General features: G+C 39.1%; 1 protein-coding gene and 2 pseudogenes across 2 annotated transcripts; 1 reads left to right on the top strand and 2 right to left on the bottom strand.

Annotated features, from left to right (window-relative positions):
• The window catches only part of LOC150058728 (regulator of G protein signaling 20 pseudogene), a 467-nt pseudogene extending 444 nt beyond the window's left edge, over window positions 1-23 (bottom strand).
• A 16,368-nt stretch (window positions 24-16,391) lies between these two features.
• On the bottom strand, window positions 16,392-19,877 carry LOC150058727 (transcription initiation factor TFIID subunit 2 pseudogene; annotated as a pseudogene).
• Window positions 19,878-41,347: 21,470 nt separating this feature from the next.
• Atp6v1h (ATPase H+ transporting V1 subunit H) lies at window positions 41,348-142,289 on the top strand. Of its 2 annotated transcripts, XM_090338819.1 has the most exons (14): window positions 41,348-41,558; window positions 43,584-43,735; window positions 48,500-48,602; window positions 59,959-60,048; window positions 60,599-60,712; window positions 63,256-63,360; window positions 66,834-66,887; window positions 78,186-78,283; window positions 86,160-86,352; window positions 113,429-113,607; window positions 115,848-115,973; window positions 119,580-119,681; window positions 122,107-122,220; window positions 141,944-142,289. In XM_090338819.1, exons 2-14 carry the CDS (start codon window positions 43,623-43,625, stop codon window positions 142,002-142,004), a joined length of 1,452 nt encoding a protein of 483 aa, XP_090194945.1. In that variant the 5' UTR covers window positions 41,348-41,558; window positions 43,584-43,622; the 3' UTR covers window positions 142,005-142,289. The 2 variants fall into 2 exon arrangements, with proteins under 2 accessions (XP_090194945.1, XP_090194946.1); XM_090338820.1 differs by lacking the exon at window positions 66,834-66,887 and having other exon boundaries at window positions 41,350-41,558.
• Window positions 142,290-144,179: the final 1,890 nt, after the last annotated feature.

The following is a 144,179-nucleotide window of genomic DNA, read 5'->3' as shown; positions in this document are numbered from 1 at the left end:
TCCAGACACTTAAATGAGGCCATCTATTACTACTTTTTTTTAACGTTACTTTGGAGATGCAACAGAAGATCCGTGAAAGCCAAAGGAGACGCCTGTGGTTAGAATCTTCACCTTCTGACCCCTTTCTTCGCGATGGCTAGAACTCAAAATCTCAGGCTCTTGGTTAGCTTTTTCTGATTAATCTAGTGCTCTACCTTTTAAACCACACTGCCACATCTGTCTGTTTATTCCCCTTGGTTAATTGGAGATAAAGTGCCTCGGAAATGTGTCGGCCTCAGACGTCAATCTCATCCTTCCATGTAAACTAGGGTTCCAGGCATGAACCCCTGGCCTCTGGCCCCTAATTCCCTTTTTAAACTTAGTGCTACTCAGTGGACCCGCTACCACGTCTCCAGTGCTTAGAGGCTGCTTAGAAATGTAAAATAAAATCTCCGGCTTCATCCTAAGCCACTGCTTCTGATTCTGTATGCTAGCAACCACAGGGAATTTGTGTGCGCGTGGAATGTGGCATGCCCACTACAGAAGGTCTGTGGTTACATATGGCAGTTCCTGTCTCTCGATCCTTTCCACTAGAACTCTACCTGCCATTGGCAGTGTGGGGCTTGGCTACCGGCTCTCATTGGGATAGTTCAAAGGCGGTAGCTGTGTAACTAAAGGATCCCAGGCCTCTCTCTGGCTGGGCGGAGGAAGGGGCTAGCAGTGTGGCCGAGTGCGGTAGATCGGGCAGAGTAGTGGGGACACAGCTCAGTGTGGGGATACTGCTACAACCAAGCACATTTTAGATCCCTTTTGGAAATTCCTTCTGTCCATCTTTTTCTCAGGAACACATCCCTCCCCTCCCCCCCCCCCCATTTTCCACTTGCTGCTTATCAGTCCTAACTGATGAGAGTACTTTTTTCCCTTGGAGAGTACCAAAATAATTCTGGGTTCTAGCCTCACCACTAACTTGATGGATCCAAGTCATTGATAAAAATAGAGGAATGAAGGAGTACCCGGGTTCGATTCTTCGGTACCACATACATAGAAAAAAGCTGGAAGTGGTGCTGAGGCTCAAGTGGTAGAACTCTAGCCTAGAGAAAGTCCAAGGACAGTGCTCAGGCCCTGAGCTCAAGCCCAGGACTGGCAAAAAAATAAAAATTAAATGAATAAATAAAGGAATCAATTAAGAGGCTTTTTTTTTTGAAGGCCAAGTTCTTAGTTCTTGTCTTTGAGAAGCTTTCCGAGTTTCTTAGTGGACTAGCCTTTAGTGTAGTTACAACCAGAGCATAACTCGGCCAATCCAAACACCTCCCTCAAATAAAACAAAACAAACAAAACAATGTAATCTGTCTGTGAAAAACAAGGGCGATAGTTGCCAAGAAAAATGAAGAGGGAGGCTGAAAGCGGAGAATAAAAGCGAGGCGCGGGAGGGGCCCGGGGCTCACGCAGCTGGGCCCGGGTCCCGGGGGCGCGGCGGGCGCTCTCCAGGGTCCTGAAGGCAAGAGCGGCCGCGGGCGGCCTCCTGGGCCTGGCACGGTTCCCCAGCTCCTCAGTCACCAAGGCCCAGCCTGTTTTCTTAGGGCGGTGGAAATCTTGTGGGAAGAGACTGTCGGGAGGGAGAGAGGAAACCTAGCAACCCATTCTCATTCATGAGTCCTTTTCTTGGGAAGCCGCCGGGCGCGTTGGCAGATTTGTCTCTAGTTGGTTTGTATGCGCTAGGAAGAGTTGAGCTCGATTTGCATTTCTGAATTGAGTTCACACTACTTCGTTTCCCCTCGTTACGTCTTTCTGGAGAGTGGGGTCGTCCTTCTAGAATTTTCAATCCCTTGGTTCGAAAGGTCCCCTCACATGCACTGTCTGTAGAGGATGGAGCTGGCTGCTTGGGAAACTTCAGACAAAGTGCCAACAGCTCAGTGTCCGGGAGGGGGGTACCCAGCCTCTCCCTACAGAGAGGGCACAAGATGAGTCCCGCACACTGGGAAAATTCGAGCTGCATGCAGCATGCTGGAGCTGAATGTTCGCAAGCCCAACGTGGCGTGTCCCTACCCGGTACTGTGGGTCCAGTGCAGCTGTGTGCTCCTAGCTTCTGAGTCCTGGGGCCAAGTGGCCAGAGAGCCTTCTTCCAGCGGCCCTCGCCAACTGGGAGTGCAGGAATCTAGGCAGACGTAGGCATGACTCTTGTTGAGAGGGGATGGGCCAGGACCCTAGTGATCTAGACAGAGGCCTGACTTGCTCCCACACGAAAGCTTGCCTCAAGACGAACGCGCTGAAAACCGAGCGCCTGGCACACTTCTGTAAATGCATACACAATTTTGTGAAGCCCCAAAGGTCTGGAAAGGCCTTTTGTGGGCTCCCAAATTTGGAGTCTCCAGCTGGTGTTTTCAAAGGACTTTATGAGAACCTGTAACCTGATCCTTCTCTTTTCTCCCCTCGCCCCAGGCTTTCTTCCCCAAGTCACTTGCCGGCCCCTTTTCCTGGCATGCTTCATTACGCATTTTGCTTCGGTCCTGTGCTTCTAGACAGAGACTCTTGTGAAGGAAATGGTGAAAATATTCAGGCAGAATAAAAGTCCCCCCCCTCCCCAAGGAGCCAAGAAAAACAAAGCTGGAGCTCTTGCTCATCTGGTGACAGGGCCTTTCCTAGATAGATCTTCCTGCAGGATCTGGCTCTTCTTGCAACTCTGAAAGCCTGAGGAGGGGGAGGCAGCTCTGTGTCTTCTTTCATCACCCTGGGTGTGAGGCATGGCAGGTATTAGGTGCTGGACTCCACTGGCTTCCTTTGGCCCAAAGGGCAGTCACACTGTAAAATTCGACCTGGAAAAAGTTATCTAAGGAGAGACCTCCAGCTAGATGTCCCTTCCTGCACTGCAAAGAGCTCTCTGCCTTTTGTGCAGACAGGCTGAGGGTGTCAGTAACAGCCACAAAATGCAATTATCCTGGAATCGGGTTCCTGAAAGCTCCAGTCCCTAAGGATTCAGAAAACTTTGGGAACATTTTATTCTGATTGAACAGCCACTTCCCTAATTAACCATGTGGCTGTAGAGGAGTGCTCCAACTGCCTGGACACAGACTACAAAATTGATCCGTGCTCACCCAAATCAATATAAACAATGCCCTCTTGTCCAAGGCAAGGCAAATGTTTTTATTCACACCCCAAGTAGTACCATTTCACAAAGGAGAACCAAACTGCTCCTTTAGCAAAATGGAGGGAACACTATTCAAGTTGAAATTACAGAACAGAATTTTACAATTGGATTTAATTGTAAGAAAGGGCCTAATTCCCACCGGCTGTGAAAGGTGGCTGGCTCTACAGCAGGACTGAAGATCTCTACAACCCTATGTTCCCCCACCACCTCACCTGGCCCAGGCCTCTCTTCTGCCCACCCTTTCCATTCATTCCACCGACTTCCAGGCTGCCCTGGTCTTAAAGTTGTCTGAAACCTCCAAAAAAAAAATAAAGAGAAAAGAAAAGAAAGGGCCTACTTTCTCCTGAACTTTAATTTTGTTTTAATTACATTTTGCCCTGGTTTCGTCATATTAGATATTTTTTGTTTTCTGTTATTTGGGATAGCATCAAAATTATGCAGGCAAATCTCTGCCTGCCCTGACTATAAACAATACCAACTGGAAGAGATCAATGAATGAGTGAAACCCGATATGGCTGTTAGAGTTACAGATAATTATTGATTGGAGAACAAGAAATATTTAATAGTATGTTTCTTGTTGTTGTTATTTTGTGCTAGTACTAGAATTTGAAGTCAGGACTTTGAACTCTTGTTTGGCTTGTCTGCTCAAGGTTGGCACTCTACCATTTGAGCCATAGCTCCATTTCTGGTGTTTTGCCAGTAAATTAGCGCTAAGACTCTCACAGACTTTTCTGCTTGGTCTGGCTTAAGGTCACCATCCTCAGATCTCAGCCTTCTGAGTAGCTAGGGTTACAGGTGTGAGATACCAGTGCCCAGGTAATAATACATTTCTTTTAAGGTTCACTTAGAATCTCAATGTTCCTAGTGAAAGTACAACTGTTAAAAACAATTTCTATGCAGTGAATCATTAGTTTTATATATTCATGAATTGTTTTAAAAATATTTTTATTTTTTATTAAATGATTTATTTATTTATTTGTTTGTTTATTTATTTATTGCTAGTCCTGGGCTTGAGCTCAGGGCCTGAGGACTGTCCTTGGATTTTTCTCAAGGCTAGAGCTCTACCACTTGAGCCTGAGCACCACTTCTGGCTTTTTCTAAGCATGTGGTACCAAGGAATCGAACCCGGGTCTTCGTGCATGCTAGGCAAGCACTCTACCACTAGGCCAAACTCCAGGCCCTAAAGGATTTATTAACATTGATTTTTACATCATATTTCAAATGACGTGTTTAACAAACTAATATTCAAGAAGGGAGTGTCCATATATAATCACTGGCACTTATTTAATAATATTGTTATTTATTTGCTATCCTGGATATTGAATCCATGGATTCATGCATTCTTGATACATACACTCAGTTAGACCTCCTGCCTCTTTTAATAACTTAAAAATGTTTATTGTTACTATAAAGGTGGTGTACAGTGGGGTAACAGTTACATAAGTCTGGTAAAGAACACAGTTCTTTTAGGACAATGTCACCCTTCACGTTAATAACTTTTTTGGGGGTTACCAAAAAAAAAAACCCAAAAAACTCTGGGCTGGGTACTGTCCCTGAGCTCTTCAGTTCAAGGCTAGTGCTCTATGATGTTGCCACAGCACTACTTCCAGTTTCCTGGTAGTTAATTGGTAATAAGAATCTCACAAGCTGGCTTCGAACTATGATCCTCAGATCTCAGCCTCCTGAGTAGCTAGGATTACAGGTGTGAGCTGCTGGTGCCTGGTGTTAATAACTTTTGAAATGTGCTTCCACATAAACATTATGTAGAGAGGCATAGAAGTGTTGTGTAATGGAGACAATGATGAAGTGGAAGGAGAGGGGACAGTGAAGTGGGCCAGAAGTGAACTATTTAGGTGCTGTATTAGTCTAGGCAACATTGGGAGGCTCTGTCTTTGCTCTTTGTTCGTATAAAAATACCTACTTTCTCTATTTTAGTCAAAGCATAGCTTAACCAAGTAGGCCTAGGATAAGAGATAATGTTTTTTATCACCCAAAAGTGATCATATTTTTATCACCCAGAAGTGCATTGTCTCACCCAAAAGTTCCTGAATTGGAAATTTGGACTGCAATGTGGAAGGGAACCCTTGAGAATTGATTGGATTGGATCATGAAGGCCTTGGCTTCGTAGTAGAGTCACAGATTAATGGATGAACTAATTAATGGATGAATAGGTTCTCTCCCAACTGGCATTGTTTCCAGTGGGAGGCTCTGACTCACCATGCTATATTAGAGCATGGAGCTTTATGTGATGCTGAACTAGCATGAGGGCCAAGGCTGGAGCTTAATCTCAGGGCTATTGGCTTTCATTGAGCTTTCTTGCTCACAGCTAGTATTCTACTTAAGTCATGTATCTAGCCCAACTCTGTGCTGATTAATTGGAGATAGAGTCTCACAAACTTTCCTGCCCAGGCTGGCTTTGAACTTTGATCTTCTAGTCTAAGGCTCCTGATTCTAGGATTATAGATATGAACCACCCAATAAACCTCTTTTTATATAAATCACCTTGTACCAGATATTTTGTTTCAGAAACAAAATGAATAAAGATAATACCCCCAAAATATACTGGATTCCTCTCTTCTTTCTCAGAACTTCTACAGTCGTCATCATATTTGTAAACTATAACTTGATCAGTTTCATTCAGGTCCAACATATTGGAGTATCCTTGGCTAACTAGCTATGCCTGTAAGCTTTTCCTATCACAGTTATCACCCTGTGTTTTAAATTGACTCCCCCCCCCCACATATTTTAAACTTCATGGGTCTCAGGGCGTGACCTTATTTGGAAATTGAGCTATTGCTGATAAAATTAGTAACTTGAGGTCATGCTGGAATATGATGGCTCCACCCTAGTGAGTGGTGCTCTTCTGAAAAGGGGAAATGTTGACATGTCCTCACACATAGAGATAATGCCATGTAAACATGAAGGTGGAAATCAGGGTGGTGCATCTACAAGCCAAGGAATGCAGAAGATTGCTACCAGAAGCTCAGAAGACGCAAGAACAGATTCTCCCTCAGAAGGAATTTAGCCTCAAGATTGCAACATAGAAACCCTGCTTGAATTTCCACTCTGCTTGTCTTGTCCTGTAGATTTCAGAATCAAGACTGCAACACCAACTCTTATTTGAATTTCCAACTTGCTGGCGTGGCTACAGATTTCAGATTTGCTAGGCCCTTCAACTGAGTGAACCAATTCCTTAAAATACATAACACATACACACACACACACACACACACACACACACACACACACACACACACACACACGCGCGATCCTGTTATTTTACTTCTTTGGGGAAACTTGACTGACTGACATTTCTACTTCCCGTTTTCCCTCACAGTCTAAGTGCGATAGTGAAGCTAGTTACGTTTGAAATATAGGTCAAGTTACTGCAAGTGTGCATTTTCTTTTGGCTTTTCCATCTGATGATAAAACTGCAGGTTTAAGCTTAGCCCTCAAAGTACTACATGAATGGCTCCACCTGCCTCCACAATCTCTTTCAGAGATTTATGTTCACTTTGTGTGTGTGAGTGTGTGTGTGCACATATGTGTTGGTATTGGGGCTTGACAGGACCTGGGTTCTGTCCCTGAGCTCTTTTCACCCAAGGCTAGTGCTCCAACAATTGAGCCACAGGTCTGCTTCTGGCTTGTGTGTGGTTAATTGGAGAGAAGTGTCTCACTAACTTTCTTGCCTGGGCTAGCTTTGAACTGTGATCCACAGATCTCAGCCCCCAGAGCAGTTAGGAGCCCAGGTGGAAGCCACCAGTCCCTGACTTCAGTGTTCACTTTTCATCTGTGACTAGCAATTTCTCTTTTGTTCACTGCTGTCTTGATGTTACCTATAATCATGAATAGTCAACAGAATATTTAATAAATATTCAAACTGAAAGCAAACAAATATTATTCACCAAAAAGGAATTCTGACACATTTTGCAACAGGAAGGCCAGGAAAATATTGTGCTTTGTTCATCACAGCTTTATTCACCATAGTTAAGATATGGAACCAACCCAGATGCCCTTCAGTACGTGAATGGATCATGAAGATGTGGCATGTTTACACCAGGGAATTCTAGGCTGCCATCAGAAAGAATGATATCACCCCATTTGTAAGGAAATGGAAAGACTTGGAAAAAAATCACATTAAATGAAGTAAGCCAGACCCAAAGAAACATAGAGTCCATAGTTTCTCTCATTTGTAACAATTAGTATTTGTTTAGGATTTTTTTTTTTGCCAGTCCTGGGCTTGAGCTCAGGGCCTGAGCACTGTCCTTGGACTTTCTCAAGGCTAGAGCTCTACCACTTGAGCCTCAGCACCATTTCTGGCTTTTTTCTATGTATGTGGTGCCGAGGAATCAAACCTGGGTCTTCATGCATGCTAGGCAAGCACTCAACCACTAGGCCAAACTCCGGGCCTGTTTAGGATTTTTCTAACAGAGGATCACAATAGCTCAAAAGCTATGTACATATGTCCCTATAGGATGAGGCTGAGCAAAATGAATTCCAGATATAGAAACAAGAGGGTTATCCTTGTGATTGTTGTTCTTAATGTACTACCTGAAGCTATTTATTTATTTCCAATCCTGGGGCTTGAACTCAGGGCCTGGGCACTGTCCTTGGACACTTTTGCTCAAGGCTAGCACTCTGCCACTTGAGCCACAGTGCCACTTCTGGCTTTTTCTGTGTATGTGGTTCCAGGGTAATTGAACTGTGGTCTTCGAGCACGCTAGGCGAGCATTCTACCACTAGACCACACTCCCAACCAGATCTTTATTCTTTTTTTCCCTTAAGGTTTATCTCATGTTGTTACTGTATCTTTGGTACTTGATATATTGTATATATTTTTATTTGTGTATTTGAAAATGGGAAGGTAAGGGAAAGCAAGATGAGTGGGAGGGGTGGGGGAAAGAAAGAGGGAGAAACACATGGGAAGGAGTAACAATGTTCAAGAAGTAATGTACCCACTACCTGATGAATGCAACTGCAACTCCTCTGGACATTACTCCAAAAATAAAATGAAAGAAAGAAAAAAAAAGAATTTGTGAAATTAGAAAAAAAAAGAAAGAAAATATTGTGCTAAGTGAAAGAAATCAGAAACAAAAAAGGTAAATGTTGTGTGGTTCCTTTACATGAGGTCACCTAGAACAAGCAAATTCATTCAGGCAGAAAGAATAGGGGCCTGGAGTTTGGCCTAGTGGTAGGGTGCCTTCCTAGCATATACTGATTCCTTGCATGTTTGATTCCTTGGTACCACATACATAGAAAAAGCTGGAATTGGTGCTATGGCTCAAGTGGTAGAGCTCTAACCTTGAGAAAGCCCAGGGACAGTGCTCAGGCTGAGTTCAAAGCCAGGACTGGCAAGAAAAAAAAAAAAAAGAAAGTAGAATAGAGGTTTCCAGGAGAGAATGAGGTTATTGTTCTATAGACACAGAATTTCTGTTTTGAGAAAAGAAACATTTTCTATAAGTCCATAGATAATGGGAAGTTACAGAATTGATGCCACTGAATTACATACTTATAATGGCCAAAATGGTGAATAAATAATTTTATTACAGTAAACAAAAATCACCTCAAATCTTTATACAAAAGTAAAGTTAGTGGTAATTCCCCTGCCTAACATGAGCAGGATGGTGGGTTTCTCCGCAGCGCTCTAAAGTAACTGGCTGACTGACTAATGAACTCACTCTTCAAGTTCTTCATGAACTCCCAGTTCATCTAACAGGAAGGACAGCTGAGTTAAGCACTTCTGATTTCTGTCATTGAGTTTCCAATTTTCCCTTTACTTTCGCTCACTGTGATATAGGGGAGCAGAGCAAGAACAGTTGAAGCATACCTACCTACCTGCCTGTCAATCACAGTGTCAGGATAGCCTGAAATTTGTAGTAATTCAGTTTCCGCCTCCCAGATTAGGACTACAAGCATGAGCCACCCTTTCTGTCCTTAGTTATTCTTTCAACAGCATTTGTTGCATGTACCAGAGATACATGGAGATATTTTGGATTTAATGAGAGTGAGAAAGGAACTTGTGGTAAATCACAGTATAGGAAGAGTTTGTATAGACTGACTAGGACAAGCGAGTCATGTTAAGGATTTTAGGTTTATTAAGATAAATTTCAGGAAGCCAGGTGTGGATGGCTTACACCTATAATCCCAGCTACGTAGGAGTCTGAGATCCTCTCAGTTCAAAAATAGTGCAGGCAGAAAGTCCATGAGATTTCATTTCCAGTTGACCAGCAAAATGCTGGGCTGGATGCATTGCTCAAGTGGTTGAGTCCCAGCCATAAAATGCTGAGACTCCCAAGTTCCAGTGGGGGAAAGGGAAGTTACTGTAAGTTTTAAGTAAGAGAGGGATATGGTGTGTTCTGAGGGTTAAACCCTGGGCCTTGAATGAGGCAGGTGTACTACCACTTGAGTTGTCCCCCCAGCCAGCCATTTACAATATGTAAAATTATTTTATATATTGAAGTGAATTGGGGATAGGAACAAGGATATCGATAGTCCAAGAGGGACTTTGTACAGGTCCTGAGGAGATACGATGACACAAAGGAAATGGGAATAAAAAGATAATGAAATTGCTATAAGTTTTAGAGACAGAATTAATGACTTCAGGTCAGGCTCATAAAAAGGAGCTAGGAGTTTGGCCTAGTGATACAGTGCTTGCCTAGCATGCATGAAGCCCTGGGTTTGATTCCTCAGCACCAGATACACAGAAAAAAGCTGGAAGTGGAGCTGTGGCTCAAGTGGTAGAGTGCTAGCCTTGAGAAAGCCCAAGGACTGTGCCTAGGCCTTGGGTTCAAGACCCAGAACTGGCAAATAAAAGGGGTGGGTGGGTGGGGAATTAAAGTAATAGTTTTGCCTTAATTGTTGAATGGCTTGCTGGAATGGGGAAGACTGGGGTAGAGAAATGAGGAATCCACAGAAGGAATTTTTTTGAAATGCCTATGACTCATTGCAAGGGAGATGTCAAATAGACGGTTTTAAGAGAGACTTGAGTTCAGGTAGAGGTCTGGGTAGGAGTGTAAGAGCTGTAAATTTGGGACTAATTTGCATGAAGTGGTATTTCAAGCTGTTGGAATTAAGATATCTGAGGGAGTGAGAATAAGAGAGGATTGAAGAGAGGAGGAGAAGGAGAAAGAGAAGACTGACTCTTCTTACAGATTTTGAACCTATTTCCAGGTGGAAATGGGAACTATCAAGAAGACAACATAATCACGACTATATTTTAGAAAGATCTCTCTATGAAAGATCTCTCCATGAAAGGAGAAGACTGGAAAAGGGACCAGAGAGGTGGTTTGGAGACCTAATCAAGACTTAATTTAGAAAAGTGTTAGATGGAAATGAGATAAGTGAAAAGCCCGGGAGATCACTAAAACTAACTCATGTAGACAAAACATGGAAAGTGAGTTGAGGTATGAGATAAAGACAGAAGCAAGGTCCAGGATTCTGCATCAAGATTTCAATTTGAGGCTGGAATAACAGCATTTAGGAGGATATATAACAATCAGAAAAAGGAGTTTTGGTAAAGACAAATACTAGTTCGTTTTTTCTGTGAGAGCACTGGGGCTTGAACTCTCAGCCTCATGATTTTGCTAAGTCTTTCCACTTCTAGTGGGCACTTTACCACTTGAGCCACTTCCAATCTCATGCTTTATGCAGGTTAATTAGAGATAAGTGTCTCTAAGATTTGTCTGCTCAGGCTGGCTTTGAACTAAGATGGTCAGATTCAGCCTCCCAAGTAGCTAATATTGTAGATGTGCTCTAATGGCACCCAACAAATGCTAGTTTTGAAGAGTTTGACATGCAAACCTAGATGTTTAATAGACATAATATCCAAAGGATATTTATGTGTGGGTTGTAGAAGATAAAGCCGAGTAGACTCATCAACCCACATAGCTGTTCAAAGTCTTGGACACAGTTACAAATAGCTAGGGAAAATGAATAATTAGGATGTATTCCCAATATTTCAGAGTCAATAAAGGAAGAAGAGGTTGCAAATGAAGCTGAAGAGCATCAGAAGAAATAGAAGGAAGCTGGGTGCGGTGGCTCACGCCTCTAATCCTAGCTACGCAGGAGCCTGAGAACTGAGGATTTCAGTTCATAGCCAGACTGGGCACTAAAAAGTCTGTGAGACTCTTTTTTTTTTTTCCAATTAATCACCAGAAAACTGGAAGTGGTGCTGTGATTCCTGGGGTAGGGTGGTAGCTTTGAACTGAATAGCTCAGGGACGACACCCAGGCCCAGAGTTCAAGTCCCAAGACCGACAAAACAAAAAGAAGGAACAAAGAAGGAAGGCAAAACTAAAATCCATTATCTGACATTATCCAGATAATGTTCATATCATATGACATTCCATTCTGATATACTATTGCTGCTGCTTCTCCTCCTCCTCCTCCTCCTCCTCCTCCTCCTCCTCCTCCTCCTCCTCCTCCTCCTTCTTCTTCTTCCTGGCCATGATCAGAATTTGAACTCCGGGCCTCTAAAAATTCAAGCCATGGGTCTAGTTCAGCTTTTTGCTGATTGTTTTGAAGATTTTTTCTGCGTAGAATGGCTTCAAACTAAACAGAACTCTGTAAATAAAACTATATACATAAGCCGGGCGTGGCGGCTCTCACCTGCAATCCTAGCTACTAAGGAGGCCGAGATCTGAGGATCAAGATTCAAAGCCAGCAGAGGCACCCAAGGACCTGAGACGCTTATCTCCAATTAACCTCCAGAAAAAGGGAAGTGGGGCTTGGCTCAAGGATAGGGTGGTAGCCTTGGGCTGAAGAGCTCAGGGACAGCGCCCAAGCCCAGAGTTCAAGCCCCATGACCCCCCCCCAAAAAAAAACTATACACGCAAACTATTTTTAATAAAAAAAACCTTGCTATAGTTTGCATATGTTATTATTAAAGTGATTGGCATTTTTTTTTACCATGAACTATGAAGATTTTTAGACTGTTCTCATATACAGCCTCACTCAATCTTTCCTCACAGCTATCTAATGAGCAAATACAGACAAGTAAGATGAAACAATTTCTGTACTGCTGAAGAACAGGGACGGCCCCTAGCCTCTGCCTTCTGTCTGATGCTTCTTGATATCATATGTGAGAGATATCATTTCCGTGATGATTTCTTGCAGTACTGAGGATGGAATAGAATACCTGTTCAACATGACCCACATCCTCCAAGCCAACCCAATTCTGATTTTATGTCCTCATGCTAATGGCATTGGTCAATGAAAGTGCTATTGTTAATTCACATTCCTTCTATGGTTGTTTCCAGGTGTCATTAAGTGCACTTGACCACATCAAAATTCCAATTTTTTGTTCTAACACTCAGCAAATCATGACAATTCTATGACTTGCTGTGGGTCCAGCCTACACAGAAGATTGAACCTGGTTTACCTAAAACCAGGAAGAGTATTTTAGGTACCAGTAACATTCAAGATGGAAGACAGCTTAACATAAAGCATAAAGAGCGCACACCAGGTGAAGGCCTTAAGGTAAACTGAATCCTGGAGTCCAGAGGAGTGATATTCTGAAATGCAATATGAACTATGCAATTCCCAAGTTTTTATTTGATGATTTATTTATTTCACCAGAAAGCTTCTAATTTTAGTGTAGAAAGTTTTATCAAATGATTGACATTCACAGTCTAAAGTGACTATAAATCACACGTTCGTTTTTCACTTCATATGTCATTTCCCCCTAAGAAAATATCACGCCAGTCCATAAGTTTTCAGACTAATATTTCCACTTAAGAATTTTGACATATTGCTGTCAGTAATAACAAGAAATAAAAAGTCCTCAAATTAAGCCCTCTGAGATGGTTGAAGCAAAGAGAGGCAAGAGAAATGTGAAGCATGGAACTACTTCCATATAAATGAACATTTTCTCTCTCTCTCTCTCTCTCTTTTTTCCATCTGAGACCAGGACTCAAACTTGCTATCTGATAGTTTATGCATATTAGCAGGCACCCTCCTACCTGAGCCATGCTTCAAACTCCTAGATGATCATTCTCTGGGGTTGCATATATTTCACTTACAAGTTTTCAACACTGTTGTCATTTGAGTTTTGGCATTTTCCCTAGGCTGGGCTGCTCTCTCCAGGTGCAAGTGAAATGGAGAAGTTGAGCTTAGACAGCAGAGGAGAAGCCACTGGTGGAAGGTGGGAGTTAGATCAGGAGGTAGAAAACCTAGCTACCACCAGCTTCCTTTATGGTTTCCTTCTCTGTACAAGGAGTGGCTTGGGGCAGGCTTACTTTGAGGGGAAAGATTGTGGGGTAGCATGCTACTCATTCTCTGGTATACTGTCAGTCTCTGGTATACTGTCAGTCTCTTGGAACACCCTCCTCTTCTACCAACCCCAGAGCTTGGCTGTTATTGAAATCAGAGGCAGACCACAATTCCCAGAGCTAATCTGTCTCCCCAGGCATGCACTTAAGAACATTCCCACTGTGCCTTCCCCAGGTCTCCTAATCCAATTATGGAGGCCTCACACCCACCTCCTGCCTCCATGCCTACACAGCCCTACACAGCCCTCTACTGCTGTTGGGACATATTAATTTTTTAAAAAATTAATATATATTTGTGTACAAGGGGGAGGGATTTCTTTGTATTCCAATCAATCTACCTCCCACTCTCACGCCATGAGAGATCTTTGAAAAGGAAATTGATTGTGTTACTTCCTTGAACAAGTTGATGGATCCTTTTTTTTTTTTTTTTTTTGCAAGTCCTGGGCTTGAGCTCAGGGCCTGAGCACTGTCCTTGGACTTTCTCAAGCTAGAGTTCTACCACTTGAGTCTCAGTACCACTTCCAGCTTTTTTCTATGTATGTGGTACTGAGGAATCAAACCTAGGCAAACACTCAACCAGTAGGCCAAACTCGCAGCCCAAGATGGCTCCTTCTTTCTACAGGATGAATTTCAAATGAGTTCATAAGATGTAGAAGAGCTTTTAACTTTTTTGGCATGCACTATGGATTCACCTTTCTCTCCTTGTTCCTTCATATTCAAAGCTCCAGTTATGTTCATAAAATATCCTTGTTTATTCTTATTCCTGGGAGTTGGTACCAAGTCTTCCTCTGCCAGAGCACTTCCTTTGTTCAGTATACATGCTTCTCTTCTTTTTCTCTTTGACTCTCTTCTAAATCTGTCAAGCACAAGTAAAGGTGCCATTTCCTTTGAATCTTTGGATAGCTTTCCCAAGTTGGGTTAGCTGTCTGCTGGACTTTCTCTTGTCACAGCCTTTCTAGAGCCCTGTATTAGGATGATATGGATGTTAAGCTTTAAAAAGAATTTTTTTTTGCCAGTCCTGCCTGGGGCTTGCACTCAGGGCATGGGCACTATTCTTGAGCTTTCTCAAGGCTAGGACTTGAGCCACAGCACCACTTCTGGCTTTTTCTGTGTATGTGGTACTGAGGAATAGAACCCAGGACTTCATGCATGCTAGGCAAGCACTCTACCACTAGGCCACACTACCAGTCCCTGGACATTAAGCTCTGAGAGCATTAGACCCTTGATTCAGACTATGTCTCAAATATATAAGCAGAACCAGGACATTAGATATATTCAGGTAATATTTTTTGAAGGGGGCTACTAAATAAACTTCATGGGACTGAGTGAGTTGATGTTCACAGAATAATAACTGAGCCTGTTGTATGTATATGAAGGAAGTGTCAGGGGTCAAACCCAGAGCTCTGTACATGACAGGAACATTCTTTGCCCCTGTACTACACCTGCTGCGCATAGCCTATTTTTTTTTGTGGGTCCTGGGACTTGAACTCTGGGCCTGGGTGCTGTCCCTGAGCTCTTCAGCTCAAGGTGAATGCTTTACCGCTTAAACAACAACTCCACTTCTGGTTTTCTGGCAGTTATGAGTCTCATGGCCTTTCATATCAGGGCTGGCTTTGAATCACAACCCCCAGATCTCAGCCTCCTGAGTAGCTAGGATTACAGGAGTGAACCACCTGTGCCTGGCAAATGAATATATTTTTAAATGATCTGATCTGGAATTGATAATAATAACAGTAATTATTATTAATATAACATATTAAGTAATATGTAATATGTAATAGATAACTTAACAAAAATAGATAATAACTATAACAAAATGTAACAGATAATAACTCCAACAAAATCATTAGTTGTTGTTATTATTATTGTGCCACTCCTTGGGCTTGAACTCAGCACTTGAGTTTTTGTGCTCCACTGCTCTGGGCCATAGCTCCATTTTTAGCTTTTTGGTACTTAATTGTAGATAAGAGCCTCATGAATATTTCTGCCTAGGCTGGCTTTGAATGATGATCCTCAGATCTCTGCCTCCTGAGTAACTGGGATTATAGCTGTGAGCTACTAGCTACAGCTGGAGTTAATAATTTTTTTTTCTTAAAAATTATTTATCAAACAAGCTAAATACAATTAAATGTAGATTAAAAGTCCAATGTTATTGGATTCCTTTTTGAGAATCTATTTTTGGAACACAAATTTTGTCAACTTTTTTTTTAACTAAGGAAAATGATTAAAAATTGAAGAGATGTGAAAAACATTCTCAAACAATAAAGAACATGGTAACATGGTAGAAATAAAAATTAAAAATGCACAATACAAACTATAAAATCAAAACATTTCCTGTGTGTTTTTAAGATGCTTGAGACTAGTGTGAAGACCAAACTAGCTGCTTCAAGTTAACAAACAGCATATAATAAACTTACTTCGTACAGAATTTTAGAAAAGAATACCTGTTGGGTGTATAAACTATCACAGTAGGCAAACATATTTTACATGTGAACTACTCATTATATGGAGGTAAATACAAAACAGTAACAGAAGCATCTTGATTTGACAACAATTTCGGATATGGTTGTTTTGCTAGATTCCAATATCATAATGGTTGAACGTGTAATCAGAAAATAATCCCTTCAACTTTTTTTTGTTAAAAACTAACTTGTTCCAAAAACTTTGATAATTTAGGAAGAGGGAAATATAACATATTCTTTGTTCATAAATGATTCTAACCTATGGACAACACAAAAAATAGTGGAAGAGGAAGTATCCTATAGAAAGCCTCCTTTTTTTTTTTTTTTAGCAGTTCCACATAATGTGATACAATATTTCAATGGGAACAGTGGTTACACCACAGATCTGGCAGTTACTACTGTTTGAAGCACAAGTTTGTCCCATAATATCCATCAAAGACTTTCAAACCTAATTGACTTTGGCAGTACACATAGACAACATGATGTCAATGGGACTGCCAGTGAAAATGAGGGCTTTTTGTAAACGAAATTTGCTCTGTGTGTGGGTATGTCTTAAACAGAAAACAAGGGATAAAACAGTGTATCCAAAACCATAAGATGCAATTTTTCCTAAGCAGATCTCAATTGTATATATAAGTCAAGTGTCTAGAACTTCAATGGATTCTCAATTTCCCCCCTTTGTCATTTTTCACGACAAAGCTGCAGCATGTATCTTCTGAACACAGAGGGAAAGGGCTCTTTGTCCCTTTCCAAGTCTCAGAGAAAGAATGGGCATTTGGCATCAGCAGGGCTGGAGAAAGTGAGGGCTCCTTGTCCTTGTCTTTGCTCTCACTTTAAGTCTGGGTTTTGTGCTTGTGTTTATGCTTATGCTTGTGCTTCTTCTTCTTTTTCTTATGTTCATGGTGGTGATGGTGATGGTGGTCATTGTGTTTGGAGGATGCAGATTCCTTAGCAAACACTGAGAGAGGAGCGGCTACCGCAGAATGCATACTCATGGCTACCGCAGAATGCATACTCATCTCCAAAGAGGATTGTTCTTTACCTGATCCCTTACGAGCAAGTTCCATACTCCACTGAGGTTTTGTGGTGGATGTGATGTCACAGCCTGATGAATGCTGGGGCATTAAAGAAGATCGGGAACTAGCTGGTCGATACTTAGAAAGCCCTGGAGTTGATGGCCTCTCAAGCATGTTCAGATGATGGGAAATGAAGGCCTGGCTATCATGAACGGTATCCATATCAATCTCCTCCTCATCTTGAGAACTTGAAAATAGGTTCTGAAATCCAATTTGCTGTGCATGACTACTTGGATTACTTGTAACGTCTTGGTTGCCTGTCATGACCTCTGGAGTTATGGTAGGATTCAGCACAGCTTTTTTTTTCCTTTAGATTAAGAACCAAACCAAGCTCTGGCAAGGGTAAACAAGAAGGTCTACTGAGACCAAAAAGTGTGAAATATAAGTCGACAGCACCACACCGTAACCTCCAGTCATGTGAAGTACCAGAATTCATAAGTTTCCAAAGCTGATCTACCAGAGCTTCATTGCATAAAGGAGACTCCATGTTCTTCATAAATGGTGGGTTCTTAGTTACCATGTTTAGGATCTTATGCCTTACATAGGGTACGGGATCATTCTGAATCATATTGAGTAGCCACTGCAGTTCTTCATAACTCCTGTCCACTTTAGTATAGTCAACTACTGCTTCCAAAGCCGCTATCCTGATATCTACAAAATGGCCATATTCAGCATAAGATTTAAAAAGAGCTGGATCACTTGGCACATGTCCATTTTTCTGAAGCACTCTTATAGCTCTCAAGCAACTGACAGTAATGATATGTCTATAACTTGGAAGTAGTTTTTCCATATTCAAAAATCTGGTGATTTCCTCAAGAATTAGGCACACATCAGGATTTAAGTTATCCAAAGTTCTAACTTCATTATTCACACTGACTGCAGGTATAACAGAGTCGGCTAGAGCATCAATCATTTCTGCACGGCAATAGTTATCTGAAAACTTATTTTTTCTGTTGTCATTGTACTTGATTAGGTCTAAAATAAACGTTAACACTTCTTTAGGACAAAGATTATGCACATTTCTTAACAAAGCCATTGCAACTGGCATAGTCTTTTGTAGAAAATAACTTTGAAAGCTTATAAAGTTGTTTGTTTTTACAATGTTTGGACAAGTTTTACAACAAAACATCCTAGTAAAGAGTGATTTCATCGCTGGTGGTCCTTTCCATGTGCTCACCATTGAATTTACAATCTTTGCAAGACAGAAGCAAGCTGACGTTCTCACACGGTAGAAACACTGCTCTTGCTCTAAGATGTCAGTGAGAGCAAGGCGGGATGCGGGTGTAGGAAACTTCTCCAAGGTCAAGATGGGTTCCTGTTGCGTGACAACATCCCTTTCATAGCAGAGTTGAGACTGCCACATAAAATCCGATTGCTCAAACTCCACCTTCCTTAGTACTGACATATCTGGATCTATTCTTATCCATAGCAAAGGGGAATCTGCATCCATTGCAGAAAGATCCATGTCAACTTCTCCATTCATCAGTGGGATTTTTTTCTTTTTATTCCTTCGGCTTTTGGAATGGGAGGGAATATCATGTTTAAAGCTGTTCTCTTCAATTTGCAGTGTATGATTGAAAGATCCATCTAATTCCTGGACTGTCACTTTAAGTGGTCCCACATATTTCTGAGTTCCGGGGGATGTATAATCTTATTTTATTTCCAGTTCTAAGACATTTCATTTTCTATTAAATGCAAAACTTCCATAAAATTTTACTACTCCACTCTGGTCTACCCATTGCTTTATTAAGGGCTGGATGTCTTTGCCAGACACATTTGAAATGGATTTCAAAAATCCAGATGTGGAAACCAACATCTGACTCCACATATGTGACTGGAACTTCTGAGATGAAGCAATACTAGCCAGACTTAGAAGTTCATTGAAAACCTGCAGCATAAATTCCATATTGATCCTATTTTCAATCAATCTCATCACAAGATGAGCTTTACACTGAAACATTGTGTAGTATTCCCAGGAGAGAGTGTGCGGGTGCTTTATCGAAAAGTGCAAGTGGGATGCTGGATTATCCTTTTCTTTTCCTCCACCAAATATAGGATGTAGTAAAACTCCCCCAGTTTTCCGCTCATATGCCACTATTTTATCTAGTTCCTCCTTAATCCAATGGCGGTACTCATTAATACCAAAAGTTTTTTTCATCCAAAGTCCATAAATATAGCCTGAAATCCCTTTCAGCACCCACTCATCAGACTAAGACATCCTGGATACGAAACATCCAAAAAAATTGCTGGGCCAAAGACTGGGCTAAACACCTCCTAGTAAGAGGTGTCTCATCTATAGTCATGGCACTGTGTAATAGGTTTGTGCTAAAAATGCTCATAGAAGCACAGGCCGCCACTTCAACATAGGCTTCATCAATGAACACAGTCTTAAAACAGGAATATGGATAACGACACGTAAGAATTTCTTCGTAAAATTCAAAAACTTCATGAAGATAAGATGTTGTATGTTTAAGCAATAGAAGAAGTTGAGGTAAACAAAAATGAGTAACCTCGTGCATATATGGATCTACAAGTATTTCCAAAGGTCCAATGGCCAAGGAGATATTTGAGGCTGCTGTAGGAATGGTAAGCATATAATGGAAGGTCTTCTTCCTCATATCATGAGTGTATACTGTCTCCACCAGATCTCCATTGGACACAGCCACCATTGCAGCATCTACTGTAAATTCCAATTTCCATGTACACAATTCAGAGTATGAATCAACACATGGGAACCAAAATCTTGTGGAATTTTGATATCCACAAGAGAAGACATGAGCACCTCTTTCTGCCCTACTCCCGTCTATACTAGGTACTACAAAATGAAGACCTCCTTTCAGCTGATCCAAAGAAAAATTAATGTGTATCTTCAGGACCTTTAACTCATCTACGTGTTTCCACAGCTCTGATGGAACCTTAATGCAAAGTTCTCCATTTCCTGCATCAGGTCAACAGTAGTAACTGCAGCAGCCTAAGCTTTAGAAAAGTAATTGAGATTTGTAAATAAAAGCAGCCTCTAAATCATTGATCCTTACTCGGTATATTCTACACTGTTTAACTTGATTCTATTGCAACTGTAGGAAATATAGTCAGTTCCACAAATCCCTGAATTCTCTTACTCATTTATTCTTGAAATATCATTATCTGGGGCCAGCCAGGAGTTTGGCCTGGTGGTAGAGTGCTTGCCTAGCATGTACGAAGACCCAGGTTCGCTTCCTTCTTGGTACCAACATACATTGAAAAGCTGGAAGTGGTGCTGTGGCTCAAGTGGTAGAGCACTGGCCTTGAGGAAAGCCCAAGGACAGTGCCCAGGCCCGCAACAGATTTTCTCTGGAAGTTTATATTGCTGATGCAGACGACCTGATGGGTTAATTTATAGGGCCGTGGGCTCTCGAAGCCCGGGTCTCCCTTCTTCCTGTTCATGGTGGAAGGTTTTCAGTCCCTGGTCCCCACGGGGAGGTGGGGCACGGAGGGCCTCAGGCTCCCACCCTGCGGTGCGGTCCGGACTCAGAGCTACGCCCAGATCCGGCCCCGCAGCCTCAAACTCGCTCCAACAGTTCTCCTCTTCTCAGCCGCCTCCACCGAGATTCGGTTACGCTATTGGAGTTAATAATTTTTAAATCAGGGTAATAGAATTTTTTTGTGTGGGTCATGGGGCTTGAACTCTGGCCTAGGTGCTGTCTGTCCCTGAGCTCTTTAGCTCAAGGCTACTACCCTCCCCCTGGGCCTGGGTGTTGTCCCTGTGCTCTTCAGCTCAAGGCTATGGCCCTGCCATCGAGCTAAGCCCCACTTCCCGTTTTCTAGAGGTTAATTGGAAATAAGAGTCTCAGGTCCTTTGGTGCCTGGGCTGGCTTTGAACCTTGAGCCTCAGATCTCAGCCTCGGGAGTAGCTAGGATTATAAGCATGAGCCACCAGACCTCCCTCCCCACCACTAGGGTAATAGAATTTTATTCATCCTTTTTTTTTTCTTTGATTATGTATGTGCTTGACATTTCTTGTAATAAAAGGCTTTTTTCCCCCTTTTTCTTGTTTTTGTCTGCCTGTCTGCCTCCCTTCCCTTCCCTTCCCTTCTCCTTCCTTCCTTCCTTCCTTCCTTCCTTCCTTCCTTCCTTCCTTCCTTCCTTCATTCCTTCCTTCCTTCCTTCCTTCTTCTTTTAGAGACAAAGTCTTTCTATGTAGCCTATGCTGACTTGGACCTCACTGTGTAACACAGCTAGATTTGAACTTGTAATTTTCTTGCCTCAGCCTCCCAGGTAATAAGATTAGAGGAATGTGTCATCATTCCAGCATGTTATGACTTTATATGTCATCTATTCTTCAATTGCCATAGACTAGATATTGGGGTAAATGCTGCCATCATTGCATAGGCAAGTCTCATGGAAAGAGGCTTCTTTAAATGATGCTCAGAGAATGGCTGCAAAACTGACCCTCCATTTGTCTCCACAATCCCTGGACAGAACTTCCCATTTCAGGCTGGTGGCGTCAGAAAATCAACAAACAAGATGGCAAGAACAAGGGAAGACATTGTTCTGTCTAAAGTGGACAATTTGTGACAGGGCTTGGGAAGCCTGGGCTTTGTAGTTTTTCCAGTGGTTCCTAATAGACTGGGCTTTGTGCAACTTTGCTAGGCCATACAGGGCCCCATCTTTCCCTGCTTTTCTTCCTTTTCTGGCCTGGCTACTGCAACTTGTAAGCGGTCATTGAGTTCTTTGAGTAGCAAGTGATTGAATTGGGCTGCTTTGCTTGGCATATTAAAAGGGAAGTTTTTCTTGGGGAAGTTAGAGGTTGGCACTGTCTTGAAATCACACATTTTAGAGGGCAATACTAATTACTTTCTGGGCATATGTGACATTTGCCTGAAAGAAGATTTCAAATATCTAATTTGAAAAGATCCAGATATTATGCTACCACGGATGAAGTTTTTAGCCACACAGTGAGAATGAAGCAGAGAAATAATAATACATTTCTATTTACTAATCAATTGGTTAATCAGTGCTGGGTTCTGACCATGTGCCTACCTGTACCAAGCCCACTTGCCGATGGAAGTAACTAGTTAAGCAACTGTTGGAGAAAAAATGATGCAAAACTAAGCACACGGGGTCCGTGAGGGCTCCTAGGATGGCATCATAGGACCAATGGAAACTTTTAGGCTTTAAAAAGAAATTAATGGGCCAGGAGTGTGGCCTGTGGTAGAGTGCATGCCCAACATGCTCGAAGCTGTGGGCTCTATTCCTCAGTACCACATACACAGAAAAGTCTAGAAGTGGTGCTGTGGCTCAAGTGGTAGACCGCTAGCCCTGAGAATGCTCAAGGACAGTGCCCAGGCCCTGAGTTCAAGCCCTAGGACTGGCAAAAATTATTTTAAAAAAAAGAAGAAAAGAAATTAAAAACTTCATGCCAGAGGTTCACACCTATAATCCTAGCTACTAAGAGGCTAAGATCTAAGGATTGTGGCTTAAAGCCAGTCCGGGCAGGTCCATGAGACTCTTATCTCCAATAAGTACTCAAAAAAAGTTGAAAGTAGAGCTTGGGCTCAAGTGGTAGACTGGTACCTTTGAATAAAAGAAGCTCAAGTCCAGAGCTCAGGCCCTAAATTCAAGCCAAAAAACAAACCAAAATAAATACATAAATAAAATGAAATTAAGGTATTTGACTAAAAAATACCCCCAAACAACATTCCCTCAAAGAACAAATGAAACTCAAATAAAACAAGGATGGGTCCACTCTTTTTGTATTTATTGTACTTTTTTTTTCAATACTGAATATTGAAACCTAGGCTTATACATTTCTGGTAAGTTCTCTGTCACTGTGCTACATCTGAAGGCCTAGCAATCTAACCATTCGTTACCTCATTTGATTCTTTTTTCAAAAAGAATCAGGCCTGTAATCATAGGACCAATAGGAACCTTTAGGCTTTAAAAAGAAATTAGCTACTCTGGAGGCTGAGATCTGAGGGTCATGATTCAAAGCCAGACCAGACACTAAAGACTGTGAGACTCTTATCTCCAATTAACCATTTGAAAACAGGAAGTGGGGCTGTGGCTCAAGAGGTAGCCTTGAGCAGAGCCTGCTGAATAAGTGCAAGAACCTGGGTTCAAACCCCAGCACTGCGCAAAGCTATCCAACCAACCAGTCAGTTTATCATGGTGTCAATCTTTTAGTTGGTATAATGGCTCTTTTCAAGTAATTGAACTGAGCCTCAGGCTTCACTAGCTGCAAATCCTGTCTACACTCACTGCTTTTACTTCTCCCTTCCTTTCTTACTGCATTTGTTTATTTTATTACTTATTCAGTTATGTTGAAAGTTGGTAGTTGCTCTCGCCTAGCATTTTTTACTTAAGGCTGGAGCTCTACCACTGTTGCCACATCTCTACTTCCAGATTTTTTTTTTTCTGGTTAACCGGAGATAAGAGACTCACAGACTTTTCTGCCTGGACTGGCTTTGAATCACAGTCCTCAGATCTCAGCCTCCTAAATAGCTAGGGTTATAGGTATAAGCCACTAATACCCAACCTATTTCCCACTTTTAGAAAAGCACACATTTTACGAAAGAAGAGTCCACTGGCTCTTGACATGAGGGCATAAGGTAGAGAGTTGTGTGTCAAGGAGAAGTTGAGGTCTGAATTTTGACTTCAAGAGAAAGAATTTGAAAGTGAAGCTAGTCTTTACCCCTGTTCCCCTTCCACATTCTCTAAAATCCAAACCTTCATTTACTTTTTCTCCTTAATTCTATATATCTACTCAATGGATCATTTCTGATGGATGTTCCAAGCTAGTGGCAATTTGGCTTTTAGCCAAGGATGCACAAAAATTATATGTGGGGCTGGAAGTTGCAGTCGAGTAACAGAATGCCTAGCTGAACGAGCAAGTATGAGCCCTGATTTCAAACCCCATTACCAGGAGAAAGAATTGGTAAATATTTTGAAGTGCAGAGAGGACACAGGAATGCTGTGCCTTCTCTGTCATCCACAGAAAAAGCCAGCATCAGAGGCAGCCCTAATTTGCACAAGGATACAGTATGACTTCTGTGAAGGAATGGAAATAGCCCCAAACTCCAAGTGTCTCTTCTATTCAGATTTTAAGTGGCCCAGATATATTACTGGGAGCTCAGTCCTGTGGATTCAAGATGAAAATAACCAAAAATTCACAAATGGAACTAATATATTAACTGACTTGAATGTAACTAAATTTGAACTTTATTATTATGGTTATTCTTAAAGGTAGAAACCAGGTGAGAGAATGAGTTACTTAGGTATGCCTGAATAATTTGGAAAAAGAGCCAAAGATGAAGAGTGAGTGACAAGAGGAGACAAACTTTTTTTGTTCCTAATTTGGCACAAACGAATGGATCTGATGAAACCTGCTTTTCACTCCCTCATTTCAACCTGCCTTATTTCAAATGGTAAAGAACACATCTGAGACCATGACTGCTCTTCAAACCTTGATTCCCAAGGTTCAATAAATGATGGCCTATGTCTTCCTTCCATAAAGCTTCAGCTCTGAGAAAGGGAAAGCATGTGCACCTTAAAGGAGAAGTTGTTAAAATGGTCAGTTAGCAGCTACTTTAAAGAAAAGAAGAAAAGCAGAACACAGGAAATATTCCCATCCAGAATTTATTTGCTAACCCTGTGCTTACTTTCCACTTCTGCTAACTTGTTCTGCAACAGATGTGTCCACATCATTAAGTTCATGGGTGTTGCTTAAGGAAATAAAGTTCTCTCCTCAAACTGAAATATATTCTTCAGGACAAGTAAATTTCCAGGCGAATGATCTCAGATATATCTTGTAGAAGTAGAGAAATCCGATTTGCTAGAAAACTTAGAAATTTGACATGAGATTGATATCAAATGCTTTATTTTTTCAAGCATTATTTTATTCATTTTGTTAGGTTATGTTTTACTCAACTATTCTATAATTTCACACTATTTATATTTTTCTAAGGAGAAATACCCATACTGACAAAGTGGTTGGATACCAGCAATTCATACTGATTAACCTGGCGTGTATCAAGAGATCAGAAAAAACAAAACAAAACAAAACCAAAAACAAAACAAAACCTGGGCCATGGTGGCTCACGCCTCTAATCATAACTACACAGGTGGCTGAGATCTGAGGATCATAGTTCAAAGCCAGTCTGGACAGGAAAGTCTGAGACTCATTTCTAATTAACTATATAAAAAAAACCAGAAGTGGATCTTGGCTGAAGTAGTGGTAGAGTGGTAGACATGACTAAAAAGCTCAGGGACAGCACCCAAGCCCTAAATTCAAGCCCCAGCCCTGGTACATATTTGTGCACATACACACAAGAGCATGAAAAGTTCCATGAAAACTTCATAGGCCAAGTTTGGATGGATGGGTGAGAACCAGGAAAGAGGTGATGTTGATCATGATACATTATATTCATTAATTACTTTGTTAAAAGGTATTATTTTGGGGGCTGCAGCACAGCCTATTGGTAGAGTGCTTGCCTAGGGTGCATGAAACCTGGGTTCGATTCATTGATACCACATACACAGAAAAAAGTCAGAAGTGGTGCTGTGGCTCAAGTGGTAGAGTGCTAGCCTTGAGTAAGTCCAAGACAGTGTCCAGACTCTGAGTTCTAGCCCAGGACTCACTATTTGTAATATATATATATATATATGTATTTATATATATATATATTACATATATATGTATAATTTTTTAAAAAAGAAAGCACACACACACACACACAAATCTTTATTGGACATTATGTCTCCCAGGGAGTGGGAATCCATGCTTGTACTTGAGAGAAGACCCATCTTCATTCGCATGCTTGACCAAGTTGGATAGTCAGAAGTGAGGATACACAGGAAATATGTGTAGATTTATTTGAATGTCTGTTTATAAAGCTACGGGTAATAGAAAAGAAATTCCCAAGCTCAGTTAACCAAGTCAGGGCTCATTCCCCTGAGAAACACGATTGTTTTCAGATCCCTATAAACTGCTCCAGAGGTGCAATTGCTTGAAACACGTACAGGATAATGTTAAAGTTATCACAGCATACAGAATGGCCAAAGGTAGTTGGTTTTGGCTTGACACTTGCTGGGCCAGATTTGCTCTCTTAGGTTTTTGAAAAAAGAACACAGAAGTGGCGGGGAGTTTGGCCTAATGGTAGAATGCTTGCCTAGTATGCACAAAGCCCTGGGTTCGATTCCTCGGTACCACATGCATTGAGAAAAGCCGGAGATGGTGCTGAGGCTCAAGTCGTAGAGCTCTGGTCTTGAGAAAGCCCAAGGATAGTGCTCAGGCCCTGAGCTCAAGCCCAGGACTGGCAAAAAAAAAAAAAAAAAACCAAAAAAACCCAAAACAAAAAACCCCACAGAGATTCAGGGTAAGAGCCTTTTGTTGGGTGCTAGGATGTCTTCCATTATCTTCTGTTGACTTCTGGACCTAGGCTCTAAGCTGCCAGCCTCCTGCACGCTGGGTGATTCTGTGTATCTCCTAAACACTTGCACTTTGAGAAGGCAGTTACAAAAATGTGTTGAATGCAGGTAATATACTTTGATCAGATTTATTCCCTTCTGATCCTCTTTTTTTACATTATACCTTTAAAGGTCTATTTGTTTATATAGCTTTAATCTTCTGAATATTTATTTTTTGTATCTCAACTGTAAGTTTAAGATGATGATCAATGCTGTTGTATTATAAGATATATAAATAAATATCCTTTTTGTCTCAGTCTGGTAATTTACCTGTTTGCTTAACTATATATTTGCCTGGATTCCCCAGTTATTAAGTCAGTTTTCTCAGCTACAGAAGGGGAAAATTTTTCATGGTTTATATCATAATTAAATGTTCATTAATAAAATAATTACAAAAAGAAAAATGTGTTGAGATTCTTTACATTATTTTTAATTCATTCTCAGTTTTACTGTGCATAAATATCCTTCATTGGGTGTATCATTTGAAAATAAATTCTGATCTTTTTTTGCTAGTCCTGGGGCTAGAACTTTGGGCCTGAGCACTGTGTTTGAGTATTTTCAAGGCTAGCGCTCTACCACCTGAGCCACAGTACCACTTCCAGTTTTTTCTGTGCCTAGAATCAAACCCAAGGCTTTGTGCATAATAGGCAAGCACTCGAACACTAAGCCACACTCCTGACCCCTTAAATACTGAAAATTTTTTAGTGTTGAGAATTTAAAGTCATATGGGCAAAATAAATCCTCATAGAAAAACATACTTGGTTACTGAATTGATGTAAAATTGAATTACTTGCTTACATATTCTATAATTTGGCTTTTATTCTTGGATAGTTTAATATAGTTTGATTGTTACTATATAGTTCATACTATTATTTGGTCAACATTTTTTGTTTTATCTTTTTGAGATATACATATTCATAAATATATACCCATACTGTGGCGCTGATGGGGGGCAGGGGGTAAGGGAAAGAGAATGATGCAGGATGAACAATAACAAAATACATATGTCTGTGTGTGAATACAACATAAGGAAACATCCTGAAAGTTGTTGAACAATAGGGTGGGGGTGAGAAGAGGAAGTTAATGTGACTACACTATAAAATACACATGTGTAAAATGCCATAGTGAAACACCTTTTTACAATTAACATACACTGAAAAATGGGGGGAAAAATGACTGGACTGTAAAACAGGCTCTTTTGGGAGGGGTGAGTGTCAGCAGAGGTGAGAAGGTGAGGAGAGCCAACAGAGAGGGAGAATAAAGGCAATTATGGTTGAAGTACTTTATAAGCACTTATTACATTAATTTCTGGAGCAAAAAAAAGTGACTCTGTTCATGGGTTCTTACTTTTTTTTTTTTTTGGTTGGTCATGGTGCTTGAACTCTGGATCTGCAAACTGTCCCTGAGCTCTTCAGCTCAAGGTTACTGCTCTACCACTTGAGCCACAATGCCCCTTCCAGTTTTCTGGTGGTTAATTGAAGATAAGAGACTCATGGACTTCATTGCCTGGGGGGCTTTGAATTGTGATCCGCAGATCTCAGCCTCCTGAGTAGCTAGGATTACAGGAGTGAGCCATCAGCACTCAGCTATGAACTCTTTCATTTATCACAGTTTTGATAATTAAAATATAGTGTTTGTATGTAGTATACACACATATATTACACACATATTATACACATCTATGTGTATATATTGCACACATATAATATATAATATGCACGTGCATATCTTATATGCATATGTACATGTGTTTCTACATATATTATAAGGCTTTATATTTATGTATTTATATTATTTCTATGTTAAAAAATAATATATCTCTATATGTATACATATTATATGCATATATTTATTGTATAGAAATATATTCACATATTTATACAAAATATATTTATAACATTTAGATATATTAATGTTGTATAATTAATATAAGATTTGTTGTATATACATATATTTACATATTCACAAATAAATATATACATATATGTGTGTCCTATCTGTCCATTCAGAATCCTATCCAGAAAATAATTACCTATGCTCATCTTTTTTTTTCTAGGACTTTCATGTTTAAAGTAACTTTTTCAAATTGTGATGTCATCTTGTAATGCCATTGAGCTTTTCCACTAACTGTGTATCTAAAAACTACCAGCTTCTGGCTCAAAGGTCAACTTTTAGCTTTTACTTTTAAACTAACCACTAAATCAATGATCAATTTAAACGGATCAATCAGCATCAGCTGATATGTTAAGTGCTTCATTACTTTATGGGACTGTATGAATCAGATATACAGCAAAAATCTTGAAGGAGATAAATACTTTGTATTTAGCTGAATCATTATTCAACTTTACTTTGTTCATTTAAAAATCAATATTTGGGGCCAAGAGTTTGCCCTAGTGGTAGAGTGTTCAACTAGCATGTGCAAAGGGCTGGGTTTGATTCCTAAGTACCCCATACACAGAAAAAACCAGAAGTGGTGCTGTGGCTCAAGTGGTAAAGCTGTAGCCTTGAGAAAGACCAAGGGCAGTGCTCAGGCCCTGAGTTCAAGCCCCTGGGCTGGCCAAAAAATATTTTTTAATAAAAAAAATCAATTTTCTAGCCAGGAGCTGATAGATCATGCTTGTAATTTGGAGGCTGAGATCTGAGAATGGTGTTTTGAAGCCAATCGAGACAGAAAGGTCTGAGAAACTGCATTATGAGCTGAGTAGCAAAAAAGCCAGACTTGAGGCAACTGTTAGAGCATCACCTGTGAGCACAAAAAACAGAGCAAGAGGTGAAGGCCTTGAATACGAGCCCCAGTACTGGCAAAAAACAAACATATTTTGTATTTCGTATTTTCTAGTTAAAAATAACAATTGGGTACATTTGCTAGGTACAGTGTGATTTTTAAAAAAAAATAGTTAAAGGAGGGGGTGGGGAGAGGGAAATGGGAACAAAAATGTAAGAAGGGGTATCAATGTGTGAGAAGTAATGCACATACCATCTGCCGAATGTAACTATAACCCCTCTACATATTACCTTGATAACAAAAAATAAAATGAAACAAAAATAGTTAAAAAATGTTTAAGTAGTTAGACAGAAGTGGTACAATTCCATCTGGGTGCTGGTGGTCTACTGGGAATGGGTTCTATGGACTAGCAACTAAATAACTAAAGAACATTTTATACTTTTCCCAAGGTTTTCGTTATGGTACACACACAAATTGGCTTCCTAAATTGACTCATGGGGAGCCAAAGGTCCCAAATGCAAAATCTATGGAGTCGCCCTATCTGTGTCTAGTTGGGAATACCCTAAAAGGTGCCAGTGAACTATATGTGCTGACTATGACAACCAAAACCACTACAAGATGTCCAAAATGAAACTGTTCCTAAATAGGCTGTGAACCTCTCCACAGTTACCTAATTACAATGGATTTCTATCTGAGGACTTCAGAAAGATAAGAAGCAACTTCATTCTGCTCAAAGAACTCACTGTTTTATAAATGGACATAAAAGAGAATGGCTTTGTCTTCTGAATACATTCATCTTAAGGTATTGGATACCACAAGGGCAGTCACTGCTTGCCAAGAATGTTTTCCCTTCTCACCTCTCCTTCCATCAAGCACTGCTCTGCTGTATTCATAGTTGTCCTTTGAAATTTATTTTTCTCATCTCTCTTGGTAAAAATCTTACCACAAGAAGTGCATCATCAGTTGCTCTGGCAGAGAACAGTGCTCACGATTATATCATAAGCCAAGTGTCGGTGGCTCATATCTGCAATCCTAGCTACACAAGTGTCTGAGATCTGAGGATTGTGGTTCAAAGCAATGAGACTTCAATTTCCTAATCCCCCCAGAAAAGGTAAAGGGAGAGAGGGGGGAGGGGAAGGCAGGCTGAAAGCAGAACTGTGACTCAAGTGGTAGGGCAGCTAGCTTTGAGCACAAAAGTTCAGGGACAGTGCCTAGGCACCGAGTTCAAGCCCCAGCACTGCCTACCCCTTAAAAATATTAAACTTAGAAGGGCACTGATGTTGGAATGAGATGAAAAATAAATTTATAGAAATAGATCTCTTGTCTAGGTTTTGATCACACCTTTTTCTGAGAAAGAATGTTTACATACATGTAGACATACCTGGATCTTTACAAGTCTGAGTTCTTAGTTGGGGAGGGCTGCACTCACTAATGACTTGTGCACACTTGTTACCTTGGGGGACTGCTAGTCCAGGGTGCACCTCCCACTTCAACTCCTTGCCCCTGAAAGAAAGCCAAAACCCTGAGGCTGTAAAAAAAAATCTGATGGAACAAGACAGGAATGTGAGGGTGTGTATGTCTGTGCACGTGTATGAGGAGGTATTAATTTATTTGACAGTCAATGCTGGAGTATTTTTGTGAGAATGTATAAAGAAAGATGTGCTGTGTGCAGGTGGCTCATGCCTGTAATCCTAGCTACTCAGTAGGCTGACCTATGAGGATCAAGGTTCAAAGCCAGCCCAGGCAAGAAAGTCTATGAGACTCTCATCTCCAGAAAACTGGAAGTAGCACTGTAGCTCAAAGTGGTAGAGTACTAGTCTTGAGCAAAAGAGCTCAGGGACAGCACCCAGGCCCCAAGTTCAAGTCCCATGACTGAACAAATGAAGGAAGGAAGGAAGGATGGAAGGAAGGAAGGAAGGAAGGAAGGAAGGAAGAAAGATACATTTAGAAGGCTGCATGTAAGTCCTGGAATAGTCTACTTTCTAAGTCACTTTCAGAAGATATTAAATCAGCACTGAAATCAGTCAGAAAGTCTAGGTTCACATCTCCACTTAGGGGACCTCACATAATGTGACCAAGAATATTTCCAAAGCTTGGTTTCTCACCTTAAAACAGATCTGACAACATAGATACCATTGACTTAATGAAGTTGACTAAGGTTCCAAATGAAGTGAACAGCCAGAAGAACAACAATAACCATAAAAATATAGTGTGCCTGTAATAACAGTTTGGTCTGTCTTTGGATTTTTTTTCTAAACTTCCTATTTTGTAATACCTATAGTCAGGCACTCTACTTCTTGACTCAGCTCCATTTTGCAATCATTATAAATCCACAGGGAGTTGCAAAAAAATCAGTAGCATGGCCCCATGATTCTTCAACCAACTTCCCTCAGCAAAAACTGCACAACTACACTCAAATTAAAATCAGACTTTCGCAGGGTGGAGGTGGCTCATGTCTGTAATCCTCACCAGTCTGGAGGCTGAGTTCTAAGGATCTCAGTTTGAAGCCAACCTGGGCAAGAAAGTTCATGAGATGCTTACCACTAATTAAGTACCAAAAAAAGCAGGAAGTAGAGCTGTGGTTCAAATGCTAGAGCACTATTCTTAAGCAAAAAAGCTCAGGAACAATACCCAGGCCCTGAGCTCAAGCCTCAGGACCAACACACACACACACACACACACACACACACACACACACACACACACACCCCAAAACAAAAACGAATGAACACCCAGGACATTGAAATAGGTGCAACTTACAGAGCTTATTCAGATTTCACAAGTACTACATGTGCTGTGTATGTGTGTGTGGCATGCACATATTTGTGCATCCTACACTATAATCAAAATACGGAGATCTACATCACATGAGGCTCCTGCTAATGTACTCCCCTTGGTAGCTTTGTCCACCACCTTCTTTTCGTCACTAATCTTTGGCAACGAATAGCTGTTCTCTGTGTCTATCAATTTATTTCAAGAATAGTATAGATAAAGAATTATGGTGATCTTTTGAGACTAGCTTTTTTTTTTCATTCATCATTTTCATCAGTTGTTCCAGTTCTCCTTTTTACTCCATTATATTTCATGGTATGTAATATATAGGTTTAATCATTCATCCTTGAAAGGCTTTTGGGTTGTCTCTAGATTTTTGCTACCATGATTAGAGCTACTGAAGATATAGATAGACAAAGGCTTGTGTGAATGCAGTTTGTTTATTTCTGTGGAATAAAATGCCTGATTGTGAAGTTACAATGAAACACAGAAGACAGAATTCATTTTGAGAGAAACTTCAAGTTGTTTTCCAGACTGGTGGTACCATTTTACAATCTTACCAGTAATATATTGATGATTCTATTTCTCCACATTGTGGATGACATTCAAGCTACTGTATATACATTTTCCATTTTTCTAGGTGTGTATTGACTTCTATTTGCCTTTCTCTGGTGGCTAGTGATACTGATGTATTTCTGCAATTTTTTTTTTTTGGTGCCAGTCCTGGGGCTTGAACTCAGGGCCTTGGTGACATCCTTGAGTTTTTTTACTCAAGACTAGTGCTCAACCACTTGAGCCATAACACCACTTCTGGCTTTTTGTTAGGTAATTGAAGATGAGTCTCACAGACTTTCCTGCTTGGGCTGGCTTTGAACCATATTCAGACATCAGATGCCTGTTGAGTAGCTAAGATTATAAATTTGAACCACTGGTGCCAGGCTTTCTGTGTGATTTTTATAATCTGCATATAATCTTCAATGAACTTTCTCCTCATATCTTTTATCCTAATTCTAGTTAGATTATTTTTTTGCCAGTCCTGGGGCTTGGACTCATGGCCTGAGCACTGTTCTTCAGATTTCTCAAGGCCAGCATTCTATTCTGAAGAACTGAACCTGGGTCTTTGTGCATGCTAGGCAAGTACTCTATCACTAGATCAAGCTCCGGGCCCCCAAATTCTTTTTAATATTCTTGAATAGTGAAAATTCTATTTCTATCCCAAATTCAAGGGCTTTAGCAGATAGGGACTTTGCAGGTGTTTTTCTTTTTCTGTTTTAACATATAGTAATTTATCTTTCATTTTATTAAACCAATGCCAAAGTTGAAAAAAAAATCTCACTGGGCACAGTGGCTCACATCTGTAATCCTACTTGCGCAGGAGGCTGAGATCTGAGGCTCTCAGTTCAAAGCCAGCCCAGGCACTAAAGTCTGTGAGACTCTTATTTCCAAGTGACCACTAGAAAACTGGAAGTGGTTCTGTGGTTCAAGGGGTAGGGCAATTGCCTTGAGCTGAGGAGCTCAGGGACAGCACCCAGGTCCAGAGTTCAAGCCCCACCACTGCCAAATAAATCTCACAATGCAATATAGTAAGTGTACATGGCATTTACATTGTGTTAGGTATTATAAGTAATCTAGAGATGACTGAAGTTATAAGGGGGACGTGCATAGGTTATATACAAACACCATGCCATTCATATAACGAACTTTCATACCTGCTGGTTTTCCTGTCTGTGGTGATTCTTTCAACCAATTCCCTACAAATAGGATGGATATCTATGTGCATAAATATATATATTATGTGTACATAGGCACATTGTTATTGTCTGTTTCCTCAGAGTGGCCTTCAAACTTGAGCTTTCAGAAATCTCTTTTGTCTCATTAGACACTATGTTGACCATGAACTATTCAATTTTTTTTGTGGGGTGGGAGGGAGATGGGAAGAAAAGCTCAGAGGGCAAGGGAAGGGCTGACATCATCCAAAAAGAAATGTTCTTTTTACCTGTAACCCTTCTTAGCATCACCTTTGTAATAATGATAAAAAATTAAAAATCTCTTTTGCATATGCTGTTTGCTTTAGATGCTTAGTAATAAAGGACTCCTGACAACTGAATCAATTTCGTTCTAGCTGGTTTGACACATAGAGCTTTGCTGGGTGTGATGGCCCAAACCTAGAATCATAAACTTGGGAGGCTGAGACAGGATTATCCCTTCAAGGTCAACCTGTTATAGAAACTTTGTGTCGAAAAAAACATAGACTAGGGGCCTAGAGCGTAGCTTAGAGGTAGAGTACTCACCTAGCATGCATGAAGCTATGGGTTCCATTCCTTGGTACCACAAGCTATGGCTTAGGAGCCAGAAGTGGCTCTGCTGTGGCTAGCAGAGTGCTAGCCTTGAGCAAAAATGGGCCCAAGGAGGGCCTGGAGTTTGGCCTAGTGGTAGAGTGCTTGCCTAGCATGCACAAAAACCCAGGTTTGATTCCTCAGTACCACATACATAGAAAAAAGCCAGAAGTGGTGCTTCAAGTGGTAGAGCTCTAGCCTTGAGAAAACCCAAGTACAGTGCTCAGGCCCAGGACTGGCAAAAAAAAAAAAAAAAAAGTGCCCAAGGACAGTGACCAGACCCTGAATCAAGCCCCAGGACTGGCAAAACAAAAACAAAAACAAAACCCAAAACAAACAAAGGAACAATTTAGACAAGCCAGAAGTGTGGCTTAGTGGTAGCGTGCTTGCCTAGCATGCATGAAGCCCTGGGTTTGATTCCTCACATACACAGAAAAAGCTGCAAGCTGCTGTGGCTCAAATGGTAGAGCTCTATCCTTGAGAAATCTCAAGGACAGTGCTCAGGCCCTGAGTTCAAGCTCCAGGACTGGCACAAAAAACAAACCAAAAAACTCCCCCCCGAAACAAAAAATACCTCCAACCAACCAACCAATCAACCACCACGGCAACCACCACCAACAAAAACCATTTTAGTGCTTAGGTACTAATAGTACTTGGTGGAAATTCATATTTGTTCATTTACATTTTCAAGGTCAGGTACAAAGGTCAGATAATTTCTACAAAAATGGTTTAGTAACGAGTTTATTTTCCTTTTTTTGTCTTAAAAATTCCTTTTCTTCTGATTAAAATAATGTCGGGGGAAATACTAAAGTTGAGTGCCAGTGGCTCACACCTGTAGCATTAGCTACGCAAGAGGCTGATCTCTGAGGAGCATAAGCCAGCCCAGGCAAAAAGTTCATGAGACTTTTATCTCCAATTAAGTACCCCCCCCCACACACAAAGAGCTACAGAATTAAATGGAGAATCTGAAAATACATGATGACTATTATTGGGACACAAAGCTACAGCATAGGGAACGACAAGTGTTTTAGTGTATTTGGACAGGCTTGCTGTGGTAATGACATTGCAGTCTTTAATTCTGAGATCTCTGTATTATCTGTCAGACATGAACACATTCCCATTTCCTTCCACACCACATAACCTTTTAAGAGATGCTTCTATTAATAGTTAAGAGGATTCACGGATTTGCACTGTATATTCTGCAAAGATACATACACTGAACACAAGTGCCACTCTAGGAAAATGACATCTGAGGAAACTTTTCCTTTAGAAACAAAGTTCCTTAAATTCTGCATATTCATATGTTCCTGTATTTATTAATCATTTTTTCTTTAGCAATTTCTGTAGAAACTATTGTACAATATTTTTTCATTATCATATGGTCTATGATATTAGTATCAGAAAAAAAACATCTAGGAGCTAGTTTAATGGCCATAAAAAATCTACAACTAAATATTCTGTTTTTAAAACATTATCAGTTGAAGGAAACTAAAAATAGTCGCTGGGGGTATAGGTCTCAAAAACAAAAATTTAAATAAACGAGAAAACAATAGTAAAGGAAACTGTTCAGGGTAGAGGAAACAGGAAAAACGGTTGCTATCAGATTTTTAGTTTTTCTTATAGATTGGTTCAAAAACATTTGGAAATACAATACACTGAAATGACTTGTATCCTTATCTCTCCCCCCCGCTCCACCACTGAACATTGTTCTTGTCCAAAAAGGACAGAGATAGTGTGGAAACCATCTTACCTTGACATCAGGCACTACGTGGGAATCCCCCGGGCTTTCTGTGGTTTGGCAAATGATAGCATTATATCTTTCTATCCTGAATGGGGCAGGAATCGTGTCCATGTGGAAGGTCTGGCAAGGTATTCCTGGAAGGCTGCGTATCTTTTTATAGCAAAGGCTCCAAGTGAGTCCTGTGGCCTGGTTTCCCTAACTCTTCTATAGGATCTACTGTTTCTTTTTTTGTTACTGCTGAGCCATCTTGGAGGCTGTTGGGCCTCTCCCTGCCAAGGCACAGTATTTAAAGCAAAAGGATTACCTGTTTTGTGGATCAGAAGCTTATCCAGGGATCTTAGGGTTCTATTCCAGGTAAAGCTGCTCAGAGCAAATGTATTTGTATGTAAACACTGCCCTCTATAGGTAGAGATGTACACCTTATTCATTTGCAAAAATCAAAATGAAAAAACGATAGGCTGGCATCTAATCCTGAACTGGCAGGCTCTAGAGCTATGAGAAAATAAATTTCCGTTGTTTATAAGTCATATCTAAGTACTTTGTGATAAGTGTGAGTGAACGGAGAACATCATCAATGGTTGTGTTGAGGGCATCCTACCTGTGTGGCAACACTGCTGTTCAATGCATCCTTCTGTTTCTGTCTCATGGCTTTGTACAGCTCGGAGGAGAGGGCCTGGTAAAGTCTTGCCCATATGTGGCAAAGTGGTACAGGAAGAATGGCATGAGAATAGGCCTCATTACCAGGAAACATGCTCTAGATTTTATTTGCTACAAAGTAAGATACAATGATTATTGCATCTTAAATCTAAGCACAGGGCTGGGAGTTTGGCCTGGTGGTAGAGTGCTTGCCTAGCATACACAAAGACCTGGTTTTGATTTCTTGGAACCACATACATAGCAAAACCAGAAGTGGTGCTGTGGCTCAAGTGGTAGAGCAGTTTCTTTGAGGAAAGCCCAAGGACGGGGCTCAGGCCCTGAGTTCAGTCCCCAGAACTGGCACAAAAACAACAAAACAACCAAACTGAGCACCTTTGCAAGTGGCTTGAGTGTAGAACAAAGGAAAAAGCCATACATAGTAGCTGGCAATTCTTCCTTTTCTCATTTTCTGGAATAACTTTCACATGTCCATTGGTGTGCCCTCTGTGCTTCGGACTTGTACAGGTTCTCAGCCCTTTAGTGGGGTCCTGTGATGTGCCCACGTCCTTAAGTAGCATTGGCTTTTTCTTCTTAGAAAGTACCTCAGTTACTGTGCTTACTGTGCTTGACTGGAATAAGCAATTTTAAAGAAATCTCTAAGCAAGTAGGAGTGAGTGACTGGCAAATTTGGAGCACTTGGTAAAATGATTTCCAACAGAATGAAGAGGAGCAAAACTGGAATGCTTGCTTGTGCAAATTGTACATTTATGGGGGTTATAGTATTTCTCTGTTGTAAGTGTTGTGAATGCATTAGTATTTTGTTCTAGTGGTGTAAATAGCTTTGCTTGTATTGTGCAATTATCAGGCTGTCTTTATAAAATAGTGTGGGTGGGTGGGTGGAAGTATGAGATCAGGGATCCAGTGTGGGTAGATTCTGTGGGGGCCCTGGCTTGTAGAGGACCGTTTCATGGATGGGATACTGAATGTGTCTCCTCGACTCCGGTAATACATTGAGCCTAATCTCCAATATGATGGAATAAAGACGGGTGCTGAGAGACGAGATTAGAGCTCATAAAACTGCAAATCAATGCTTATAAACACAAGGGTGATAATCCCTCCCCCCTCTTCCAAAGAAACAATTGCAAGTCACTATGTAAACTGCTTTTGGTCTACTTATAAGCCTATCAACAAAATAATTATGGAGCTGGGTGCAGTGGCTCACACCTGTAATCCTAGCTACTCAGGAGGCTGAGTTCTAAGGATCTTGGTTCAAAGCCAGCCTGGGTGCTAAAGTTCATAAGTCTCTTATCTCCAATAAACCACCAGAAAACCGGAAGTGGTGCTGTTGTTCAAGGGGTAGGGTGGTAGCTTTATGCTGAAGAGCTCAGGGACAATGCCCAGGCCCAGAGATCAAGACCCACAACGGACAAAAATAAAATAACAAATAATGATAAAATAAATAAATAAAAATAATAAAATAAATAATAAATAATAAATAATGATTATGGAAAATCAACTGTGGTGGTGCACACCTGTAATCTCAGCATTTATGAGACATATGTATCAGAGTATCAAATGTGAGGCCAGTCTGGGCTAAATACCTGCATGGCTTCTCTAAAAAGAATAAATCAAAAGAACATGATATTGAATGCAAATAGAAAGCAGGTGTAATATTTTCTCTCAGGGCTCTTTATCAGTGGTTCTTCCTTCTTTCTGTCTCTCAGTCTATCAATGAGGGAGTGCTTGCACTTGGCACCTATCTCCCAAGCATAGGGGCTTTTTCAGTTAAGACGATGGCAAGTAGATTCATTAAGGATTTTGTGTGTCATCGATGACATTTGTGTGTGTGTGTGTGTGTGCATTGTGGGGCGTGAACTCTGGGCCTGGGTTTGTCCCTCAGCTCTTCAGCTCAAGGCTAGCACACTCTACCACTTTGAGCCACAATGCCACTTCTGGCTTTCTGGGGGTTCATTGGAGATAAGAGTCTCATGGATTTTCATGCTGGGGCTGGCTTTGAACTGCAATCCTCAGATCTCAGCCTCCTGAGAAGCTAGAATTACAGATGTTAGCCACTTGTGCCAGGCTTGATGACATTTTTCAATGGTTGATTCAGTCATCTCTGGGGATGGCCCCAATCCATTAACATTCTGTAAGATAATATTTTTCCATTATTTTTCCAGTTTGTACTTCATTAGCAGTTACCTGCAACTAATATTTTAATATGTCTAGGTCTATCTATCTATCCATTGTGTGATATGTGTACAATTATATATTTATTCTTTTTCTATGATCTATATGTATGTATATTTATTTATTTATTTTTCCCCATATATTTTTATTGTAATTGTAATTGATAGAAGGGTTACATTATATTCACAGATAGAAGGTGCATTACTTCACAAACATTGATACCCTTTCTCATGTCTTGGTCCCCATTTCCCTTTCCCCACCCCTGCCCCTATGTATGTATTCTTATGTGTATGTACATATCTCTCTATATCTATGCAAGGGATTGGTTCCAGGGAACCCTCACATACAAAAATCCAAAGACACTGAAGTCTATGTATAAATTGGCATAGTTCTTGTATATAACTTAGTGTATCTTCCCACAAACTTTAAATCATTCTTGTATTAATAATTTACTATTTAATTTAAATTAAACTTACTTTTTAATATAAATGGCATTCAAATAGTTATTATACTATATTATTCAAGAAATAATGACAAGATAAAAGAACATACATATTCAGTATAGACACAATTTATTTGGCAGCACTGGGCCTTGAACTCAGGGCCTGGGCACTGTCCTTGGGCTTTCTCAAGGCTAGAGCTCTACTACTTGAGCCACAGCACCACTTCCAGCTTTTTATTTTCTATGTATGTGGTACCCAGTAATTGAACCTGAGTCTTCATGCATGCTAGGCAAGCACTCTACTACTAGGCAAAACTCCCTGCCCATGAATGCATTTCTTTTTGAGCAGTATTACCCTTTCCCTCATTTTCCCCAAGGTTTTCCCCTCCTGATACCACTCCCTCTCAGTTGTATAGCTAATTTCCAACATAGTGTCTAGTGAGTATCACTGCTGAATTATTTTACCCTTTGTTCCCGGTTTCTGTGCTTCCCCTTCTGCTCCCCAAATCAGATAAACTTATACACAAGAAAGGGTACAGAAATAAAAAACAGTGACAACAGGGAATAAACTAAACAAAAAAAAAAGGAAAAAAAGAATTGAAAGCAGCGCACTAAAAATCCTTGTTTTCATTTCCTAGAGTTGATTTTGATAAGCACCATTTTATAAGATCATATGCACACAGCTATCGAGCCCTTGTGATACCCTCCTAAGAGTACAGTTCCTTTGGTCTCACTGTGTAAATGTTTAGAGTGCTGTTTAATCATGTCCAAGTGTAATTATTTGTCTTTTACTATCTATTGGGTTTACTTGTAGGTTCTAATTATTAAAAATGAGGGAAACCATGGAGCCTGTTTCTTTGGGTCTGGCTTACTTCATTTAATTTTTTCCTGAATCTTTCCAATTCCTTATGAACGGGGCAATGCCATTCTTTCTGATGGATGTATAGAATTCCATTGTGTGGGTGTGTAACCTTTTCTTGATTCATTCTTCCATTGAGAGGCGTCTGGGTTGATTCTATATCTTAGATATGGTAAACAACGCGGAAATGAGCATTTAGTGTGACCTGGTTTGTGGTCATTTGGATAAATGCCCAGGAGTGGTATTGCTGGGTCATAGGAAAGTTCAATGTTTAGTCTTTTGCAGAACCTCCATTCTGCTTTCCAGAGTGGTTGAACAAATTTCTTTCCCACCAACAGCAGAGAAGTGTTTCCTTTTGGCCATGTCCTTGACAGCCTCGGATTTTGTTATTCTTGATAATGGCCATTCTAACTGGAGTGAGGTGGAATCTCACCCGTCGTTTTGGTTTGCATTTCTTTCATGGCCAGAGATATTGAGCAGGTCTTCTCTCAGTGGTTTTTAACCAAAATATTATGTCTAACATGGCAATATTGCAGCTAGTGTTTAGGCCTTAGGAGGGAAAAAAGCCTGGGCTCAAGACATAGTTGATGAAATACAAGGGGCCTAGTTAAATCATAATTTTAGGAAAACAACTTCTTAGTGAGAATACAACTATTCCATTAAATATATATTTTTTGCTATCTCCAGGGTAAGCGATAACTTTGAAAATGATTTCTCAGCCTCAGTTTTGAATGTAAAATTACAACAAGAATGGCTGCTTCATTAAGCCATCGGATCTAAATGAAAAAAGAAAAAAAAAATCAAACTACAAGGCGACCAATCAGCACTGGGGGCGTGTCTGAGAGATAAAGCACTTCAGGGTCATTTCTCAATACAGAAAGAAAAACAAATTAAATGATGGGCACCGGAGGCTCTGTAATCCCAGCCACTCAGGAGGCTGCGATATCTGCACAACTCCGAGACTCTTATTACTTGAAAAAGCCCAGCGAGAGCGGAACGTCCCCAGCGCAATCCGGGGATGCACATGCGCCCTGGCTCGTAGCTGCCAGACGGGGCTCAGGGGCGGTCCCACGCGGCGAGGACCCGGGCTGGGGTTGGCTCTCCCCTCCAGGCCCCGCCTTCCAGGTCCCGGCCCCGCGCGCTGCCGGGACCGACGTCGTCGACGTCTGGGATTTCCGTCCTTCAAGCCACGCCCCTCCCTCGCTGTTTTGGACCCGTCCGGCTTCCGCCTTCCCGGACGGTCACGTGGCTCCACTCAGGTGACCGGCGCCCCCTGTCATCCTGCGGCGGCGGCGGCTTCCTCCTACCAGTGTTGTCCTCAACGTCTCCTCCGTGCACGGTGGCCTTCACTCTTCCGCCTCGGCTTGCCGGTGACGCCGGTGTCCCAGCCCCGCTGTCGTCCCGGGACGCCGCCCCCTGCCCCGCGTCCTTCGGGTGCGTCCTAAGTCGACCCACGGGTTGTTTGGCCTCGGACACCTCTGCAGGTGAGGGTGCGCCTTCAAGCTCTCCCGCTTCCCCCAGCCGCTCGGCCCCCGTCCTCGGCCGGCTCCGAGTGCTCACCTTTCCCTTCCAGGCCTCAGCCAGTTTTGCCGAGCGGCCGGGAGGGGAGGGCGTGGGTTGCTGCGTGAAAGCTGTGTTTTCTCCAAGATTGGCCCTGGGCCTTGCCCGTTCGAGGCACCAGTAGTGAGCTGCCTCGGGCTTCCCCAGAAAGGCGGCCGAGACGCCGGATAGCTCCAGCCGAGCCCAGACGGAGCCTGTTCCAGCGCTCCCGCAGCTCGCCCTGCACTCACTTGTTTAGGCAGCAGATCTCACATACAGAGATTAAGTTCCAAAGTGAGTAATTGTGAATCCTGAATAGAACTGGGGGTATGATTTTGGTTTCTTGGAGACCAAAACATTTATTTTGCAAATGGAAACCTATGTTTTGTCTTATACTAAAATCAGGTCTAAACTTGTTTGCAAGTTTAAGAGTGCGAATTACTTACAAACTCATGATTATTGTAGATTTTTCTCATCAGACTAAGTTACCATTATTGGTTCTACTCACATTGTAATAGATGGCCAGGAGTGTGACCTAGTGTTAGAGCGCTTGCCCTAGCATGCACAAAACCCTGATTCCTGGATACCACATACACAGACAAAGCCAGAAGTGGTGCTGTGGCTCAAGTGGTAGAGTGCTAGCCTTGAGAAAGCTCAAGGACAGTGCCCAGGTCCTGAATTCAAGCGCCAGGACTTGCAAAAGGACTCCCCAAAACACACATTGTAGGGTCAAGAGGCTGTCCTAGTGGTAGTGTGCTTGCTTAGCATGCACGAAGACCCCGGTTCCTCAGTACCACATACAAAGAAAAAGCAAGAAGTGGTGCTGTGGCTCAAATGTTAGAGCTCTAGCCCTGAGAAAGCCCAAGGACAGTGCTCAGGCCCTAAGATCAATCTCCAGGACTGGTAACAACCACTACCACCACCACCACACTGTAATAAGATTTTTATTTTCTCCCCAGATAGAAACAAATTGCATTTTGCTTGAAAAAGATAGAATTATTTTTCTGATAATTTATTTCCCCTCCTTGTATATCTAATTTATAACAAATAATTTTAGAAGCAAATGATGGTTTCTAATGGGTTACTCTAAATGATGCTTAGTGAATGTTGATTAATTATGTGCATTAAACATGGCCCTATCTGTATTATACAGGTTTTTTTCCTTTTCAGAAGAGGAAAGTTGAACTCAACTGTAAATTTAAAATAGATATTTTGGCATATGAAAGGCCTTGAGTTCAATCCTTAGCACCAAAGCAAAACTTTACTTTTTTTGGTATCTCTGTTTTATTCAATCATGATTTTTGATGTCAGTTTTATAGATGATAATTTAAAAAGTCTAAGTGTAATTAATATTAATGCAGATAAACTTTCCTGTAAAAGAAAAATCCTCTGGAGAACCAGCCATTTTATGGAGCAATGTATAAGATTCGAGATGTACTAATGATTTTAGGCAAGATATTAAAATGTTGAGCTTCTGGGAGAGATTAAACAATGGTGGTGAATAGTGGGAGTTTTTTTTGGGGGGGGGAATAATGTATAGAGGGGTTACAGTTACATTCACCAGGTAGTAGGTGCATTACTTCTCACACATTGATACCCCTTCTCAATGTTTTTGTCCCCATTTCCCTCCCTCACCCCCTCCCAATCATCTTGTTTCTCCCCCCCTTTCCTATTTCAAATAAACATATATACAGTATACCAGGTAACAAAGTCAGATACAGTAACAATATGAGATTAACCATAAGGACAAAAAAAGAGAAATAACATTAAGAACAACATACAAGATAAAGCTCTTGTTTCCATATCCTGGAGGTCCTTTCATTTAGTCTCATCTTAAGTAACTTTAGGTACCTAGGTTTTGAGCTATTGTAATCTTTTGCTAGGAGAGTCCTAGATGTGTACTAAACAATGATGATGAATTGTGGGAGTTTTGAAAGAAAAATAATTCCTGTTTTTGCTTGGCATCTAAGTTGAAGATCTGCTGAAGCATTCAAGATCATAAAGTGTCGATGACCAAAATGGATATTCGAGGTGCTGTGGATGCTGCTGTCCCAACCAATATCATTGCGGCCAAGGCTGCAGAAGTTCGTGCCAACAAAGTGAACTGGCAGTCATATCTTCAGTGAGTACTTACTTGGGGTGAATCACATAATCATGTGCTTTTGCATTAGACTTTTCATGGTCATGCTTTTATGAGGGAAAAAGTGAAAAAGATAGGAATAAATGGGGAAGGAGCATTTCTTCCTTTGATGATTAGCTGTCTTAGGGAGAGAGCCTAGTGTGCTAGAAACACTAACATTAATGTTTCTAGTGGGGAAGAGCTGCTCACAATGCCTTTAAAAAAACAAACTTGCTCGGCCTTTTGAATGAGTAGGAAACATGGAGGAATGTTCATTGCCTATGGAGGGATGAAGGGGGTGAGGGATGCGGACCTGTGTGGCAAGCCAGTGTGCCCTGGTGATCAGCATTGGGAGGAATGTTTGCTAACACCAAGTGTGGATGTTTCTGAAGTTCTCCCTCTGTCCTATGTGAGGCTTCTTACTTGCAACTCTGTTTTTACATTTTGAAGTCTGGATTACTGTGGTTCTTTGCAGTAGGATTTTTTTTTTTTTGCCAGTCCCGGGCTTGAACTCAGGGCCTGAGCACTGTCCTTGGACTTTCTCAAGGCTAGAGCTCTACCACTTGAGCCTCAGCACCACTTCCAGCTTTTTTTCTAAGTATGTGGTACTGAGGAATTGAACCCCGGTCTTCGTGCATGCTAGGCAAGCACTGTACCACTAAGCCAAACTGCAGGCCTCTTTGCAGTAGTTTTATGATCTTTGGTAAATCACTTCATTTCTCTGAGGTTCAGTAAAGTGTGAAATGAGGATCTATATTCGACAAGTTTGTTGTTGAAATGGTATATTTAGAATATTAAGTACAGTTGAGTACAAAACATTAATGATGTGTTGAATACATTGAGTAAATTTTGGTTGTTTCCCCCTTTCTCTTGTGTGTATTGAGATTTATTGTACTAATATTTTAGTATCATGTATTTATTTGTAAAGTAGCATTTATTCTTAATTATATTTTATCATGTTGACGTTAGTTTATATGTGTTTATTTTAATGTCTTAAGAACTGGAAATTCAGTTTATATATTCTGAAAAAAAAAACAAATTTAGACATTTCATATATATATTATATATATATATAATATATATATATTGCCAGTCCTAGGGCTTGAATTCAGGGTCTAAGCATTGTCCTTGGACTTTGTCAAGGCTAGCACTCTACCACTTGAGCCACAGCACTACTTCCGGCTTTTTCTCTATATGTACTACGGAGGAATTGAATCTAGGTCTTTATGCATACTAGGCAAGCATTCTACCACTAGGCCAAATGCCCAGCCCCTTCTTTTACATTTTGATGTTTGTTTTGTACTAGGAAGTATATAGAGTGTATAGATATGATTCTTCCATAATTTTGGCCTCTATCATAGTGATTTGGGGGCATTTTTTCTAGGTTTTGTGACTATTAAAAGGATATACAATATCAACCTGAAGGGAACTCCTGTGGCATGAACAGATCATTTTAACTTAGTGTATTAACTGTGATACTAGAAATCTGTCCGGAGGCTGATGTACACAGGGAGGACAGGTAAGCCTACCCTTAGATGCTGCTTTTGAAGGGAATAGTCCCTGTAGGTTTTCAAACATGAGTGGCATTTGGGTAAGAATGGTCTTTCAAGTAGAGCAAACTTAGTCTGAGTAAAGACAGGAGGAAAGATGGTATGTTGGGTGGAAATCATTGCATGTTTTGCAGGTATCCAGTGTGGAGAGATGAGACTTAGCTTATTGTTAAGGTTGTAGGTGCCCTTGTGTGTGTGTGTGTGTGTGTGTGTGTGTGTGTGTGTGTGTGTGTGCGCACGCGTGCGCATGTGTGCATATGTTAATCCTGGGGCTTGCCTTGAGCTCTTTTGCTCCTACCAAGTGCTTAACCATTTAAGTTACATATTCACTTCTAGCTGTTTGGTTATTAATTGGAGATTGGAGTCTTAAAGACTTTCCTTCCTGGGCTTGCTTTGAACTGGGATTCTCAGATCCTAGCTGAGTAGCAAGGATTACAGGCGTGAGCCACTAGCATTCAGATAAATTAGTACTTTTAAAGGTAATTTAAAGCCACAGAACTCATATTGATGTGATGTCTAATAAGGAAGCTCAGTATATAAAACAAATGAAAATGGTAGTTGTGTTGATATGGGGTGTGTGTGTCTTTTTAAGACCATTTACAGCCCTCATTCAAAGTTCAAGTTTAAAAATCACTTCTGGGGTGGGGTATGCAGTTCAGTAGTACAACACTTGCCTAGTTCGAATGTGACCTTGGTACCACAAGATCCCCAGCAACATAACAAAAACAAAAAAACAGTCCTAAAATTCAGCATTGTAGCTGTTGAATTTCTTAGCATGGAGTGAGTGTCAGATTTGCTTCTTACTCTCATTATTCTGTGGATTGTGTAATGGGTGGACTTAGGAGTACAAGTTGATATATGGAGAGGTAGCAGTAGTAGGTAAGATTGTTGGGTTGGACAGAGTTGGATATATTTGAGAAAGTTTTAGTGATTAACATGTGGGCCTGAAAGAAGTCTAGGATGACTTCTAGATTCCTGCTTTTGAGGAGCAGGATTATTGTGGGGTCAGCCACTGAAGGAGAGGAGTAGGAGAAGAGGAGGGAGGATAGGGGTCAGTTACTAGAGGGGAAGAGGAGGAGGAGGAGGAAGACTTACCAAAGTTCACCTTATTTCTTGTATCTTGGTCATTGTATGAATCCCCTGTGAAATTAGGATTCTAAGCTCTGTTTTGTAATTTCTTTGGTCAAGCAAGTATTTAGATTAAAAACAAGGAGTTCCATGTTTATAAAGCCTGGATTTGTTTATAATGTAAACAGAATAATGTTGTTGCTCATAAAACACTAGCAGAACTTTCTCTACCAGTGGTATTTGGAATGATTTTAATGATAAGTGGATTTTAGTTGCTTTCTTTTCTGTTTTTCTAGTTTTTTGGATTTTGAAAGAATAGACTTGTACTGTATAATTTGTATTTTCCCTTTTTCCCCTATAGTTTTGACCTTTATTCTTTTACCTATTTCATATCTTCCTTTCTTCCTTTTTCCTTTCTTCTTTTCTTTTTTTGTGCTGGTACTTGGGCTTGAACTCAAGACCTGGATGCTGTGCCTGAGCTCTTTTGCTCAAGACTAGCACTCCATCTCTTGAGCCACTTCCAGTCCCCTCCCCCATCCCAGCCCCCCACCAGACTGTTTGATTCAAGATTTTGTATTTGGTAGGCAGCCTACTGCTGAGGCACACATGCCTTTTTTTTTTTTTTTTTTTTTTTTTTTTGGCAGTCTTGGGAGACCTGAGCACTGCCTTTGGGCTTTTTCAAGGCTAGTGCTCTATCACGTGAGCCACACTACCACTTCTGCCTTTTTCTCTGTGTGTGATTCCAAGGAATCGAACCCTGGGCTTCCTGCATGCTAGGCAAGCTCTCTACCACTAGGCCACACTCCTGAGGTATAGGGGCATGTGGGGCACATCACATCAGGCAAATGGAAACCTATGATGTAGAAAAGGAGACCTACCTCGTGGCCCAGTGCTCATTTCCTGGTTTTGGGACCCAACCTGCCTGTCACCTGGTTGGAAGGCTTGGCTGTGGTTTGTGATGTAAAGTAAGGCTACCTCTGGGATTGGCCCCAAACACTTCTGCCCTCTCAGACAGCACCTGATTACCCTTCTTTACCTATCTCTCCCTGCCCTGCCCACCTTTGTGCTGATTGGCTCCTGCATCCTATATTAGCTAAATGTACTTCCTCAATAAACGAGTTCCTGCCTTGACGGGTCTCTCTGACACATCTGATTGTCCTCCGATGAGGGAGGGCTGGGGGCTGTCAGCTGACCCTTTCCTCTCTCTGCTCATCTTGGTCAGGGCAAGTTCTCTCTATCCCTCTTGCAGGTTGGGAGGGACAAAGGACTAAAAACCCTGACAGGGGCAGAAATAACAGTAGAAAAATAATTGCCTCTTTTGGGTAGAGTAAAGCAGGGGGAATTTTATTACCATGCCATTGAAATGAGACAGTTTGGGAAATTTCTTGTTATCTACTGATTTCTCAAGGTCAAATAAAAGGTCAGTTTCATTTTGGTGATGTGAGTCACTGCTTTGATTTTCAGTTAGTGCCTCTCTCCCATCCATCCATCCGTCCGTCCGTCCATCCGTCCATCCATCCATCCATCTATTTATTTGTCAGCCCTGGGGCTTGAACTCAGGGCCTAAGCACTGTCCTTGAATTTTCTCAAGGCAAGAGCCCTACCACTTGAGCCACAGCATCATTTCTGGCTTTTTCTATGTATATGGTACGGAGGAATCAAACCCTGATCTTTGTTCATGCTAAGCAAGTACTCTACCACTAAGCCAAACTCCTGGCTCTTTCTCTTACTCTTTTTTTCCAGTCCTGGGGCTGGAACTCAGGGCCTGAGCACTCTCTTTGGGCTTTCTCAAGGCTAGCACTCTACCACTTGAGCCACAGCACCACTTCTGGCTTTTTCTGTGTATGTGGTACCAAGAAATGGAACCTGGAGCTTTGTGCATGCTAGGCAAGCACTCTACCACTAGGCCATGCTCCTGGCTCCTTCAGTTAGTCTCTTGAGGTCCACTGCAGGACACTATCCCCAAATAATGACCTCCTACAACTTTTTAAAAATTATTTCAAGATAATTTATTTTCAAAACAGGTCCCAACACTAAGCTTCTCCTATAATTTCTATTGAACACTATGAAGAAGAGAGCAAAGAGATTAGGATTCTCTCTGTCCTTTGCACATATTGGCTATCCAATAAACTTATTTCTATTTTTCTAGGGGCCAGATGATATCTGCTGAAGATTGTGAATTTATCCAAAGATTTGAAATGAAAAGAAGTCTTGAAGAGAAGCAAGAGATGCTTCAGAGTGAAGGCAGCCAGGTGATCCATATTGATGCTTTGTTGTGACACATATTTGCAAAGCCATTAAAAATTCTGAAAAGGGCTAAAAATACAGTAGAGAGCTTGATAAGGGTACATGAAGCCCTGGGTTTAACTATTACCCCCCTAAAAAAATAAAAATCATAGAAAAATCTTAATGGCTATATGACATTACATTGTAGGCATGCAGTATTTTTTCTTTTTCTTTTTTTTTTTGTCAAACTGGGGATCGACTCAGGGTTTTGCATATGCACACCAGGTTTGTATTGCTGAACTACTCAGAAAGTGTTTTGTTATTTTCAGTTTACTTCATTTTAGGGACAAATATTATATTGAGTATTTTTGTATCCTCTTCTGATCATCTACCTCCCTCCCTCCCTCCTTCCCACCCTCCCTCCCTATCTACCTATACTGTGCTGAGGTTTAGCTGTGTGTGCCTCTCCCAATGAACTAAACTTTAACCCTTTAAAAATATCTTATTTTGAGACAGTCTCTCACTAAATTGCCTGAGGCAGGCCTCAAACCTGTGTCCTTTTGTCTTTAACCTGAAAATTGTTGTGCCTCCACATCAGGGTCTTTTCTACATTTAAAAATTTCTAAATTTAGGGCTGGGAGTTTGGCCTAGTTGTAGAGTGTTTGCTTAGCATGCATGAAGACCAGGGTTCAGTTCCTTGGTATCACATACATAGAAAAAGCCAGGAATGGTGCTGTGGCTCATATGGTAGAGCTCTAGTCTTGAGAAAACCCAAGGAGAGTGCTCAAGCCCTTAGTACAAGCCTCGGCACTGGCAAGAAAAAAACCCTAAAATTTAGACCTTAATCTACTATTCAAAGTATATAGAGGGTTGGTTTTGGTTTTTTTTTGGTCATTCCTGGGCTTGAGCTCAGGGCCTGAGCACTATCCTTGGACTTTCTCAAGGATAGAGCTCTACCACTTGAGCCTCAGCACCACTTCCAGCTTTTTTCTATGTATGTGATACTGAGAAATTGAACCTGGGTCTTTGTGCATGCTAGGCAAGCACTCTACCACTAGGCCAAACTCCTGGCCCCAAAGTATATAGAGTTTTTTTTTCCATATATTTTTATTGTAATTAATAGAAGGGTTACATGATATTTGCCAGATAGATGGTGCATTAATTCCCATACATTGATACCCTTTCACATGTCTTGGTCCCCATTTCCCTCCTCCCCACTCCTACCCCTCATCTTGTTTTCCTATGTTCCTTATCCAATTTCAGATAACCAAATACAAATGTATCCTATATATCAGGTAACAAAGTGAGATAGTGTAACAATATGAGATAACCAAGGGACAGCAAAAGTGATAAGAGATAACATAGTACCTTAAGAACAACAGTCATTCATTATATGGCTTATGTTTACATCCTATTTTAAATGACAAGTTTAACAAACAATTGTTCAAGGAGGTAATCTCTAATTACAATCTCTGGGACTTAGTATTTAGAACTTAATCAAAATTAGGCTAAGGGTTTGTATGTCATAGAAACATATCAATTTATGAAATAAAACATTATGTCTATAGAGTCATAGGTTTTTATGTCTATATAGTTTGTATTTCCATTACCATGTCCATAGCTTTGGGTATGCAGTTATTGAGTCCTTGCTCTTGTACTCTTTGGATTTAATAACCGCATATTAAAGATACCATGCGCCTTTTGTTCCTTAGGTCTTGACTTGTCTCACTCAACATGATTCACTCTAGATTCATCCACTTCCCTGTGAATGCCGTTATTTTATCTTGTCTGTTGGCTATGTAGAATTCCATTGTGTATATATATACCACATTTTCTGTATCCATTCATCTGCAGTAGGGCATCTGGATTGTTTCTATCGCCTGGCTATTGTGAATAGTGCAGAGATGAACATAGCTGAGCAGGTGTCCTTATGGTGTCTTGGGTTATGATGTTCAGGGTAGATACCCAGAAGTGGTATGGCGGGACCATAGGGAAGGTCAATTTTCAGTTCTATAAGAAACTTCCACACTGCTTTCCAGAGTGGCTGAACTAGTTTACATTCCCACCAGCAGTGTAGTAGGGTTCCTTTTTCTCCACAACCCCGTCAGCAACTGTCATTGTCTGAGTTCAAAATCTTATCCATTCTTATTGGGGTAAGGTGGTATCTTAGGGTTGTTTTTATTTGCATTTCCTTTATGACCATAGATGATGAACATTTTCTGATATGTTTTTCTGCCATTTTAATCTCTTCTGATAGGTCTCTCTTTAGTTCCCTTGCCCATTTAGTGAATGGTTTATTGGGTTTTCGGGGGATTAGTTTCTTGAGTTCCTTGTAGATACTAGATATTAAGCATTTGTCAGATATATTGTTGGTGAATATCTTTTCCCAGTTGGTTGGCTGTCTCTCTACTTTTGCAGCTATGTTTTTATCTGTACAGAAACTTTTAGGTGGTCCCATTTATCGAGTCTCTCTCCAATCTGTTGTGACCCTGGGATTCTGTTCAGGAATCTGTTGCCTGGGCCTATGAGTTCCAGAGTCTCTCCTACTTTATCATGTAGCAGTTTCATTGTTTCACCATTGTATATCTTTGGCTCCTTTGTCAAATACAAATTGCCTATATGTATGTGGTTCTATTTCTGGGTCTTCTATTCTGTTCCACTGATCTTCTGGTCTGTTTTTGTGCCAGTACCAAGCAGTTTTTGTCATTATGGCTCTATAGTAGAGTTTGAAGTCTGGTATTGTAATACCACCAGCATTGCTCTTTTTGCCTAGAATTGTTTTGGCTATTCTAGGTCTTTTCTTATTCCAAATGAATCTTTGGCTTATATCTTCAATTTCCGTAAAGAATGTCTTTGGGATTTTGATGGGGATTGCATTGAATTTGTATATCAATTTTGGCAGTATAGCCATTTTCACTATGTTGATTCTCCCTAGCCATGAGCATGGGATGTCTTTCCATTTCCTAGTGTCCTCTTTAATTTCATTCGTTAGGCTTTTATAGTTTTCATTGAATAATTCCTTTACATCTTTGGTTAAGTATATTCCTAAGTATTTTATTCTTTTGGGGGTTATTGCGAATGGGATCATTTTCTTGATTTGGCCTTCTGTTTGTGTATTGTTGGTGTACAAGAAGGCTACTGACTTCTGAAGGTTGATTTTGTATTCTGCCACTTTGCTAAAGTGGTTTATTACTTCTAGTAGTTTGGGAGTGGAGTTTGTTGGGTCACTCAAGTAGAGGATCATGTCGTCTGCGAATAAGGATAGTTTAATTTCTTCTTTCCCTATGTAGATCCCTTTGATGTCCTTTTCTTGCCTTATTTCTCCAGCTAAGGGTTCCAGCATTATATTGAAGAGAAGTATATAGAGTTTTAAAGCTAACTTTCCCTCCTTCCCTCCCTCCTTCCCTATCCTTCCCTCCCTGTCCCTCTCTTCCTATCTGTCTCCCTCTCTCCCTCCCTTTCTTCCTTCTCTCTTTTTCTTTCCTTCCCTCCCCCCCCCTTTTTTTTCCTTATGCTGGTACTATGGCTTGAATTCAGGACCTGAGTTCTGCCCCTGAGGCTTTTCACTTAAGGCTATGGCTCCATCATTTGAGCAACAGCTCTACTTCTGACATTTTTGGTGGTTAATTGGAGATAAGTCTCCTGTACTTCCTGCCTGGGCTGGATTTGAACTTCAGTCTTCAGATCTCAGCCTTCTGAGTGGTTAGGATTACAGGCATGAGCCACCAGTGCCCAGCAATATTTTTCTACTCCATATTCTTAATAGTTATTGAAATACCTAAAGCAATTAAAACATTTGAACTTATAGCGTATAAGCATGAAATTGTATTTTTATCATTGACTTAGGTTTTGTATCTCTTTTAAAGTATATAAAAGATTTTGAATCTTGAGTCTAAGATTTTTGTACTTTTTGACTGATTCATTCCACTCTCTTTCTGTGTGTGTGTGTGTGTGTGTGTGTATGCATGCATGTGGATTCAATGCAGGGCTTTGTGCTGCCCAGGCATATGCTTTACTCCTTTATAGAAAGATTTATTAGCAAATTAATGTCTATTAGCATTTGCCGTATTTGTATCAAATGTGGTTTTCTTATTATTTACCTTTGAATTGACTTGGAGTTCATTAATATGCAGTAGTTTATATTAATATTGTTTTATATAGTTTGTTTAGTTATATATATTAATGTTTTACTTTCTGTAGTGCTTTGGTTGTTATATAAAAATAAAATGTAGTTAAGTAAAAGGGAGGAAGCAAGCATTATTATTATTATTATTTTTTTGCCAGTCCTGGGCTTGAGCTCACGACCTGAGCACTGTCCTTGGACTTTCTCAAAGCTAGAGCTCTACCACTTGAGACTCAGCATCACTTCTGGCTTTTTTTCTATGTATGTGGTACTGAGGAATCAAACCTGGGTCTTCGCACATGCTAGGTAAGCACTCTACCAAAATCCCGGCCCAGCAAGCATTATTTTACCTGATAATTTTCTGTTTAAGATGGAACCTGTGTTATTACTTTAGTATATCTCTTTTTAGCCATTTTCTATGCATACTTATTAAAATAAAGTGATGTTTTTCAACAAATGACATGATATATTACATGGTCTTTTTTCTTTTATCTAAATGAATACACCACCTCCTACACAGTTGATAATATGTCTATGACTTTAAAAATTGTTGGTTAGCTTACAATTTAGTGGAAATGTAGTTTTCCCTGTACAACCATAATCTTCTAAATCATATTTCCATATTGCATATCTCAGTAATTTTCATTTTTTTTCTCTTGATGTCAACATTCTTAGTTATGTTTATAGTTGTTGGTCACACAATTTGTATATCTGTGGGCTTTTATGTACATCATTAAAACGCCCTCTTGAGTACCAATTTGTAATGCCTTTCAGTAGTATGTGGGCGTGTCCATGTTCCTGGTGATAGGATAGTACCTAACAGGTTCCTGGATATCTGGGCTTCTAGGTACTAGTACCTACTCTGGATCTAACCATTTGTTCTTATATTCCACCCCACACCTTTTTTCTTTTATTAGTTGTGGTGTTTGAATTGAAGGCACTATCTCTGAGCTCTTTTGCTCAAGGCTAGTGCTCTACCACCTTGAGCCACAGCTCCACTTCTAGTTTTCTGGTGATTAATTAGAGCTAAGAATCTCATGGACTTATCTACTCAGGCTAGCTTTGAACTGTGATCTTCAGATCCTAGTCTCTTGAGTAGGATTATAGGTGTGTCACCAGTGCCCAGCTGTTACTGCATTCTTGCCATTTTGATAGGTGAAATGGTATCTTAGTGCAATAGTGTAACTTGTTTTAAAGTGGATTTTGGTCCTTTCCCCCTCTGGGGTGTTGCTTTTCATATTCTTTACTATTATGTAGAAATGAGTTATATGCTTATTGATTTCAGACTCTTTTATGGGATATATTAGTTCCGTGCATGCCATTATTTCCAGCTTATTTGTTGAATTTTAAATTTGGTTTATATGGCACTTTAATAAAGCTTCAATTGTGCCATCAAACTTACTACTGTCTTCTTCCTTTGTGGTATCAGCTGTAGGTGTGCCATTCTTTGAGAAAGCTTCCCTGTCCCAGATGCATATGCATTGGAAGGGACTCCTCATTCAGTGTTTATTCAACATATGGGTACTGAGTCCCTGTCAAGTACACAGACTCTGGAAGTGGTACTAATAAGTAAAGGTGTTCATAAGTAAAGGCTTTTCCCTTCAGGAATTAAACTGAAGGCTCATTTTAATTGCAGGGTCTGGTGGGATGGACCTTTTTATGGGTTCTTGCCAGGAAATAAGCTTTTGTCTTTTGTTGTTGTTGTGTTTGTTTGTTTGTTTGTTTGTCAGCCATGGGCCTTGAACTCAGGCCCTGGGTAATGTCTCTGAGCTTTTTCACTCAAGGACAGTACTCTATCACTTTGAGCAACAGATAACTTCTAAGCTTTTGTCTTATTCAAACAAATCAACAGAATATCTGAAAAGCTAAAACAGAAATGCTGATTCATCTTTTGTTTTGTGAAAAGTGTAAATATTTCTACTTCAATGTTTTTGACTAAAATATGCAATTATTCATTACTTTTAACTTTCTAAATAATTTGAAGATTATCATAGGTATATTGTGTAATGAAAATGTTTGTTATGTGGTAGGTAGACTGTCCACAGAAGATACAACTTAGATCAGAATGAATATGATTTTGGGTAAGGATATGTTCTCCTATAGCATAATCTTGGTCAAGACTTGTGCTCTACTACTTTAGCCATGCTTCCAGCCCTGGCATGATCTTGTTACATGCTATTTGATACACTGAGAATTTACTGAGTGAATGAATATTGCATGAAGTATACTTCAATTTATATGCCCTTATGTGCTTTGAAAGGTTTTTCAAAACATACCTATTGAATAGAGTTGTATATATCAAACTATAATTTTTTAATTTCAGGGAATACTTTTATTTTATTTTATTTTTTTACATATATTTTTATTGTAATTAATAAAAGGGTTACATGATATTTGCCAGATACAAGGTGCATTAATTCACATACATTGATACCCTTTCACATATCTTGGTACCCATTACCCTCCCCCCGCCCACCACCCACTCCCCATATTGGTTTTCCCCCCTTCCCTATCAAGTTTCAGATAGCCAAATACAAATAAATTCAATATATCAGATAACAAAGTGAGATACTGTAACAATATGAGATACCCAAGGGACAGCAAAGGAGATGAGGGATAACATAGTACATTAAGGACAACAATCATTCGTTTTATGGCTTTTGTTTCAATATCCTGGAGGTCCTTTCAATTAGCTTCATACTGTATGGCATTATGTATCAAGGTTTTGCTCTATTGCAGATCTCTGCTAGTAGAGCCCAAGGTTTCTACTGATTATGACAAATGAGGGAAACCATTGAGCCTAAGTTCCTTTGAGTCTGGCTTACTTCACTTAATATGATTTTTTCTAAGTCTTTCCATTTCCTAACAAATGGGTCGATGTCATTCTTTCTGACAGCAGCATAGAATTCCATTGTGTACAAATACCACAACTTGTTGATCCACTCATCAACTGAGGGACATCTAGGTTGGTTCCATATCTTTGCTATGGTGAATAATGCTGCAATGAGCATTGTTGTGCTAGTGGATTTAGTATGCCCTAGATTCTGGATGGTTGGGTAAATGCCAAGTAGTGGAATTGCTGGGTTATAGGGGAGTTCTATGTGTAGCCTTTTGAGGAACTGCCATACTGCTTTCCATAGTGGTTGAATGAGTTTGCACTCCCACCAACAGTGTAGTAATGATCCCTCCTGGTCACATCCCCTCCAGCATCTGTTATTATTCGTTTTCCTGATCCTGGCCATTCTAACTGGAGTGAGGTGGAATCTTAGAGTTGTTTTGATTTGCATTTCTTTTATGAACAGAGATGTGGAGCATTTCTTCATGTGTCTATAGGCCATTTTTGTTTCTTCTTCAGAGAAGACTCTCTTTAAGTCTTTGGCCCATTTTTTAATGGGATGGTTGTTACTTTGGAGATTAGTTTTGGAGTGATTCAATTTTTTGAGTTGTTGATATATATTTTAGATATGAGGCCTTTGTCTGTTGTTTGGTTGGTGAAGATCTTCTCCCACTCTGTAGGCTTCCTGATTAGTTTACTAGCTATGTCCTTTGCCATACAAAAGCTCTGCAGTTTAGTCAGTCCCACTTATCCAGCCTTTCTCTGATTTGTTGTGATTCTTGGTCCTTATTAAGGAAGTTTCGACCTGTGCCAAGGAGACCTAGTGTATCTCCTATTCCTTCTTGTAAAGTTTTCAGTGTGTCAGCTTTTACCTCCAGGTCTTTGATCCATTTGGAGTTAATTCTAGTGCAAGGTGACAAAGAAGGATCCAACTTTAGTTTTCTGCAGGTGCTTAGCCAGTTCTGCCAGCACAACTTATTGAAGAGGCTGTCTTTCTTCCATTCTACTTTTTTGGCTCCCTTGTCAAAGATTAGGTGGCTATAGGTCTGTGGTTTAATATCTGGGTCCTCAGTTCTATTCCATTGGTCTTCAGGCCTGTTATTGTGCCAGTACCAAGCTGTTTTGAGAATTATAGCTCTGTAATAGAGTGTAAAGTTTGGAATTGAAATTCCTCCTGCGCTGTTCTTTCTGCTAAGAAGTGTTTTTGCTATACGGGTTCTTTTATTATTCCATATGAAATTTTGAATTGCCTCTTCTATTTCTTTCAAGAATGCCATTGGGATATTGATGGGTATTGCGTTGAATTTGTAGATACCTCTTGGCAAGATTGTCATTTTCACAATGTTGATTCTTCCAATCCAGGAGCATGGGAGGTTTTTCCATTTCCTTAGTTCTGCTTTAATTTCCTTTTTTAGGATTTTAAAGTTTTCATCAAAAAGGTCCTTTGCATTCTTAGTTAAGCTAATTCCTCGGTACTTTATTTTCTTTGAGGCTATTGTGAAAGGAGTTGCTTTCCTGATTATTGCCTCGTTCCTCTCACTGTTGGCGTAAAGGAAGGCAGTTGATTTTTGAGGGTTAATTTTATAGCCTGCTACTCTTCCAAAGTTTTGAATCAGCTCAAGGAGCTTGGGAGTAGAGTCTATAGGATTCTTTAAATACAGAATCATGTCATCTGCAAAGAGGGATAGTTTTATTTCCTCTTTCCCTACTTGGATCCCCTTTATGCTTGCTTCTTGCCTTATTGCACAGGCTAGGAATTCTAGTACTATGTTAAAGAGGAGTGGAGAGAGTGGGCATCCTTGTCTCGTTCCTGATTTTAGAGGGAATGGCTTTAGATTTTCACCATTAAGTGTAATACTAGCAGTGGGTTTCTCATACACAGCCTTTATTACATTGAGGAATGTTCCATGGATTCCTAGTTTCTCCAGAGCTTTTAACATAAAGGGGTGCTGGATCTTGTCAAATGCCTTTTCCGCGTCTATTGAGACAATCATGTGATTTTTGTCCTTGCTCCTGTTGATGAGTTGAATTATATTAATTGATTTGCGTATGTTGAACCAGCTTTGCCTCCTTGTGATGAATCCAGTTTGATCATAGTGTATAATTTTTTGGATGAGTTGTTGTAGACGGTTGGCCAGTATTTTGTTGAGAAGTTTTGCATCGATGTTCATCAAAGGAATAGGTCCATAGTTCTCTTTCTTTGATGAATCTCTGTCTGGTTTGGGGATGAGGGTTATACTGGCTTCATAGAATGAGTTTGGTAAAGAACCTTCATTTTCAATTTCGTTGAAGAGCTTGAGGAGTATTGGTGTGAGCTCTGCTTTGAAGACCTTATAGAATTCAGCTGTGAATCCATCTGGCCCTGGGCTTTTTTTAGTGGAAGTTCTCTAATTGCCATTTCTATTTCAGAGCTTGAAATAGGCCTGTTGAGTTGGGTTAGCTCTTCTTGGTTCAGTGTGGGTATGTTACTATTGGCTAGGAATTCATCCATTTCTTCTAGATTCTCAAATTTGTTGGCGTAAAGGTTTGAGAAGTATTCCCTCATGATATTCTGGATCTTGGTAATTTCTGTCGTGATATTACCATTTTCGTCTGTGATTTTGTTTATTTCGATATGCTCTCTTCTTTTTTTTTGGTAAGATTTGCTTAGGGTTTGTCAATTTTGTTAATTCTTTCAAAGAACCAACTCCTTGTTTTGTTGATTCTTTCTATAGTTTTTTTGGATTCCAAATCATTTAATTCTGCTTTGATTTTAACAATTTGCTTTCTTCTACTGGGATTATGGTTGGTTTATTGCTCTTTTTCCAGGAGTTTAAGGTGAGACATTAACTTGTTGGTTTGCGATTTTTCCAACTTTTTGTTGTAGGCACTCAGCGCTATAAATTTTCCTCTGAGTACTGCCTTTTCTGTGTCCCAAAGGAGTTGGTATTTTGTGTGCTCCTTATTGTTAAATTTCATAAACTGTTGGATTTCTGTTCTGATCTCTTCGATTACCCATTGGTGATTCAACAATGTGTTGTTCAGTGTCCATGAGTTACAGGGTTTTCGTTGGTGGAGATGTGTGCTCAGTTCCAATTTGATGCCTTTGTGGTCTGAGAGTGTGCATGGAATAATTTCAGTGTTTCTGAATCTGTCCAGGTTTGTTTTATGGCCTAAGATGTGGTCTATTTTGGAAAATGTTCCATGTGCTGCTGAGAAAAATGTATATTGTGTTGTTGCTGGGTAGAATATTCTGCAGATGTCTGTTAGATCTAGTTGGTCTATATAGTTGTTCAGTTCTAAGGTTTCTCTGTTGAGTTTTTGCCTTGTTGATCTGTCCATAGGTGAGAGTGGTGTGTTAAAGTCACCGACAATCACTGTGTTTCGATCTATGTATGGTTTCAGTGTAAGTAAAGTTTGCTTGATGAAGTTTGGAGCTCCGGGATTGGGTGTGTAAATATTTAGGATCGTTATGTCTTCCTGGAGGAAAGATCCCTTTAGTAGTATGTAGTAACCTTCTTTGTCTTTTCTTAATAATTTTAGTTTGAAGTCTATTTTATCTGATATGAGGATGGCAACTCCAGCCTGTTTATGGGGGCCGTTAGCTTGATAGAGTTTATTCCAACCTTTCACTTTCAAAAGATGATTGTTTTTTTGGGTAAGATGTGTCTCTTGAAGACAGCAGAACGATGGCTCTTGCTTTTTGATCCAACTAGACAGCCTATGCCGTTTAATTGGAGAGTTAAGTCCATTGATATTGAGAGTTAGGATTGAGAGATATTTATTAGTTCCTACCATTTTTAAAAGCTTTTATTAGGGCCTGTGTCTTGACAGTTCTTGTGGTCCTTAGGTGGTATGCTGTTTAGGTGCCATTTCTTTTCAGGGAACACTTTTAATTGTGCTGTATTTGATTTATAGACTAAGTTAAACATAATAACCTCATATAAACCTAGCTGAGTTAGTATATTGCATCTTATTTGGCCTCCAAATAAAGTATAATTCTCTGCCCACAGATTTTCTGCTTAAGGACCCTGGTAGGTTGAAAGAGCCGTATACAATTTGGTCTGATTCTCACAACAGTCTTAGGAAAATGAGGAGGCAACCCATTTGCTGTTGCTGTTTTTGTGTGTTGCCGAGAGAGGTCATATGTTTAACTGTGTATATAATTTTGTGTGGTCATGAATAATCAGGACTTGCTAGTGCCTAGGTGTATCCATTTGAAACATAGCAAACATTTTAAAGTTTGGCACTAGAAATAATCAAATGATCAAAAATCTGCTGAAGTTATATGATCCTTTATTGTGACAATGTTTAGAAAAGAAACACATTTTCAGTAATTCTGTTTGCTAATTGCATTTGGATCCTATTTGATAAAAGTATCAGAAGTTCTAATAAAATGGGGTTTGTACCAATTAACATTAATTTCATGGTTTTTTTTTCCTAGTGTGCTAAAACATTTATAAATCTGATGACTCATATCTCCAAAGAACAGACAGTGCAGTACATACTAACGATGGTTGATGATATGTTACAGGTAGGTGTATTCTTTTTTCTTTCTTTGTTTCTTATTTATTTATTTATTGTACTAATTATGGGGTTTGAATACAGAGCTTGAAAGCTGTATCTGAGCATTTGTGTTCAAGGCTAGTGCTTTACCACTTGAGCCATGCTTCACTTTGAGGTACTTTCTGTTAATGCTTCACTTAGGCTGTTCTGCCTCCTCCCTATTTGAGTTCTTCTGCTTGACAGACAGGATAGTCACACATCACACGTTAGTATTGGTAGAAGTATCAAAATAACTTTAGAGACAGCATATCAGAAGTACCAGCAGAGAAATATAACATAGTTTCACCTCTTGATTTAAAGTAATGGTAATGATTAAACAACAATTTTGATGTGCAAAATAATGTCCCTAATACCAACCATGCCTACCCTTTGCCCATAATAATATCAGTGACAGATAAGCATACAGCAAAAAAATAACACACACTGATGGATGATAAAATGGAAGGTTGGGAAGCTATACACAATCAGTACATTATTCAGTTCTTTCAGATTACTGGTGTAATTTCTTTTCTGTTTAGGAGAATCATCAGCGTGTCAGCATTTTCTTTGACTATGCGAAACGTAGCAAGAGTACTGCCTGGCCTTACTTTCTGCCAATGTTGAATCGCCAGGATCCCTTTACTGTTCATATGGTAAATTTTCATAACATTGGGTGTGTGTGTGTGTGTGTGTGCGCGCGCGCGTGCGTGCGATACGTAGTTCAATAAAGAACACTGGATTGTAGATGACTGTAGATAACAGGATAATGATGAATTTATTAACATCAAAGTACATGGCAAATTCATGTATGTTAAAAGTTAGAGGTTGCGAGGCTAGGAGTTTGGACTAGTGGTAGAGTGCTTGCTTAGCATGCATGAAGACCCAGATTCAATTCCTTGGTACCACACACATAAAAAAAGCTGGAAGTGATGCTGTGGCTCAAGTGGTAGAACTCTTGCATTGTGAAAACACAAGGACATTACTCAGACCCTGAGTTTAAGCCCCAGGACTGGCAAAAAAAAACAAAACAAAAAACAAAAACAGCTGGAGGTCAATAGGAGGATAAAGCATTTTTACTACATAGAAATTAAATTTTGCTATGAAATAGCTACTGAGGCTTGTTTTAATTCAGTAATGAATCACCTTTATGTATCTTAAGCACTTTTCTTTTTAACTATGCTTGGAAACTCTGTTATTTGAAGAACCTTTTATGGAGTCTGGGGAAGTAATGAGAGAAGCTTTTTGGATTGCCAATATAGTGGGGATTGTGTGTTTGGTATGGAGGAACAGGCAGGAACGCTGGAGGTTCTTCATTTCAGTAGAAGTCTTTAATTTTTTTTTTTCTAGTTATGGGACTTGAACTTTGGGCCTGGGTGCTCTCCCTGAGCAATTCAGCCACTTCCGGTTTTCTTGTGGTTAACTGGAGATAAGAGTCTCATGGACTTTAGTGCTGGGCTGGCTTTGAACCTTGATCCTCAGATCTCAGCCTCTGGAGTAACTAGGATTACAGGCGTGAGCTCCTGTTCTTGGCAGGTCTTTAATTTTTTATGTCAAGGATCATAAAATATATTTGTGCATACATGTCTTCCTTTTTCATCCCTCTGTCCCTCCCTTCCTTCCTCTTTTATCTCTCTCCCTTTATGTCCCTCTCCCTTTTCTTTTGTCATCCGTCCTTCCACATTTATATTTATTTTTATTTTTTATTTTTTTGCCAGTCCTGGGCTTGAGCTCAGGGCCTGAGCACTGTCCTTAGACTTTCTGAAGGCTAGAGCTCTACCACATGAGCCTCAGCACCACTTCTGGCTTTTTCTATGTATGTGGTACTGAGGAATTGAACCCGGGTCTTTGTGCATGCTAGGCAAGCACTTTAACCACTAGGCCAAACTCCTGGCCCCCACATTTATATTTATTTACAGATTTTTCTATCTAATATAGTAAAACATTTATAAAAAGTTAAAAAGGAGGACTCATAAAGTAAACTGCGCATTAATGAATAGTTTTTTTTTTTTAAACCCAGTGATATATTTTCTTCTGTTGAATAGTAGAAGTATGTTTTGACTGTTTGGGTGCTTGGATGTCTTCCTAGTGTTATATTGTAAAATTCACATATATCCAGGTAAGCCAGGGTTTACAATAAATGGCCTAATAAACTTTTTTTTTTGGTGGTGGTTCTGGGGATTGAACCCAGGCTTTTTCTATGGTAGGCAAGCTGTCTGCTATTGAGCTGCCTGCATTCCAGTCCCATATTAACTTTTTGATACATAAGTGACTTTTAGCTAATCTTTGAAACTTAGAGGGTTAGACTCCTGTTAGTTTACATGTACTGATGGGTTTATACTAGCTGAGAAGTGTCAGGTTTCTTTATTCCTTATCATTATCTTTTTGCTTATGCATGTATTTCTTTTTTTTTTTTTTTTTCTTTTTGCCAGTCCTGGGCTTGGGCTCAGGGCCTGAGCACTGCCCTTGGACTTTCTCAAGGCTAGAACTCTACCACCTGAGCCTCAGCACCACTTCCAGTTTTTTTTTTCTATGTATGTGGTACCGAGGAATCGAACCCTGGTCTTCATGCTAGGCAAGCATTCTACCACTAGGGGCCAAACTCCCGGCCCCTTATGCATGTATTTCTGACAATATTTTTAGTCTCTGTTCTTAACAGGATTCCTTTTAATTCAGTTGTTTATTCTGTTAGGGTTTTTGATGGTCTTTAGATGAATCCTAAATCATACTTTTGAAATGTAAAAAAGGAATGTCAATGTTCTTAAAACCCAACTAGTTTTAGTTTATTTTAAAGGAAATATTTAAAAATTACATTTTGACTGGGAGCTTGGCCTAGTGGTAGAGTGGCCTGCCTAGCATGCATTAAGACCCTGGTTTGATTTCTTGTTTACCACATACATAGAAAAAGCCGGAAGTGGTGTTGTGGCTCAAGTGGTAGAACTCTAGTCTTGAGAAAACCCTAAGGACAGTGCTGAGGCCTTGATTCAAGCTCCAGGACTGGCAAAAAAAAAAAAAAAAAACAGACAAACCCAAAAACCCATTTTGAATGTTTGAATTTCAAAATCAGATAAAAAATTTATTCTTACAGGAATTGAGTATGACAAAAATCACGCAGCAAAGTGGCTACAAGTCCTGGCTTTTAAGGCATGCAGAATGATTTTAAGAATCAATATTCAGATATTTTTTTATTCATTTTCAGGCAGCAAGAATTATTGCCAAGTTAGCAGCCTGGGGGAAAGAACTGATGGAAGGTAGTGACTTAAATTACTATTTCAACTGGATAAAAACTCAGCTGAGTTCACAGGTAACAGAAATTTCTTTTAGTATCTTTGAAAGGAATATAACATTCATGTTCCCTTAAGCAGTATTGAATGTGATAATTATGTTGAACTACTACTCTTGGATGTTCTTCTTTGGTTGTAATTTAAACTTTGCTGCCTTTTCTGCCACTTGGGTTTCCCATTCTTGCTTTTCAGTGGGAAGGGACTGTTTCATTCTAGGTGGCTGCCAAGGTTGTATAGCTTGGAGAAATTAAAGGATCTACAGAACAACAAAAAGCTACTCACACAAGGCGGCTGATACAAGAAGAGAAGTGGTCTAGCAGAGAGAGCCACTTGGCCAGCTCCAGGGCAGGAAGCTTCTAGGCACACTTCCCCCTCTGCCTCAGGAATCTGAACCAACAAGATTTGTCTGAGAACAGTTTCTAATGAGGTCTGGTCATTTAACCAGGCTAAGCTGTTCAACTGGTTACGTCAATAAACAAACTGGTCTTGAGTGCTGCTAGGGGAATTTCAACAGAACATTATAGATTAATAGTCAATCTGCTTGTCTTTCCCTGGGCAAGCCTGGGTTTGCTCAGTCCAACTGTGAGATGATGAATGAGCAGCTCATTCTCCATAGCATCCCAATGTGATCATGGGATGCTAAATCCAAATTGAGACATGATATTTATTGGTCATTTTGTTTGCTTTTGGGTCTCCCCAGCTCTGCTTTTCCATGGAGGAAGATAACTGCCTGGTATATAACTGGGAATGTAACAAGTTTTCTGTTTCTCTTTATGGTTGCTTAAATAGGGCAAATGATGGGATACTTGAAACTGCCCTTTGGGGTGTTTATTTTAGGCTTCCAGTGACTGTTATGGTGCTCAGAAAAGGAGAGAAAGGGAAGTAAGTGGGGAAGAGTATTCTGGGTACAGAAAAGGTACCAGAGAATGAGATTTTGTTCATTTTCATAGGTTATAGCATGGGAGAATGACAACAGGAGAAATAATATTGATAGTTATAGTACTTTATAACAGTATTTATTGCAATAAACACCTATTTAATTTTCGGGAATTTTTAAAAATATTTTTTATTGTAATTAATAAAAGGGTTACATGATATTTGCCAGATAGAAGGTGCATTAATTCACATACATTGATACCCTTTCACATGTCTTGGTCCCCATTACCCTCCCTCCCACCCCCTAATTTTCGGGAAATTTTACTTCAGTTAATTCTATTATTTTAGTAAATTTTAGTTTGAGGCACTGGAAAGATGCCATGGTATTTGGCTTAGATTTACTTTTTGTCTTAATCCTATAAACTTTTTTTTTGTGGGGGGTGCTAATTGCTTTTTTTGTTTTTTTGGTACCACTACTTAGGGCCTAGGCTCTGTCTCTTACCTTTTTATGCCCTAGACTGGCACCTTAGCACTTAGCTCCACTTCTAGGTTGTTGATAGTGATTTGGAGATAAGAGTTTCATGGACTTTCTTGCCTGGGCTGGTTTCAACTTAGGATCCTCAGCTCTCAGCTCCCTTTGTAGCTAGTATTATAGGTGTGAGCCACCAGTTCCTAGCTCACTAATTGCCTTTTATATTTGTCTTTTTTTTTTGCCAGTCCTGGCTTGAGCTTAAGGCTTGAGCACTGTCCTTGGACTTTCTCAAGGCTAGCACTTACCACTTTAGCCTCAGCACCACTTCTGGCTTTTTGCTATGTATGTGGGGTACCGAGGAATTGAACCCGGGTCTTTGTGCATGCTAGGCAAGCACTCTACCACTAGGCCAAACTCCGGCCCTCCTTTTATATTTGGATAAAGATATTTTAGAATGAATTTGTTAATGAAATTAAAAAAATTTAAAATGTAGAATCAGTTTTGACCTCTTTTGGGCTCAGTTTTATTAAGTATTTTTATAAGAGCCATCAGTTTGCAGATTTTACTGAGTTTGGGGGGGTGTTTACTACATGAAAAATAGGTGTGTGAGAATGAGATTTTTAAATTTCTAATCAATGCATATCATTTGGAATCAGAATGCTTAGTTATTGGGAAACACTCCCTTCTTCTTTTTATGTTTCAAAACTATGGGTCCTCGTCAATAAACATCATTTTGCCTTACTGTTATCTTTCTGGTTGGGCTCAGATGTAGCTAAACTCATACAATGCAAGCGTAGGGAAGAGACTATAGTAGTAGGAGCACTGTCTTTTTGGCCAGTTTCACCATAGCCTTCCCTCATGGCAGTGTCATTTGTCTTGTGCCTTGTCTGAATGATTAACATGTGTTTCATGCTCATGTGGTGGTAACAATGTCCAATAAGTGGGGGAAAATATTTCTGTCATCACTAGTGGTAGGAAGCATTGCCGTGTCCAGAACAGCCTTCATCAGAATTGAGCTATTTTGTATTAGATAAATGCTTTCTAAGCCTTTTCTGTATTTCTCTTAATGCACTGTTTTACCACAGTCTTTGGTTCACATTTATGGGTTAGTATTTCTGCTTTGCAAGGCCTTCTACTTCAGGGTCCTTCTTCAGGGTACAGGCAGTCTGTCTTCGCTTCTGGATTTGTCCACTGCTTCTGCTTGGCTCTGAACTTGCTCTTTCCCTTGCTCTGGGCAGAAACTTCTTCCATTGTCTTGTTTTAGAGTTTATTTATTTATTTATTTTTGTGCCAGTACTGGGGCTTGAACTCAGAACTTAGAGCTCTTGCTTGGCTTTCTTGCTTCTAGTTGGCCCTTTACCACTCGAACTACATTTCTACTTTCCAATTTTTATTTTCTACATTTTGTAATGGTGCTGTACAAGTCTCCTTTTCTCTACCATAAATGCTTTCTCTTTCATGTAAAGGATTGTAGTAGAAATAAACTTTCAAAAGCCCAAGTTTTGCAACTTTGGGCAGTTTGTGTTCTTTTACTTTATTGTGGTAATTTTAGAAGAAAACTATGTTGTCTATTATTTACTAAGTGACAGTTCAGTAACTTTACTTACTAGTTACTAAATAAAACAAAGTAAACATTTTCTTTTAGAACCTCATTATTACTTTCTCTTATTTTTTCAGTCTTTGGCTTTCTACTATGTATTTTCTTTGGTCATTTCTATGTAACATTTATTTTTCATTATAACCTGTTAGCTTTATTATGCATAACCCAATTTTAAGTCTGTGTAGAGTCTTCTTCTTATCAGGTACCTATTTCACAAAGTTTTGCCACAAAATATAATATAGATAATTAGTACATGTCAGTCTTTTGAAAGATCAGTCTAGTTACTAAATCCTTTGCTAGTTTCACTTGTGAAACTTACCTGGAACTTAACATTCAGTTTATTCTGTTTTTACCAGTCTCTTGATTAATGGATCATCTGGAAGTATAAGATGGAATATTTTATGTCATCATCTTGCTTTTTGTAAAGTAGAATTAGTGAAACAATAGTGAAGTGTAAAATTCACTTCACTTTTTTTGGAGTAAGCTAGTAGATTAGGGCAAAATTAAAAACAAAACTAAGTAATAAGTCATTTATTTTGCAATAGAAACTGCGTGGTAGCGGTGTTGCTGTTGAAACAGGAACAGCCTCTTCAAATGATGTAAGTACATCCCTGCTTAATTCACCAGCTTCCTAACTCCCAGAAATACATAATTGATTCTCAGCTATTGAAAGTGTTGGCAAAAATATAAACTCATGGCTTTGGTGTGTTATCTGTCTCCAGTCAGTGTAATTTCATTGAAAAACTATATACAGATATTCATGGTCTCTATTGATCTTTTTCTCCCCACTGTGGGAGACATGAGGGTTGTCCTTCTTTGTTTCTTTTTTTTTTTTAAAAGGTACTTTATTTTAGACTGAGAGTCAAAGCAGGAATCTGAATTCAAATGTACAGTTGGAGTAAATAATCATTAGGCTACTCTCGTCATACTTCATTTGTCTTACAAACTGTTTATTATCAGTCTAAGCAAAGGGGGACTAGTGAATCAGACACTTGGTAGGACTTCAGCTAACTAACTAACTAACGGCCTTAAGCACACCAGTGTGCTGTGCTGATAAGGGATTATATGGACCCCACTTCATCATCAATTCATCTTTTCTTTGTACCACTACTTTGGCTTCAACTCGGGTCCTGATCAATGGGCTGTTGGCTTTTCTGCTCAAAGCTAGCATTCTACCACGTAAGCCACAGCTGCATTTGCAGCTTTTTTTCCATATGTTTTTTATTGTAATTAATAGAAGGGTTACAGTATATTTGCCAGATAGAAAGTGCATTAATTCACATACATTGATACCCTTTCTCATGTCTTGGTCCCCATTTCCTTCTCCCCCACCCCTACCCCCACCTCTCATCTTGTTTTCCCCCCTTCCTATCCAATTTCAAATAAGCAAATACAAATATATCCAATATATCAGATCACAAAGTGAGATACTGTAACAATATGAGATAACCAAGGGACAGCAAAACAGATGAGAGATACCATAGTACATTAAGGACAACAATCACTCATTACATGGCTTTTGTTTCTATATCCTAGAGGTCCTTCAGCATCACATCATACTATATGGCCTTATGTATCTAGGTTTTGCTCTATTGCAAATCTCTGCTAGGAGAGCCCAAGGTTTCTACTGATTATGACAAATGAGGGAAACCATTGAGCCTATGTTCCTTTGAACATACTTCACTTAACAAATGGGGTGATGTTATTCTTTCGGACAGCCCACTTGTAGCTTTTATAAGCTAGTTTTGGGGATAAGTGAGTATCTCATTGACTTCCCTGTCCAGTCTTGCCTCAAATTGTGATCCTCATGTCTCAGCCTTTTGAGTACCTAGGATTATAGTAATGAGCCAGCAGCATCTTGATTTTCATCCAATCTTTCTTGATATTTGTATAGAGCCAAGAGCATAAAAGCTAAATAGTCCTCTATGTTCCTTTCTTGGATAACATTATTTTTCTCATTTTGAACTGGTTTAACTTCATGCTCTAAGCAATCTACTGTAAGCTGAAGAACTAGACATAGTTTGGACAGATAAGGATGAACATAATTTGGTACCAACTGAGGTAAAAATACAGTTGCACTGAGCTTTAATCAAGTGTTGGAAACACTTTTGGGACACTGGAAAGCATTAATTTAGCATAGCTTCTACATGCCAGCTAATATAGATATAAGTGAAGCTCTGATGAAACCCATCTAATATTAATATTGACTGCTGTAGCTTTCTTCCATAATTGGGATGAATTGGAATGAATAAGACTGAAAATAGCCATGGAATCCATTTTCAAAGCCAGGAGCTGGGTTCCTTCTGGAACATGGATTGAAAGGATTGACTGGAGTGTTAGGCCAGAAAAGGGCATCTAAGAGCCAAAAGGAATCAGAACAAGGTTTCACACTAGAGGTGCGATGGTAGAGAGAGGAAGTGGTGGATAGGGAGTCTTGTTATTCAGTCCTAGCACATACATATATGTGGAGTATTCATTATGTTACTTGTTTCTATTAGTTTGAACTTTAAAAAATAGTTTAGCATGTTTTAGATGTATTGGTGGATCTCAAAGCAAGGTATTTTAAGAATCAGTTGTCTTATTTTAGTGATTTTTAAGGTTTTTGTAAGTTAAAGTTAACCTAAGGAGGTGTAAGTTCTGCTTATTTTACTCTTTTCTAGGAAAGGAACATGGATTGAGTTGGCAGCTTATTTAGTGTCAGGGTGGATTCATACATAGGACATTTCTGTTGAGATTAGCTCAGGGGAAAATGAAAGGAGTTTTTTCCTTTCTTTTCATTAGGCTGGGAGTTTGGCCTAGTGGTAGAGTGCTTGCCTAGCATGCACGAAGACCCAGGTTCGATTCCTCTGCATCACATACATAGAAAAAAGCTGGAAGTGGTGCTGTGGCTCAAGGGTAGAGCTTTGGCCTTGAGAAAAGTCCAAGGACAGTGCTCAGGCCCTGAGTTCAAGCCCCACACTGGCAAAAAAAAAAAGTCTCATTAATTTTATTTAAACCTGAACCTAGTCTCTGACTCTTCTCAAAGGGTCCAATTTTTCATACTTGAGGTTTACAATAAAGCATCCAATAAAGATCAAACCTTTTTTTCAGTGCTTGTACTGACAAAGTAGCTAGTACTTATGGAGCACTGTATGTTTAACACTGCTTGTTCTTTTACCTCCCCCCTCCTACTTTTTATTTTTATTTTTTTGCCAGTCCTGGGGTTTGAAATCAGGGCCTGAGCACTGGCCTTGGGCTTTCTCAAGGCTAGAACTCTACCATTTGAGCCACAGCACCACTTCTGGCTTTTTCTGTGCATGTGGTACTGAGGAATGGGTCATCATGTATGCTAGGCAAGCACTCTACCACTAGGCCAAACTTTGATATATCAATATTGTGTGTCTTAAAATCCCTTCAGGACTGGGAGTGTAGCCTAGTGGTAAGAGTGCTTGCCTAGCATGCATGAAGCCTTGGGTTCGATTCCTCAGTACCACATACTAAGAAAACCTGGAAATGGTGCTATGGCTCAAGTGGTAGAGCACTAACCTTGAGACAGTCCAAGGCCAGTACTTAGGCCTTGAGTTTAAGCCCCAGGACTGGCAAAAAAAAAAAAAAATCTGTAAGAAAAAGCTACATAAGGAGAAGATTTGACCAAAAAAAAAAAAAAATCCTTTTAGATTTTCCATGTGAAAGCAGTTTGGTAAGCTGTATTACATGGTGTTGCCACTTGATGGCAGTATAAAACTGACAAAATAGGTGTGTGTGTGTTTTTTTTTTTTTACTGTGAAGTTAAGAAACAGTTCAACAATGGTCCTGTCTTTCAAACTGTCTTCAGAAGTGTCATCCTAAGTTATGACTGGATCATTGCAAACATTTGGTTACATTACACAAATACAATTTTCTTTTTTTTCTTTATTTTTTTAATATATATTTTTATTGTAATTAATAAAAGGGTTACATGATATTTGCCAGATAGAAGGTGCATTAATTCACATACATTGATACCCTTTCACATGTCTTGGTACCCATTACCCTCCCCCCCACCCACCACCCACTCCCCGTATTGGTTTTCCCCCCTTCCCTATCAAGTTTCAGATAGCCAAATACAAATAAATTCAATATATCAGATAACAAAGTGAGATACTGTAACAATATGAGATACCCAAGGGACAGCAAAGGAGATGAGGGATAACATAGTACATTAAGGACAACAATCATTCGTTTTATGGCTTTTGTTTCAATATCCTGGAGGTCCTTTCAATTAGCTTCATACTATATGGCATTATGTATCAAGGTTTTGCTCTGTTGCAGATCTCTGCTAGTAGAGCCCAAGGTTTCTACTGATTATGACAAATGAGGGAAACCATTGAGCCTAAGTTCCTTTGAGTCTGGCTTACTTCACTTAATATGATTTTTTCTAAGTCTTTCCATTTCCTAACAAATGGGGCGATGTCATTCTTTCTGACAGCAGCATAGAATTCCATTGTGTACAAATACCACAACTTGTTGATCCACTCATCAACTGAGGGACATCTAGGTTGGTTCCATATCTTTGCTATGGTGAATAATGCTGCAATGAACATTGTTGTGCTAGTGGATTTAGTATGCCCTAGATTCTGGATGGTTGGGTAAATGCCAAGTAGTGGAATTGCTGGGTTATAGGGGAGTTCTATGTTTAGCCTTTTGAGACACTGCCATACTGCTTTCCATAGTGGTTGAATGAGTTTGCACTCCACCAACAGTGTAGTAGTGATCCCTCCTGGTCACATCCCCTCCAGCATCTGTTATTATTCGTTTTCCTGATCCTGGCCATTCTAACTGGAGTGAGGTGGAATCTTAGAGTTGTTTTGATTTGCATTTCTTTTATGAACAGAGATGTGGAGCATTTCTTCATGTGTCTATAGGCCATTTTTGTTTCTTCTTCAGAGAAGACTCTCTTTAAGTCTTTGGCCCATTTTTTAATGAGATGGTTGTTACTTTGGAGATTAGTTTTGGAGTGATTCAATTTTTTGAGTTGTTGATATATTTTAGATATGAGGCCTTTGTCTGTTGTTTGGTTGGTGAAGATCTTCTCCCACTCTGTAGGCTTCCTGATTAGTTTACTAGCTATGTCCTTTGCCATACAAAAGCTCTGCAGTTTAGTCAGTCCCACTTATCCAGCCTTTCTCTGATTTGTTGTGATTCTTGGTCCTTATTAGGGAAGTTTCGACCTGTGCCAAGGAGACCTAGTGTATCTCCTATTCCTTCTTGTAAAGTTTTCAGTGTGTCAGCTTTTACCTCTAGGTCTTTGATCCAACAAATAGAATTTTTTAAAAATATGTTGTCTTTAGAAAGTTGTGAAAATAATAGCATCATATTATATCTTTGCCATCCCTTTGGTTCCCAGATTTGGAATGTGTTGTAACTCTTTTCTTCTGAGGAGGCAATATGGTTGGGTGTAGATCACTGGGCAGACTCCCTGGCCAAAGAAGGTTATGATGGCCCATAAACTTTGGAATATTTCTAAAGAATGAGTGCTGGATGTGCTATTACATGCCTTATGCAGACAGGAGAATCTTAAGTTCAAAGTCATCCTGGGCTACATAGCAAGATTCTGTCATAAATAACATAAAAAAAAATCATTTAGTCTTTTGCTTGGTCTATACTAAGTACTCACGATAACTGCTACTATTATAATAAAAGAGAGTGTAGGGACAGGAGTTTGTTCTAGTGGTAGAGTGCTTGCCTAGTATCCATGAAAACTAGGGTTCGATTCCTCGGTACCACTTACATAGAAAAAAGGTGGAAGTGGTGCTGTGGCTCAATTGGTAGAGCGCTAGCCTTGAGGAAAAGCCCAAGGACAGTGGTCAGGCCCTGACTTCAGTCCGCAGTACTGGCAAAAAAAAAAAAAGAGCATGTGGAACTTTTTCTTTTTTTTACTTTGTCCTCTGCCTACTTTCACTTATACCTGTGTGCAGGCGAGCAAGATGGCTTCCTTCTTGTGTCTTCTTCTTGGCCACTTTTGTGGCAGACCTACTGTGGCATCAGGTATTTGTGTATGGACATTGGTTCAGTGGTAGACAGTGACTCCAGTTCCTGCAGTAGGCCTGCTGTGATGGTGGAAGGGCCCGGTGTATGTCCATGAGGGCAGCCAGGAGCTCTGGAGTTCTTGGCAATGTGGCTACTTACTATGAGTGATGAAGTAACATTGTAGCTTAAGCTTCTTTTTAAAGCTTTATTAAAAAATGTTTTACATGCTGTAAACGCATCCATTTGTAGTACAGCAGTTTGTAATATACTTAGAAAGTTATGTGATTGTTACCATAATTAAACTTTATAGTATTTCAGTGCCCCCTCACCCCAAAGCTTTGTATGCATCAAAAGTCTTCCCCATTCCGGCTCTCCTCTTTGAGGCTATGGAAGCACTCGTCTACTTTTGTATCTGGATCACTTGTTCATTTGTAGAAATAAAACTGCCTATGTTGCTTTCTGGACAAGCTTCTCTCTGTTATGTTTTCATATTTTACCCATGTTTGCACATGCGGTGACAACAAATTTGAGTGAAACTCCAAATGTTGTTTCTTTGGCTTTTGGACATATTTGTGGCATTTTTGTATTTTTGTTGGTGGAGGCTGCTTTGGATTGGTTGGTTGTTTAATGCTGTGTAGCAATGGTTCTCTTCAGAGGTGCAGGGTGAGTTTGGATTAGTCTTTGCCACTTTGTTAAGAAATCCATCAGAAGGGTAGGCTGGGCATCAGTGTTGGCAATTCCCCCAGTGCAGACCTGCTCTTAATTTGTTGTCTTCTCTAGCTAGGGAGTTGTGGAGTCCACAGAGACTCAGAGAAACTCACCATCAATACAGTGATTTTTCCTTATCTGTGGTATTGCTTTTCAGTTACCAGGAGCCCGAGTCAACTGAAATTATTATTATTATTATTTTTTTTGCCAGTCCTGGGCTTGAGCTCAGGGCCTGAGCACTGTCCTTGGATTTTCTCAAGGCTAAAGCTCTACCACTTGAGCCTCAGCACCACTTCCGGCTTTTTTCTATGTATGTGGTACCAAGGAATCAAACCTGGGTCTTCATGCATGCTAGGCAGTCACTCTACCACTAGGCCAAACTCCCGGCCATCAACTGAAATTATTAAATGGAAAATTCTAGGAAAGTATAATACATGTTTTAAACACCTTTTAAAATTGCAGTTATTATTAGAATTGTTCTTTTTATATTGTTAATATCTTACCATACTTGCTATAAATTATACTTTGCCTGCATAGAAATGAAAACTATTGTACGCAGGACTCAGTACTGTTTACAGGTTTAGGCTTCCACAGGGAACTGGTGGATGAAAGGGGGTTTACTGTACATATTATATAAATTAAAAAAAATTTTTTTTGTGATTGATAGAAGGGTTACATTATATTCACCAGATAGAAGGTATATTTCTTAACAATCATTAATACCGCTTCTCATGTTTTTGTCCCCATTTCCCTACAACTGGTAGATACAGAAAATATGACATATACAAAATTAAGCATTGTTTTGCCATAAAGAATAAAATAGATGAATCTAGAGACCATAGTGTTAAGTAATGTAATTTAGTTTCAGAAGCACAAAAGCTGCATGGGTTTGTTTTCTTTTTCTATATGTAAACTCTAGACCTAAAAGATAAAGATTCGCGCATGCACACACACATACACACACACACACACACACTAGCAACTTTAAGACTTTGAGAGAACATCAGAGGGGAAAAGGAAAAAGAATGGTGGCGAATAAATACTGAAATACTATATTGCATCTGGGTATGAAGATGATATTATAAACTTCACTGAAGCTATTGTGTGATAAGGACTAAGGGAGACAAGTAATACTGAACTAAAGTGTATGTATGTGTGATAGTATTGTGGATGAGATTATTTTCCTGATTTCTTTCCCAGTCATCTTATTGTTTGCTATATGGAAAAACTAGTGATTTTTTTTGTATATTTATTTTATAGTCTGTTGTTACCAAAAGTGTTTTATTAGACCTAGAAGTTTTTTTTTTTAAATAATCTTTTAAGGTCATTCTTTGGGAGTCTTTTTTTCCCATTTTTTTATTTAAAGAATTTATTAACATTGATTTTTACATCATATTTCAAATGACAAGTTTAACAAACAAGTGTTCAATAAGGGAACTTTTGGGAGTCTTTTAAATGTGTATATCATCTATAAATAGTGATACTTTTATTTCTTCCTTTCCTGTTGGCACCTCTTCTTTTTCTCTTGCCTTTGTGCTCTGACTATAATTTCTAGCACTATATTGAATATGAGTAGAAAGAGTAGGCATCCTTGTCTCATTCTTGACTTTAGAGGAAATGATTTCAGTTTTCTGCCATTTAGTATGATGTTGGTTATAGATTTATCATGTATAGCATGTATTATATTGAGGTACATTTTTTACATTACTAGTTGTATCAAATATTTCATTCTAAAAAGATGCTGACCTTTGACTAAGGTCTTTTGTACATCTACTGAGATGAATTTTGTCCTGTTTTGTCCTGTCCTAGATAGTATTTCTCTGTATCCCAAGATGGTCTTGAACTTGAGATCCTCTTGCCTCAGCCTTTCAAATACTGAGATCAAAATGGGCTCTTAACACTAAAAACATTTCCTAGTAAAACAGTATGATATAGAGAAATTCAAAACTGATGACCAATTTATCCTAATTCTCAAGAAGAGGCAACTTAATAATAAAAAAACTGAGTATAGTGGCTCAGGCTGAGCTCTGATGATCACAGGACGGAAAGTCTGTGAGACTATTATTGGCAATAAACTCTTCACAATCTCCAATATACAACTCAGAAAAAGTTGAAGTGGTGCTATGGTATAGAGTGCTAGCCAGGCCCAGAGTTCAAACCCCAGGATCAGGGGAAAAAAAAAGATACTACAAGATTGAATGATTGCTTTCAGGATGGACTTTTATCAGTCAGATTTAGTTCTGCCTCCAAAAAGCAATAAGATAATTGTTACATTGTATGTATTTTTCTTAAAATTTTTTATTATTATAAAAATGATGTACAGAGAGGTTATAGTTACATGAGTCAGGTAAAGAGTTAATTTCTGTTTGGACCATGTCACCTTTTCCTCTCTCTCTATTGTATGCATCCTTGCAATATTACTGGAATTATAGCAATTTGATCAAATCTTTAAACTTTTAGGCTATTTATTGATTGCTTTCTGCTAGGGTATCATTTGTTTAGAATGAGTGTATGGCATAGGGATTATTTGTAATTTATATTGGGTATGTAGTCAGCAAAACCTTATTGAGTCCTGCCTAAGTATAGTACATGATGTTGAAATGTAATAGTAAACACAAAGAATATGATTCCTGTCTTTAGAGGGCTACATTATGTTTGGGGATGACAGCATTAAACAAGGAATTACACAGTTGATTTTTGTGGCACTGCCTATAAGAAAGAGGCGCAGAGTCTTCAAGTGGTGTAATAAAAGGGGTCTTTCGTTGGGTTGGAGGTTTGTTCAGGCTGTCCTAGGAAAGTTTAAGGAAGGAGAGGATGAACCCCTGGGAGAGGTATCTAAATGGTGAAAGAAGAGAATACAGACCCCTGGGAGCTAGAAGAGAATACAGACTCCTGGGAGCTATGTTACTCTATAGCTGGAGCATAACTATTATAATGGCATGTGAACTGCCTTATTGTGCACAGTAGGAGAGAGTCATATCAATTGTAGGACCAGAACTCTACCTCTACTTATTTATTTATGTATTTATTTATTGTTGGAGACTGTCCCCCCAAGGCCTTTATTGTATTTTATTGTCTGGATAATGTATAGAGGGCATACAGTTGTATTTGTCAGGCAGTGGGTGCATTACTTCTTGTACCCTGGTACCCCTTCTCATGTTACCTCTGCTTATTTATAATGTGAGCGCTGAAATTAGAATGAACAATGAAGAGCCTATATTTGTTATATAATTCGACAAAAATGGTGAATGGACATAGAAAAGGCTTAAAATGAACCAAGACTTTTTTACATTGAAAGTCCATAGGTGATAAGTGAAAGAGGAGAGAAATACCTGGGTTGCTTTTTATTTATGTATAGAAATCTTGATCAAATTCTCTCTCTAAACAAGAAAGATAAATCATTCTATAGTAGAAGTTTCTACTGCTGGCTAAATTGGAAAGATGCATCTTTTATTCTGTTGTAGAAGATCGTTTTAGAGTTGAAAGTGCATTTTTTTTGCCTGTTAATTTCTGCTAATATTTTGAGTATTCAGGCAAATTATATTCCTGGGTATATTGTGAATGATATTTAATACTGTCTAGGTTGACCGTAGATAGCCTTTTCTTAATAATCTTTGTCTATTTCTACAAAATGTGCTCACATCATTGTATTTTGTGTTCGAGTGCATGGAATTTCTTTGAAGTGTTCCCTTTTTATAGATGATGTTTCAAGTAGGACATGTATATTAGTTATTTTTAAATTTTACAACATCTGTAATTCTTCTGTTAAAAATATTTCACAATGATTCTTTATGAAGTCTAGAGCCTTAAAATTTCCTTCTCTCTCTCTCTCTCTCTCTCTCTCTCTCTCTCTCTCTCTCTCTCTCTCTCTCTCTCTCTCTCTCTCTCTCTCTCCGCCCCCCTCTCTCCCTCTCCCTCCCATCTCCCTCCCCCCCTCCTTTGTGTGCCAGTCCTGAGGCTTGTACTCAGGGTCTGGGCATTGTCTCTGAGCTTTAGTGGTCAAGGTTAGCATTCTACTACTTGAGCCACAGCTCCACTTCTGGCTTTTTGTTGGCTAATTAGAGGTAAGAGTTTCATAGACTTTCCTACCTGGGCTGACTTTGAGCTGCTGTTCTCAGATTTCAGCCTTCTGAGTGCTAGGATTATAGATATAAACCACTGGTGCGTGGCTGTTTCTCTGCTTCTTAAAGATATAGGGGTCATTGTGTATATTTTTAAAAAGTGCAGGCTTTTTATGTGGCTTAAAAATTTTTTTTTTGATGTTGGTTGTGTGCTTGAGGTTAAGGTCTAGGGTACTGTCTTTGAGTTTTTTGCTCAAGGCTAGTGCCCTACCACTTTCAACCACAGTGCCATTTCTAGTTTTCTGATGGCTAACTAGAGATAAGATATGAATTTCAGGGACTTTTCTGTCTGGGTTGGCTTTGAACCATTCTTCTCATATCTTAGCTAGGATTACAGGCATGAACCACCAGTGCCTGAGAGGGTATGATTCCTATTTATTTCAAGTTTCATGTTTAAACACAATTTCTCTGAGGCATAGCTACTGAACTGGCAGTGTTAAAAATCAAGGCTTGTCCTCCCCCACCCCCAAGTGTCTTTATTACACCTTTTAATATGCTAACCATGGTTTGTGAAGTCTTCATCTGGCTATATGCTAAATTAATTATTTCCCTTAAACCTAACAGCACCTTTCAGGCATTGTCCCCTGGCAGTGGTTCCCTTATTAAAGACAAAGAAGCTGAGCACTGTTTGTAGAGGTTTAGTAACTTGCCAAAAGTTATTTAATTATGAGCTTGCCTCAAAACATCCGCTTTTTAAAAACATTCTCTTATTATTTTTCTTTGGTATTTTTATAGTTACGGAGCATGTTGTTCTCTCTCTAGAGTGCCTGTCTTGTTCAGGACTGTGTGAAATATGAGAAATCATTACACTCAGTTATCAAACTCTATCAAAGATATTCTAAATGTGCTTAATAATGAATTCTGTAGAGTTAATCTGGGACACAAACATGTCTTCATATCTGTGAAATAGAGATTAAAGTGAACTGGAAGATTGGCTTTTAAGAACAAACTGGGGAATCTAGGGTGCTCAGAGGCTAAAATATTATAGTAAAAGTGAGATTTTTATATAGAAATGTATCTGTCTGATCTCATGACTTTAAGTGCTTTCCAATTTAAAACTGTGCACCTCTTCTTGTGTAGAGTTCTCAGTATGTACAGTGTGTGGCTGGGTGCCTGCAGCTGATGCTCCGGGTCAATGAGTACCGCTTTGCCTGGGTGGAAGCAGATGGGGTAAACTGGTGAGTGCCCTTTTACTTTTAATGTAGAAAAATTTTTTAAAGCATTTCTCCTTGACATTTTCCAACAAATTAATATACTAATCATGTGAAAGAAGTATTTTATTTTTTATGTCTAGTTTTACAATGGATTATGTTAACCTTTTTCCAAGTCTATAACTATCAAACTGAATATTTCCCTTTCCCTTGTTTGAGCTTCACTTTTCTAAGAGGTTAAATCCTAAGAAGCTAAAGCAGGACAGAACAATTCTAAGTATTAGAATGCAGACTTGCTTTAAAAGTATTGAATGGGGGAATATAGGCAGACATCAATAAAGGAAGGCCTTTCCCCCTACTTTTTATTATCTTAAAATAATTACACAAAGGAATGTTAATATAACATGTCTAAGTAGATGTGTAATGCATCTTGATCATTGTTACCCCTTCCATCATTCTCATCACCTTTCATCTGTCCTGTCCTATTGATGTCCCTGTTGATGTCAAGTTTCCTAGTTCAATTTTTTTTTTTTTTTTTTGCCAGTGCTGGGGACTGAACTCAGGGCCTGCTGACTGTCTTGGGTTTTCCTCAAGGCTAGCGCTCTACCACTTGAGCCACAGTACCATTTCCAGCTTTTCTATGTATGTGGTACTAAGGAATTGAACCCAGGTCTTTGTGCACGCATGACAAGCACTCTACCACTAGGCCAAATTCCTGGTCCCCTCAGTTCCATTTTTTATGTATGTACCTTGAGCATTATGATACCACTGTCTTTCCATTTGTCCACATCCCTCCCCTATCCCCATTCCCCTCAGTTAACATGTTTCAGCTGCTTGGTTTTCATTTTGTTAAACTCCTCTAATTGTTCAAAGGGGTTACACCATGGAACCCCACCCCTGCCTGTATCATCCTTCAATGAGTTTTATTGTGTGTGTTCATATATTTGGGTAGATATATGTATATGTACATATACATACATTTTCAAATATGTTTGTGTTTTGGATCTAACTTCTACATATGAGAAAAAAGTGCAGCCTTTGTCTTTCTGATCTTGATTTATTTAACTAAATATGATTTTTTTCAAAGTTCATCCATTTCCCTGTAAGTGATCTAATATTCTTCTTGATGGATGTATAAAATTCAATTGTATATACATACCACATTTTCTTGCTCCATTCATCCATTGTAGGGCATCGGGGCTGTTGCCATTACTTCACCAGCAATGAACATTGGTGTGTAGATGCCTTTATTGTATCCTCACTTGCAATTTTTTGGATTAAATGCCCCCAAATAGAATATCTGGATCATAGAACACACCTGTTCTGTCTTTAAGGTTTTTGAGAAACCTACATATAGATTTCCATTGTGGTTGTACTAATTTTCCTTTCCACCAACAGTGTATGAGGATTCCTTTTTACCATATGTTTTTACCAGCATTTGTTGTCATATTCTCCATGAAGGTGATTCTGATCCAAGTGAGATGGAATTGTATGTTCTTTTGATTTTTTTCTTTTTTTGGTTGATTGTGGGACTTGAACTCTGGGCCTGGGCATTGTCCTTGAGCCATAGTGCCACTTCCTATTCTTTTGATTTTTATTTCCTTTATGGCCATGGATGGTGAACATTTCTTCACATATTTGCCATTTACTCTTCTGAGAAGTGTCTGCCCATTTTTTAGTTGGGTTATTGATTGTTGGGGTTTTAGTCTTTTGAACTCTCATGTCAGTCTTTTAGCTGGCAAAAACGTCCCATTCTACAGACTGTCTTTTTAGTAACTATATCCTTTTCCAATTCTCCAGTTTTCTTAGCCCCTGGACTTTTATTTAGAAAGTTCTCACCTAGGCCAACAAGTTCTTGTGTTTACCCTTTCAAAGTTTTAGGTCTTACATTGAGTTCTTTGATCTCCTTTGAATTCCTATCAATACAATACTTCTGTGAGAGAGTCCAGTTTCACTTTTCTGCTTGTGGACATCCATTTTTTTTCCCCAAGGCCAACAAAGCTTTTTTTCCTCTTCACGTAAGTTTTGGCTCCTTTGTTGAAAATCTGATGGTTATTGGTTTATGGGTTCATTTCTGAGTTTTCTAGTCTGTTCCATTGGTTTTTAGGTCTGTTTTTGTGCCAGTACCAGGGTGTTTGTGTTATTATGGCTCTTATATAGTTTGATATACATGCAGGGTGTTTGTGTTATTATGGCTCTTATATAGTTTGATATACATGCATATAGTTTGCATACACACACACACACACACACACACACACACAAACCTTCAGTTATGAATGGATATACACTAAGGTATTCTGGGCTAGCAGTTGTTAAGTTATCGTGCTTGAAATATGGAATTGTAAGCCCTCCTTGTTTTTAAACTATTGTAAAATCTGCTCCTTTTTTTCATAGATTTCTTCTTGTGAGTGACTTTTTTTTTTCTTACAGTTCTTTTCAGTGTTCTTTCCGTGTTTTATGTGCTTACTATTTTAACTAAAGTGTGTAAGTTCTTTTCCGGTCTGATCTAATGAGTGTTCCAAAAGACTCTTGTACCTGAATGACCTTTCTTTTTTAAGATTTGGGAAGTTTCATGCTATTATTCTGTTGAATATATTTCATATCCTTTTTTTGTCTTTATCTTCACCAATACCCATAAAATACAAATTTTGGTTTTTACTAATCTTGAAATTCTTATGAATCCCCCTATGTTCTTTTTTGTTTGTTTTAATTGTGTTTTATTGTGGCGTTATGTATAGAGGGGTTACAGTTAACATTTGTTAGGTAATGGGTACATTACTTCTTTTTTTTTTTATTTTAAATTTTTTTTTTTTTGCCAGTCCTGGGCTTGAGCTCAAGGCCTGAGCACTTTCTCAAGGCTAGAGCTCTACCACTTGAGCCTCAGCACCACTTCTGGCTTTTTTCTCTATGTGGTACCCAGGAATCGAACCCGGGTCTTCATGCATGCTAGGCAAGCACTTTAACCACTAGGCCAAACTCCCGGCCCCCATGGGTACATTACTTCTTGAACAGTGATATCCCTTCTCATGTTTTTCTCCCATTTTCCCTCCTCCAATTTCTCTCAGTCATCTTGTTTTCCCCTTCTCTTCCCTATTTCAAATAAACAAACATATATACAATATACCAGGCAGGTACCAAAGTCAGGAATAGTAAAAACATGAGATAAACCATAAGGGGGGAGAAAAGAGAAAAGAAATAACTTCAGATAGTACATTAAGAACAACAATCACAAAGATAAACCTCTTGTTTCTATATCCTGGAGTTCATTTCACTTAGTTTCATCGTGTATGGCCATATGTACATAGCTTTTGAGCTGTTGTGATTCTCTGCTAGGAGAATCCTAGATGTACATTAATGATTACAAATGAGGAAACCATGTAGCCTATGTTCCTTTGGGTCTAGCTTACTTCACTTAATATGTTTTTTCTTTTTCCCAAATCTTTCCTTTTCCTTACAAATGAGGTGATATCATTCTTTCTGATGGCAGCATAGAATTCCATTGTGTATACCACATCTACCACATCTTTTTTCTTCTTCTCTTTTTTATTGTATTTATTGTCGAGGTAATGTACAGAGGAATTACAGTTACATTCATCAGATAGTGGGTACATTACTTGTTGAACATTGATACCCCTTCTTACCACGTCTTCTTGATTCATTTATCTGGGTTGGTTCCATGTCTTAGCAATGGTAAATAATGCTGCTGTGAAAATAGTTGTGTTGGTAGGTTTAGTATGTCCTTTTTTCTAGACATCTGGATAAATGCTCAGGAACAGTATTGCTGGGTCATAGCGCTTGCTTTTGCCTGTTCCAGTGGGAACATGGAAATTTTCCCTGCTTCACTGCAGATTTAAGAGTTAGAAGCAGCTGTTTTCTCTGGTGGAGCTGCTGATCTTTGTTTTTTTCTTTAGTGTTGAGCAAGTGCTGAGCCCTGATATGGTGGCTGCCATGTACATATTCATGCTGAACTAAAGGACGGAGTTGGAGGTCTGTACTGCATTTTTCCCAAGGGGGACTGTATAGCTGAGCTATTCTGCTGTGGGTCACACCAGCAGAAAAACAATAGGAAAGAACAATAAAAAAGAAAAAGAAAAAGAAAACCAATAAAGAAAAGCACTGTAAGATATGGGACTTTATCTAGCTTCTTTAGTGACTGTAGTAGATGCTGCTATAAAAGGTGTTCTCTTTACTTCTGCCTGTCTTCATTTTAGTAAATGTTTTTGATTTCCTCTACTTTCAGTGGTTTAAAATTCAATAATTTTGACTTCTACTGGTCTCTGCCTACCTATACCTGCCTAGAGTCCTCAGCTAAGCCAGGTTTAGGGAGTTAAGTAGGGACTTAAGCCCTGTATTTTCAGTTAGTCTGTGGAGACAGTGAGGTGGCTGTCAGCAGTTCACTATTTTCTCCCTGTCTTTCCTGAGGGAAGGTCTTACTCTAAAACAAAACGAGTGTAAATGTTTCTTCTTATTGCCATGTAATTTACTCTGTTCTTTGTGGGATCCTAATTGTTAAAGTACAGAAACTCTGAGGATCTGGGTAATTCTATTTAGCAAACTTAAATAGCCTAAACAAAGAAACAATAGAATATTTGCCTTACCATTAGATGCCAATTAATTAATTAATTAATTAATCAATTATTATTATTATTTTGCCAGTCCTGGCTTGAGCTCAGGGCCTGAGCACTGACCTTGGACTTTCTCAAGGCTAGAGCTCTACCACTTGAGCCTCAGCACCACTTCCGGCTTTTTTCTATGTATGTGGTACTGAGAAATCGAACCTGGGTCTTTGAGCATGCTAGACAAGTACTCTACCACTAGGCCAAACTCCTGGCCCGCCCATTTATTTTTATAATGATAATTCAAACTTCTTTCAAAGCAGTTTCCCTGTTGTTCCTAGATTGTGAGGGTATTGTTTCTTTTTAGAAACAATATCAACCTAGCTTGATAAGTTGACTGCTTGATAAAAGAGGATTTAGAACAAGAGCTGATTGAGTGATGTTAGAAGATTTTTCTTAATTATGTCTCCATTGGGGAACACCTGTAAATGAGATCTGAATATTCTGAATTTTCTTCAACAAACAGATGCACAGAGCTTCTAGAATGTATTATTTCTATAAATGGCTATTCTTAGAAATTGAATTTAGACTGTCACAAACTGCAGTCTCTAATACTAACTCAGTAAGTTAGTAATTGTTTTCATATAAACATGCAAGATCTCAGTATATTCATGATTGTTTAATTCTTAATTTTTCAGCCCCAAGAATTACCATCTGGTCCAACAAACCCTTAAAAAACCATATTTCAGTCTTTTTATAAAAAATTGATGGAACTAAGAATGAATAGTGAAAAATAACTATTAGGAGTTTTTGTAAGAATTTAAACACAAGCAAACTTATTGTAAAAAGAACATGATAATGCACAAATACCATCCAAGATGAAAGAAAATTACAATATGTTTTAATTATAATAAGTTCATCATAATGGTCAGTGTTCTTGTTTTGTAATATTGTTGTGGAGTCCTTCACGTTAAATGCTAAGTGGGCTATGGTATTGTGTTTACTTTTTGTCCTTAGAAAAAACACATTGCTTACTGATCGGTTCTTGAATTTGAGGAAATTTATACTCATTTAAAGACTCAGAGTTTAAGAGTTTAATTGTACGGACAATTTCATCATCATAGTGACAAAGTAGGATAACATTTCTTTCTTTGTTTCCATCTTCTGATAATGTAGTAATTGCCAAATGCTGTGCCTGTTAATTGCCATTATGGGTAAAAATTTTTAAACAAATTTTCATTTATGTGTACTGTGTCTGGATATTCTGTAGAAAGAGTCATGACTCTTATAAGCTGTTGAGAGTCAGCAATTAGTAGTGCTCAGAGCTAAAATTTGTTACAGAGATGTGCTGAGGAGACCCAGTTGGAGTCACAGGTTGAGTCTGGAGGAATTTTTGTAAAGGATGGATTGGATTGGATACTCTTTGGATGGTAGGACAGGATGCTAATAAGAAGGATGTTCTTCTTAGCAGAGCCTAATAGGTAACTAGTGGAACAGATTCTGCCCCCTTTCAAGTCTCAGACACAGCATCACAAAGCAAAGTGTAGCAAAGGCAACAGGTACCAACAGAATAAAATACCATGATTTGGCAGCAGTTGAGATACTGGTATCAATTAGATAAAAGCAGATTTTACATAACAACCTGAACTGGAGAAGACTTAAGAGGGGAAACACGTATGGGAAAATGAAGGACAGTTCAGTACATTTAGAACTGTATAAAAATTGACAATTGATAAAGATACTAAACTTGCAGGAGGTTTCCACTATAAAATTAGAGTTAAAAAACTTACAATATTTAGGTAAACAGTTAAGTGGAAGATTCCGAGTGCTGACTTATGTCCTTCTCCTTCTTACTCAAGATTCTACTATTACTAACATCTTGTATTAATGGGATACATTTATTTCAGTTGATGAATCAATACTAATATATTATTACTAAATACCTCAGTTTATATTAAGTATCATGTGATGGAGATACTCTTAACCCAAATCATTATTTGATAGTTTAAACTGATAGTTGTTTGAATATAAACATTTCTCAGGGAAATTTTCTTAGCTCTCTTCTTTATGTGTTTTATTTCTTGGGATACTTTTATTTCTATGAACTTTTCTGATTTTTCTTAGTGAAATAAAATATTAAGCTAGAAGTTTCTAGAGCCTCGTTTTGATCCCTAAATTCTGTGATTGGCAATATCTAATTCAGGCTTCTCACTGGTTTCATACAGAATCATCTGAGTTTCTTACCTATTTTAAAACAATGTTCTTGGTTGCTCTGATGCAAAAACTTTGCAGTAGCTGGATGGGATGGCAATGGCTCATGCCTGTAATCTTAGCTAATCAAGAGGCTGAGATATGAAGCCATATGGGCAGCAAAGTCTGTGAGACTTTTTTTGGGGGGGGGACGGAGGGAGCCAGTCCTGGGGCTTGAACCCAGGCCTGTCTACTGTCTTTGAGCTTTCTCAAAGCTAGCACTCTACCACTTGAGCTGCAGCACCACTTCTGGCTTTTTCTTTATATGTGGTACCCAAGGCTTCATGCATGTGAAGCAAGCACTCTACCATTAGGCCACACTCTCGGCCCAGACTGTGAAACTCTTATCTCCAGCTAAATCACAGAAAAGGCTGGAAATGGCATGTGGCTCAAGTGAAGAATACTAGCCTTGAGAAAACGATGCTTAGGGATAGCACCCAGGCCTGGAGTTCAAGCCTCAGGACCAGCAAGGGAATAAAAACATGAACCTTTCTTTTTTGTGTGGTTTATGGGGCTTGAACTCGTCCTGGGAGCTATCCCTGAGCTCTTCAGCTCAAGGCTACTGCTCTACCCTTAAGCCAAGCCCCACTTCCTGTTTTCTGGAGGTTAATTGGATATGAGTCTTAGGTGATTTTGTGCCAGGGCTGGCTCTGAACCTTGGTCCTCAGCTTTCAGCCTCCTGAGTAGCTAGGATTACAGGCATGAGCCACTGTGCCTGGCTACATGAACCTTTCTATAAAGTTTGGCTCAAAGATACACAGTCATTTTGTCCCTGTTGATTTCAGTCCCGTGCTCCCTGTCACATTCCTTTTGCATTCCTACAGCACCTTGGTAAGTTTTACTTACTGTTCTTGTCGCTTCTCTGGAGCAAGTGCACCTATTTCCTGAGGTCTTGTGACTTTAGGAGTGAAAGTAAAATGGATATAGTGCTTTGTAAGTAGCAGTCTAGCTGAGTGCTATTGTTGGTAAGAAAGAAACCAAGGACATTGTTCAGAGAAACTTGTTCCATTGTGTACAAAGAATTACTTATTTCCTTTTTTGTTGTGCTCTCTTATTAAATGGTTTTTTTTTTTTTAAATGTTTGTTCCTTTCAGCATAATGGGAGTTTTGAGTAACAAGTGTGGCTTTCAACTCCAGTATCAAATGATTTTTTCAATATGGCTCCTGGCATTTAGTCCTCAAATGTGTGAACACCTGCGGCGCTATAATATCATTCCTGTTGTGTCTGACATCCTTCAAGAATCTGTTAAAGAAAAAGTGACAAGAATCATTCTTGCAGCATTCCGTGTAAGTTCTTTGTGCATGTGTTGTTGTTATTGTTCTAGTGTTAGTGATGGCTATGTTCTGTGTCGCATTTTCTACTGTACTGTATATTTGAATTTTTTTTTTACAAAAACATTAACACTGATTTTTTACATCATATTTCAAACTATTATTCAAGAAGGGAATCTCTATATACAATCACTGGCACATAAATTTTCAAACATGCTTAAAATTAAGCTGAGACTTTGTATTTCATAGATACATATCGATCTATATAACATTATGTCAGTAGAGTATATATCCTATCATAGATTTTTATGTCTAGGTTCTTCAATTTATGTGTCCAAGACCATGGCAATAACCTTGTATATATTTGAGTTTTTAGCACGTGGGGAAGTGGCTTATTTTTTCATGGAGTTATGCAGTTATAGAATATCACATCATGTCTTTATGACATGAAGCTGTGGGTCAGGTGGAAGAAACCACCTATGTGAATGGAGTGCCTGAGTTATAGAGCCCCTGTAAGGAAGAGTACTATGTGTGATGATATGCACATGGAGGGAGGCACTTTGTGCACAGTGCTCACCAGTAGACTGTCCTTAAACGAGTTTTTTCTCTTTGATGGCCATATCGTATGGAGTGTAGTTCAGATACTGGATGTTTCCAAGACAACTACAAAAACTTGTAATTATTAAGAGTAAAATGATATCATTGGAAAATTAAAACAACACTAGCAATTAAAACAACTTCTAATCTGGATTACATGAGGAAGCTGGGGGCAGTAGAGGAGCTGGCTAGAATCTGAATTCTAGGTTGTTTGGTGTAACACAGAAATAAAATATCTTTTATTTTTTTCCTGAAAATAGTCTCTTCACAGTTTTGGCCAGTAATTTTGTTGATGGCATTAGGACTTGGTAGGCTTCTGAGTCATGGCTTTGTTGGCATAAAATCTCATCCTGAGATGGTCATAATGCTGTACACCTGTAATCCTAGCACTTGGGAGGTAGAGGCAGGAAGACAGAAGATCTAGTACTACTAGATCTAATATTGAAGAGCTACATAGTGAGACCTCGTATCAAACCACTCAACAAAACAAAGCAAAAGCAAAAACATAAACCCCACAAAAATAAAAAGAGAAGGGATGCTAAGCAAGAGGAATAATTGTGGCTACATCTCATGTTCTTATTTAGTCTTCCCTCTGTGCTATGCATTCTCCTCAAGAATTTCATTTGTCATCCTATTTAATGTTACCAGAGCCAAGTAACATAGTGGTCATTATTGTTAGTGAATTGGTACCATTAGTGTTTCGTTGGCCTTTTCTTCACAAGTGGGGTTTGCTGAGGCAGGGAGGTTGTATTTCTAGTTGGTGGTAGACATACAACAAGTGCAGTTTCTTTTTTTCAGAATTTGTATTTTTAACGTTTATTTGCTCTTGTGCTTTTTATTTTTTAAAGTAAAGACCAAGAATTAAAAGAATGAAGGCAATACGGTTGTGTATAATCTGGCTATGAAGTGGGAAGCAGAGATGAGAGGATCCTTTGTGATGCTACTCCAGGAAACAATTGTAGTGAAACCCTATCTCAAAAAATAAGTTTGGCATTGTTGGTACATGTCTGTAAGGAATAGGTAGGAGGATTAGGATTCAGGACTAGTCTTTGACAAAAAGAATACTCTATCTGAAAAATAAACTAAAGTGAAAGGGTTGAAGTTATGGCTCAGGGTTTTTTTAAAAAAATTATTTTAATTTGTAGAGGGCTTACAGTTACATTCACCAGATAGATGGTGCATTATTTCTCACACATTGATATACCTTCTCATGGTTTTTTTTTTATTGTAATTACTAAAAGGGTTACATGATATTTGCCAGATAGAAGGTGCATTAATTCACATACATTGATACCCTTTCACATGTCTTGGTACCCATTTCCCTCCCCCCCCACACCCCCCACCCGTCTTGGTTTTCCCCCCTTCCCTATCAAATTTCAAATATCCAAATACAAATAAATTCAATATATCAGATAACAAAGTGAGATATTATACCAATATGAGATAACCAAGGGACAGCAAAGGAGATGAGAGACAACATAGTACATTAAGGACAACAATTATTCATTATATGGCTTTTGTTTCAATATCCTGGAGGTCCTTTCAATTAGCTTCACATTATATGGCCTTATGTCTCAAGATTTTGCTCTATTGCAGATCTCTGCTAGTAGAGCCCAAGGTTTTTACTGATTATGACGAATGAGGGAAATCATTGAGCCTAAGTTCCTTTGAGTCTGGCTTATTTCACTTAATATGATTCTTTCTAAGTCTTTCCATTTCCTAACAAATGGGGCGATGTCATTCTTTCTGACAGCAGCATAGAATTCCATTGTGTACAAATACCACAACTTGTTGATCCACTCATCAACTGAGGGACATCTAGGTTGGTTCCATATCTTTGCTATGGTGAATAGTGCTGCAATGAACATTGTTGTGCTAGTGGATTTAGTATGTCCTTGTTTCTGGATGGTTGGGTAAATGCCAAGTAGTGGAATTGCTGGGTCATAGGGGAGTTCTATGTTTAGCCTTTTGAGGCACTGCCACACTGCTTTCCATAGTGGTTGAATGAATTTGCACTCCCACCAACAGTGTAGTAGTGATCCCTCCCGGCCACATCCCCTCCAGCATCTGTTGTTATTAGATTTCTTGATCCTGGCCATTCTAACTGGAGTGAGGTGGAATCTTAGAGTTGTTTTGATTTGCATTTCTTTTATGACCAGAGATGTTGAGCATTTCTTCATGTGTCTATAGGCCATTTTTGTTTCTTCTTCAGAGAAGACTCTCTTTAAGTCTTTGGCCCATTTTTTAATGGGATGGTTGTTACTTTGGAGGTTAGTTTTGGAGTGATTCAATTTTTTTGAGTTGTTGATATATTTTAGATATGAGGCCTTTGTCTGTTGTTTGGTTGGTGAAGATCTTCTCCCACTCTGTAGGCTTCCTGATTAATTTACTAGCTATGTCCTTTGCCATACAAAAGCTCTGCAGTTTAATGCAGTCCCCCTTATCCAGCCTTTCTCTGATTTGTTGTGTTTCTTGGTCCTTATTAAGAAAATTTCGACCTGTGCCAAGGAGGCCTAGTGTATCTCCTATTCCTTCCTGTAGAGTTTTCAGTGTGTCAGCTTTTACCTCCAGGTCTTTGATCCATTTGGAGTTAATTCTAGTGCAAGGTGACAAAGAAGGATCCAACTTTAGTGTTATGCAGGTGCTTAGCCAGTTCTGCCAGCACAACTTGTTGAAGAGGCTGTCTTTCTTCCATTCTATTTTTTTGGCTCCCTTGTCAAAGATTAGGTGGCCATAGGTCTGTGGTTTAATATCTGGGTCCTCAGTTCTATTCCATTGGTCTTCAGGCCTGTTCCTGTGCCAGTACCAAGCTGTTTTGATAATTATAGCTCTGTAATAGAGTCTAATGTTTGGAATTGAAATTCCTCCAGTGCTGTTCTTTCTGCTAAGAAGTGTTTTTGCTATACGGGGTCTTTTATTATTCCATATGAAATTTTGGATTGCCTCTTCTATTTCTTTAAAGAATGATATTGGGATATTGATGGGTATTGCATTGAATTTGTAGATAGCTCTTGGCAAGATTGTCATTTTCACAATGTTGATTCTTCCAATCCAGGAGCATGGGAGGTTTTTCCATTTCCTTAGTTCTGCTTTAATTTCCTTTTTTAGGGTTTTAAAGTTTTCATTAAAAAGGTCCTTTACATTCTTAGTTAAGCTAATTCCTCGGTACTTTATTTTCTTTGAGGCTATTGAGAAAGGGTTTCTTTCCTGATTATTGCCTCGTTCCTCTCACTGTTGGCGTAAAGGAAGGCCGTTGATTTTTGAGGGTTGATTTTATAGCCTGCTACTCTTCCAAAGCTTTGAATCAGCTCAAGGAGCTTGGGAGTAGAGTCTATAGGATTCTTTAAATACAGAATCATGTCATCTGCAAAGAGGGATAGTTTTATTTCCTCTTTCCCTACTTGGATCCCCTTTATGCTTGTTTTGCCTTATTGCACTGGCTAGGAATTCTAGTACTATGTTAAAGAGGAGTGGAGAGAGTGGGCATCCTTGTCTCGTTCCTGATTTTAGAGGGAATGGCTTTAGATTTTCACCATTAAGTGTAATACTAGCAGTAGGTTTCTCATACACAGCCTTTATTACATTGAGGAATGTTCCATGGATTCCTAGTTTCTCCAGAGTTTTTAACATAAAGGGGTGTTGGATCTTGTCAAATGCCTTTTCCGCGTCTATTGAGACAATCATGTGATTTTTGTCCTTGCTCCTGTTGATGAGTTGAATTATATTAATTGATTTGCGTATGTTGAACCAGCTTTGCCTCCCTGTGATGAATCCAGTTTGATCATAGTGTATAATTTTTTTGATGAGTTGTTGTAGACGGTTGGCCAGTATTTTGTTGAGAAGTTTTGCATCGATGTTCATCAAAGATATAGGACCTTCTCATGTTTTTGTCCCCATTTCCCTCCCACTCCCTTCCCTAATCTTTTCCCCCTTGTATTTCAAATAAATAAACACACACACACACACACACACACACACACACACACACACACACAATATACAGGTAACAAAGTCAGGTACTGTAACAGCATGAGATTAATCAAAGGGCAGCACAAGAGAAGAGAAAAAAAATATAGTAAGAAAAACAGTCACTCATAATTAAGCTCTTATTTGCATGTCCTGGAGGTCCATTAATTTGGCCTCATCCTACATGGCCTTATGTATCCAGGATTTGAGCTATTGTAATCCTTTGCTAGGAGAGTCCTAGGTTTGTACTAATTATTACAAATGAGGAAAACCATTTAGCTTGTGTTCCTTTGAGTCTGGCTTATTTCACTTCATATGATTTTTTTCTAAGTTTTTCCATTTTCTTACAAATGGGGCGATGTGGTCTTTCTGATGGCAACATAGAATTCACCACATCTTTGTGATCCAATCATCTACTGAAGGGCATCTGGGTTGGTTCCATATCTTTGCTATGGTAAATAGTGCTGCAGTGAACATGGTTGTGGTAGTGGCTTTAGTATGTCCTTGTTTCTGGACTATTGGGTAAATGCCAAGTAGTGAAATTGTTGGGTCATAGGGGAGATCTATGTTTAGTCTTTTGAGGAACTGCCATACTGCTTTCCATAGTGGTTGAAGGAGTTCAGCTCTAACCAACTGTATAGTAGGGATCCCTCCTGGCCACATTCCCTCCTCCCTCCTCCCTCCTCCCTTCCCCCTTCCCCTTTCTCTCCTTCTTTCTCCCCCTTCCCCCCTCCTCCCTCCTCCTTCTTCTCCTTTTTCCTTCTTTCTTTTTTTTTGTTTTTTGTTTTTTTTTCATATATTTTTTATTGTAATTAATAGAAGGGTTACATTATATTTGCCAGATAGAAGGTGCATTAATTCACATACATTGATACCCTTTCTCATGTCTTGGTCCCCATTTCCCCCCCACACCCCTCATCTTGTTTACCCCCTTCCCTATCCAATTTCAAATAACCAAATATAAATATATCCAATATATCAGATAACAAAGTTAGATACTGTAACAATATGAGATAACCAAGGGACAACAAAAGAGATGAGAGATAACATAGTACATTAAGGGCAACAATCACTCATTATATGGCTTTTGTTTCTCTATCTTAGAGGTCCTTTCATTTAGCGTCATACTATGTGGCCTTATGTATCTAGGTTTTGCTTTATTGCAAGTCTCTGCTAGGAGAGCCCAAGGTTTCTAGTGATTATGACAAACGAGGGAAACCATTGAGCCTATGTTCCTTTGAGACTGGCTTACTTCACTTAATATTATTTTTCTAAGTCTTTCCGTTTCCTAACAAATGGGGCGATGTCATTCTTTCTGACAGGTGCATAGAATTCCATTGTGTACAAATACCACATCTTGTTTATCCACTCATGAACTGAGGGACATCTGGGTTGGTTCCATATCTTTGGTATGGTAAATAGTGCTGCAATGAACATCGTTGTGCTAGTGGATTTAGTATGTCCTTGTGTCTGGACAATTGGGTAAATGCCAATTGCTGGGTCATAGGGGAGCTCTATGTTTAGTCTTTTGAGGAGCTGCCATACTGCTTTCCATAGTGGTTGAATGAGTTTGCACTCATTCAGTGCCACATCCCCCCCTCCTGGCCACATCCCCCCCTCCCCTTTTCCCCCTCCTCCCTCTTCCTCCTCCTCCTCCTTCTTCATTCTTTCTTCTTCTTGTTGTTGGTTGTGGGGCTTGAACTATGGGCCTGGGCACTGTCCCTGAGCTTCAGCTCAAGGCTACTGCCCTACCTCATGAGCCACAGCGCCATTCTGATTTTCTCGTAGGTTATTGGAGATAAGAGTCTCACAGATTTTAGTGCCTGGGCTGTGTTTGAACCTCGATCCCCAGATCTTAGCCTCTTGAGTAGCTAGGATTACAGGCGTGAGCCACCACACCTGGCTTGCTTTTGTTTGTTTGTTTGTTTGTTTTTTTTCCAGTCCTGGGCTTGAACTCAGGTCCTGAGAACTGGCCTTGGACTTTTTCAAAGCTAGAGCTCTACCACCTGAGCCTCAGCTTTTTTCTATGTATGTGGTACCAAGGAATTGAACCCCGTTCTTTTTGCATGCTAGGCAAGCACTCTACCACTAGGCCAAACTCGCGGCTTGCTTTTGTTTCTTAATAAAAACTTTGTATAGATAATGTCAAACTAACTTTCCAAAGTATGCTGAGTTATATTCTTAGGAGTTATGTATTGGTGGTTTATGTTTTTCTGTCCTGTCATTTACATTTACTATTATCTTCTGAGTTTTCTGAAATCTTATCTAAGAAGTGAAATCATTGTTTTAGTTTACATCCTGTTAATAATGAATGTGGCTGAATGTATTTTAATATTTTTATTCACCATGCATTCTCTTTCTATAAATTGCTTATTCATAGCATTTGTCACTTTTTAAAATTGGAAATTTAATGTGTAGGAACTCTTTTTCCAGATGACTGTAGTTAATAACCGCTGATACTTACTGAAAGCGTATTCTGGGTCAGCACTGTACTAATTACATTAAGGAATTACACATTAAATCATTCTGAAAGCTCCATGTAATGGTTATTAGGCCATTAAAGGTTAAGTGATTTGCCAAAATAGCCAGGAAGCAGCAGTACAGGGATTTAAATGTAAGCTCATGCACTTTATCATGAGTTAACATAGCATAGTAACTGTTGATTTTTTTGTTGTTGTTGTTGTTGGTCATGGGGCTTGAACTCTGGGTCTGGGCATTGTCTCGGAGTTCTTCAGCTCAAGGCTACCACTCTACCACTTGAACCACAGTGCCAATTCTGGTTTTCTCATGGTCAATTGGAGATAAGAATCTCATGAACTATTTGTGCACCGAATGGCTTTGAACCTTGATCCCCAGATCTCAGCCTCCTGAGTAGCTAGGAGCCACGAGCCACTGGCACCTGGTGTAACTGCTGAATTTTTAAAAACTATTTTTTTTTGTCTTTTCTTTTTTGGTACTGGGGATCAAATCCAGGACATGTACTTTCTAGGCAGGTGCTTTGCCACTAAGCTTCAACCCCGCCTGACTTACATGGCCTGTATAGCTTATTTTCTATTTGGGGAAACTGAGGCTCGAGGGAAAGTTCTTCATCAGTTAATATAAAATTAACAATTCAGGTGTTCTGTCAACTCCAAAACTGCCTTCTCTTTATTCAAAATTTTATTTTTATTTTATGTGTATACAATCCTATCTTCTAACCATTCCAGCATCATCATCCTTATTTCTTTTCTTTTCTTTTTTTTGATTCATTTTCTCAGGAACTTTTAAAGTATCATTCAAGGGGGAGGGAGGGAACTAGGACAAAGAAAATTCAAAGGTACTTTAAGAAATCAAGTTTTCTTGCTGTTGAAATTTCTCACCGGTTGAAGCATTAAGCTGTGTCTTTCCAAGCTGCTTGAGAAGCATCGAAGGGTGATTAAAGAGTGGAGAAGGGATCAGTGCAGTCCTATGGAAAGGTAAAAAATGAAATTCACATCCGTTCACTGATGTATTCACTGCTTACTAACTTGGCTCATTGTTGCTCTGGACATTAGATTGACCGTGTGTGTGTGTGTGTGTGTGTGTGTGTGTGTGTGTGTGTGTGTGTGTGTGTGTGTGTCTGTCTGTGTCTGTCTGTCTGTGTGTCTGTCTGTCTGTGTGTCTGTGTGTGTCTGTGTGTCCAAGTCTGTTGTTCATGGGGCTTCAACTCAGAACATGGGCTCTGTTTCTGAGCATTTTTGCTTACATATGGCACTCTACCACCTGAACCAGAGCTTTACTTCCAGCCTTTTCATTGTTAATTAGAGATGAAAGTCTCATGGACTTTCTTGCTTGGGCTGACTTTAAACCATACCCCTCAGATCTCAGCCTTCTGAGAAGCAAGGATTATAGGCATAGAGTGGCTTTTGATTTTGATGTTTATTTAAAAAAGTTCTTTGCTTTTTCAGAAAAGAGATTCTTCTGGGAAATATAGGTGTAGCTCAAGTATTAGTGTCAGCCATGACTGAAATGCCCAGTGAGAGGCTCTGAGTTCGAGCCTCTGTAGCAGATAGTTTTCTCATAAGAATTAAGAAAATGAGATGTTTCCTTATTCTCTCTTCTTCAGCATGGGTGGATCTGGCATGCCTATTTCTATCGACTCTTTCTAGGAAAATGTCAGACTGTAGTAGAAGTTGAGTGGCACAATGGGAAATCCAGATCAAGCACATGTGGTATAGTACTGACTTCCCTGTATCCTGGTCATTCATGGTTTTTCCCTCAACTTTGATCTCTCACAGTACTCATTCTACAGATGAAGCTTATTCAGTGAGGTAACAACTGAACATGGCAATAGTAAATACCCAGTACAGTGTTTCCATATGCCCTAATAGTAATATATTTCTCCCTTTTTCTTTTTTTTTTCTTGTGATAGTGTGGGATTTGAACTTAAGTCCTGGGCACTGTCCCTAAGTTTCTTTTGCTCAAAGGTAGTAACTACCATTTGAGCCACAGCACTACTTCTGGCTTTTTCTGAGTAGTTTATTAGTGATAAGAGTTTCATGGGCTTTTCTGACTGGGCTGGCTCTGAATTTCTACCCTTAGTAACTAGGATTATAGGTGTGAACAACCACTGTCCAGCAATGTATCTCTTAAAGTTCCTCTCTGTAATTTGAATTTTTACTAAATTAAGGTTGAGCCCAGGCAATAATTCAGCGCATTTATTTATTTATTTGTTTGTTTGTTTATTTATTTATTTGCCAGTCCTGGGGCTTGAACTCAGGGCCTGAACACTGTCCTTGGGCTTTCACAAGGTTAGCACTCTACCAGTTGAGCCACAGCACCACTTCTGGCCTTATCTGTGTATGTAGTACCGAGGAATTGAACCTGCATCTTTGTGTATAATAGGCAGGCACTGTAACACTACGCCAAACTCCAGCCCTCAGTGCTGTTTTATAAAAGGCAGCATGAATAGTTAACTAATATTTACTTAGCTATGAAAAGTTTTATTTGAATTATAATCATAGTTTCAAATTTTACTCATAATGCATACATTTGTTATAATGTCTGGGCTTCCCTTGTCTCCAATTTTGGATTTCTGATTAATTTAGAAATAGATCCAGGTCATTGGCAGAAGTAATATCTCTTTTAGACCATCTTGTGGTAAGTTTTGGTTAATGCAGACAGTTATGTGAACATACAGAGGGCTGAAACTCAAAAGAATGTTTCTGTAAATCTTCTGTACATCATCTTAACAATAAAATTAAAGTAAAAAATAAAAATAATAATTTACATTCATTGGAGAAATTCTGAAAAGAATCATTCAGATTTCAAATTATTTATAATATTAACAGTGGTCATAACTGTTTCTGTGCATTTCTTTCCAGTATCTTCCCATTGTATCTGCATGTCTGTGATTTTATAGAATTAGGATCATATAAAGAAGTATTTTTCAAAAAAATTGTAAGATAACCACAGATTTCATAGATAGGATGAATCACTCATAAGGGTGTGGTACAATCATTTGATTTAGATCATCAGTCATGCAGGGAAAATAATACTTAAAAAAAAATCTCAATTTTAGCTGGCTGCCTGTGGCTCATACCTGTAATCCTAGCTGCTCAGGAGGCTTAGATCTGAAAATTATGGCTTCATCAGCCTGGGCAGAAAAGTCTCCCTGAGCCTTATCTCCAATTAACTACTCAAAAACTGGAAATGGAGCTGTGGCTCAAAGTGGTAGAGTACTAGCCTTGAGCAAAGGAGTTCAGGTACAGTGCTGTGGCCCCAAGTTCAAGCCCTATTACCCATGACAAAAATAAATAAATAAATAATCTCAATTCCTATATCTTTTAAAAAGAAATTTCACCAATGAGATTGTTCGAAGATTGTTTGTTCATTATTTTTCCCACCTGAAACTCAGCAGGAGATTTTTGTGCTGAAAAAGTGAGGAAGTTCATTGAGTTGCTATGAGCCAAACAAATCTAACAGCTGTTAATTATTATTTCCTTCCATTTAGCTAGGTGAGTTTTATTTTTGAAAATGTCACTCTTATTCATAGGTGGTGCTGAACTCCAGGTCTCTGCAAATGTTATTTCTGTCGGTTCATTTGATTTGTCAATCTTTAGTTCCTAAAATAAATTATAATGTTTTGGGACTGTGCCTTTGTCAAACATTGGAAATCATGTTTGTTGTCTAGAATTTTGCCTTTGTTATGAGTTTTATTTCTTTTTTTAGGTATTTTGTTTTTGTCAAGAGCCTGCATTGTGTGTCAGATAATAAAGTAAATTATAGTTTTACAGCTGTATGATCTTTATTAGAAAGGCTTAAGAATTGTAGCAAAGCTAAAAAAAAAAAAAGATCTTTTTTTCTTTTTGTTTTCTTCTTCCTGCCTCCCTCCCATCTACCCTTCCCCTCCCATCTACACCCTCTCCCTCTCCCTCCCTCCCCTCCCTCCCTCCCTCCCTCCCTCCCTCTCTCCCTTCCTTCCTTCCTTCCTTCCTTCCTTCCTTCCTTCCTTCCTTCCTTCCTTCCTTCCTTCCTTCCTTCCTTCCTTCTTTCGTTCTGGTACTGAGGTTTGAACTCAGGGCCTGGACACTATTGCTGAAGGCCGGTGCTCTACCTCTTGAGCCACAGCTTCACTTCTGGCTTTTTTTGTGTGCCAGTCCTGAACTCAAGCTTGAACATTTGGCTTGGGCACTGTCCCTGATATTTTTTGATCAGGGTTAGAGCTCTACCACTTGAGCTATGGCTCCATTCCCAGCTTTTTTGGTGGTTAATTAGAGATGAGACTTACAGACTTTCCTGCTTGAGCTGGCTTTGAACTGTGATTCTTAAATCTGAGCCTCCTGAGTGTCTAGGATTACTGGCATGAGCCACTGGTGTCCAGCATCCTGGCCTTTTAATTGGAGATAAAAGTCTCACAGACTTTGAACTATAATCCTCAGATCTCAACCTTCTGAGTAGCTGGGATTATAGGCATGAGCTACTGGCACCCAATTAAAAATAAAATTAATTTTTTAATATAAAATACTTATGACTGATGTAAACTTAACAAGCATAACTTACAGTTGATTTGCCTTAATCTACATTTTACATGGCTGGTAGTTTAGTTTTAATTGTTGAAATATCCATATTGCTACATGACTCTATCTTGTTCTTAATAACATCAAGATTCCTCAGTACCATATACTTTGCATAATTCATTCATTCTTCATCAGATTGAAAGACGGAAATAGCAGCTTTTTAAAGGAAAAGTAGATAAGACTTCATAATTGATTTGACAGAGTTGAAGAAAGGGAGTGAATAAAAAATGACTAAGCTTTCTTGATCCTGGCCATTCTAACTGGAGTGAGGTGGAATTTTAGAGTTGTTTTGATTTGCATTTCTTTTATGACCAGAGATGTTGAGCATTTCTTCATGTGTCTATAGGCCATTTTTGTTTCTTCTTCAGAGAAGACTCTCTTTAAGTCTTTGGCCCATCTTTTAATGGGATGGTTGTTTCTTTGGAGATTAGTTGTAAAGAAATTCCATTTTTTGAGCTGTTGATATATTTTAGATATGAGGCCTTTGTCCGTTGTATGGTTAGTGAAGATCTTCTCCCATTCGTAGGCTTTCTAGTTCATTTGCTAGCTATGTCCTTTGTCACAGAAGCTCTGAAGTTTAATGCAGTCCCACTTATCCAGCCTTTCTCTGATTTGTTGTGTTTCTTGGTCCTTGTTGAGAAAGTTTCGACCTGTGCCAAGGAGGCCTAGTGTATCTCCTATTCCTTCTTGTAAAGTTTTCAGTGTGTCGGCTTTTACCTCGAGGTCTTTGATCCATTTGGAGTTAATTCTAGTGCAGGGGGACAAAGAAGGATCCAACTTTAGTTTTCTGCAGGTGCTTAACCAGTTCTGCCAGCACAACTTGTTGAAGAGGCTGTCTTTCTTCCATTCTATTTTTTTGGTTCCCTTGTCAAAGATTAGGTGGCCATAGGTCTGTGGTTTAATATCTGGGTCCTCAATTCTATTCCATTGGTCTTCAGGACTGTTCTTGTGCCAGTACCAAGCTGTTTTGATAATTATAGCTCTGTAGTAGAGTCTGAAGTTTGGTATTGAAATTCCTTCTGCGTTGTTCTTTCTGCTAAGAAGTGTTTTTGCTATATGGGGTCTTTTATTATTTCATATGAAATTTTGGATTGCCTCTTCTATTTCTTTAAAGAGTGCCATTGGGATACTGATGGGTATTGCATTGAATTTGTAGATAGCCCTTGGCAAGCTTGCAGTTTTCATGATGTTGATTCTTCCAATCCAGGAGCATGGGAGGTTTTTCCATTTCCTCAGTTGCTTTAATTTCCTTTTTCAGGGTTTTAAAGTTTTCATTAAAAAGGTCCTTTACATTCTTAGTTAATTCCTAGGTACTTTATTTTCTTTGAGGCTATTGCAAAAGGAGTTGCTTTCCTGATTATTGCTTCGTTCCTCTCACTGTTGGCATAGAGGAGGCGGTTTATTTTTGAGGGTTAATTTTATATCCTACTACCTTTCCAAAGTTTTGAATCAGCTCAAGGAGCTTGGGAGTGGAGTCTATAGGGTTCTGGATGAAGAAAACTAATAACAACAGATGCTGGAGGGGATGTGGACAGCAGGGATCACTACTACACTGTTGGTGGGAGTGCAAACTTGTTCAACCACTATGGAAAGCAGTATGGCAGTTCCTCAAAAGACTAAACATAAAGCTCCCCTATGACCCAGCAGTTCCACTACTTGGTATTACCCAATCATCCTGAAACAAGGGCATACTAAATCCACTAGCACAATGGCAGCACTATTTACCATAGCAAAGATATGGAACCAACCCAGACGTCCCTCAGTTCATGAGTGGATCAACAAGATGTAGTATTTATACACTATGGAATTCTATGTTGCTGTCAGAAAGAACGACATCGCCCCATTTGTAAGGAAATGGAAAGACTTAGAAAAAGTAATATTAAGTGAAGTAAGCCAGTCTCAAAGGAACATAGGCCCAATAGTCTCCCTCATTTGTCATAATCAGTAGAAACCTTGGGCTCTCCTAGTAGAGATTTATAATAGAACAAAATCTAGAGACATTAGGCCAAATAGTACTACACTAAATGTAAGGAACTCCCGGACAAGGAAACAAAAGCCTATAATGAGTGACTGTTGTCCTTAATGTACTATGTTATCTCACATCTCCTTTGCTATCCCTTGGTTATCTCATATTGTTACAGTATCTTACTTTGTTATCTGATACATTGGATATATTTGTATTTGGTTATTTGAAATTGGGTAGGGAAGGGGAGAAAACAAGATGAGGGGTGGGAGTGGGGGGGAGGGAAATGGGGACCAAGACATGAGAAAGGGTATCAATGTATGTGAATTAATACACCTTCTATCTGGCAAATATAATGTAACCCTTCTATTAATTACAATAAAAATATATAAAAAAATAAAGGTTGAATTAGAGTTATAAAAAATGACTAAGCTTTGAGATGCCATTGTTTTGAGAACTGAGAGGGGAGTTGGTTTGAAAAGAATACCATGGGACCATTTTATTTTAATTATATGTCACTGTTATAGTTGAAACCATTACTGATGATGAACAAATACAGACCATAGGAATAAGAATTTTTTTTCTCTTTATTTATTTTTTTATGGCTTATGTTTACATCATATTTTAAATGACAAGTTTAACAAACAAGTGTTCAATGAGGGAATCTCTAATTACAATCTCTGGGATTTAGTATTTAGAACTTAATCAAAATTAGGCTAAGGGTTTGTATGTCATAGAAACATCAATTTATGAAATAAAACATTATGTCTATAGAGTCATAGGTTTTTATGTCTATATAGTTATATTCATCTAAAATTAAAAGAGAAGGTAGTAGGAAAATAACTGGAAAATTTAACCAAAACATAATTAGAAGCATTAACATCTTACAAAAGAAGTTTCCAGAAAGGAAAAAAGTTATTAAATTTAGGTCCTTGCCCAGTTTAGAGTTTCAAAAGAATTTTAAGAAGGCAAGCAAGCATAGGTGTCTGGGAAGGGAATAGTTTATAGGAGTAGCTGTAGTGGGAACTAGGGATTAGGGAGGGATTAAAAATCATCCAAATAGGATGAATCATAAAGTATAGGAAAAGATTTTTGCCAGTTACATTTCAGAAAATGGCCTAATATCTAGAAGATACAGAAAACAAAAAATGAAACCCTCAGCCAGTAGCTCACACCTGCTCAGGAGGCTGAGATGTGGGGATTGTGGCTTGCAGCCAGCCAGGGCAGAAATGTTGGTGAGACTCTTATCTCCAATAAACTATTCAGAGAAAGTGGTAAGTGGTGCTATTGGTCTCCAGCAACACGGGTATGAGAGGGACACCCAGGGCCAGCCTGAAGTCCCCGGAGCCCAGCGAGATGGAAAGTATCGATAACCCAGCCCTCCCCCAATTAGTGGGGAGAAAACCACACTGAGCCAGGAGCTGTGTCAGCCATAAAAGTGCAGCAGATCTCTGTCTATTGTATCAGGCTCTTAGTTATATACTGTGGGGCAAAGAGGAGGTCGGGAAGCAAAAAAGGACCAATAGGAAGAGGGCCAAGGTGCTATCACTAAGGGTCAGGGCAAACTTTCAGGTACTGGGTGGGACTGGTGCAGGAAAATGTGCATGGGCTGGGGGTTCAGTTGAGTCACTTACACAGAAATACCTCAAGAGAGGTATGGGAGGAATGTCTGGCCAAAGCCCTTTGATGGCTGCTGAGCCAGAATGATGAACAGGCCCCAGAGATGGGAGACCAGGCCCCAACAACTCCCCCTTTTTGTTTGTTAAAACAGGGAGGACAAGCATGCAAAGCCCCTGTTTTAGGTTATCCCCACTCCAGAGATCTTACCCATCATTGAATACTCTGCAGCCTTTTGTTCCATGGTATAGATCACCCCTGGGCCTGTCTTAGGTTGTCCCCTCTCCAGAGATCTTACCTGTCATTGGCTCTTGGGGAGACATCTAAGAGGAGTCGAGGGATCCCTCCTTGTCATAGAGCTCTTGTTGGTCATAGGGGTCAGTAGCATCAGCAGCAAGTCTCTGATAATGCACCTGTGCGTTCATCAACTGAATGGATTCTATCCTGCTTTGAATGAATTGTATGGCCTTATTGATAACACAGGGCCCAAAAGTTAAAAGTAAGAGCAAGAGGAGTATAGGACCAAGAAATGGAAGGACATAGGGTAGCCATCCGTGCAGTCTGGTCCAGAGGAAGTTGGCTTGTAGCTCTTTCCTGCGTCTTTCAAGATCTTCTTGGAGCTGTTTAACCTTGTCTTGGACTAGTCCTGATGGATTAACATAAAAACAGCATTCCTCCTGTAAGAAAAGACATAACCCTCCCTTTTCAGTGGTGGAGTCCTCGAAGATTTTGCAGAACTACTGCAGTCAGGGAGTCCAGTTGTTCCTGGAGATCTAAAAGAGTACTAGCAACAGCTTGTAAATCATTAATCATCTGTTGAGATAAAGCTTTATAGTAATGTAAGGAGGTTCCCAGCCCTGTCGCCCCAGTAGCGGCCCCAGTGGCCACTCCGAGGCCTATAATCATAGGAATAATTTGAATTGCTCTTTTAGCTCTCCCCCCCAATATGCTCAAATATGGGAATAGGGAGACTTTGATTATTTGGGACCATATCAATATCGGGGAGCACAATAGCAGGGGCACAGAGCCCAGTCCAGTTTCTGGGTAGGAAACTGAGTGCATCCCCTCCACAAATAAAGACCGTTCTGTTAGGAGGGCAGAGGAAGGTGCCATTAATGGTAATATTGTTTTGACAAAATGAATGAATATGCCCGACATCTATATTATTAGAACTGTCGGGGAATGGGTTGGATTTGAAACATGAGCTCTTGGGAGAAAAGATGTACAAAGAAACTCCAGACCTTGGTGGCAAAAGGGGGCACTGGGTATTATGCTGAGAGGAGTTAATAAGAATAGCATTGGCCCAGGCTTCATACAGAGCCAGCCGTCTCCTGCTATGTTTGGATTTGTAATGTTAAGCAAATTAAAGGCAGCTTGCAGGATCAATTGTGTCTTGGGATCAAGAAACAGCTTGCCTTTTATTTTGGGTATACCAAGAGGATGATAGACCAGTGGGGTCTGGTTCTCAATAATGTTATCTACTACCTTTTTAATTAAATGTTTTTGAGCTTGATCTTGTACCCCGCCCCCATTGGATACACCGACCTGGGGGAGGGCGAACCAACAAGCATGATTATCATCGCCAAATTTATTGCAGGAGGGGCTAACTCCTGGAGCCCTTTTAGTGAGCGGGGCATACCAATAAGTTTTATTACCAGACACACATGACGTGACTTCCTCATAACAAGCATGTATGGTATCCCAAAAATCACGGCAAGGGCACTGGGGTGGAGATTCCCCAGGTGCCTGAGTCTTGACCTTTGGGCCTGGCCAGCAAAGATAAGTGAGGGCTGGCATAGGGCACCCGGCTTCCTTCCCATCCATAAGAGTGGCCACCCTTTTTCCATCTGGACAAAACTTACAGACAAAATAGCAATGTTGAGTTGGGGGTGGTGGTGTCATATACACAATTGCTACCACATGGGTTTGCAAGCTTCTTCTGGAGGATTGCTCTAGCTTGCCTGGGGTCGTCCAGCACTGATGATGGGTATCTCGACTCAAAGAAGAAACAGGATCAGCACTGTATTTATTCAGAGAGAGAGAGAGAGAGAGAGAGAGAGAGAGAGAGAGAGAGAGAGAGAGAGAGAGAGGGAGGGAGGGAGGGAGGGAGGGAGGGAGGGAGGGACACCCTCAGGAGGCAAAGAGCTTTCTGGGTCCTCATCAATATTATTGGGGTCCCTTCCTATTTGGGGACAATATTTAAGATCCCTTGCAGGGACCCAAATTGGCTTTGTTTTGTCAGTGGGAAAAACACAACCAAATCCTCTTCCAGCTGTAATGAGGGGATCGGGGCTCCTCCATTCCCCATTAAGGGGGTCCTTCCACCGGGCGTAGACCATTCAATATGGAATAGAGGTTGTCCAGTGTTTCTGGAAGGGTGAGAGATGTTCCCCTTTGGCAAAGTTTAAAATATTGAGAGTAAACAAATCCATCTTTAGCTGATCATGGGGGGTGGTGTTCTCCCTTTTTGTTTTATTAATTGAGATTTAAGGACATGGTTGTATCTTTCTATTATTGCCTGTTCTCTGGAATTATGAGGGATGCCAGTAGTATGGGTAATTTGCCGTTGTTTAAAGAAGTCATCAAGATACTTGCTTACAAAACATGCACTGTTATTGGTTTTTATTTGGTCCGGCAATCTGATAGTAGCAAAACATTGAAGAAAGTGACTGATAGCATGTTTAGCTGTCTTCCTGGAATGGGCCGTAGCCCAGCAGGCATGGGAAAAGGTGTTTATTGTTAAAAAAATGTATTTAAGTTTTCCAAAAAAGGGAAAATGTGTAACATCTGTTTGCCACAGATTATTAGGCCTAAGACCTCGAGGGTTAACGCCGTCTGTTTGGAGCAGTGGAACCTGTAAAAAAAGGGTGGCATGATTTTCAGGTCCTACTAATCTTTTTTAGATCTTTAATGGCAACTTGGGGAAATCAGTGATATAGTCCTCTCCAGTTGACATGTGTGAGCTGATGGAAAGAGGTAGCCTCCTGTAAAGAGTAACATTCAGGGGCAGAGGCTAAGCGGTCAGGATTGCCTTTGGTCCAAATTCTTGGAAGGCTTTGATGTCCCCTCAGATGTTGAATAAACATAGGAACAATCTTGTATTGGAGCAAATTTCTAGCTTGAATCATCAAAGGAGTGATGGTGTTGTCCAGTTTAATGTGAGCTTCTAGGAGGTTAGGTAACAAATTGACTACATAGAGGTTGTCTGAGAATAGGTTAAGAGGATCAGTAACCTCAGATAGTGCTAAGACCACAGCATAAAGTTCTTTAAATTGGGCTGAGGCCTGTGTTTCATGAGACAGGGTCACTGCAGGAGAATTGCCTTTCCCTGGGGAGAAAATAACAATGGAGGACCCCTTCTTGCCTCCATCCGTGAATACGGTGGGGAAGGAGGGATCAGCTTCACTTAGAAAAAAAGTTTTGGAGGTGGCCACTCCAGCTGACTAAAGGAGCTCATCCATTTATGGGGACCATAATGACAATCCACTTTACCTGAAAAGCCTTCCATGGCTATTGCTGATCTAGCATTATTTCTTTGTAGCCAAGAGAAATCATTAATCCTAAAGGGGACAATAAGAGAGTGGAGTTCACTCCCAAAAAGATGGGTGGATAAATGTTGTCCTTTGACAATACAGTCTGCCATCTGGTCAATCATGAAATAAACTTTGGGCGCTCCTCCAACTGAGAGGTGAATCCAGTGAATAGGTTCCCTTCCTGGCCTAAAAGGGCAGTAAGGAGGGTCTGTTCTGATAGGATATAGAGCATTAGGGGCATAGCAGGATCATTTCTCTTTAAGGCTGCTTCATTAATAGTTAATTGAATTTTATTTAGAACCTCTTTTTGATCAGCTGACAACGTTACTATGGAGGTCAGATTAAGACTCTTTAAAAGATCAAAAAGGGATGTGAGGGTTGCAGTGGTTATGGGGATCCATGGCCTCATCCAATTAATTTCACCAAGAAGCTTTTGAAGTTGGGGCAGGGTGGAAGTGTCTTGGATAGATAATTGGGGTTTTAAAGAAGACAAAACATCCAGTGTTAGGACAGCTCCCAGGATTTTAAAGGGGGGTATCTTTTTTTTCATATATTTTTTATTGTAATTAATAGAAGGGTTACATTATATTCACCAGATAGAAGGTACATTACTTCACAAATACCTAAAGGGGCAATTTGGAAACCATTATTTTTTAACAGTTGGAGACATTTATTAAAGAGGCAATCTAAATGCTGAGTGTCTGGGCTTCCTGTAATGATATCATCCATATATACATAGAACAAATGAGGCTGTCTCCTCGGTAAGAGGGGATAAGACTCTAGACATAGAGTCCTGACATACATGGGGACTATTGGCCGTACCTGAGGTAGTACTGTCCATTCAAAACGCACACCAGGGCCTTTATAATTTAATGAAGGAAGGGAGAAGGCAAACTTCTCAATATCATCTGGGTGGAGAGGAATAGAGAAAAAACAATCTTTGATGTCTATAACTATGAGATATGTTGGTCATTAGGAATGGCAGGTATCCAGGGCATCTCCCTTTGAGGGGTCCATTCTCTCATTTATTTTTCTCAAATCTTGGAGTAGTCTCCACTTGCCATTGGACTTTTTAATTACAAATACTGGGGAGTTCCAAGGGCCCAGGGACTCAGTGGGACCCTCCTCAAGTTTCCTCCAGGCTGCTAGACCTAGAGCTCAAATCTGGTCCTGATGGGGAGAGGGATGGCTGCTTGCTGGAACCCAGTTGAGTATTGATCAGAGATCCCTGCAAGCATCCCCATAGTAATGGGAATTACAGGTTGGGCATGCTGGTTTCTTTCAGCCTGTTGGTGGCATTCTTCCTTATACAGGGTGCACCACTTAATAAAAAGGGGGCCCGGAAGAACTGCTCGGTCCAGAGCCATCCAATCGGCCGCAGTACATGGTTGATGAGCAAGGCCCTGGAGGATTGTTTCTGTCCAAGGAGCATTAGGGTCATCTTCTAAGATAGCCTTTTTGAGCTCCTTAAGGTCACCAGGCTCCCATGGATACCAGGCCACAGGACGGTTACCACCCGGATTAACATTAACAGGAAATAGCTGGCAGGACTCCGAACCAGGTGGTGGATGGATCCCTGGCGCCAGTGTGGGTTGGGAAGCCAGCAGGGCAGCCCAGGCCCAGACCCTTATTTGATAAGACTGCTGAGGCCTCAGGGTCCCATTATAATGGGGGAGGAACAGAGGGTGATATAAAAGGATTGGAAGAAGATCTGATCTCTGACAAAGAAGGATAAAGGCTAGATTTGGATCCCAGATGAAGGAGCCAGCAAGCCAGCGTCATAGAAAGGATGGAGAGGCTCCTTATCGGAATTCTTATGAGGCCCTTTCACATCTCCCTGTTGACAGAGATTAGGATCTCCACAGGGAGTAAGGGTGGCCTTGGGCTTCTCTTTGTTGCCTGAGCTCTTGGGAGATTCAGCCCTTGGCTTGGAGGGCCAGAGAGGAAAACAACTCTTCAGAGCTGCTAAGACAGGATAAACTCAAAGGGGAGGACTCTCACCTCGATTAATCTGGGCTTTTCTGATCAGGGCTCTACTCTATCCCAAGTATCCCAATCAAACAAGTTGCTAGCTGGCAGCCACGGCGACTTTAACTAAAGTCTCTTAAGCTTTAGCTTTAACTGCTTGTGCTTCAGAAATCTCTAACCCTCCACTCTTAATGAGGATCTTAAGAGAATCAAGGGAAGGGTCATTCTTAGAAAAAGCATGTCCCATATTTTATGGGAGTCTACTTACCCACAATCCTGTTGGCTCATTGGCGGCAAAAGTTTCCTCACAAGGGGCCCCAGTTGTTGCCCTCCAGCAACACCGGTATGAGAGGAACACCCAGGACCAGCCTGAAGTCCCACGGAGCCAAGCGAGATGGCAAGTATCGATAACCCAGCCCCCCCCAATTACTGGGGAGAAAACAAAACTGAGCCAGGAGCTGTGTTAGCCGTAAAAGTGCAGCACTTAGTTCTATACTGTGGGAGAAAGAGAAGGTTGGGAAGAAAAAAAAAAGGACCAATAGGAAGAGGGCCAAGATGCTATCACTGAGGGTCAGGGCAAACTTTCAGGTACGGGCGGGACCAGTGCAGGAAAGCACGAGGGGACTGGGGATTTTAGTTGAGTCATGTACACAGAAATACCGCCAGAGAGGTATGTGAGGAATGTGAATACCTCAAGAGGGGTATAGGAGGAATGTTTGGCCAAAGCCCTTTAATGGCCGCTGAGCCAGAATGATGAACAGGCCCCAACATGGTGCTATGGTTCAAGTAGTAGAGTGTTTGCCTTGCACACACACAGGCTCGGGGACAGTGTGCTGGCCCTGATTTCAAGCCTCTGGACTGGCAAAAAAAAAAAAAAAAAAAAATCAAAGACAAAGCAACCTAAGCCTTCAATAAACCAACAACCTTATGAATATAACGGTCAATGATCTAAAAAGAGAGTCTTCTCAGAAGAAGGAGTAAAAATAGTCAATAAACACAGGCTCATTTTTCTATGTTGAGATTCTCCCTTACCCCAGTTCGAATGACCTTTAGCAAGAAAATAATTAATAGATGCTGGTGAGGATGTAGCCAAAAAAGAATCCTAATAAACTATTGGTGGGAATATAAATTTGACTACTCTGGAAAGCAGCAGTGTGGAGGTTCCTCAAAAAATGAACACAGAACTATTCCATATTCTAGCAATTTTAATACTGGTTATTTATCTAGAAGATTTCAAGCCAGGGTACAGTAAAGCCACCACCACAACCATAGTCTTTACAGCATTATTCACTGTAACCAAGGCATAGAATCAGCCCAGGTGCCCTGCAATGCATAAATGGATGGAGAAAATATGGTATATATGCACAATGGTTTACTCATCCATTAGAAAGAATGATATTGTATTATTTGTAAAGAAATGGAAAGACCTGAAAAATTACATTGTTTTTTTAAAAAATTGTAATTATTAGAAGGGTTACATTATATTCACCAGATAGAAGGTACATTACTTCTCAAACATTGATACCCTTTCTCATGTCTTGGCCCCCAACCCGCCCCTCTTCTTGTTTTCCCCCTTCCATATCCTATTTCAAATAACCAAATAAGCATATACAATATATCAGATAACAAGATAAAATACTGTAACAATATTAGATAACCAAGGGACAGCAAAAGAGATGAGAGATAACATAGTAGATTAAGGACAGCAATCATTCATTATATGGCAAAAATTACATTGTTAAACTAAGTCAGACCTAGAGAGACAAGGGATACATGTTTTACTTTAAAAAGGGATATATGTTTTACTTTACATGTGGAAGCTAGATTTAGCCTGTAAACCTATAACACGTTTGGTGGTATGCAAGTGGTTACAAATATATTAACTGAAATACGATAGATTCAGGGGGAGAACTCAAATAGTGTAATTCCTTGGAAAGGTCAAGTCAGAGATCAACAAAATAAACATAGGAAATGGGGACTAGTTGGGATAGGGTGGGGACAAGGTGAAAGGAATAGATGAATGAAGAGGAGAATGCAGTCAGTAATTCAGTGTATATCCTACAAAATTAAGAAGAAGAGCCAGGAGTTCTGCCTAGTGGTAGAGTATTTGCTTATCATGCATGAAGACCTGGGTTCAGTTCCTCCGTACCACTTACATATAAAAAGCCAGACATGGTGTTGTGGCTCAGGTGGTACAGTGTTAGTCTTGAGAAGCCCAAGGACAGTGCTTAGGCCCTGTGTTCAAGCCCCAGGACTGGGGAAAAAAAAGAATGAGGGATGGGTGAGGAGTAACATTGATCAAAATGCATTGTATTCAAACACTACTTTGTTAATAATTCCTTCATGCAACTACTTAAAGATACTAAAAAAAAACCTGCAAAAACAATCTTTAATATCTAGCCTGGTTCTATGGGTTTTGTATCTCACAGTTTAATAAAAATACTCCAGTCATCAAAATGATTTTCTCTGCCCAATGGGTAACATATTGTTAGATATCCACATAGAAATTAAAAATGTAGTCTTTAATTGAATTCCATTGTGAGGAGAGAACCTTGTTTGTAAAATTTTATAAACCTTTTGAAATTCGAGATTTGTTTTGTGACTCATGGCGTATCACAGTGAAGTACTATGTGTACATGAATGTACTGTGTGTACTTTGAAAGAATGAGGACTTTGTAGGTGGGATTAATGTTCTATAAATGTCAACTAGGTCAGGGTTGTGGATCATATTATTTAGATTTTCCATGCTCTGATTTTGTCTAGTGGTTCTATCCATTGCTGAGAGTTGCTAACATCTCTATTATTGTGGATTTGTTTATTTTCCCTTTAATTCTTTCCATTTTTGCTTCATGAATTTATAAATGTTGCATTTGCCTGGTGAATGGACCCTGGTGTCTGTTGTGATATATCCTTCATTACTGATAATACTCTTTGTCTACTTTATGTGAAAGTAATACTACAAGGACCTATGGTCCTTTGCTTGTCTTGTCTTTTTAGTTTCCTGTCCTTTTAGTTTCCCTTTATGACTTTATTCTTAAAGATTACCTATTTTAAACAACATCTTGGGTCATGAATTTTTATCCAATAGCCTTTGTTAAGCTCTTTAGTTGACTGGCATTTATAGTAATTATTGGGTTGGATTTAGAGCCATTTATGTTTAGTCATTTTACTGGTTTTCTCGCCTCATTTTGTTGTTTGTTTTTGGGCCTTGATTTTTTTTTTTTTGCCTTGTCTTAGGTTAACTGAATCCTTTTTAGAACTTTATTTTAATTTTTCCATTGGCCTTTAACTGTTCCCTTTCATGGCCTCCTACTTCCTGCGGTTTGTTTTGGTGTCACAGTATGCACCTTTAACTTTGCTCATAATATTTAAAGTTAATATTGTACTTTAGCATTATTATCTGGTCCAACAAATAAATGACATAACCAAAGGCAAAATCTACTACCACCATTTGTATATGTGAGGTTTTATTTTTTAAAATCTATTTTTCTTTGTATTGTTTTTTAAATTTTATTGTAAAGGGGTTATAGTTACATAAGTAATGAGTATATTTCTTTTTGAACTCTGTTACCTGTTTCTCATTTTGTCCCCCTCCCCTCCCCTCCAAGTTATAAAGTTCATTTTGAACATATCTAGTGAGTATCACTGTTCATTGGTTCACCCTTGTTCCACTGTTTCTGTGAGTCCCCTTTGCTTCCCCAAATTGGATACAAGACAATAGGCACAGAAATAAAAAAGCTGTCAACAGGGAATAAACGAAAGGAACAACAACAACAAAAACAAGAATGAAAAATAAACTACAAAATGTACACCAAAAAAGCCTCTCGTTTGCATTTTTTTTGGCCAGTTGTGGGGCTTGAACTCAGAGCCTGTGCACTGTCCTTGGACTTTTCTTAAGGCTAGTGCTCTACCACTTGAGTCACAGCACCACTTCCAGCTTTTTTCTATGTATGTGGTACCAAGGAATCGAACCCAGGTCTTAGTGAATACTAGGCAAGCACTCTATCACTAGGCCAAACTCCCGGCCCTTTCGTTTGCATTTCTTGGAGTTCATTTCGATAAGCATCATTTTATGTGCTCATATGCACATAGGTATTGAGCCCTTGTGATCTTCTGCTAAGAATAGTCTACATATATTCTCGTTATTGCAGCGCTTCTTTTTTGTTTCTGTATTTTCTGTGGCTGCTTTTGCAGGGTGACAACAGACAATGTGCTAGATCACAAACCCTAAAATGCCTACTTTTGGGGTTTTACTGAAGAATTGGTTTCCCTAGCTTGAGCATCTGTGTCTGTTTTTTGAGTGATTAAGTTAGTTCTCATTATATAAAGATAATTTTATTTTTGCCTTTATTCTTGAAGGTATGTTTACTGAATACAAAGTTCTGGATTGGTAGATTTACTTATCTTTTAGCACTTTAAAGACTGTGTTCTAAGTTCCCTGCATTGCTTTGGAGAGAGGTCAGCCTCTGTAGTCATACTACCTCCTTTTTCTCTCTATACTGGGGATTACGTTTAGGGTCTTGTGCTTGTTAAGTAGAGTCTTTTTTTTTTGCTGGGATTATTGTTCTAGGCTGTGGTTCTCCTCCAGTGCTTCCCTGTGTCTCTGGGAGAAAGTTGCATGCCACTGCTCCCAGCTGTGTGCTTCTCCTATAGCTGTAGATGTTAGCTTGTGCTCACACATGACTATGCTTGGCTATTGGTGTGGCCGACTAACTGTTGTCTCCCTCTTCAACTTTGAACTGAACACTTTGTGTTTCTGTTGGTGATTCAGATCTTTTCTCTTTGTTTGAAATGCTTTGAATCTGTTCTGTGACTGAATGTCTCTTAAGGGTTTTTTTTTTGTCCATGTCATCAGACGGGATTTGAGTCCCTTTCCTAACTTGTTTTATTCTTTTCAGCATTCATCATTGTCCAGGGTCACTATATGCTTTTCTAGGCCCCCAGACCTACCATTTGACTTCTTTTTTTTTTTTTGAGTTGGGGGTGTTGGTTTCTGACTTATCAAGCCTGATGGGCCAAATATATTTAATCTCACAGTAAAACCTTTAGTGACACAGGCTTGTCCCCTGACTTCCCCAGCTGCCTGAGTACACTCCAAACCAGAGTTCTACTTCCTTTCCTATTGACAGTTGCTTGTTCAGCATGTCATGGTTTTAATTGTTTCTTTAGGAGAGAGGTTCATCTAGTAGCTTTATATCCTAGTTGAAGTTTGTGGGTTTTTTTTTTTCTTTTTTTGCCAGTTCTGGGCTTGAGCTCAGGGCCTGAGCACTGTCCTTGGACTTTCTCAAGGCTAGAGCTTTACCACTAGAGCCTCAGCACCACTTCTGGCTTTTTTTTCTGTGTATGTGGTACTGAGGAATTGAACCTGGGTCTTCGTGCTTGCAAGGCAAGCACTCTACCACTAGGCCAAACTCCCGGCCTCATGTTTTATTTTGAAACAGTTCCAACTGCAAATGAATTGAGTTAATGTTATTGATACTTTTTTTCTTACAATAAAAAGATAATAAGTAACTTGTGATATTATAGGTAAAAATCACTCAGAAGCAATGTTAGTAAGTTTATACATATTTTGAGTTTCAAATCTGAGCCAAACTCTGACCAAACACTAATACTATAAAGAAAAATGAGACATTATTTGTTCAAGTATTTGAAATCTTGTGGAAACATAAGGGAAAACAGTGGTCACTGACTGACTAAATAATTTTCTATATTAATTTAGCATAATTATTAGGAGTATAACTTTCTTGCAAAAATGTAATTCAAATTTTAGTACAACTTATTTTGAGTTATTGCTGTGTGAATGTGTTTATAAATTTGTAGGTTCCTTGCTGTTTTCATAAATACTTTAAAAAATAGAACAGCACAGAAAAATGTAGAATTTGAATGTCATTGATATTTGTGTAATCAAGAAAAATGTTTAGTTGTTCTTTGTGTCTTGTACCCTAATGGGTTGACTATGGAGATAGGTGACTGGTTAAGTGTGAGAGATACTTGAATCTTTTTTTGTGTGTGTGTGATATTGAAGTTTGGACTCAGATTGCTAGGCAGGTGCTGTACTATTGAGTCAGGCTTCTAGTAAGGATGAGTAGTATTTTTAGTATTTTATGTAGGATCATGGTCAAGAATTGTGATGGGGATTTAGTGTTATTTCCTGTGTGTGTGTGTGTGTGTGTGTGTGTGTGTGTGTGTGTGTGTGTGTTACTGAAGTTTTGTACTCAGGGATTTATGCCTCCAGCACTTTTTGCTTCAGTTATTTTATTTTTTAGATAGTATCTTGTGTTTTAGTGTCCAGGAAAGAGGAATCATAGGAGGATATCCTCCTTCTAGGAAGATATGAAAGGAAATATAGATTTCTGCAAATATCACATGACAATTATATTAGATTCTCATTGTCTCTTTGTTTAACCCAGAACTTTTTAGAAAAATCCACTGAAAGAGAAACTCGCCAAGAATATGCTCTGGCTATGATTCAGTGCAAAGTTCTCAAACAGTTGGAGAATCTGGAACAACAGAAATATGATGATGAAGATATCAGTGAAGATATAAAATTTCTTTTGGACAAACTTGGGGAGAGTGTCCAGGACCTTAGGTGGGTTATATTCTTATTTTACGTTTCTTCATACTGGATTTCTTAGGATTTGCTTGACTTAAATAGTGTTGTGTTTTCATTTGGTTTTGAGATTGATGAAGAGGAGAGTCCTCACTAAGTTACCCAGGCAGATCTCAGCTTCATATATTCAAGAGATCATCTCACTTCAGCTTCCTCAGTAGCTGAGACTATAGGTGTACCCACTGACTTGCATAGTTTTCTTTTTTAAAAAATATTTATTGTTTTATCAAGATAATGTACAGAGGAGTTACAGCTACATAAGTCAGATAGAGAGTACATTTTTTGAGGAATAGTAACATTTTCCTCATTCTCTTCCAGTTTTTCTTTGCTGCTGTCATTTTTATTTTCAACATAGTATCTAGTGAGTATTGCTGCTATATTTGTTCACCCTTTGTCCCTCCATTTCAGTGCCCACCCTTTACCATCCCAAACACACACAAACAACTGACAAGAGAAGAAAGCAAACAGCAGTAGCAACAACAAAAATCCCCTCGTTTTCATTTCCTAGAGTTCATTTTAATAAATATTATTTTATATGATCAGTTGCACATAGGCTTTGTGCCTTTGTGTTCCTCCCCTAAGTCTCTCTGTGTGTGGATGCATACAATCCCATATAATGTATCATGCCCCAGTATGCATATATGCACTTATTTATTTATTTCTCTATTTATTTTTACCATCCAGTGTGTTTACTTGTAGATTTATAGGCACACTGTAGTTATCACAAATGAGGGAAAACCCTGAAAATTATGTTTCTCTAGGTGTGGCTTACTTTAATATGATTTTTTTCCCCAAGTCTTTACATTGTTATACAGATTGCATAGCTTTTAAAGAAAACTGGTGAAGGTGCTGATAATGTAAAAGGAATGATATTGATCAAGATGCATTGTATTGGGAAACTGCTTTGTTAAATGATACCTCCTTTGTTCAACTACTTAAAGATAATAAAAACTACAATTACATAGACATAAAAATTTATGACTATAGATATAATGTTTTATTACATAGATTAATATGTATCTCTGACATACAAACCCTCAGCCTAATTTTAATTATGTTCTAAAATCTAAGTGCTAGTGATTGTATGAATACTTGTTTGTTATACACGTCATTTGAAATATGATGTAAAAATCAATATTAATTCTTTAATAAAAAAGATAATAAAAACTAAAAAAAGGAAAATCTAATTGATTGTCAGCTATGAAAACAGATTTCTTTATATGTCTTCTGTTGCATCATTCTTCCATTGCAAGGAAGGTTAGAGCCTTCCCTCTTGGGGAGATTTCCCATCATTTTATTTACACAAAGATAATAGAGTGATGGGTACAGTTGATGTATCTATTTTGGTTGTTATAAAGTTTAAGATATGAATGTTAAAAATTATAGTCAACTTCTTATGCAGATTGGCCTATATTAAAGCAAGAAATTGTTCGATCAGGAACTCTGATCAACTAATACTTAGAATATCCTGGTTACATTGAATTATCAGTGAACATTTTGTGGCCACATCTCTTGAATTTTAACTTGAAAGAAAGTTCATGTATGTCCTGATATTATCTACGTAATGTGGCTAACCACATTAAAAAGTTTATTTGAATGTTTTGTATAACTAAGTTACTATACATAGTAAAGTTCTTTTTAAGCCAACATTATTGTAGTTTTTATATTTTATATACATAAATGTTTTTGCTTTTAATCTGTAATGGATTGATTGAACAATAAATCATTTCCACATTATTGATAATCAAAGGGCAGAATATTGTCCTAATATTTATGATTTTATTTTATGATATATAATCATAGTTTGTGATATTTATAGTTTTTAATAGTATTAGAACTCTGCTTTTACAAATGTTCACAATATTTTGTGGTTTGACAAATGATAGTGTTTTATATGTCATGGTAGAAATTCTGATAGATTGCCTTTTTTTTTTTTTAGACTGATGCACATTTATATGTTTATTGGGTAAAGCTTTTGAAAACAAATACCATTTTACCATTTCATATCAAAACATTCAAATTTGACATTTGAGTACTGGCCTTACTACTTAGAATAATATTTCACATGATTTAAATAATTTTTCAACTGCTTAAACTTTGTTTAGTGGTAGTTTGTTAATATCAATAAGGTAGTCAGTTAGATATTTTATTTTGCTAGTTAGTTTTGGAGTAGCTTTCATATTCTTACGAACTTGAAATTAAAAAAAAACATTTTATAGCTCCTTTGATGAATACAGTTCAGAACTTAAATCTGGAAGATTAGAATGGAGTCCTGTGCACAAGTCTGAGAAATTTTGGAGAGAGAATGCTGTGAGGTTAAACGAGAAGAACTATGAACTCCTGAAGTAAGTTGTTATTCTGCCTTGTGCTCTGAAGACCTGTGTCCTTAACCAATTAGCATTTTTTGTTATTCTCTACATTTTGTTATTCTCCACATGTTGTCTGATTTTTAACCTACATTTTCTTGCTGAAAGATGTGATTGAATACCTTTTTTCGTACTTTTGTTCACAGCTTTATTTGAAGATGTGCTTGTTAATTTTATTTTCGTTTTATGGAGTTCTGTATTTTGAACTTGAAATTTTTTGATGATGTATTCATTACTTTACTCTTTTGCGTCACTCTGCCTTATACTATTTCACTTTTTTAATGGTTCTTTAAGCACAAGCTTTCAATTTTAATGTGGTTTGATTTATTAATCTTTTCCTGCATAACTAATACTTTTCTGTCTCTTGGTTAAGAAGTTTTTGCCTACCATGGCACAATGGTTTCTTTCTGTTATCTTGTAATAAGTGTTGTTTAGTCTCCTAAATTTAGATCTCCAGTTAATCTGGAGCTGATTTGGGGTAAAGCTTGAAATGAAGTCAGAATTCACTTCTTTCCTTACCTGATAAATAATTGAACCAGCACCCTTTTGTTGAAAGTAGCATTTCACCCCTATGTTCTGTAGACTTCCTTTTGTCATGATAAATGGGCCAAATAGCTTTATTTTTAGTGAGATATTATTTACTATACTATATTCATTGGTTTTTTGTACAGCCATCAGCATAATTAATTTCAGGATGGTTTCATCACTTCAAAAAGAAACCCTATATTTGCATGTTCTCTATGCACCTATTTACCCAGCACTTAAGTAAGCACTAATCTATATTATATTTCTATGAATTTGTCTATTATATAAATCTTGTATTTGTGCACTGCAGGGCTTGTTTCTTACTCTTAACATAATGTCTACACAGTTTATCCCTATTGTGGTATTGATCATTCCTTGATTGCTTTTTTTAATGGGTACATAAATAAAGCTATGACTAAGACCATATTTTTATTTTTATTTTTTTATTTTTATTTATTTATTTTTTTAAAATTATGTCTCTCCCACTTTTTTTTTTTTTTTTTTGCCAGTCCTGGGCTTGAGCTCAGGGCCTGAGCACTGTCCTTGTACTTTCTCAAAGCTAGAGTTCTATCACTTGAGCTTCAGCACCACTTCCAGCTTTTTTCTATATATGTGGTACCGTGGAATCGAACCTGGGTCTTCGTGCATGCTAGGTGGGCACTCTACCACTAGGCCAAACTTTATTTTGTTTTTGATCAAAATATTAACGTTTAAACCAATATGTACATTATTACAAATAATGTACATATTTTTATTGTTATAGTAAAGATGATGTTCATAGGGATTATAGTTACAGAAGTGAGGTAATGAGTACATTTCTTTTTGAATGGTGTCACCTTTTACCACCCTCTCTCTCCTAGTTCATTTTCAATAAATTTCTAGTGAGTGTCACTGCTGCATTTGTTCACTCTTTGTTCCATCGTTCTGTTTTCTTCCTGTCTTTAAAAGACAGATAAACTAATAAGACAAAAGGCAAAGAAAACAAAAACAGCAGCAAAGGGAAAGAAAACCTCTTGTTCTAAAGAATGTTTTTAAGTTGTAACTGTTTTTGGCTTTAAACTTATTTTGAATAAGAGACAAAGTACATTTTTTTATTTTGTGCACTTAGGGTCCAAAATGTGCCTACTGCCTTTGAGAAATGGTATCATAGGTAAAATATAGTTTAATGAACACTGAACATTACAGCATTATGATATAGAAGTAGAATAGAAGTGAACACAATACATAAACTTCAAATTTCCAGAAGTCTTTAAGAATTTACCACGGCCTTGGAGCCACACATCTGTAATGTGTGGTTCACATCTGTAATGTTAGTGATTCTGAAGCCTGATCTGGAGGAGTATTGTTCAAGGGCAGCCCTGGGAAGGAAATGTTTATTATACTCTCTCCAAAATAAACAACAAAAAAACCAGGATTGGAAAGATTCCTGGAGAGAGAAAGGCAGGGATAAAGGGGTTGTGTATTTTACAGTATGTCAGGAATAGGGCTGGCAACATGTTGCAAGTGGTAGAAGGCTTAACTAGCATATATGAAGCTTTGAGCCCTGAAAAAAAGTTAAAGGAAAGTAAAAATAAATCAAGGGCTATTGATTGTTTTCCCAAAGGCATCATGGACATTTGTTGTTTTCAACAAGTATTTCTTCAGCATCTATTATGGTTAATACTTTTCTATGTATTGCAGAGTAATGGAGATAGAATACGATCCTTATTATCATTAATCTTACATTGTATTTTAGAAAGACTAAACATGTGGTCAGGGAGTAAGGAATAGAAATGGAAAGTGTTGATTAGTTACATGAAGAGAACTGAAGTAGGAAAAGAATGGTGCGTCTTTTCTTAGGACGATAGGACTCAGATAAAAACAGGTATTTGCGCTGAGAAGTAAATTTATGCTCGCAGTGTTCTACTAGGTTGGATCTGTTAATTTGGTAAGGCTTTTATGTATCTATTTTGAAGTGGGTCTTTCTGGTATATTGTAATACAATAGGTTTTACTTATTAATCTTTTACCTAGTTCTCAAACATTTTCCATCTATTTTTGGGCTTTTGCACAGTATAGTATCATTTAAACATTCAAGGAATAATGTTCAAGAAGTTACGAGTTCCTTGAATAGGAAGAAAGTCCTTTTTTAGCTTATTAGATTTTGAGCACTGTGCCTCACTGCTTCATTCCCAAGGACATGTCCACTCCCAGATGGAAACAGCCTTCTGTCAGTATTGAGGAGGGCAGTCAGACCTTGACCAAGTGAAGCCTTCTATGCTGTTGGTCCCTTGGCTTCTGTTTTCAGAAGCATCTGTCAGAAGCCAATGGAATATTTTTCTGTATGTGGTGCTCTTTGGAAAGTATTAGGAGAGAGTCAGGACGATGATTTGGGCTTTTGTCTTCTAAGAAACATGCACTTGCCATAATGGGCTCAGCCTTAGTTGTAAAGCATATATGCCGGCTTTTGTTAGAATCAGAGAAAGCAATGGTAGGTGTATGCACTAGTGCTCCATCTCCCATTTTGAATGTAGGGTCCTGAAAAGATTTTGCCCTAGTACTAACAGTAGGTACCATGGCTTATGTACCAAAGGTCTATTGCTAGTTTTATATTAAAATAACTTATTTATGTTCTAATTGCGTTCTAAAGGAGGAAGGAGAGGAGTTCTTGATGTTTGGAGAGTTATGTGTTATTTACTGGTTTTGAGTCTGGAAGCAACCCATTAGTTAGATATAAAGATTTCAAAATGAGGGGCCGGGGGTTGGCCTGCCTAGCATGCATGAAGACCCGGGTTCAATGCCTCGGCACCACATACATAGGAAAAAAAAAGCCGGAAGTGGTACTGAAGCTCAAGTGGTTGAGCTCTAGCCTTGAGAAAGTCCAAGGACAGTGCTCAGGCCCTAAGCTCAAGGCCAGGACTGGCAAAAAAAAAAAAAAAAAAAAAAAAAAGAAAAGATTTGAAAATGAGTAGCTTGGTGTGATTGTGAAATTCTTAGAAAAATAAGGTTATATTTATAAACATCTATCTGTGCTGTGCTGTCTTGTGTTCTGTAGAAATCATAGAATACATTTTTTTTTCAGAATCTTGACAAAACTTTTGGAGGTGTCAGATGATCCACAAGTGTTAGCTGTTGCTGCTCATGATGTTGGGGAGTATGTGCGCCACTATCCCCGGGGCAAGCGGTAAGGGACACCATGAGGCGTCCGGTTTCTTCTAACTGTCAGCATAGAAGTCTGGTAATATACAATATACTGATTCTGTGTGTAAATAGGATAGAAACTCACGTCTCAAATTAAGATTGCCCCAACAATAGTATGTTCCCTCTCACACTGAAAACAACTAGGCTTTACATGGTCATGCCATGTTATTTGCATATCTATGTCTGCTTTATGTGAATTGTTTGCTGTTTAAAATGCCATCCTGATGTAGTACTGAAGTGCTGTGCAGCTTTCCAAGCCCAAGAGGCTGTGACATGTGGAAGGAGGAGAATGTGTATGTCAGATAGGTTGTCTTCCTGGCTGGGAACAAGCCTGAGAACACCATGTAACCCTGCTCCTGGAGCTGTACAGAGGCTCCAAAGTAGATGATTGGGGCCTGTTTGTGAAGGTTTTGTCTCCCTTTATTAAGAGCAGTGAGTGCTCCTGGGTTGTTTTAAACAGGGAAAATGTTATTTAGAATTTATTTTGGTGACAGCAATGAGTGTGTGATGAGTAGGAATAGTCCTCATGCCATCAGCATTTTGGTGCTATAAACAGCTCTGGACTTACTGTACTGCAGGGCCTAGGTGTTGTGATCATTGATTTTCACAGCAACTGTATGGAAGCTTCTCTTTTTCCATATATGGTAGGGTGAAATTTACTAGATAAATGATTTTCTGCTGTTAGTCTATCTGATTAAAAAGCTGATTTATGAGATAATATTTATTCTTTTAGTACTCTGTTCCCCTCATTTCAGTTGTTTTTTTTTTTTTTTGTCAGTTGTGGGACTTGAACTCTGGGCCTGAGCATTGTCCCTGAGCTTTTCAGCTCAAGGATAGTGCTCTACCCCTTGAGCCACAGCACCACTTCTGGTTTTCTGGTGATTAATTGGAGATAAGAATCTCAAGTACTTTTTAGTGCCTGGGCTGGCTTTGAAGTGCGATCCTCAGATCTCAGCCTCCCGAGTAGCTAGGATTACAGGAGTAAGGCACAGCCCTCATTTCAATTTTTAAAAAGATTCTTCAGATAAAATTTGAAAAAGCATAGAGATGATTGTCTTCCTCTAACCCAGTATATCCATTGTTATTGATCCAAGAAGCCTTACTGACCTGCAAGGCTGTCTTATCTATTGCATTGAGCTATCATTTGTTGCTGACAAATCCCAGGTATTGCCCACCAGATACTGGGGGACGAATTTAAGAGATTCCATAGTTTTATCAGTAACTATACAATTGAAAAGAATTGGTTTTGTTAGAAGAATTTGCTTCTATTCATGAAGCAAATGGCTATCTTTTAGTCACTGATTTTTGAGTTTACAGTAAGTGGATTTTCATGGTGTTAGGATTATGGTGGCAGATATGCAATGTTCTTGAAACGTAATGCTTCATCTTGGTGCTCTTGAAAACATGAATTTTCTCTGTTTCACTGCCCAAAAGGTCATATGATATATCCCATCATTATGAGAAACATGCAGGATCTTAAAGTCCGATTTCCCAGGAAATTGACATGGGAGTTTTATAACCTTCTGTCCCCTGCTGCCTGTTTTGTGACATAGCCCAGTAATTAGTGGAGTTAGCATTGGTCTGTCTTATGTTACTATTCATATGAGATAATATTCACTAGTTACATGAGTCAGATTTTAAGTGAGCCAGAAGTATTTGCAAATATTCAAGTTTAACTTCATATTCAACCTCAAAAAACCTAATCTAGAACGTTGTGTTCTTTGAGGCACCCAGATAGATGACATTTTTTTAGATCAAGAAATGAGGATATGAGTTAGATTTGTCATTAGGAATTAAAAAAAAAGAAAACATTTGAATCCTTGAGGTCTGCGATACAGGAAGATGTGTTGTTTTCTTCAGTCAATTGTAACTTTTTAAAAAAATCATTTGTGTGTTTGAACATTGTACTGTGATGAATATAAATTGAAAAGTAATTGTGAAGTGGGTGGCTCATGCCTATAATCCTAGCTGCTCGAGTGGCCGAGATCTAGAGATCACAGTTTGAAGCTAGCCTGGGAAGAAAAGGCTGTGATATCCATTGACTACCAAAAATCTGGAAGTAGAGCTGTGGCTCAAGTGGTAGAGCACTAGTCTTGAGAAAAATAGCTCAAGAACAGCAGCTAGGTCCTAAGTTAAAGCCTCAGAACACATACAAACAAAAAAAGTAATTGGGGGCCAAGAGTGTGGCTTTGTGGTAGAGTGCTTGCCTAGCATGCACAAAGCTGCAGGTTCTATTCCTTGATACTACATACACAGAAAAATCTGCAAGTAGTGCTGTGGTTCAAGTGGTGGAGTGCTGGTAGCCTTGAAAAAGCCCAAGGACAGTGCCTGACCTTGAGTGCAAGCCCTAGGACTGGCCAAAAAAAAAGTAATGGTAATGTCTTTACCAACTCTGTTCTGTTCTGCAGCATTATTGAGCAGCTGGGCGGGAAGCAGCTGGTAATGAACCACATGCACCACGAAGACCAGCAGGTCCGCTACAACGCTCTCCTGGCTGTGCAGAAGCTCATGGTGCACAACTGGTATGTCTCCATGGGTTTTCCTCTATCGTGACTGCAGGCTCTCATTTGTTCATGCTAAAAGTTCTTACGGAAATGTTCTGATAAGTAATTGCCTTAAAATCAGTGAAAGTTCTAGTAAGGGTATTTTACAAACTTAGAGCAGTGACATGATAATTCTAAAAGGGCTAGCTTCGCTAGGGGGACTTAAGGAAGGATCACATAGTACTACTAATGAAAACAACTCCAGAAGTAACTAAATGGGTCCTTGAGGTAAAAGTGAACTAGTGTTTCTTGTTGAATGGCATATGATTGGACTGCTATTCCTCTACAGTTTTGCAAAATTTACTATGCAGTGTATGGTTAACCTGAATGAATTTTACCAGTTCACATAAAAATGCAAGCTATAGGCTAAGACAGATTCCACTTGTATACTTTATTCATTCTAGCATTTGCTTTTTTCCCCTTTGTTTTAGTTTTAAAATCAAGATTATTGATCTTTGTATCTCCTTAAGATAAAGAGTAGCAGACAAATTGAATGAAGATTCCCTTTGGGATGGCTGTTTTTAGCTGTAGGTTGCCAGTTCAACACTCTTCTGAACAGATGAAATGCTCCTATATTCCCTGCCTTCTGAAGGATGCTCTCATTTTGGACTGGATTTTTTTTTTTGTTTGTTTGTTTATGTGCTAGCCCCGAGGCTTGAACTGTCCCTGAGCTGTTTTGCTCAAAGCTATCACTCTATCAAATGAGCCACAGCTCCACTTCTGACTTTTGTGTAGATAATTGGGGATAACAGTCTCATAGACTTTCCTGACTGCAGTACCTTCAAAAGCCTTCAGAGTAGCTAGGATTACTGGGGAAAGCCACTGGAGCCCTGGCTTGTACTATTTTTGTTAAGGCACAAGGAACCAATGTATATTGATTCTAACTGACAAAAATACTACTGAAGGACAGAATTAATGGTGTATTAGAATAGGCACATATGCAGATACTGGCAAATACAATGCAGGAAACTAGGCGTGTTGCCTTGGAGCTTGTATACAAACTTTCATGGCCATGATACTTCCAGTGTTTTCTCATAAACACTGATATTTATGCATTCTTGTAGCTATGGCTTTTTGAGCACTTGTGTTGTATCCTGTTATTTTAAGGGCCAGGCTAAAGATACAGTGGAAGAGTGCAACTTTGCATAGGACAATTAGAAAAGGCTTCTCCAAATAGAGCCAAAACTGTTAGGCTAAGACGATAATAGATAAGAAGCAGTGTGACAGCTCAGTTATTGGAATAATCAGCATTTGAGGTAGAGAAAGGAGAAAAGGCAAGGCAGAAATGAGCCTCATTTGTTTAAAGCAAATTCATGGTAACATGTTTGATACTTAATGGGGTTATGACACATAATAGGTAGAAACCGGGAATGCTATTGAATATTCTTCTATATACAGGCAACTTCCTCATTAAAGAACCCTTTGGCCATCCTGAAGTTGAGAAACTAGTATGAAGGGAAAATTGCAGCATCTGCATAGAAAAGTACATTTAGGAGGGCCAGTATTTCCAGCAGTCTTGTTGACCAGCATTTGACTCTTACTAGATGGATTGAAAGCCATTGAAAGGTTTTTAAGTGGTGGAATGACAAAACTTGATTTGTGCTTTGAGAATATCACTGTGGCTAGTTTATAGAGAATGTATTGCATAGGTAATACGGAAAGCAGTAAGATTCTTGGGTACAGATAGTTGGTGGCTTACAGTTGGCATTAAAAGTTGAGGAAAGAAGTTAATGAACTTGAGTAGCTTTCAGAGTTCTTACTTAGAGCACTTCATGATCTGAAAACATTTTATGTTTTCTTATGTTTGGTGTAAGAAGAAAAAAGCAGAGCGTACTCTAAATGATACTTTATCTGATGAGCAGGAGGGTAAAACTTCACTTGCAAAAACTACATATACTACTGGATTTCTCTATTTTGAGATAGATTTTTTTAATACAAGTAGTAATTTTATATCTGTAACTTTTCAAATGTCTTTTGTAGAACTATTTTTAAATGTTGGCATTTAATGCATTTAGTCTGTTGTGACAAGTGAGCTTATATTTATAAAAACTTTTTTCTTCCTGAAGTTTCTGTGAAAGGCCCATTTGAATTTTCCTTTTGTTCCAGTTAGAGATGCTAAAATATACTTATACCTTTTTAATAAGAAATCCACTTTAATAGCTCTTTTATTTTTTTGTGGGAGTAATGCACAGAAGGGTTACAGTTACATTCATTGGACAGTAGGTGCATTACTTCTCACACATTGATATTCCCTCTCATATTTTTGTCCCCCTTTCCTCTCTCCACTCCCTCCCAGTCATCTTGTTTTCCCCCTTCCCTTCCCTATTTCAAATAAACAAACAAACGTATACAATATACAAGGTAACAAAGTCAGATACAGTAACCATATGAGATTAACCATAAGGGGGAAAAAAAGAGAAAAATAACATAGTATATTAAGAACAACAATCACAAAGATAAACCTCTTGTAATAGCTCCTTTTCCTAAAGAGTCTGAAGAATCTCATGGACTTTCCTACCTGGGCTAGTTTTGAACCATAATTCTTAGATCCCAGACTTCTGAGTAACTGGAATTATAGCCACTGGTTAAGTTTTTTTTTATTTTTTATTTTTCGATGTATAGTTCTGATGTATGAAAGATATCTATGAAATAGGAGATTGACATGTTTTCTCTTTGCCAGTAGAGAAAAATACTTGGTTGAGAGTTTTTGATCGTGCATTGAAGATGGATTAAAATTTGATTTTCTACCTTGATTTTAAAACCTGACTTAGTTTCACTGCATATTTTCCATGCATGATTATGTATGTCTTTGTGTCTGTATGTGTGTCTATGTCTTTATAGACAGTAGTTTTTGTGCTACTTATCACTGACTAAGGAGGGTATCCATTTTTTTTCTCCTCTTCCTTAATCATGTGCCTACCTATTTTAAATCTTAATGTATTAACTTTGATAAATCTCCTTTGGAGGTGCTTAGTATCAATGTTTTCCTTTACTCTTTATTGTTCTGTGGCAGGTTTTCATATCCCAGGCTTGCTTTTAGTTCAGGATGACCTTGAACTCATGATCCTCTTGTTTTAGCTTCCCATGCTGGGACTATAGACGTATACCAATACATTCAGATCTTTACACTTTCTTTATGAAGGAATCTTCATATGAAGATTTGAACTTACATGTCTTTTTTGACTTTTACACTTTCATAGCTTTTGTTCTAGAGAGTGAAAAACACTCAAGTAATATTTATTTCAATATCAGATTATATGACACTGAGTAGAATCTCACGTGAGAAGTTAATCTTTTGCAAAGTATATCCCTAAATATAAAGAGGTACTAGATACCTATCTTTATGCAAAATCTTTATGCAATCTTAGTTATCTTTATTAACATGATTGTAAAGACGGCCTTGCTATTTACGTGAAATGGGGATTGTGTGGAAATGTGTGTATGCTCATGTGCTGTGGCATAAAATGTGCCATTGATGTTCTGCATACTTAGTTCATTGCACTTATAAAGTTCACTGGAAGCTGTTTATATTAAAATGAAGTGGAAACTTGAAAACATAGTTGACCTTCTTTTAGCATTTTATGTTCATTGTGATTTAATAGAATGGTTTTGCAAGGGATAGGTTTTAATACTCTGTAATGTAGTAAGTCATTTGTGAATAATTAAAATTGTAGATGAGTCTGTCTGCCTGCTGGGTGGCAGTATCTTTTGCTCACAGCTTGAATAGATCCTTTAGGCTTCCAGACTGGGCTTGATTCAGATTGCCAGCACAATCTTTGTTTACATTTTCTCGTCTACACTAGAGATTTTTTTCTTTTCTTTTCTTAGCAATCCTGGGGCTTGAACTCAGGGCCTGAGCAACTGTCCTTGGACATGTTTTGCACAGGGCTAGCTCTCTGCCACTTGAGCCACAGCACCACTTTGGGCTTTTTCTATGTATGTTGTTCCAGGGAATGGAACCCAGGGCTTCGTACATGCTACTAATAGGCCACATTCCCAACCCATACACTAGAGATTTTTAGGCCTTAGAATATTATTCCTAAAGTTTTGGTTTACTGGACTAAATTATGATTTTTGACATAATAAAATTAAAATTACATGTAAAATTAAATTGAGTATTTATGAAATCATGGGACTGGGGAACTGATTTTGATTTTCCTTTTAAAAAGTTAAATATTAAGTTTTAAGGTTATGTAGGGATAGATTTGGGGTTATATCATATGGATTATAGAGTTATAAAACATATGAAAATATAGCTTGACTTATTACAAAGTTATTTTCTTGAATTTGCTTGTCTTAGAATTGGCATTTTTCTCTTCCCTTCCATTTTATATGCATATTGACACAGAATAATTGATTACAAATATTCCTGAGTGGGGATGGGGAGTTCTGGGGAAAGAATAGAATCACCAAAGATTTGGAGGCAGGAAGGGATGGTTAACACACTCTGGAGCACCTCAACTCATCTGGGCTGTCTCTTCCCCATGACAGCATGCACCTCTGAATTTTCCTGCCTCATCGAGGCATTTCTGATGCAGCCTTTGTTCCTTTCAGCAGTGATAGATTACTATATTCATAACTTTGAGCAAATTACATAACCAGTGACCATTTACTTAGAGAATTTTTGTACATACTTCTGTTCATACCTTATTAATTTAACATCATAAAATGTCATCATTTTTCTCCTGCAGAATGATTTTAAATGTAATCAGCCTAATGCAGAAGCAATAATATGTGTATATGGACAGCTCAGGACTTCACTGAAATAATCACTGAATTCTGTAGGTAGAGGATGTTATGTAGATTATTCTATTTTCTGTTTCAAGATTCATTTTGAACCTTGTCTCAAGCAGCATAAGTTATGAGTACTAGCTTCTTTAGATCTTTTATATCCATGGGCATGGATAATACTGCTTTGTTCTATTATGTTTATATTAACTTAGCATATTCTAGTTATTCTGTGTGGAGCAGTAAACACAGTACTTAAAATGGCTATTTATGCACTGAAGAAAAAGAAGCTGTTACATATTTCAGTCTTTTAGTGTTGGTTCTAATGTTACCAAAAGATTTCCTTATGATTTTTTAATAAGCTTAACATTCTGAATTTAGATAATATTTTAGAATTAGTATTTAGAAATTTGAACTCTTTGGGAGCCTGTGATTTTCCACATTAGTCTTATGATATTGTTAGTTGAGGACCCTTTGAAAATATCTTTAGTATCACATGGTTTTATTTATACACAATGGAATTCTCCTCCTCCATCAGAAAGAATGATATTGTAGCATTTGTAAAGAAATGGAAAGCCTTAAAAAATTATATTAAGCAAAGTAAGTCAGACCCAAAGGCACATAGGCTGCATAGTTTCTCTCATTTGTGGTAGCTAGAATGTGCCCATATGTCTACAAATAAACACACTGGATGGTAAAAGACAAAAAATGCAAGGGGATATGATAAATTATACAGGTCTCTAGATATTCACACAGTGAGACCAAAGGAAGGTATTCTTAGAGGAAAATCACGCAGGCTCAATAGCTGTGTAGATATGATCCTATAAAATAATATTTATTGAAATGAACTCCAAGAAATGGAGACAAGAGGTTTTTTCATTGTTGCTGTTTTTGTTTTCTGTACCTTTTGTTTTGTTTGTCAGTTTTTCTGTTTTGGGGCAGGTGAGGAGGCACAGGGTAAACAAATGCAGCAGTGATACTCAGTAGACAAGGTACCATGTGGAAAATGAACTGTACAACCTGTGAGCAAGGATGGGAGGGAAAACTGGGAGAGAGCAAGGGAAGGGGTGACACTATTCAAAAGGAGATGCAGTCATTACCTGACTTATGTAACTGTAACACATTTACAAAAACTACATACACACACATAAGCACACACATACACACACTCACATGCACTATTTGAATATTAGGCTGGGTCTGAAACTAGTGGTGAGGTGCTTAACCTACATGTGGCCCTGGATTTACCTCCCAAGCACTGCAGAATAAATATGTGCATACATTCATACATATATACGTGCATGCATGCATTCATACCAATTCCAAGTGGCCTACAGAATTCCTAGAATTCCCTGAAGATGTTGCCCCACATTCAGATCAATTTAGTCTCTCAGTCTAAGATTTCATCTGCTTTGGGCCGGGAGTTTGGCCTAGTGGTTAAAGTGCTTGCCTAGCATGCATGAAAACCCGGGTTCGATTCCTCGGTACCACATACATACAAAAAAGCTGGAAGTGGTGCTGAGGCTCAAGTGGTAGAGCTCTAGCCTTGAGAAAGTCCAAGGACAGTGCTCAGGCCCTGAGCTCAAGCCCAGGACTGGCAAAAAAAAAAAAAAAAAAAAAAAAAAAAAGATTTCATCTGCTTTGCTAATAGTTGTTTCATGAGGTTGTGTGTTGTGTGTTAATAATTGAGATTGAAGTGGCAATGCCAGCATGTGAACTTCAGATTGTTGCAAAGTGTGAGCCTATGTAAGTAGATAATGAACATTTTGATAATAAAGAATGCAAAAGAAATTTGTTTTATTTTCTGAACTTCAGAAAGATCTTCATAGGAGAATTCCTTCCTTCCTTCCTTCCTTCCTTCCTTCCTTCCTTCCTTCCTTCCTTCCTTCCTTCCTTCCTTCCTTCCTTCCTTCCTTCTTTCCTTCCTTTTCTTTCTTTTCTCTAGTCCTGGACTTGAGCTCAGGGCCTGAGCACTGTCCTTGGACTTTCTCAAGGCTAGAGCTCTACCACTTGAGCCTCAGCACCACTTCCGGCTTTTTTCTATGTACGTGGTACCGAGGAATCAAACCTGGGCCTTCGTGCATGCTAGGCAAACACTCTACTTCTAGGCCAAACTCCTGGCCCAATTTATGTGTTTTGTAATTAAATATAATATTGAATGCAGGTTCACATAGGTCCACATGACTAAGGAATAGGGATCACATGATCTGTAGATGCAGTTTAGTGTGATTTTTGACAAGTAGACCCTTCACATTCTTTGCTTGAATTCAGGGCCTGGGCATTGGCCCTGAGTTTTTTTTTGCTAGTGTTCTACCATGTGAGTCCCATCTCCACTTTTTAGCTTTTTGGTGGTTAATTGGGGATCAGAGCTTTCATAGACTTTCCTGCCAAGCTGGCTTCAAATCGCCATTCTCAGATCTCAGCCTCCTGAATAGCTGTTATAGGTGTGAGCCACTGGAACCTGGCAGCCTTTCATATTCTTGATCAGAGTTTTGAAAAATCTGTAAAGTCTGTCAACCATCAACAGGCTTCTAAGTTTTCATCCATTTCCAGCACTGCGAAAAATGAAAATAGGCATCATTTCCCTGTACTTCTTGCACTGTTAAAAGCACTGTTTGTCACATGTTATTTTCTTCAAGGGCTTAAGTAAGGCTGGAGGCTAGCAGGTACCTGAAACCCAGCCCCTTGGATGACAACTTTCCTACATTAAAAAAATAAAAGAATCCCAGAAATAGCTTATGAAAAAACTTTTAGTGTTTGGTTTGAATAAGGCTCTGTCCATTCATATTGGGTCTTTTCTTAGTTAGTGGAATTGAGGGAATATTTACTTTTACCTTTGTAATTAGTGACTTGCAATTATAAGTACTTGGTGGTATAGAATTCAGTATATGCCAATGCCGAGAAATATGAAGTAGAATTTTACCTGCTGAAGAGCTGCAAGAATAGTATAGTGAGAAGAGTGAGAGGAGAATAGCAGGAGGGGAAGACAGAGAGTAGGGAGGCACCTCCAGCACTGTCATGGTTTAACTTTAAAATGTATTATACAATGGGAAACCATGTTTTTTTTTTTTTAGTGTAGATGACATGATCTCACTCCAGTTTTATAGAAAAAAATAATAGGTTGGGCGTGCTGGCTTTTACACTTGCCTGTTATTATTTCTACTCTGAAGGTGGAGATCATGTTTGAGACTAGTCTGACCAAAAATTTTGAGAACCTATCACAACCAGTAAAATGTTGGACATAGTACGCTGGAAGTGTAGATTGGAAGATTGCTTTCTGATGTTTTATTTTGTTGAACTTTGATTTTGGCTTTCTAAGGAATTCCAGTGTTTGACCTATCTTTTGGTTCTACTGTATTTCAGTTAATATATTTGTATATACTTGTAAACCACCCAGCACATTTATTTATGAGTTTATAAGCTAAATCTAAGTTTCTACATATAAGAGAAAATATGGCTTTTTTTGTCTCTCTGAGCCTGACTAACTTCACGTAACATATTTTTTGCAAGTCTTTCCATTTCTATAGAAATGGTATGTTATCATTTTTTATAATGGTAAGTAAAATTCCACTGTGTACATGTACACACACACACACACACACACACACACACAAAATATAGCGAATTAGTCTACCTGTCACTAGATATCTTCACTTGGGACATTTGGCCATAATTAGGAGTGTTCTCTTTCTCTCACTCTCACACTGCCTCCCCTTCCTTCTCCCTCTCGACCCCCCTCTCTCTGTTTTTCCCTTTCTGAACTATTTGCAAGTGCTCGACAATATGACCCTCAACCTTAGATATAGCAGCTTTCTAATGTGGCACAATGATACAATATACAGCTCAAACTCAAATTTGCCTGCTTGCCATACATACTGATAGCATAATGTTTTGTCCAGTCCAAGACTGAACTGCATTTTGTTGCCATTTCTCTTTCGAGTTTTTTGTTAAACGGAATAGTTCTTAAGCTTCTCAATGTGGTTCATTTCATCTTTCCTCATAATTAGATTCAGACAATGCATTTTTGGTAGGAACTCTCAGGTGGATGTGGTATCCTTCTGTGTCTGGCCCTCAGTCAGTTTGTCATGTTATGTATGATCTTGACTTTGATCAATGGCTACAGTAGTTTCTGTTAGATTTGCTATTGTAATTATCTTACTTTCCCACTGTAGTGAGTAAGCGATTTTGGGGAAGTGCTTTGAGACTGTAAAAACCATTTTCCAACAAGTTCTCACACAAATTTTTAGTGTTTATTGTTGGATTTTGATTTTCCTTCTCTTCCCCCTCCCCTCTGCCTTTCTTCTTTTTTGTCCTTTCTTGTTCTTTTCCTCTTTTCCTTCATCTATTTAGTAGTTTGGGGGGGGCAGGGTTTGAAGTCAGTGTTCATGCTTTCTAGGCTAGAGTGATACCACCGAGCCATGCCTCTAGTCTTTTGCTTTAGTTATTTTTCGCAAGGTTGGCCTTCTAAAATATGTCCCCACATAACCCAGAGTACAGTGTTTGCAGTGATTCCTGGCTTATTCTTTGAGATAGCATCAGATTAACTTTTTTGCCCAAACTGGCCTCTAACTGTGATTTTCCTATTTCCCCCTCTTGAGTAGTTGGGATTATAGGCATGGGCTTCTTACTGCATGTATATCATTAATGTTTACAGTTATTACTGTAAAGGCTGCAAAGTATCTTCAGGATTTAATATTTGTAGGCATAATACCTTTTGAGTTAGCAATCCATATTGGTCAGCACGTAGGAAATTAAATCTTAAGTGGAGATAACGTAATGACTCAGTAAAGAATCAGAATTGGGAGTCTGAACAGGAGGCAAAGATAATGAGGCACTTGGCATTCCAGAGCCCTGCTTTTGGGAGCCAGTGAAAGTTCTGTTATTCCTGTATCTTCTTTCTTTTAGTGCCTAGGAAAAAGTACTTAGTTAGGTACTGGAAGGAAAGAGAAATGGAAATAAGATAAAATCTTTTTATTCACTTGAGGAAGTTATCTTAAGAAAGCTGTGGCTTAATGTCAATTTCCAATCTCAGTTATGGATGCCATATTTGATCTCTTTTAAGGTGTTTCTTACAATGGACATAATGCAGTTATTACAAAAAATTTCTCTTAATCATGCTTTTCAGCACAAGGTAGTACCAGAGATTTTATTTGGGATGTCAAGAATGAATGTAATTGTGTGTGTATATGTGTGTGTGTGTGTGTGTATGTGTGTGTGTGTGTGCGCACATGCCTGCACGCCTGCCTGCCTGCCTGCCTGCCTGTCAGTCTGCCAGTCCTAGGGCTTGAACTCAAGGCCTGGGTGCTGTCTCTGAGCTTTTTTCCTACCTCCTTGAGCTACCACTTGGGCCACAGCAAAACTTTAGGCTTTTTTTTTTGTAGTTAATTGGAAATAGAAGTCTCATGGGCTTTCTTGCTCTGGATTACTTTGAAGTGGGAATTTCAGATCTCAGTGTACTGAGTAGCTAGGATTACAATGAGCTACCAGTACCTGGCTATATAAATATAATTTTAAGAAAGTAAATCATAACATTTTATTGCTCACTTGTTCTGTTTTGTTTATTCTGTATATGAAGTTCTTGTGGTTTGTTTGTGTATATTTGTAGGCATATACACACACTTTGTCCTGGGGTTTGAACTCGGGGTCTAGATGCTGTCTCTGAGCTTTTACTTAAGGCTAATGCTCTACCACTTGAACCACAGCACAGTTCCACTTCCAGCCTTTTGGTAGTTCATTGGAAGTAAGCATTTCACAGACTTTCTTGCCCAGGTTGGCTTTGAACCATGATCCTCAGTTCTCAGTCATCTAAGTAGTTAGGAGTACAGGCATGAGTCATCAGCACCTGGCTATATAAACTTCTTTTTGTACATTTAAAATCATATATATCTATTGTATTTGGTTGTTTTTGTCAAGAAGAATGGTATTTTAAGGTGAGCGTAGGACAAATGCCTGTAATCCTAGCTATTCAGGAGGCAGAAATAAAATTGTAATACAAGACCTGCCCAGGCAAAAAGTTTGTGAGACCTCCCCACTCTCAAATGAACCAATAAGCAAAAAAGTGTCCAGTTCATGCTGAATGAATTAATCATGGTTGAACATATAACGTATTGTGTTCTAAATGTGTACTTTGAGGATTACTTGCAATTCAAGGATTGTGAAGGGAACCAGATAGTAAGTAGGAAGCAGTATAATTCTATGAGCATGTTCAAGTATTCCCCACTTTTTACCAGTCACCAAGTATTTACAGATAGCAGATGGCAGTAGAATGAGACAGTGCTAGTCTAGATGACAAGAAGAAAGATTAACATTACCCAGGCACCAAGAAACACTAATAAAAGACACACATTGTTTATCTTCACACATTTATTTCTTCATGGTAGATGCTACTGTAGATAAGAAGTCTTGCATGTAAGAGTGGTTAAGTAATTGCCCATGTCTCTTAGTTATGGGAGTTAGGATAAAACCTTGGTCTGTTTAATCCCAAATTGAAACTTGGATGTCAGTCAATCATGTACCTAAGTAACCTGTACTTGGGCCCTAGCAGGCATGCAGCTGATTATACTCTGCTCTTTATGTAGAGTCTTCCTCACAAGGCCTCACTTTCCATGCAGAAAGCAAAGTTAATTCCTTCTCTCTTCATCCTGTTTTCATTGTCTGTGTCTAGAACCTACCCACTGTCTTGATCACCTGTCTCCCATCCCTGAGTCCTACCATTTTTATCTCCATTGCAGCTCCCATGTCTACAGTTGGCTGAGTGATTGATTTATTTTTTATCCCTTCTCTTCTTTTGTGCTTCCTCCAGCCTGACTTTCTTGTAGGTGGCTGGCTGTGTAGGTGTGCCCAGCAATCAGAAGCTCCTTTCCCAATGCTGAGGACTAATGGAGACTAATGGGTTGGCCGCAGTAGGTTGATTACCTGGTCTTCACTTCCTTTGGCTTTTTGGCTTCATTTAATCACTGCCGGCTATTGCTGGCTCTTTGTTGATGAAAAAGATGTCTTTTACCTCATTTTCCATGTGACTGTAGCCTAGATGATCATTCTGTTACTACTGACAAGGCAAGTGACTGACCTCTGGTAAGCAAGTGGCTGCTAGGGATGACAGAACTCTGCCAGACTACCCTTAGCTAAGTACCTGTCCAGGAACAGATGGAATATGAGTTGCAACCATTTAATCAAGTAATATAGCTCTTAACCCAGCCTAGCCTGAAGACATCAGAAAATGACAGATGATACAATAGTATTATTTTAGGAAGGCCATTTTAGAGAGTGGTGGCTGTTTGATTGGAGTGGGTATGACTGAAGGAGGGGCATGAATAAGAAGGCTGCATTTCCACCCCAGGCATGGATTAGTATATATCAACTAGGTAAACATGTGTCCTGAGGAGACAGATTCTATAAGAGCTGAACATTGCTGGGATGGGGGTGGAAGATGTAAAGAAAGTGAGGAAGCCAACAGTGCTCCAGGGTTATACTTGATATTGTGTGTTTCCGAACAATCTGAAACAACAAAGCCTCTTCTTGCCTTATATATAGAATACCAAAATTATATCATCTTTATTTCTTTGCATAGCTATGAAACTCATGGCAAGTGCTTATAATTCATATTGAACAAATTACTACCAGCCTTCATATTTCTACTTATTTTAGTTTTTGAGTATGTTATGGAGAAATGGCTCCCTAAAGGGCCATTTGGCAAGGTTGGGAGATCTCTTAAGCTTAATTGCAAAGCTGGTTTAATTCCCATTCTACCGGTATTATTGAAACTGAACTGTTCTCCAGCTGGATATGGTAGTACATAGTCCTACAATCCCAGGACTCAAGAGGTGGAAATAGATCTCAACCTAAGCAAAAATGTTAGAGACTCCTACCTCAGAGAATGAGCTCAGTGTGGCAATGTAGTGCATTAGACCTTTAGCGCTAGTTAAGTAGGAGGCATAGGTAGGTGGATCTCAGCCTGAGGTCAGTCCTAGGCAAAAATGGGAGACCCTTGTCTGGAGGGGGACAAGGGTTGGAAACTAAGGCAAACAGACCATTGGGATATAATAGAGTGCTTGTTAGGAAGCACAATAAGTACCCCAGTACTTATTGAATAAATATAGCAGACTATAATAAATATTGATTCTTCAGTGTTGATTTAGTTGTTTTGTTGTTTTCGAAACAGATTCTAAAGATGATTTTACATTATGTTTGAGCAATTCTGCCATAATATACTGTTAGATTGTGATAGAGTTGGTAGGGTTAACTGCTGACATCTTTGTCTCTACTTATATATCAGTATATTTCTAGGAAAAGGATGTTTCCTTTTTCAGGGCTTAAGTACCCTCTAAGAATTATTCAACTCCTTTTCTTGTTCCAGTGCTGGGGATGGAACTTAAGGGCTCTTGAATGCCAGATAAGCATTTTGACCTCTGATCCATCCTATCCTCACTTACTTCTCATTGGATATTCATTAATATGTTAGTTTCTTCTAAGCACCTGAATACCGTAAGAATGTAAATCGTTCTGTTTATCATCCTGTACTTCTACTCTTCCCTTCTAAGTAGAATTCAAGAAGAATGAGTCTACAATACATCTTAAAGGTGACTACCTACTTACTGTGGTTAGTTTTTAGATGTCTTATAAAAACATAGATAAATCTTCCCTCTACAACCACTACCACCTTGCATAATTGTTTTTTGTGTGTTACAGGGTCAGTTAAGGGTGTACTGCATTGTGCTGTGGCTGGTTTGTTCCTTGCTGATCAGGAGTCAGATTCCTTAAAAAGAAAAAGGGCTTTCTGCCAACTCTGATATTTTCAATGGCTAGACATACTATATTGTCATCATATGGATAAAAATGAGGACATCACTTTATTTACTTATGTACTTATTTATTTATGAATGGCAGTATTGGGTTTGAACTCATTGCCTTATACTTGCTAGGCAGGTGTTTTGCCACTTGAGCAATGTTCTCAGCCATTCTTCATTTTATTTTTCAGGTCTTTCTTTTTAGCTTTGGATAGCCTAAGACCACTATCCTCCTACCTACAGACTCCTATGTAGCTGCTTTCATACAGGACTGCCACCATACCCAGAGTATTTGTTAAGGCATAGGCATTGCTAACTTTTTGCCTAAGCTGGCCTTGAACTAAGATCCCACACATCCTGAGTAGTAGTTTTATTTTTAATATATGTGAAGACAAATATATACAAGCTACAGTGCGATCTTTTAGTTCATATATATATGTGTATATATATATATATATATTGTAATGATCACCATAGACATTTCTATACAGATCCTCTTGAGGCTAGGAATTTGGCCTAGTGGTAGAGTGCTTGCCTAGCATGCACGAAGACCCAGCTTAAGCCCCAGGACTGGCCAAAAATAAGATCCTCTTATGGCTGTTGTGGAATATAGTTTATTTAATATAGTTGTTTTCAAAATGCATATTTTATTTTTGGGTATTAGGATCACTAGAAACTAAAACTGACATAACTAGATTACTTTTTCTTTTTTTTTTTTTTTTGGCCAGTCCTGGGGCTTGAACTCAGGGCCTGAATATAGTCCTTGCACTTTCTCAAGGCTAGAGCTCTACCCTTTGAGCCATAGCACCACTTCTGGCTTTTTCTATGTATGTGGTACCGAGGAATGGAACCCAGGTCTTTGTGCTTTTTGGGCAGGCATTCTACCACTAGTCTGTGAGATGAGTCTCACAGACTTCAGTTGAACTGATTCCTGAATAGCTAAGATTACAGGCATAAGTGATTGGTGCCTAGCTTTTTGAATTGTTAGAACAGGCAGTGAGGCTTCAGATTACCCCTTTTTTTCAGTTGCAGAGATGGTGGGGTCCCAGAGATTTTACTAATACATAAAGATATTGTAGTACATAAAGATCGCTTCTTAGGCAAGAAGATTTAATGTCAGCTCCCAATTGTAGATAGGAGTGGCCTTTTTGAACAAATTACAAGTTGAATTTTTGTTTTGATCATATATAGAAAGAGTAATTCAGAAACACCTTTTCTGATACATCTTTTGAATTCTGAAACATCTTTTGCCCCTTATTCCTGATGCACTAAAAGCTTTTGAAGCGAGATCCATGCTAGTTTTTCCTTTGTCTGACAGCAATGTAATTTGGACCTGAAGAAATTAGTCACAACCTCTGTTTTCTAATCTGTAAAATAAGAATAAAGGCTGTTTCCATATCCCCTGGATCTTCTGGGAGGTCCATATCTACACTCAGGAGAAATGGGATGAGAGCCCTGGCCAAGCCATGGGGAGTTATTGGCACTTTCTGAGGCTCTGGCTCTTCCCTTGTGAAATAAGGGCAACTCCTACCTCACAGGTTGTATCAAGATGGATGACACAGGACTATACCTAGATAAAATTTCTGTGAAGGCTTGTGATAAAAGACAGAATAGTAGTGTCCATTCTGTGTGCCCAGATTCTCTGGGTTTGGAGCCACAGAGGACTCAGAGGTGGACTGGGTTCCTGAGTCTTGAGAAAACTTCCGTTGACCATATGTTCAGAGGATCCAGTTTTCCCCAGAACATAGATTAGGCAGCATAGCATCCTTTCACTTGAATGTGATTCTGATCCCTCTGGTATCTTATCAGCTCCACGCCATAGGAAATACAGTGATTTCAAGATAGCCTTGGACAGAGCAGAGTTCTTTCCCATAGTCTGTCTGGGCTCTTCTCTTGGTAGGCTTTTGGTACTTTATGATTTACTTTGGTACCTTAGGTTAGATTCATAAAGTTCCATGAGGGGAATGTAAGTTCTCAGTTGTATCTTTTATGTCCATAGGTGTCCTGATCCTCCACCAAACAGGAAAGGAGGTGAAGCTTTTCTATTTCAGGTCGTTAAAGAAATGCCTCTGTGCTTCCTTGTACATGTCAAAACATGACATGTGGAAGTTACCTACAATTATGTCTTTTTTTTTTTTGCCAGTCCTGGGCTTGAACTCAGTGCCTGAGCACTGTCCTTGGACTTTCTCAAGACTAGAGCTCTACCACTTGAGCCTCAGAACCACTTCCTGCTTTTTTCTAAGTATGTGGTACTGAGGAATTGAACCCGGTTCTTCGTGCATGCTAGGCAAGCACTCTACCACTAGGCCAAACTCCAGGCCCTACAATGTATGTCTTTAACGTGCAAGACAAACAGGAGCCAAAGAGAGGTAGGGAGGAAGCCATAGTTGAACACATCCTCAAATTTCTCTGCTAGAACCAACTCGCCTATGCTGTGTTTTTGGCTTTCCTTGAATGTCTCTTCTGTGGATTAGTCAGTTATCTCACTTTTCCAGGATCCTTCCTAGTCACCTAGTTTAGTCTGGTTGGTGATTAAACAACTTTGCATGCCTCTGGGAGGCAGGGGGCATTTGGAAACCTCTGTGTGTGACCAGATCCACAAGAGCCTTTTGCGGTTCCCTAGCATCTCACAGCCAGAGTTCTCTAGGACTTAGTCCATGATCTTGCTACTTCTTTTGGAAGCATCTATTTTAAAACTTGATTCTTAACCTAAGTTCTTTATTCAAAGAATCAGGACCTATTGTAATTGAAGTATGGTATGGGTTTTCTTTTTTCTCTCCTCCTCCTTTCTTTCCCTTCCCTCCTTCCTTCCTTCCTTCCTTCCTTCCTTCCTTCCTTCCTTCCTTCCTTCCTTCCTTCCTTCCTTCCTTCCTTCCTTCCTTCCTTCTTTCTTTCTTTCTTTCTTTCTTTCTTTCTTTCTTTCTTTCTTTCTTTCTTTCTTTCTTTCTTTCTTTCTTTCTTCATTTTGGTCAGTTATGGGATTTGAACCACAACACCCCTTCTGAGTTTCTGGTGGTTAATTGGAAACAAGAGTCTCACGGACTTTTAACTGCTCCAGCTGGCTCTGAACTGAGATCCTCAGATCTCAGCCTCCTGAGTGGCTAGGATTACAGGCGTGAGCCACCACGCCCAGCTGGTGGTATGGGTTTTCTAAGGAACTATACTAAAGAATCTAATATTCAAAATTACAATATGTGATAGCGCTTTTTTTGGGGGGGGGTTCATGACAATATGTGATAATGCTTTTTGGGTGGGGTTATGTTGTGAACATGCCTGATATTAAGTTGAAAAAATATATTGAGAAAGTATTTCAAAGTCAGCATTTACATTATTTATATTTTACAACATAAAGGATAATATTACTATATCTTAAAATGTAATGACTTTCTTAGTTTCAGGTCTAGTAGGAGTATCTGCCTGTCTGTCTGTCTGCCTGCCTGTCTGTCTGTCTGTCTGTCTGTCTGTCTGTAACTTTGTCATAAATATTTAGCATCTCCCACCCAAGACCACAAAACAAATGTTTACAGTTGCAGGCCTTTCCAGAGTAGCAGCATTCATAGTAATTGTGAGCATGTGTGGTTTTGTCTAATAAGGTCAATAGGATAGCTTTTCTTTTGGTCCTCACATAAAATAGTTATAACCACTTTTGTTGGACATTAAATTCTCTTTGTCTAAATTGTGTCAGGATAGTTCCTGTAACACAAGAATATTCTAAAATTTAACATTTAAAACACCTAAACTTAATGAGTCAGTTGTAAGATCTCGCCTTTTCAGATAAAAGAGGCAGTAAATAATTTGGTATTGTGCCATGGAAAGTTTCAGCCAGACATTGGAGATTATGATTCAGTGTTGTCAGCCTGGAGGAGGCACCGCCTATGCCCCCACACAGCCAGCTTGTGCCTCCCCTCTGTGCGATTTACTATGGTGTGATATTTCATTCCTTGACTATTGCCAGAGCTTCCTTTTTCAGTCTCTGCTCTTCTGGACTAGGTTTTGACAGCACGGTGGAGTAGAGGACTGGTGGTACATGGTAATCCCTCTGTCCTCTTTCTGTTCCTTTGAGGAGGAAGGCAGGGTGGCATGTGCTAGGGATGGTGCTGACACCCAAAGCCTTCTTCCTGGAGGTGCTCCAGAGGGGCCCAGTGACCAGTCCATCAGGGGAGAAGGAGATGGCTCTGCCTTCTAGTCATGCTTGTCCCTCCTTTAGCCCCCAATGGAGCACTGTGACCTCTGCGCACAGTACCATTGTGATGTGAGGTTTCAGGAAGGTAAAGCCAGTTTGCATTCCAAAACATACTTCTTTTCTTTTCATAGGAGGGAATTTTCTTGTACTCCTTAGTTGGCTCTAAGACAAAAGTATTTGAGCAAGTCCTTCATCGGAAAGAAGAGGAAAGATGGCTTTGGCCTGGATTTGGGGTGGTCCTGTGTCTTAAAGCTATTTGGGGGGGTGCATGTTCAATTTGTTTTTGAAGGAAAGCATGATCTATGTTGTTTTTAATATACTATGTGAAGTTATTTTTCTCTTTTGCTTTTTTCCCCCCTTATGGTTTATCCTGTTGTTACTGTATCTGACTTTGGTACCTAGTATATTGTATATACATTTGTTTATTTGAATTAGGGAAGGGAAGGAGGAAAACAAGATGATGAGACAAAGGGTGAACCATTGTAACAGCGATAATCACAAGACAATATGTTGGAAATGAATTTTACAACTTGGGACGGGGGTAGGGAGGAAGTGGTAGAAAAACATAGCAAGTGGTAACAATGTCAAGAAGTAAAGTACTCACTCTTATAAACTGTAATCCCTGGATGTATCACCCTGACAATAAAATTAACAACAATAACAAAGAGTTTGGAGACACCACTGTAAGCACTGAGGCCTTATGGGTAGAAGGGGAATCTGCTTGGTAGCTCCTGAGAGGGTCATGGATCCATTACCACGATCCTTGTATTAGTATTGGGCTGTTATATTACATAGCCAGTATCTAGAACAAAAGCACTTGTCTGTGATATTGTGCCTGATGTTACTACCACATGTTATTTCTGTTATACTTAAAAGCTGCGTAGGATAAGCAAAAGAGCTGGCTCAACACCAGCACTGGCTTATTCAGGAGGGGGTCTCTAGTGGAATGCTTGAGCCCCTCTGCTGCAGGGGTTTTATAGGTGATTACAAGTGTGTTACTGGATAGACATTGGGAGGGGGCTATGTATTGGTGGGTAAAGGAAGAGGGTGATTGGAATCCAACCTGAAGCAGGGTTTCTATGGAGTAACTATGCAGCTTGAGGTCTGGATAACAGGATGTTGCTTAGTCAGGCTAGGTATTATGCTAATAGGGTCAAAACTGGGGAGGGCAATGCAATGGGGTGTTTTTGCTGCTCATAGCTAGTACCAAGCAAAATACTGGTCAGGGATCTCAAGATGGAAGCACCATGACCAACTAAACCTAACAATTTCCATGTGTCCCTGTACATCCTACGATCTATAGTCCTATATTTGCTAACACAAAGACATCTTTCGTGGATGGCACCACATAGAATCGTAAGTTGTGTGTGTGTGTGTGTGTGTGTGTGTGTGTGTGTGTGTGTGTGTGTGTGTGTGTGTGTGTGTTGGTCCTGGAGCTTGAAAAGTTCACTTTAAAACTAATATTACAGAAGTGGCAACAGTTACAAATAAGGCCTTTATGTTCTCAGGAAAGTAGACTTTCCCCAGAAGGAATTCCATTGCCTATCATTGTTTGTTGTGTGTGTTAAACTAGTAACTCACAGCCAGATGCCGTGGCTCACGCCTGTAATCCTAGCTACTCAGGAGGCTGAGATCTGAGGATCAAGGTTCAAAGCCAGCCCGGGCACAAAAGGACCTGAGACTCTTATCTCCAGTTAAACTATAGAAAATGGGAAGTGGGGTTTGGCTCAAGGTTCGGGTGGTAGCCTTGAGCTGAAGAGCTTAGGGACAGTACCCAAGGCAAGTTCAAGCCCCATGACCCACAAAAACAAAAACAAAAACAAAAAACTAGTAACTCACAATTGTTATGAATTGTTGATGTATGGAGTTGGGGGGATGTTCATACAGTAGAGTACTTTTGAAAAACTGGGATAGTTTTTCTAAAGCTAGTAATATTGTTTAGATCTCAAGAATGGCCTTGTTACTGAAGTTCTAATTTGCCTTGTTATCTTGGTCTCATTTTTAGGGAATATCTTGGTAAACAACTCCAGTCTGAGCAGCCTCAGACTGCAGCCGCCCGAAGCTAAGCCGGCCTCTTTGACCTTCCCCTGAACCTCTGATGGACCACGTGGGGCAGGAACCTCAGTACTTAAGGTCATGAATACTAGACTTTTAATTTTGCTAGTAATTTTTTCTTCCATTGTTTAGCTTTTTTTCAGTGTTAACTAAAAAAAAAAAAAGCGGTGTTTGCTTGTTAGAACTTTCTGTGTCTAAGGAAAACAATAGTGTTACATAAACTGCTTGCAATTTCTGTATTTATTGTTCTGTGGAAATAAATATAATTATTAAAGGATTATCACTCCCAACTGCCATTTCTCTGTACTAGTTCCTTACTTGGGCTTCGAACAGCAGCTACTTCTTGCCCCTTCTCAAACCACATTGATACAATTGATGCAAAGTAGTGATAAGAAATTTGTGGAAAACATAGGACTAAGACATGAGAAAGGGTATCAATGTTTGTGAAGTAATGCACCTTCTATCTGGTGAATACAATGTAACCCTTCTATCAATTACAATAACAATAAAAATATATGGAAAGAAAAAAATAAATAAAAAGAAATTTGTGGATGTTCTCAGTGGGCAGAGTCTGCACTGCTTTTCTGGTATCATAGCCTTTCTGGATCCACACTGGCAGAGACCATTAGGGCTCAGCCCTGTAGCAGGCAGCAGCTGCTTAGGGTTGCCACTCAACACCATGTCATGTCTCTCAGCGTCTGCCAGCGTCTACCTGCTGCTGCTTCTGTATGGGGTTCTTGTCTCAGGAAGTGAAGGAATGAAATGGAAGACAATCGAGGGTGAAGTGTGAAGAACTTTATGAGGAAGAGAAGTATCTTGCTCCAGGTCCACTGTTGCTCTGTCTGCTTGTGTGTTCTTGTGTCTTTCAGTGACTCTGAATCAAGATGTTTTTATTTCCTGGTTTGTACTCTGATTGATTTCCCTTATTATTGGAAGGTAACACTTTATTGGTCATATACCACAGCATTCTGATTGGTTGTTAATTCCTATTTGGACCCTTTCTGTGAACTCTTTCCCCAGGGTCATAGAGAAGCTGTGGAAGATAGAGTCAGAAGCAAGATATTCTGAATGTCTCTTTTACTTCTGATTTTGCCTCTTTTGCTAGCTAAGATGCTGTCCCCAGATCTGGGTCCTAACTACTTTTTCAGTAGTGATGACAAAGAAATATTTCAAAATTGTTTTTATCGTGTGTAGACTTTTGAGTTGAAGCATCAGGATTGGCACCCCCCCTTCCCACCTCCCCCAAAATCTTTGTAGTCTTCTTTGAAGGGCCTTATTTCAAACAGACAGAACTTGAATGAATATAGCCACTTCTTTCCTCACTAGTAAAGATACTGACTTCTGTATAAGCTCCTGCTTAGCAGCAACCACCACTTATGTTTATCATCTTCTCTGGGTTTATGACCAGGAGACTGAGCCTTTGCACTGCAGGTCAGCTCTCCTGACCCTATTCATACCTTCAAGTTACTTGCTTCTCTTTTCATATAGTATATTTCTTTTTATGGTCAGACTTCTTTATTTTTCATCCATTGACTTCAAAATCCATGCTTCATAATTCAATTCTAATCTGTTTTACTTTTTTTTTTTTGGTAACTTACACCTAAAAAGCACCCTGTTTTTGCAACCCAGTGTCATCGGTACGTTTCCAGGTTCCTAGACATCACCTGTCTCTGTATATTCAGCCACAAGTGAACTGTGGTATGAATCATCCTTTACCGGGTAAATTTTCCCCCCTTCTGTTGAAAATTCTTCCCTGTCTCATGGGCATTCTCAATGTCAGAAATACTTTAAAAGTTGAAGTATCTAGGAGAAAACATGCTGTTGAATTTAAATATGATTTCATTGGATTTTTTTGTTGAAGGCATAATCTTTTCTATGAAGTTTACTAAGAAACTAAATGACATCACATTAATCATATATAATACAATTACTCCTGACCAGGTAGTCACAGTAATATCACAAAAGGAAAATATTTCTGACTGTCAACATGTGAGAGGCATACAGGCACATAAAAGTGAAAATGGAATCTTGCTTTCCTAGAAAACTTCTTTGGGTTTTGTTGACTTCAGTATTTTTTTCATATTTTTTTACTGTAATTAATAGAAGGGCTACATTATATTCACCAGTAGAAGGTGCATGACTTCACAAACATTAATACCCTTTCTCATGTCTTGGTCCCCATTTCC

This window comes from Megascapheus bottae, chromosome 9 (genome assembly GCF_031878675.1).
Source record: "Megascapheus bottae isolate mThoBot1 chromosome 9, mThoBot2.hap1, whole genome shotgun sequence".
NCBI lineage: Eukaryota > Metazoa > Chordata > Mammalia > Rodentia > Geomyidae > Megascapheus > Megascapheus bottae.
The sequence above is the reverse complement of the archived record's forward strand: the minus strand, read 5'-3'. Positions and strand labels throughout refer to the sequence as shown.

Excerpts from the sequence above, each read along its gene's own strand:
- Atp6v1h (XM_090338819.1), top strand. The coding sequence starts at position 43,623 with ATGACCAAAATGGATATTCGAGGTGCTGTGGATGCTGCTGTCCCAACC. Across the intron at positions 43,736-48,499 it reads AACTGGCAGTCATATCTTCA|GGGCCAGATGATATCTGCTG; the intron begins GTGAGTACTTAC and ends CTATTTTTCTAG. Across the intron at positions 113,608-115,847 it reads GAGAGTGTCCAGGACCTTAG|CTCCTTTGATGAATACAGTT; the intron begins GTGGGTTATATT and ends AACATTTTATAG.